This window comes from Lepidochelys olivacea, assembly GCF_965140295.1.
Source record: "Lepidochelys olivacea isolate rLepOli2 genome assembly, chromosome: 1".
NCBI lineage: Eukaryota > Metazoa > Chordata > Testudines > Cheloniidae > Lepidochelys > Lepidochelys olivacea.
The window spans coordinates 36,356,087-36,500,265 of NC_140411.1; positions in this window are offsets into that span (position 1 = coordinate 36,356,087).

The window sequence follows — 144,179 nt, forward strand, 5'->3', positions numbered from 1 at the left end:
AATACTGATATGATTGCTTATTAGCTTGAAAAATGCTGGGGGCAAGCAGGAAACACAAACAATGGAGGTTTTAGGCTTTTTTATTATAAATAGGTTTATTTTATTTAGTCTGAAGCCTAATGTGACAAGCTTATGTTAAGGCTTGATTCTGAGATAGCCAAACGAGGCCTGAGGACTTAACCCCAGGTCATAAATTGTGCCTTCTCATTCTGTGTGATAAACGTGACCACAGAAGAACAGGTACATTACAAGGTTACAAAAGTTATTTTTAAATAGGAGGACAATTTGGGGGCTGTTGCAATATTTTGTAACATAGTAAACAGGCAGTTAGACTGCACTGACATGTATGATTTATTAAGGAATTGACGCAAGTTGCTAGGTCAGTGATTGGAAGGATAATTAGGGTGATCAGTATATATGGAGAATGGGCAGGAATAGTGTTTATTATGGTCACGGAAAGGGTCAAATATGTGCATGTATCCATGTGGTTACGGAAAGGATGGATGTAAAAGATCTGACTTTGTTCCCTAAAATGTGGGTATGTTGGGTTCCTTAAATGGTTTCCACTGTTTCATAACCTGCTCTTTGATGTGTTCCACTAGCTGATGTGTCTATCTTTGATTTCCATCTCTCTTTAGAGATGTGACTATGCTCATTATTCTAAGAGCTATAACTGTGTTTATATCTTTATTTTGTTCACTTATGCTAATACGTGTACTTATTTGGTTTGTAATTAAAGTTTATATTGCTATCTATCGAGTGCCCCATCTATTTCCCAATCAACAAGAAATTTCTGTGTAGCTGCCTCTAAGGGAAGGAATCTGTGGTCATGAATTCTTTACACAAGTAATGAGTGTTCAGGCTACACATATTACACACACACAAATACAAACACACATGAGTATACGTGAGTATTTCTGACATTGGCTTGCCTACAAAGGCAGCAGTTCATATAAAGGACTTATGATTGTACATATGGGGCTATTGTGCCACATTAACACTTTTTAGCTAGATATTCTTCAAATATCTTAAATTTGTAGAATTAGTGGTTACTATTAGAAGACTGCTGTACTAACAAGGTAACTTGGATAGAGATGACCCTGAAGGAATAATCAGAAGCCTGAGTAATTATATTTGATATCTGTGGAAGCTTTTCCCATATAGACAAAATAGGTATATTAATGTTATTGGTACAGTAGCACGTAGAAGCCCATCTGAAATTGGATCCCCCGTGAGAGGCAATGTAAAATACATAAGACAGTTCCCAACCCAAAAAGATGAAATTTGGGAAGGAATATGGAGATAAAGTGACTTATTCAAGGTCACACAGCAAGTCAGTTGCAGAGACAAGAAAAGAAGCCACAATGCTTGAGCCTCTGTGTAGTGCCCTATTGACTAGACCACTGCCTCTCAATTGCTTCTCCTTTGATACTCAATGTCACATTGCTTTGAACCACTGATTCAGTAGAATGCATTTTTATTGGAGCTGTTTTAGAACAATACCACTTTAAGCTTTCATTTAAAACCAGTAAAGGTAGGCAACATTGTTTTCTAACTTTGAACTTTTGATAGTTCTCCAGGACAATTTTATGACTGCTAGTTTAAGATAAAAACTTAACATAAATTCCCCACTTTCATACATGCAAATAACGCACGCTACAATCAATGGGCCAAATTTAGTGTTGAACTACATTCAATCACATTAATTTATAATTGAAGAGTTCATAATTGAGATGTTTGATCCTGCCAAATTTCTCATTAACTCTTGTAGCAGGGGCTCTGGGATTGTTGGACAACAATCTTTTTTTTTAAACAATGACAGAATTATTATTTTCACTTTACTATAAAATAGTTGAATTGTATGTTGTTCATACTTTAAAAATAATCTGCTTGGTTGAGAACATGTGCCAAGTTTTAGTCTGAAAGGTGAAATGATAACAGTTATTAATATCTGAAAATTACCCTTTAGAATGAAAATGCTGGAGCTACCTTAACTATAGGCCTATCTCTGTGCTCTATTAACACACCTTGGTTGCGTTAATTGGGTACACATTGTGTCTATATTGATCATGATTTGTTCTATCTTGCTTATCAAATGATTACTTCAGTTTCAAATAGAAATGAGTACATTTAAAATAAACATTTGTTTATGATAAGTATTATAGTAGTACACAGGGAAGCCAACTGAGACCATGACCCTATTGTGCTAGGCACTGTGCTATACTTTAGAATAAAAGACTTGCTCTGCCCTGATGAGCTTCCAGTCTAAACAGACACCACAGATTAAAGGTTTGGGGGAAGGGACATAACATACCAGGCGAGAGGACAGAGGGATGGCTAACAAATGTTGTGCTAGTGCCATGATTTTGTGATTGTTTGGGTGTGGGCTTATGTTGGGAGGGGACTGGCTAAAAAGGAACATAAAGCAAAGGAAAGGGAGGGCAGGTAGAGTTAAGAGGAAGTGAGGAAGCGTGAGCATTGGAGAGAGCAATGGGGGAGAGAATATCCAGAGTAATATCTGGAAAGAGCTGTCGAGCACTCCCTAGGTCCCCAGCTGGGTCTCAGTCCTTGGTCCCACCCCATGGCCTCAGATGCCTTTCTCTACAGCCAATGGCTGAGTTTCTTGCTGGCTCCTCCCACCTCATCATCTGTATTGTATTAAAATCTTCATTTTAAAAGGTATTGGCTCAGTTATGTCTCTGAGGAGTGGGGAAGAACATGTGCCCATACCCACTGAAGGAGGCTGGAGGAGTTATGCACCATATTTTCAAGTACTTAGAAGCCTAATTGGGACTGGATTTTCAGAAGGACTCAACAGGCTCAATGCTTTGGAAAAAGTATGTCTCTATGCCTTTGAAATACATGCCTCCTGGAAGCCAGCTGGGAAATGCCCTTTGCTCCACCTTTCCAACATCCCATGGTGGGATGGGGGCCATATCCTTTCTGGGTATAGCCCCGTGACTCTTGGTGGCTATTCTTATAACCTCCCCCTTGTTCTTCCAAGTGCCTGTAGTCATATCATGGCTATGCTCTGCTTAGACGTGCTAGAAGGAGAAGGGCTCCCCATTGTCATCTTGTCTGTCTAGCTACACAGGAGGAGACACAATCTACCCATCTACTCTTGATGTATTATTTTAGCAACCATTTATTGTTGTTCAGTTTATTTACAAATTTGAGGGCTGTTTTGGAAAACCATGCCCCACACACCAGATGCAAACTGGCAGGCCTTTCATGCCCATTGCTCTGAGAGACTATGCAGAGAGTCTGCCTTCATTACAAGGACTCCTGTGCAGCACTGAGTGGCTATAGTTACAGAACAGCTCTTTGAAGTGGACACACCACAAATAGGATGGCAATTCAGCCCCAGTTCAGTTGGTCACTAAAGAATTAGGAAATACTATAGGCTATCAATATAGGTCCAGGCTCAGAGCACTCTGAAGAATCCATTTTAAAAAGGATGCCTAGTCCATGCAGTGTCACCAATATCCACTTCCCAAAGTGCATCCATTCAAGTTAGTGGGAGTTCTGCCTGTTGGAGCAGAATCTCCATCTTTAAAATCCATCTCAATCTTTAAAAAAGGGAAGAAGGAAGATCCTGGGAACTACAGGCCAGTCAGCCTCACCTCTGTCCCTGGAAAAATCATGGAGCAGGTCCTCAAAGAATCAATCCTGAAGCACTTGCATGAGAGGAAAGTGATCAGGAACAGCCAGCATGGATTCACCAAGGGAAGGTCATGCCTGACTAATCTAATCGCCTTTTATGATGAGATTACTGGTTCTGTGGATGAAGGGAAAGCAGTGGATGTATTGTTTCTTGACTTTAGCAAAGCTTTTGACACGGTCTCCCATAGTATTCTTGTCAGCAAGTATGGGCTGGATGAATGCACTATAAGGTGGGTAGAAAGCTGGCTAAATTGTCGGGCTCAACGGGTAGTGATCAATGGCTCCATGTCTAGTTGGCAGCCGGTATCAAGTGGAGTGCCCCAAGGGTCGGTCCTGGGGCCGGTTTTATTCAATATCTTCATAAATGATCTGGAGGATGGTGTGGATTGCACTCTCAGCAAATTTGCGGATGATACTAAACTGAGAGGAGTGGTAGATACGCTGGAGGGGAGGGATAGGATACAGAAGGACCTAGACCAATTGGAAGATTGGGCCAAAAGGAATCTGATGAGGTTCAATAAGGATAAGTGCAGGGTCCTGCACTTAGGACGGAAGAACCCAATGCACAGCTACAGACTAGGGACCGAATGGCTAGGCAGCAGTTCTGCGGAAAAGGACCTAGGGGTGACAGTGGACGAGAAGCTGGATATGAGTCAGCAGTGTGCCCTTGTTGCCAAGAAGGCCAATGGCATTTTGGGATGTATAAGTAGGGGCATAGCGAGCAGATCGAGGGACGTGATCGTTCCCCTCTATTCGACATTGGTGAGGCCTCATCTGGAGTACTGTGTCCAGTTTTGGGCCCCACACTTCAAGAAGGATGTGGATAAATTGGAGAGAGTCCAGCGAAGGGCAACAAAAATGATTAGGGGACTGGAACACATGACTTATGAGGAGAGGCTGAGGGAGCTGGGATTGTTTAGCCTGCAGAAGAGAAGAATGAGGGGGGATTTGATAGCTGCTTTCAACTACCTGAAAGGGGGTTCCAAAGAGGATGGCTCTAGACTGTTCTCAATGGTAGCAGATGACAGAACGAGGAGTAATGGTCTCAAGTTGCAGTGGGGGAGGTTTAGATTGGATATTAGGAAAAACTTTTTCACTAAGAGGGTGGTGAAACACTGGAATGCGTTACCTAGGGAGGTGGTAGAATCTCCTTCCTTAGAGGTTTTTAAGGTCAGGCTTGACAAAGCCCTGGCTGGGATGATTTAACTGGGAATTGGTCCTGCTTTGAGCAGGGGGTTGGACTAGATGACCTTCTGGGGTCCCTTCCAACCCTGATATTCTATGATTCTATGATTCTATGAATCTCAAAGTGCTGGAAGTTAGCAGTTGAGACTGTCTCATATCAAATATGATCACCAGGCTGCAAGCATCTCTGTAAGTTCTAGGAAGCAGCAAATAAAAGGGCAGATCTGGGCTCAAAAAACAGTGCATCTAAAAGATCCCTGTCAAGGTTCCTTCCCCACTCTGAACTCTAGGGCACAGATGTGGGGACCTTCATGAAAGACCCCCTAAGCTTATTCTTACCAGCTTAGGTTAAAAGCTGCCACCACAAAGTGTTACACAAAGAACAGAGGAAGTGCCCACTTGGAAACGTCTCCCCCCAAAAATATCCCCCCCAAGCACTACACCCCCTTTCCTGGGGAAGGCTTGATAAAAATCCTCACCAATTTTCATAGGTGAACACAGACCCAAACGCTTGGATCTTAAGAACAATGAAAAAACAATCAGGTTCTTAAAAGAAGATTTAAATTAAAGAAAAAGTAAAAGAATCACCTCTGTAAAATCAGGATGGTAAATACCTTACGGGGTAATCAGAATCAAAACATAGAGAATCCCTCTAGGCAAATCCTTAAGTTGCAAAAAGATACAAAACCAGGAATATACATTCCATTCAGCACAACTTATTTTATCAGCCATTTAACAAAACAGAATCTAACGCATATCTAACTAGATTGCTTACTAACTCTTTGCAGGAGTTCTGACCTGCATTCCTGCTCTGGTCCCGGCAAAAGCATCACACAGACAGAGAGGAACCTTTGTTTCCCCCCACTCCAGCTTTGAAAGTATCTTGTCTCCTCATTGGTCATTTTGGTCAGGTGCCAGCGAGGTTATCTTAGCTTCTTAACCCTTTACAGGTGAAGGGGTTTTTCCTCTGGCCAGGAGGGATTTAAAGGTGTTTACCCTTCCCTTTATATTTTTGACAGACCTCCTAAGCTTATTCTTACCAGCTTAGGTTAAAAACTTCCCCAAGGTACAAACTTTGCCTTGTCCTTGAACGCTATGCTGCCACCACCAAGCATGTTAAACAAAGAACAGGGAAAGAGCCCACTTGGAGACATCTTCCACCAAAATATCCCCCCAAGCCCTACACCCCCTTTCCTGGGGAAGGCTTGATAAAAATCCTCACCAATTTGCATAGGTAAACACAGACCCAAACCCTTGGATCTTAAGAACAATGAAAAAAACCATCAGGTTCTTAAAAGAAGAATTTTAATTGAAGAAAAAGTAAAAGAATCACCTCTGTAAAATCAGGATGGTAAATACCTTACAGGGTAATCAGATTCAAAACATAGAGAATCCCTCTAGGCAAAACCTTAAGTTACAAAAAGACACAAAAACAGGAATATACATTCCATCCAGCACAGCTTATTTTATGAGCCATTAAACAAAAGGAAACCTAACTCATTTCTAACTAGATTACTTACTAACTAACAGAAGTTCTGAGACTGCATTCCTGTTCTGTTGCCAGCAAAAGCATCACACAGACAGATGAACCCTTTTTCCCCCCCTTCCTGATTTGAAAGTATCTTGTCTCCTCATTGGTCATTTTGGTCAGGTGCCAGTGAGGTTATCTTAGCTTCTTAACCCTTTACAGGTGGTTTTGCCTCTGGCCAGGAGGGATTTTATTGCACTGTATACAGAAAGGTGGTTACCCTTCCCTTTATTTTTATGACAATCCCCAATAGCTTCCAACAGGATACAGAAAGTGTTTTGAGAGTTCCCCCTTAATTCTTTGCAAACATCTTTGTTATACCTTTTACACATGCTGTATAAATGTCTCACTCAAACTCTGAATGATTCATTGATGAGTGGCTGCTTTAATGTTTTAAATGAAAAAAAAATCCCACACTGTTAGAGAAGTAATAGAATAAGCTCAAAGATCATTGCATGCAATTCAACCCTGGGATGTTCATCTCATTGGCTCCTACTGAAGTAATCTGGAACCCCATAAGAATAAGCAAGGATGGAATTTGGTCCTAAAATTACATTGTCACAGAAAGAAGATGCTACATTAAGTCTTAGTTTTGAAGTTTCAAAGCATATCCTCAGAGGGTGTAAATAGTATAGATGTGGAACTTCATTTGTAAGTCTTAATACAACACAATAAGAAACTCATTATTAAAGATTAATCTCTTTATTCAGGTGCTGAGCCAATATCTATACCAAAAATGAAGTCCAATCCTCATTATCAAGACAGTTATGTCTCTTTCTGAGAAGGTAATTCATGTTCTTCAGTGCAGTACATTTCCAAAGCAGTTTTATGGAATTGTACCAAGCAAGTGATTAATATCCAAAACATTAAACGCGGACCTCCAAACCTATGTTACATCTAAATGAGATGAACTAAAATCCAGCATAATATCATCTAAATCAAATACAATTCTGATTTTTATTCATCTTAAGTATGAAGTAACTTCAAAAATATTTACTGAAGAAAATTAATATAATAGTGTCACCCTATTACTTAGAATAAAGAGTGATAAATGTAACAAGATGTATTGCTATCTAGGATTCATTACTTTACAAACAAGGATTAATGCATTGTAGCATAACAAATGAAAATTAAAGTTTAATTGGGGGGAGGAGTGAAAGATGATGGGGGGCTGCAATGGGCAGATGTATATACTATCTGTTCAGTATTCCATGGAGAGACAGTGTAGTGAGTGGAGGACGGATCATGGTTGCCTATGTTACTGCATTCTGTAATTGTGATTCCTTAAGCCTGACCGTTTCATGCCTACTGGTCTACACTGGACTTTATTCATCGGGAACCAAATCCTGGAGTCCATTCTAAGAAAAAGCCAAGGACTTCAGGATTTGTTCCAAAGTGCATGAGATAAGGAAAATCTACTATACATTTGGGGAAGTGTTGCCCTTGTCAAAATAAGTTTTTTGTGAAAACTTGCAAAAATCTGGTTTCAGAGTAGCAGCCGCGTTAGTCTGTATTTGCAAAAAGAAAAGGAGTACTTGTGGCACCTTAGAGACTAACAAATTTATTTGAGCATAAGCTTTCGTGAGCTACAACTTATGCTTATGCTCAAATAAATTTGTTAGTCTCTAAGGTGCCACAAGTACTCCTTTTCTTTTTGCAAAAATCTGTCACCCATAAACATTTGCAATATTGTTAAAACTGGTAGCTTCTTGCAGCTTTAATTTTAGAGATAATGATGTGTAGCACCAGAACAAATCTAACTAGTTGGCCTATCCTGCTATAAGCTCTTAGTGCTATACTGGGCATGTGCCATATATTCAATACAGATGAAAGCATTCTCTTCAGTAAGTATGCTCTGTGGAAGTCTGACTGAACTTCCTAAAATGATCACCATAGCTTTCACTCTGTTGAGCATGCTTGCTCTAACAGTGAATGTAGCATGTTATCTGTGAGTGAGTGTGATGTCTGTTCGGGGCAGTCTTATGGCTAATCCAAAAGTAAATGTCAGTGCTTTATAATCTTAGCATGGGAAATGATATGGAGTGAAAATTAGTTGTATTAGCTAAAAAACAGATTGAAAAAGAACACAGCAAGTTATTGTGTTATTTCTTATCATTGGCCAATGATGTGAGTAAATATCACTTCAAGCAAATGCTGTGCTATAAATGAAGCTGTAGGATCGACTGGAGATTTAGGACCTGATCTGCAGCTGATGTAAATTGCATCACTCCATGAGTCATTGAAGCGATGGAGATTTACACTAGTTGAGGATCTGGCCCACAATTAATAGCATGGCTTGAAGCTCTTTTGATGAATGTTATACAGTAGAAATTATGAATGCGATCAATATGTCTCATTTAGACCTGGCTGGAGGATGGACAACAAAGCTTTTTTGCAACAGCTTTTTAGGTTTTAAAGTTAGTTTTGCTCCACACTGGAACGAAACCTTTCAAAAAAAATTGTGAAATGGAGTTGTGGTGAAATATCTATTTTCTGCTTGAAAAGGTCAGGTTTTCAATTTTGTTCTCCTGCTCATCAGATGTAAGCAGAAAGCCCTAGACCTCAGAGATGTTCCTAGAAAAAACTTAAATAAAAATTAATTCAAAATCAAAATATTTTTGGCTATGTAACAGCATGTTATGATGACAATACATTGCGTTGAAAGTGTTCCAAGTCTCATGGTTTCTTTTGATTTAGAAGAGTTATAGGGCTGGATTTTTCCTAATACTGAACCTTCCCCCACCACACTTGCACTCAGCACAGAAGTCAGGCATAATCTGCTCCTTACACTCCTGGTGCATAAAGAAAATCTACAGTAGTGCTAGACTCCCCCTCGAGATAGGGGCAAAATGAGCCTGGGCAGAGCTTTGGCTGTCACAGGCAGGCTAGGCTGGTTAGGAATGTGTCTTGCAAAAGGTTGGAGCAGAGACCAGTCATGCCTTTGTTCCCCACAAACATCACACCTGCCTCAGCTCAATACTTCTAGGAACAGCTATCGTTGTGCACATCCCTTTCCCCCCCCAAAGGTGGGTACTATATTAAAGACAATCTTGTCCTTAATTTACTATGCAATATTCTGAAGAGAAGTGCCAAGAGAGTCAGTCTGTTTTCACTCTTATGAACCTATTCAGTGAACTAGCTTTATTTTCACATCTGGGGCCAAGATACAGCACCCCAGTGGTGGACCTAGGTAAGAGTAGACCTAACAAAGTCCTTTACAGAAAGCATATTATGACACTGTTATCACTGAACACTTTGTGCTGTTCAGCTCTTGATCAGCTGAGTACTTTCCCTGTTGTTAAATATCTGAAACAGTATCTTTACATCCGTTGACTTCAGCATAAAGTAAAAGTAGACTTTTCTTCTTGGAGACTACTGGAACATGCTAGTTCCCATCTATCACACAAAGATAGCAATGAGTCTCTTCGTTGATGGAGAGACGATCGCACTTCAGCATGCATAATTTAAATCGTGTTTGAAAATGCACAAGGTGTCACCCCATTCTGCCATTAATAGCATAGAAATAGCATATCTGTATTCCTTATTATTAGATGATTTCACTATTTTCTAATCATGCTTAGCTCATAGAAAAATTTCCCTGATTTAAAAAGGCAATTCTATATAATTAGTATGTACTAGAAATATTTTAGATACATAGTTAAACACAATGCAAGATGTATTTTGAAATCTGTCTTATTTTTATCTCTAGTGACAAAGATTATCCTAGAATTTCTCTGTGTGCAGTGAAGGTAATTGAATACATTTGATCTCTACCTAAAGAACACCATTTTCTTTAATAATTTCTAGTATTGTAGATGAGTAGTACATTTCTGAGACAAAGCTATTTAAGGTATTAATCACTTATATGTATCCCTGAAGAGCTTATATAGCTCTCTCAAACATTCTAAAAGATAACGTAGGTTGTGTGTTGTAACATAGCATCTTGTCATCCCCCTGGAATGGAGGATTTGCTACGGGCTATTGATCTGCAACTTAATTCAAAGAGGAAAGGGAATCATACTAACTGAATCCTAACACATTCTAAAAAATCAAAAAATCAAAAAATACATTTTCGTTCTTATTAGCCTGTAGTGACCATCTTAGTTTTCTGTCTCGAACATTGAGGGTATTTTTGCCTTTGATCTTTCTTTCCAATGTCACATCCCTGATGCCTCCAAGGCTTAATATCAACAACTTTTTAAAAAGCCAGGTTGTATCATTTTCTAAGCACCATTGCTGCTGAGGTCCCAAATCATGCCTTGGCCTTTTCCATTATTGACGATTGCAATGCCTTCCATGTTTGATTTGCCAGTTACTAATCTCGGTTGACTACAACTGCAGCCAAGTTCTCCTGGGAGATGGCTAGCTTATATTAGTCAGTACATTATTCATAGGTTATAGTTTATACTCACTACACTGCACTACAGTTAAACATTCCATTGATTTTTAGGGATTTGAATGATACTCATACAGCATACATCTAGCTTCATGTTGCATTGCCTCTGCACACCTCTATGATCTCTCCGTGCTTTGTGTTTCTGAATGTGTCCTGAATGAGTGGCTAGAAATCTACTGATGCCATGATGCCATCTACAGGTTAAAAAAGCTACCAGTTTCTCTTGGTTGACCCTATTTCACAATTCCCCGTAAGACCACCTGCCCAAGACAAACAACCACACCAAAAGCAAAAACTAACAAAAACCCACACCATAACTATGAAGAAGGAGGAATAGCACAGGTTTGAGTTTTAGTACTGCCAGTTCAGGACCTAGCCGTAAGTTCAGAAGTGGGTGAAAATAAAAATAGGTGAAAAAACTTAACTAACATCCCAGAACAAGGTTAGGGATTGGGTTTTGCTTCAGTTCCACAAATGACCAAATAATTGGGTTGCTGTGTGCTAATACTAGTATTGATAGGCTGGAAGGTGTGAATGGCTGCAAGCAAGAGTATCTTTGATATACAGGGAATCGCTGATCCTGTTAAAATTGATGGGCATGCAGGTCACCCTCCATTCAGGCTAAATGGAAGAAGTAATTGAGCTCCTTTATGGAGTAAGATAGCTAAAACAACAAAAGTCACTTCCTAAGGTACTGGTCCACATAGGAAATCTTGAGCAAGAATTAAGAATATGAGGGATTTCCCTTGGTGGACTGATTTCAAATGCAGGTGCTAAGCACTGGTTTGGGTTGCAGCTATGTTTGTCTGTATGGATTTAAGAGGTAGAAAGCAACCACAAAACAGTAGAAAGCCAGAGAAGCAGTTGTTAGCTGGGACCTGAGAGAGAGAGAGAGAGCAGAAACAGAGCTCCTTGGGGCACAGGATGAGTTGGAAAGGCAGGAATGGAAACTGTGAGCAAAGAAATTGCCTATTTATTTCTACTGTGTTCATGGAAACATTGCATACATTCTCTGTAAATAGATTTCTTTGGTGCAGTCCTGTTCAGCTCATATCATCAATTTCTCCTACTACCAGAAACAACCCAACAAGACCCTATATATTGGCTAGTTGCTCAGCTCAAGAGGCAACAGTATTAAAGATGAAAATATGAGGGAGATGACATTGTAAAAATGACAATAATGATAATACGCTTTCCCTTCTTACAACTTTTCAAAATGGACCGGACCTCTGTTTCTGAAAGCTCTAAGATATTACTCTTTGTTTCATCTGCTTCCTGCAGGACATATGAAATAATCCAGCATTAGTTGTCACAGTTATGGGGCTAGCTGCACATCTGACCCCTTTTTGGTCTGAGTGAAGCCATCTCAAGTGTTTGGCCTCTTGCCCTTACATGTCTCAGTGTGGTGTTCCAGTTTTAGATCAAGACCAAAGTACACTACTCCACATACCTACTTCCTGTCACTCTGCAGACCTGACTTGGGGCCGTGCTCTTGCATTTCCTCCTTTTGGGACACTCACCAGTGATACTGCCCAATGGCCTTCTTTCAACAAAGTATTTTTATTTAGTAGTTGGAAAGGACAGCACCAAGAAGGCAGAGGTGTTTAATGCCTATTTTGCTTCACTCTTCACTGAAAAGACTAATTGTGACCATACACTTAATACAATTAATATTAACAACAAGGGAGAAGGAACACAACCAGAATAGGGAAAGAACAGGCTAAGGAATATTTAGATAAGTTATATGTATTCAAGTCAACAGGGCCTGATGAAATTCACCCTAGGAACTAGCTGAAGCAATCTCTGAACCCTCAGTGATTATTTTGGAGAACTCACAGAGGAGGAGTGAGTTCCCAGAGGAATGAAGAAGGTCAAACATAATACCTATGATCAAAAAGGGGAACAAGAAGGACCTGGGAAATTATAGACCAGTCAAGCTAACTTTGATACCTGGAAAGATACTGAAACAAATTATTAAACAATCTATTTGTAAGCACCTAGAGGATAGAGTGACAAGTAATACCCAACATAGATTTGCAAGAACAAATCACACAAAACCAACCTAATGTCCTTCCTTTCAGGATTACTGGCCTAGTGGATAGGTGGGAAGCAGTAGACTTTATATACCTTGATTTTAGAAAGGCTTTTGACATAGTCCTTCATGATAGTCCCTTAAGCAAACTAGGAAAATGTGGTCTAGATGAAATTACCTGCAGGGGATTTGTCCTGGGTCCGATGCTAATCAGTATTTTTGGTAATTACTTGGATGATGGAGTGGAGAATATGCTTATAATGTTTGCCAATGCTATCAAGCTGGAAGGGATTGAAAGCACTTTGGAGGACAGGCTTAGAATTGAAAACGACCTTGACAAATTAGAGAATTGGTCAGAAATCAACAAGATGAAATTAAATAAAGACAAGTGGAAAGTACTTCACTTAGGGTATACTACACTATGAAATTAGGTCAATTTTATAGAAGTCGATTTTTAGAAACCGATTTTATACAGTCGATTGCGAATGTCCACACTAAATGCATTAAGTCGGTGAAGTGTGTCCTCACTACCATGGTTAGCGTTGACTTACAGAGCAGTGCACTGTGGGTAGCTATCCCACAGTTCCCACAGTCTCCGCTGCCCATTGGAATTCTGTGTTAAGCTCCCAATGCCTGATGGGGCAAAAACATTGTTGCGGGTGATTTTTGGTACATGTTGTCAGGCCCCCCAATCCCTCCATGAAAGCAACAGCAAACAAATTGTTTCATGCCTTTTTTCCTGGGTTACCTGTGCAGATGCCATACCACGGCAAGCATGGAGCCTGCTCAGCTCACCATCACCGTATGTCTCCTGGGTGCTGCTGGTGGACGTGGTACTGCATTGCTACACAGCAGCAGCTCCTTGCCTTTGCAGCAGATGGTGCAGTAGGACTGATAGCCATCGTACATCTCCTGGGTGCTCCTGGCAGACCTCGGTGAGGTCAATCAGGGGTGCCTGGACAGACATGGCTATTCTCCTCTTAGAGCAGCGAGTGGGAGCCAGAGACTCCAGGTCATTCTCTTCTTTAAGTTTCGTCTCATGGAGATTCAGTCCTGCCTGGAACATGATGCAAGTTGGAGGCTTCTGCCTCAGGCTGCTCTCCCAGCCGGCAGCACCGCATGGTTGCATCTACCCCAGCCTACCCCTTGCTCCCATGGCTCATGAAGCCTGGACAGTAGTAAGGAGCAGTTCAACTATAGTTAGAATGGTGCAGAATGGTGGTAGAATGTGCCTTTGGACTTTTAAAAGCTCGCTGGCACTATTTGCTGACTAGGTCAGACCTCAGCACAACCAACATTCCCATTGTTATTGCTGCTTGCTGTGTGCTCCATAATATCTGTGAGAGTAAGGGGGAGACGTTTATGGTGGGGTGAGAGGTTGAGGCAAATCGCCTGGTGTCCAATTTTGAGCAGCCAGACACCAGGGCGATTAGAAGGGCACAGCAAGGCACGCTGTGCATCAGAGAGGCTTTGAAAACCAGTTTCATGACTGGCCAGGCTTCGGTGTGACAGTTGTGTGTGTTTCTCCTTGATGCAAACCCACCCCCTTTGTTGATTTTAATTTCCTGTAAGCCAACCACCCTCCCCCCTTTGAAATAAAGTAACTATTGTTTTGAAACCATGCATTCTTTCTTTATTAATTAAGATAAGATTAAGATAACGGACAAGTTTCAGAGTAACAGCTGTGTTAGTCTGTATTCGCAAAAAGAAAAGGAGTACTTGTGGCACCTTAGAGACTAACCAATTTATTTGAGCATAAGCTTTCGTGAGCTACAGCTCACTTCTGAGCTGTAGCTCATGAAAGCTTATGCTCAAATAAATTGGTTAGTCTCTAAGGTGCCACAAGTACTCCTTTTCTTATAACGGACAAGGTAGCCTGAGTGGGGTGGGAGAGGAGGGAAGGACAAGGCCACATAGCTTAAAATCAAACTGTTTGAATGACAGCCTTCTGTTGCTTGGGCCATCCTCTAGAGTGGAGTGGCTGGGTGCCCGGAGCCTCCTCCCCCCACACCCCCGGCCGCGTTCTTGGGCATCTGGGTGAGGAGGCTATGGAACATGGGAAGGAGGGTAGGCGGTTATACAGTGGATGTAGCGGGGATCTGTGCTCTTGTTGGCTTTCCTGCAGCTCCAACAGATGCTTCATCATGTACGTTTGCTCCCCCATTAGCCTCAGCATCACATCCTGCCTCTGCTCTTTGCGCTCACTTAATTCTTTGCTGGCCTCTGCCACTGAATGCCTCCGTGCATTAAGCTGTGCCCTATCAGTGTGAAAGGACTGCATGAGCTTGGAAAACGTGTCATCGCAAGTGCGTTTTTTTCGCTTTCTAATCTGTGATAACCTCAGGGACGGAGATGATGGGGGGTGAAGAAACATTCTACGCGCTACTATTCTGGGGGGACTGCATGGTGTTGCTGAGTGCTGTGCTGCTGAGTGCTGCTGAGTTTGCCACGCTGACCAAACAGGAAATGAAATTCAAAAGTTCCTGGGGCTTTTCCTGTGTACCTGGCTAGTGCATCACGGTTCAAAGTGCTGTTCAGAGTGGTCACAATGGAGCACTCTGGGATAGCTCCTGGAGGCCAATACCATCGATTTGCGTCCGCACTACCCCAAATTCAACCCAGCAAGGTTGATTTTAGCACTACTCCCCATGTCAAGGAGGAGTACAGAAGTCGATTTTAAGAACCCTTTAGGTCGATGGAACAGGATTGGTTATGTGGACGCAGTCATTTTTAAATCGACCTAACGCAGCTAAATTCGACCTAACCCCGTAGTGTAGACCAGGCCTTAGGAAGAAAAAATCAAATGCACAACTACAAAATGGGGAAATGTTTAGACAGTAGTACTGCTGAAAAAGGATCTGGGGTGGTTATACTGGATCATAACTTGAACATGAGGCAACAATGTGATGCAGTGGCAAAAAAGACTAATATTTTTTGGGTGTATTAACAGGGGTGTTGTAAGTAAGAAATAGGAGGTAATTGTTCTGCTCTACGCAGCACTGGTGAGATCTCCCTTGGAGAATTGTCCAGTTTGGAGCACCACACTTTAGGAAAGATGTGGACAAATTGGAGAGAGTCCAGAGGAGAGCAACGTAGATGAGGAAGTTTAGAAAACCTGACCTATGAGGAAAGATTAAAAAAATTTGGGCATGTTTAACCTTGAAAAAAGAAGGCTGAGGGGAGATCTGATGCTGTGTCCAGTTCTGGTGCCCACAATTCAAGAATGATGTTGATAAATTGGAGAGGGTTCAAAGAAGATCCATAAGAATGATTAAAGGATTAGAAAACATGCTGTATAGTGATAGACTGAGAACCTTGAGTTTATTTATCTTAATAAAGAGAATGTTAAGGAGTGACTTTACTGCAGTTTATGGGTACCCCCATGGGGACAAAATATTTAATAATGGGCTCTTCAAACTAGCAGAGAAAGGTATAACACAATCCAATGGCTGAAATTGAATCTAGACAAACTCAGACTCGAAATAAGGCATAAATATTTTAAAAGTGAGAGTAATTAACCATTGGAACAATTTACCAAGGATCGGGGTGGATTCTCCATCCCTGACAATTTTTAAATCAAAACTGGATGTTTTTCTAAAAGGTCTACTGTGGGAATTATTTTTGGGAACCTTTATGGCCTGTGCTACACAGGAGGTCAGACATCACAATGGTCCCTTATGGACTTGGAATCTCTGTAAAAAAAATCTTCAAAAATATTAATAGTTGTTATAGAGAGGACAATAATCAATTGTTTTCCACATCTACTGGTGGTAGGATAAGAAGTAATCTGCTTAATATGCAGTAAGGGAGATTTAGGTTAGATATTATGAAAAACTTTGTAACTATAAGGATAGCTAAGTACTGGAATAGGTAAGTAAGGGAGGTTGTGGAATACCTGTATTTGGAGGTTATTAAGAACAGGTTAGAGAAATACCTGTCATTGGTGGTCTAGGTGTCCTTGGCCCCATCTCAGCTGGTGGTGGGGGGAAGTTGACTAGTGGATGTCTTGAGGTCCCTTCCATCCCTATATTTCTATGAACAAAGCATTATAAACAAACAGTTTATAGCGAAGGGTAACATGAGATGATACTAAGTATGCAGGCAGGGTAAGTTAAATAGGCTCCCCTCTTCAGTTACAGGAACAGAACAGATCCTTCTTTCAGTCTCCTAGCAAGCCCCCCAGATCCTCCTGAATCTGTGGGTGTCTCAGACTGGTTCTGTGAGTCTGACCCACCCTTTTCAAAGGGTTTTTGGTGCTCCTCAAGGAGAGGGGGCTAGAGCTATTAAGGCTATTCACTCTGGGATCATCTCTTAAGGACTGTTAAATAGAAGCTGTTGGGAGCTTAGTAGAAAGGGCCTCTTTCCATAAGTGGATAGGCTGTTACCCAGTCAGAACCAAAAGGGTTAAATATCCATTCCATTATGCAGAAGCATCACACTTGTGACAGATCCAGATGCAATATTAATAATTATTAAAGAATACTCCTTTGTTTGTTACAGTCACACACTGACTAACTCAGGATTTTTGGCTCCTTTCTTGTATCTCATCCCACAGACTATCAATACAAAGGGAAGATGTATCTTCGTGAAAAAAGGAGGCACTCAACACCTTTTGCATGACACAACACACTTCAATTAATAATAATCGCAGTTCTAGTGCTTCGTATTCAATGGAATAAAAGATTTTTTAAATCAATGTTTATATATAAATTAAAAAAACAACCCCTCCCATCTTTCAGAAAAAAAGACGGAATAAAGCTTGATACTAGGCAACTGAGGTGAATTACATTTTCACAAAAGCTCCCCACTCTTCCAGTCCAAAATGTTGACAAGACTGTATTCCCCAGCTTTCATTATATAGATTTGTTATCATGCAGCCATTATTTTACAATGTCTTGATGTTTTTCCTGAACTCTTTGAAGTGGCTAAGATTCTGCTATGTCAACACTGCATTCTCCATATGCTTCACTACTGGGTGTGGAGGAGAGGAGCTCAGCTACCCCTAATTAGCACAGTGTTGTTTCTGTTGCTTGTTTTGCTTTATTTTAAAGTATTTTTAGTAATTTGTTAGGCTTTAAGGAGCCACTCTTTCTTGGATAGGGCCAAAAACTGTTGTGTGGGGGGCCATGCTCATGCCATGCTAGTGCAGAGACTCTTGACCATATGCTGTTGGTGAGTCATGGATGGTTGAGTAGGAGACAAGCTGGTGCAATAGCTCCCTGCTGCTCTTGAATGGGAGCACCCTTAAAAGGCACCAGATCCATGCTGATGTAGCTGCCAGCAGGAGTGTGGGCCAGCTAGGATAGGGGTGTTCTTTTAAAAAAGCATCACGGTAGACTGCCACCTATGTGACTTATATCCTGCTGTGGGACAGCAGCTTGGCTTACACAGGAAAAGTGCTGGCAAGAAGGAGGATAAATTAGAAAACAGACTGGTTGTTGTTGTTCACAAGAACACACTTCTACTGATCAACATTCAAATCTTGTGTGTTTTTATTAAAATTGCACTAAATGTTTAAATAAAGAGAGGGCTGTATTAAAACACATACAGTGGATAAAATTCAGATGAGTATCTAAATCCATATTTAGGCACATAAAAAGGGGCCTGATTTTTCAGAGAACTGCCACTCCTCCTCCACTGTCCTCTCCCTCCTGTGAAAACTCCTGTATGGGTAGATCATGGAGTTGGGGCTCTGAGTCAATAGAAGGTAAGCATCAGCCCATGTACCCCTTGAAATCCATGACTGCGGCAGAGACCATCTTTTTGTTCTCTTTGCACAGCCCCTAGCACAGTGAAGTCTTTGTCCACAAATGTGGTTTCTACATGCTACTGCAATACATATGAATAATAATAATTAACTAACCCTAACACTGTCCATATTGTGATTTCTCCCCTCCATGACGATACCTGGGGTAGTGCAGAGGTATTGGCAGCATGGCTTCTGAAAGATTTCATTCATTGGAGTCATGCTGAAAGGTAATTTTTATTTCATACTATATTGCAGTTGTGCTGGAATAGAGGTCTGTCATTTAATTTCAGTTAATATCATACCACTCATAGTTTGCTTCTCTGTCACAATTTTGTTCAAACACACACACAATTTTCTTGCTGGAAACATATACAAAATCAAATTTCTGCCTCCTTTTTGTGAGCCAGCTTTGCTTAGATAAGAGCTCATTTTTACTCAGTAAGTTCATCATCTCTATTGCTTTTTTGGTGACCGGTTTTTATTCTTAAGAAAATATCAATTTTGAAAAGTTTTTCATTTTATTGTGACTATTATTTACAAAGTGTCTTCTCTTTGCTACTTCCTAGGAGTGTGCTTTCAACCAAATGCTTGGAAGGAATGAGTTTAACTTGTGATGATGACTCCTGCCCCTGGACAACTGCTTAAATTTAAGCACAACAGTAATTCAATTGACTTAAAGTTAAGCATGTGTTTAAGTGCTTTGCTAAATCAGGAACTTAAATTTCCCTCTTCTTACCACATATTCTTTCATTTAACTTTGGGTTTCTTCATTATCTGTTTGCAGCTTCTTATTGGAGTTTGAAAGCAGAAGATTCTGTCTTCTCTGACGGTGTTTTAGTGGGTTATAACTTCTGTTATCTAGCACATGCAAGAAACCCTGCAATAGCTGATGTCTTGTACACTGGAGCTAGATGTGGCAGGCTTCAAAATATTCAAAGAGGTTTTGGACAAGTACTTGGTAATTAAAACTGTTACCCAAAGAGCCAAGTATTGTATCATTAAAATTCAGCACCACTGCAATAGTACAAAAACAATCCTACAAAAACATAGGGAAAAAAGATAAAAGGAGGGCAGTGATAAAAAGGACTCCTGCTGGGATTTCTCTCTTTTCCTCATTTCTTGTGTGTCCTGGGAAGTATAGAGAGCTTAACTAACGGTAAATGTTAACCTTGGGAAACATATATTGATGTGTAGGAAAAATTTTTTTTGACACAACTGGTCACTGCAGCCTCTAGTTTTTCCTTTTATTCATGGCTTGACTACATGTTCACATATCTCTTGTGCTGTGCATGTAGCCTTCTTCAGCTTCCTTTAGATCACAAATGTTTTCTAAACAGCGTTAGAAAGTTACGCGGTAGTCTCTATGATCTAAGAATCAAGGTAGAAGAGCAGTACTAGGTCAGTATTAATTATACATTTGAATAATATTTTTTTCTGCAAAAGGAAGTGACTTAGACCAAGATTTAGCTTTCTGGTGGCAGGGAGTGACTTTTTACTTCATGTTGGTACAACACTTACCATAACAGGATCTTATCAGGACTATGATTTCTAGGCATTAATGTAACACAGCTGTTAAACTGGCAGATGCTAGAATATTGTTTGAGAACTCCCCTTTTGCCACTCATGGTCTCAGCATTGTATTCCTCTCTCTATCCTTTTGGGGATGCGGGTGAGTTCCTGAGAAGATTCTGACAGGTAACTTTCGTGTTATCTGAGCTCCTCGGTGTCTTTGAGTCATACAGATTTAGTTTATTCCTCTCAGCCTTGTTGTTCTCCTCTGTATATGACATGGAAAATGCACCAGTCTTCCACTGGTTGTTTGCATGCCTATCTGTGAGCAATAGTCAGATATCCATAACCCTAACAACTAATATCCATGAGTGCGTTTCAGGATATATCTGCATCCCTTGATAGTGTTGACCATGACTTTTTTTAACACTCAGGCTATGTCTACACTCCCGCAGTAATTTGACCTACGCTATGCAACTCCAGCTACATGAATAACATAGCTGGGGTCGATGTACCTTAGGTCAAGTTACCGCAGGATCTACACTCGCATCGACTTACCTTACTTTTCTCATCAGGGGTAGAGTACAGGGGTTGACTGGAGAGGGATCTGCTGTCGATTTGGTGGGTCTTCACTAGGCCCACTAAATTGACTGCTGGTGGATCAATCTCAGAGCATTGATCCTGGCTGTAGTGTAGATGTAGCCTCAGTTGTGGACCATTGCTAGGTTCATTGGGTTCAGTGGGATAGAATGACTAGTTGACCTATTTTCTCTTAAAGCATTGATCTTCTGGCCCAAAGGATTCTTCATGTAGAGTCCTTCAGGGTTCAATTTTGTCACCTCTCTCCTATTTAACAATTTTGTTTTTATTGTAAGTGAAGCAAAAAGGAAGCATATATATATATAGTGACCGAGTCTGACCAGACAGCTATAAGAGAGTGATCCTATTGGATTCCAGGGAAGTTGTCAGGCATAAGCCCACCCAAAGCTCAAGGACTCTCCCCCAGCCTTTGTGGAGGATCCATTGAGCCCAGGAACTCAACTGATTATGGGGGACAACAAAAAAGAAAACAAGGGCAGATGTGAAAGTCAAAGGGTCAAAAAAAAGGGAACCTGAATGAGACACCAAGCAGAGAACCCTGGACAGCGCCCACTGCTCCTTGAAGGTGTCAAGGGAGCCTGCAGATGTAGCCCAGAGGAACTCTGCTTGGATGTGTGAACGGAGGCGGGATCGGAAATAGGCCCCACAGTCGCAAAGAACCCTCTCAGCCAATATTCAACATCCTCTCCCTAGTATTGTAGATGGCCATCTTCACCATCACCAGGAGGAGGTTGACGAGGTGGTCCCATGACTTTGTGGGGCCACGGATAGGGTCTGCACAAATGAGAAGGTGGGGAGAGAAGTGCAGCCAAAAACGTAATAAAACGATCTAGAAGCAGCTGGAATAGGGGCTGTAACCTAGCCAGGGTCTCCCTCATGCCACAGAAGGGACAGGCATCGGGGACAGGCGTGAACCATGCCAAGTACACACCCGTGCTCACAGCTCCGTGAAGGAGCTGCCAACCAATAATCCTGGCGGGCCGTGGGACTAAGGTGGAATACAGGCTGGCCCACTGCGGTTCCTCACCCTCAATAGGTGGCATTAGGTCCCGCCATTTAGTGTCATGGTGGAATATGAGGAAATGAAGAGTATGGAGCACGAGCGTGTACAGATGTGACATTGACACAGTTTGAAAGCGTACTGGTGACAAGTCTTACAGCTGGCTCGGGGTATATGGATGGGGAGACTGAGGGGGCTCACGGGGCAGGGGCCCTATGAAAAGGTCTGGAGGGCCTGGGGTGTAGGTGGGTGGGGAGCACCCTCCTGCAGGACCTATTTCAGGTAAGTGTGAGAAGCAGGCGATAAGGCTGCCCTTACCTCCTGAAGTATGCACCGGGAGTACTAAGGGTGGAGAGCCTCATATGCTGAGTGAGTGTCAGGGGGTCCACCCAGTCTCCCCGGTAGCAGTCCAGGAAGTCTTCAGTCCTGCTGACTTCTTCCAGGACCAGCCTCTGGCACACCAAAGGGGACTCCACCACCTGCATATGGAGTTGGGGATTGTGTAGCGGGGTGCCGCAAGAAGATCTGACCCCTCAGTGGCCACCACAGACCTGGTGACTGAAGCCAGTTTCCAGGTCCAAAGGAGGTCCTGGTAGAAGACCGGCAGCTCAGAGATGTCTCACGGAAGACCTCTCGGATGGAGATAAAGGAGCTGCCTGTCATATTGGAGTCCTCGGAAGTGGCAGAGGAAGGTGTGTGCCAACATGCTCCATGCTGGACTACCTGCACCATAAAGAAGTCTCTTCAGGGCCTGGAGGTGGAAGACATGGACCTGCATGCGCCATGTCAAGCTCTGTCCCCCTTCCTCCAGGGGAAGATGCGAAACCCCTGCAGAGACCCAGCGCAGTCCTGGCCAAAAGAACTCCAGTACCAGCTTCTGGAGATCAGCCAGGAAAACCTGAGTCAGGCATAAGGTGTTGAGCCGGTCCAGACCATGGACAGGGCCAGTTGGTTGAGCACCAGTGCCCTCCCCCTAAGGGAGAGGCACCAGAGCAGTCCCATACACTTCTGCAGCTACTCAGCCACCCTGCCCTCTAAACCTTGCCAGTTTTCCGGTGGAGATGGATGCGTGGCAGAATGATAAATGCCGAGATAGAGCAGTGGACCCACTGTACAACAGAGGGAGGACCCTGCTCCCCAAGGACCCAGCCCAGATGGTGACCAGGTCCGGGCTGAGAACGTCCCAGAACATGTGGTAGAACTCCATGGTCATCCTGTCCATGACCAGAGATTGATTAGTGGGCATGAGGCGGAGGGCTTCCGAGAACTCAGCCAGAGTGAGAGGTAGCTCCAGCCGTTTTCGGTTGCCCCACGTTGACCATCAGGAGTTTGTTCTAGAGCACCCTACAACTGTTGGCGTCGATCAGATCCGGGGAGAAGAGGTTGGCGTAGAAAGCCCTGGCCCTTCCACACATCTCCTCCAGATCTGGGGGTGGAGGGATGCTGTCCTCTGCCAAAAGTCAGACGACTTGCTTCTTAGCCTCCCCTCTTTTTCTCCAGGGCATATAAGTGGGAGCTGCGATCCATCTCCCGATGGAGATGGATGCGGGATCAAACGAATGCACCCTGGGCCTGTTGATGCTTGAGGGCCCAGAACTCCTCCCGCTTCTCCCGGCATGCTCCACAGAGGGATGGATCCTCGAGGCTGGTGGCCAGATGCCTCTCCAGCTCCAAGACCTCCTGCTCCAATTGCTCTATCACTGCATCCCTTCGCTGGCTGGTGTCCCGGGTGTAATCACGGCAGAAGAGCTGGACACACACCTTCCTCATATCCCACCACCATCATGCCGAGGGAGAGGTGCACCTCTACCCTCACCAGGCCAGCCAAATCTCCTGGAAGGATGCTACAAAGGCAAATCCATCAGCAGGTTATTGTTGAGCTGCCAGTAGGATGGCCCTGGCCACTCTGAGGTAAGAGACGCTGAAAGGTCCACCAGATGGTCATCTGAGAATGGGGCCGGCCGAACACTGGAGGAATGGGCTCACGAAAGATGATGATGAGACTAAGGGGAGGACTCGACACCAACCCCCCCAGCTACCCACAACAACAGTGCTTACCCCCCACCACAACAGAAAGGATGTAAACAGTTACTCAGTCCAGCAGTAAGCCCCCTCCACGGTGTCCTGCAGGGTTCCTGCGCGCTCCCCCGGCAGCAAAGGTCCTCCTCTTCCTCCTTGAGGCAGCAGCAGCAGGCTTCTAGGTAGCAGCAACCATCAGACTGGCAGCCAGGCAGGAGGGACCCCTCAGGTGGTAACAACAGCAAAGGTGAAATCCTTCACTCCCCCTCTGGGGAGTAGGCCAGTAGGGCCCCCCAAGGGACAGCAAGAGCATCAAACAGGGGGGCAACCAGCCAGCAAGTGAGCAGAGGTGGGCCTGGCCCTGAGGGAAGCTGGAGCACACCTAGCCGGCGCCCTGCTCACAACAGCTCCACATCCGCACAAGAGAGAAAACAGGCAGGTAGGCCAGCCCTACAGCAGTTGGGGGATCTGTGATATCAGCCCTAGAATGGTAAAGGCCCTTTTCCCTGTGAGCTGAAAAGAGGCTACCTCAGGTCAACTAGGGACACCTGAGTCCAATTAAGGTTTGCCTGTGGCCTTTAAAGAAAAAGACCCTTCTGGAGGAAGGAGGGACAAGCAGCACCAGGGTTAGTAGCAGTAGGGAGAAGCTTCTTTGTGGAAAGCTGCTCTTCTCCCTACAGGGGAAGTAACCATGCTAACAGATGGACACCCAGAACCCAGCATCACAAGGCAACACCCCACAGAGGGGGCACAGAGAGGTATTCCCTTTTTTGTGTTATGAATTTGTTTCTTTGGTTTGGCTGAAGCGTACTGCTTGGGCCTGCCCAGACACCCACCTCGTAAATATTGAAGAATAAACTCAAGTGAAGAATAAAAAGTATCTAGTGTGGGACTGATTTACAACAGCACCTCCCCCTCACTGCCAGAGGGGGAAACACTGAGCCAGACAAAGTGAATGAGATGCCTTGCTACCCTATGTCTATCTATCTAGGTACTTATATGGCCTGCATCACTGTAGTAGCCTTTCAAATCAAGACTGGATGCCTTTCTGGAATATATGCTTCAGTCAAATACAAGTCATTGGGCTGTTTTCTTGGTTTGTTTGACAAGAGCAGAAGATGATGAATGGGAGTGTCAAATCCTAGTTGAAATTCAACAGTCCACAACTACGTCTCACCATTGCTCCAGAAGGCGAGATCAAAACTTGAAGTTTTAGTAAAACAAATTGTTAAAATCATGAATTTGGGAAAAAAATACCATCCTGTTATGTGCCTCTGCATGTCTTTGCTTCAGAGGGCAAAGGAAGCCGAAATACCAAAAGGCTAGCGTCACATTCTTTAGACCTCAATGAAAGGATTTAGCCTTGTAATTTAGGGGTCTAGCTTGAACTATTTCAACTAGATAGGAGCAAAATTCAAATCCTAACAGTGTCAATTTTATCCTTCCAAAATAAATATATTTTTCTGTCCGTTGAAGAAAAAATCATTTTTGACATTATTCTGCTCACCCTGCTGGAGCACAGTACTATGCCTGTGGACTGCTACATTCCAGTCCTAGGATTGCTGGAATGATATTTGTGCAGGAGTAAACTGTGATCCTTATAAAACAAAACAACGAGGAGTCCTTGTGGCACCTTAGAGATTAACAAAGTTATGATTGGGCATAAGCTTTAGAAAGCTTATGCTTAAATAAATTTGTTAGTCTCTAAGGAGCCACAACGACTCCTCGTTGTTTTTGCTGATTCAGACTAACACAGCTACCCCTCTGAAACCTGTGATCCTTATGTGATTCAAAATCTGCCTTTGCTATCTTTTGGGATTAAATTGCTATACATTTTAGCCTTGCAGGAAATATGTTTAAGCTTGAACGTGAGCACCTTTAAAAAGTGATACAACATGCATCTTTCCATTGGTCTTCCACTGAGTATATAATTTGAAATGCTGGACACTAAGGCAGCTGGACAAGTTTTTTCTGAGTCTCTTCGATGAGCTGGGTTCTGTTCAGTTACACCAGTGTAAGTCTGGCATATCTGCATTGAAACCTGAGGGCATTGTAATTCTGAGCAGAATCAGGCTCAGTGTCTTTAAAGCTGTAACTATTCTGGGGAAATGTGAATGATCCAGCTTTAAGTCACGTAAAATGTGCCCAATCACCACAGTGCTGGATGCTCTATAAATGCATGAAATAACAAGGGATACATATAAAATACCGCTGTTGCTCCAAATGAGACAATTGCATCATGATCTAGTTTTAAATGTATGTTTCGGGATGTGCATGTATATGAATATAATTGTGAATGTAGGAGAGAGAGAAAAGGGAATATTAGTATTGTTTCTTTAATTAAAGAGAAGCATTCAAGCCAAACAGGCAACAGACAGTGCAGTCCTAAGCAAAGAATACAAGCCAAATTCTGCCCGGCTTGAAGCTTGTGTATCTCCTTTGGGAGAGAATTTGGCCCGGAGAGATAGTTACAGTGAAGAGCCCTGTGACAGCTGTTTAACTTTTCTTTAATAACATTACTTGTTCTTTAAGGAGGAATGCTTCTGTGTTATTCTGTATCACTGATACAGGACAATGCATGTAAAGGGTCAGGTTTGTGTCTGTATCAAAGAAAGAAAATGGTAGAAGCTGCAAAACACTCTTTTAAATGTTATAGGTTGTTGTTCCCTACTCAGATCCCTCAAAAATACCTGAGAGACAGCCAAGATTAGAGGGATGGGAGTGAGGCTCAAACATCTTAGCTACTGCTACTCCCAACCCTGTAGGTGACAAATAATGGAAGTGGATTGAGCAAACCCATTTCAAAAAGAATAATGAATGAATCTGTAAACTCAGGAGTCATTCCCTATGTGATCTGGAACTCCACAGGACTGTTAGTTTGACCTTAATTGTATGCAAGATTTTGGAACAAATATTGTAAGAGAAAGTAGTTAAGGACATAGAGGTAAATGGAAACTGGGATAAAATACAAAATGGTTTTGCAAAAGATAGATCGTGACCGACCAACCTGGTCTCTTTTTTTGAGAAAATAACTGATGTTTTAGACAAAGGAAATACAGTAGGTCTAATTTACCTGGATTTCAATAAGATATTTGATACACTTCCACATGGGAAATTATTAGTTAAATTGGAGAAGATGGAGATTAATATGAGAAATGAAAAGTGGATAAGGAACTGGTTAAAGGGAAGGTAACTGGGTCATACTGAAAGGGAACCATTAGGCTGGAGGGAGGTCACTAGTGGAGTTCCTCAGGGATCAGTTTTGGGACCAATCTGATTTAACATTTTTATTAATGACCTTGGCATGAAAAGTGGAAGTGTGCTCTAAAATTGGCAGATGACACAAAGCTGGGAGGTATTGCCAATAAAGATGAGTACCAGAATATCATACAAAAAGATCTGGATTAGTTTGAGAACTGGAGTACAAGAAAGGAGATTAAATTTAATAGTGGAAAATACAAAATCATGCAGTTAGGGACTAATAACAAAATGTTTTGCTATAAACTGGGGATTTATCATTTGGAAGTGACAGAAGGAGAATGATCTGGGTGTATTGGTTGATCACAAGATGACTAAGAGCTGCCAATGTGATGCAGCCATGAAAAAGCAATCCTAGGATGCATCAGCAAGGTATTTCTAGTAGAGACTGGAAAATGTTAGTACAATTCTACAAGGCACTGGTCAGATCTCATTTGGAATACTGTGTCCAATTTGGTCTCCTGTGTTTAAGAAAGATGAATCAAATTGGAGCAGGTGCAGGGAAGGGTTACTAGGTTGATCAGAGGAATGGAAAAGCTACCTTATGAGAGCAGACTCAAAGAGCTTGGCTTGTTTAGCCCACCTAAATGAAGGTTGAGGGGAGATATGATTGCTCTCTATAAATACATCAGAGGGATAAACACCAGGAGGGAGAGGAGTTATTTAAGTCAGTGCCAATGTTGACACAAGAACAAATGGATATAAACTGGCCATCAATGAGTTTAGGCTTGAAATTAGATGAAGGTTTCTAACCATCAGAGGAATGAAGTTCTGGAACAGCCTTCCAAGAGGAGCTGCTTGATAAGTTTATGGAGGGGATGGTATGATGAAATTGCCTACAGTGGCATGTAGCTGATCTGTGACTGCTAGTAGCAAATATCCTCAGTGGCCTGTGACAGGACGCTAGATGGGGAGAGCTCTGAGTTACTACAGAGAATTCTTTCCCAGGTGTCTGGCTGCTGCGTCTTGACCACATGCTCAGGGTCTAATTGACTGACATATTTGGGGTGGGGAAGGAATTTTTCCCCCGGGTCAGATTGGCAGAGAACCTGGGAGTTTTTTTACTTCCTCTGCAGCATGGGGCATGGGTCACTTGCAGGTTTTAACCAGTGTAAATGGTGGATACTCTGTAACTTGAAGCCTTTAAACCATGGTCTGAGGACTTCAGTAACTCAGTCAGAGTTTATGGGTCTATTACAGGAGTTGGTGGATGAGGTTCTATGGCCTGCAATGTGCAGGAGGTCAGACTAGATGATCATGATAGTCCCTTCAGGACTTAAAATCTGAGTCTAAAACACTGCAAGTGCATATATTTAATACTTTGAGATATTAACATTTTGTGAGTAGAGCTAGCTTTTTAAAAAAGCCTCTTTGTTCTTCACTAGAAGTTAGTGACTGAATGGGATTATGGCGCTCTTTCATACAGCAAGGTGTAGGCAGGACAACCTAGTAGTCAAAAGAGGAGTCTGGCCTAGTGGACAGAGCAGAATCAGAAAGCAGAACCAAAGGTGTGGTGAGGGAACAAACCAAGAGTCAGGAATTCAGAGGAAAGTAGGAATTAGGGCTGGAGTGGGAGCAGGCACAGGGTAGAGCAAGGACCAGCACAGGAAGAACCTCTGGAGCAATTGTTGACATGGAATCATTGATCACCCACTGGGCTGCTGTTCCTACAAGGCTTAAATGGCGATCTGTTGGCCCTTCTGTTCAATCAGGGAGCACAGTCACTTAGGCCCAGCTGAGTTCACTGGGTTACTAGGCAACTGTGCCTGGAACCAGTTGAGTTGCTGACAGGGTTTAATTAAGTGACAGGATTCTGACCAGGTCATGTGGGCAGGGCAAGTTGTGGTCAGCTTTGTCAGCTAACTGGGGATTAGGGCTGAATCAAGACTAGTTAACAGGATGCTGGGCACAACGTTGCTTGGCCAACATGGACCAGTCCGTTGTGGTCAAGCTCATATCATCTAACTTGACACTTCACAGCTGTTATTAGCCCTTGCCTATTGAAGATAAGGCCGCTCCATCTCCTGTTTTACGTTTGCTCCATCAGTTCATCAACCTGATGGAAAAGAAGAACTTTAATTTTCCTCCACAAAGGGAGTTTGCTTTCCAGGTAGTTGTTACGAACTGTACTTAATACACTCTGTGCCTCAGTGCTGCTTTCTAGGCATATAAAAGGATGAGGGAAGAGCATCTCAGTGAGGTCACTACCAAGTGTTACTGGTAACAGATGGAATCTATTACTGACAAAATGGTTAGCAGGTATTCAGTCAGAGGTACCAGGGTTTAAACTGCATGCAGCCAGTGCTGTGACGATGGGACCACTTCTCTCTGTCTGCTTCTGCTGACCCCAGAGCTCCTAGAATGAGGTAGCCTGATGCTTCCTCCTTTGGCCATAAAGAGCTACTGTACCTTGTTACAGGTCCCAGTTCAAGAGAGTACTTAAGCATGTACTTAAATCCATCCCTATTCAGAAAAGCACTTATGCATGTGCTTAAGTTAAACATGCTGTCAGAGACTTTCCTGAATAGGGATGCATTCTCAAATCAGGGCCACAGCTTGTTAAATATATTTATATTGATATATCAGATGTTGGAGTGATTTATATATATATATATATATATATATATATATATATATATATATATGGTTCTAACATTAAGTTTGCAGTATTAAGCCCTCATAAGATAGGAAATGCACCTGTAAATTTAACTCCCTCATTTGGAGTTACGATATTGTCATTTAACATTACAATACAATAACATTACAACATTACAATATTGTCTTTAACGATGTACTCACTTGCTGGTTCTTTGGAATAAAACTAATAATACAGTGAGGAATGCATTTTGCTTAATGCCACTGAGATATCTCAACAATTTTCATGCTAACCCCCTGATTTATGTACCTCAATGGCAGTAGTCACTCCAGCTTCTGATATGTTGTTTTAAGTACAGGATACTAAAAAGATTTTAGTTTTTCCTAGAGACGTCAGCAAAGATTTATTGATTACATTTACTTATTTAGTCACTGATGACATCATTTTAGATTATATTTACAGATGAAGACTTAAAGACAAAGATCCGAGAAATGCCGGGCACCAGAGCATATTCAGAGGGTGAAAACACGGAACAGAGAAAAGAATAATATGATGCCCATGTAGGTTAGTGTTGGTGGGCCTTTTGGAAGTAGTGGCTTTTCAGGAGAGATTTGAGTGGTGAGAATGTGAGAGCCTGGGACTCTGGGAAAGGAGGGATCATTCCAGCCATAGGAGGCATGTATTTATTTTGATGGGGCAAGACAAACTGGAATACAGTTTATCTCTTGACTGTTCAGCAATGCAGGGTCCTGACCTTAGAAATAAAGTAACAAATTCAGTTTGATGAATATGTGTATTTTTTTCCAGGCCACATTGTGAATCTTTTCATCATACTATAAGGTAGAGGACCAATGATTCACCTAGCAAAGTGTGCTGTCGGACAGTGGGCAGTGTTGATACTTCAGAGGAAGCTACTTAGTACAAATCAAGAACATTTTTGGTATGAGCCCATAGCAGTCCAGAGGGTAACCAGCTTAGATGGTTTACCTAATTACTATAGTGAACATGGGGGCGCAGGACGGGAATGTTAGTAGCTGGTTCTCCGAGTGCATCATGTCTTTCAGAAAAGCCAGGAAAAGCCACTAAGAACAATACTAACCTCAAAAGATTTTCTAAACTTCAAAGCACCATTCACATATTTATAAACCAAACCCTGAAATACTACAATAAGGTAGGTAAATGTGAGTTTAAGTGAAAATCAGTTCTATCACAACAAAATATCCAATCTTTCAAATGAGAACCAGGCAGTAAAGAGTATAAATAAAGGAAATTAAGGAAGTTAGACCCAAAATGGCTTTGTCTTACAATATACATCATCTGACCAAAGGCAAATATAGAGAATATTCCACCTCAAGAGGTGAGATTCTGATTTTTTTAGTTGCACTGGTATAAATCTGGAGTAACTTTTGAAGGCAATGAAGTTGCTCTGGATTTACACTGGTATAAATTAGATCATAATCTGGCCCAACGTAGTCAATGACTTCCCCAAGGTTTTGATCTAAAGAGTGGAATGAATGAGCTAGCTCATACTTGTTCTTAGCTTGAACAAAACCTTTGCCTGCCTCAGAAATGTTAGTTGAGTTTTTTAGTAGGTTTTTTTTTAAGTATTCATATCTGCCTACATTTCCTGGCCTTGACAAATACTGAAAGCAAAAATATATATGTGTGTGTGTGTACATTATTTCTGTTCTATGTTTTGACCCAGCTGAAGCCAAGTAGTATAGTATTGGAAATGCCTGCAAAAGGTGTTTTTTACAAGATTTGCAATGACTCCTCTATCATCTGCCCCCAGTGCAGAAGCTTGGCAGCTGAATGAAGGAGAGGCATGAAGGAAATATTTCTCTGGGTACTTGTAGGCAATTATGAACATCACCTCATGCAATTTTTTTTTCAGCAGGATTACTTTGGCAGCCAGAAATGACATTCAAAGAAAAAACATCTCTTTTAAAGAAAACTAGAGAATGAGAGCAGCTCCATTGCTGCTTAACAGAGGTAGCAATTGCAAAGACCAATAGGCATAGAAAGCAAACTGTCACCACATCCCTACAGAAGGGGATATAATTCTGACTCCACCAGCCCCTAATATATAGTTATATATAGTGACTATATATATAGTGACAAAGCTCTGTCCTTGCCTCCATGGGTCCCACATTTCCTGGCAGATTTTGCTAGCCTCAGAGGCTCACTGTGACCCTCTACGTAACCCTTCTCTCCCTAGAGACAAGGGTCACAGTCTACTGAGCCATTTTCATCATAAACCAGCAAGGGAGGTGAGGAGAAGTTATCCTTCCTTAGACAGTCTCTATTGTCTCCCAGTCTCAGAGATTAATCAGAGGGCAAAGAGGGGGGAGCCCAGGCCCACCCCTCTACTCCAGGCTCCAGCCCAGGGACCCTAATAGTATCAGCTATGGTAGCTGACCTTTTAGAAACATGACATGTACAATTCCCTGGGCTACTTCTCCCACAGCAGCCCTCACTTCCTCAAGCTCCACTTCACCCTTACCTCAGGGCCTCCTTCCTTGTGCCTGATATGGTGTGTACTGCTCAGTCTCTCCAACAGCACAACTTCCTCCCACAGCTCCTGACATGCACACCCACCTGACTAACTGGGAGGCTTTTAACTAGTTTCAGCCAGCCCCCGATTGGCTTCAGGTGTCCCAATCAACCTAGCATTCTCCCTGCCTTCTGGAAAGTTCTTAATTGGCCCCAGGTGTCTTAATTGACCAGGAGCAGCTGCCATTTCACTTATCCTGGTACCAGGGATTTGTTTAGCCTGGAGCTAATATATCTATCTCCCACTACTTTTCTATAGCCATCTGGCCTTGCCCCGTCACAATATAATATTATATAGTGTTTGTGTGTACATGCATGCACACATCAGGGCTCTCTCTGAGGGGTCATATAACATTTAGTGTGTGTGAATACATTCTAATATTTTCCTAGCTCTAAACCTAGTCATGAAAGACCATAATTGATCTTTGCAACATCTTTGGCATTCATGAATCTTTAATGATTTAAGTCTCACTGTACTGCTGTGAGACAGGCTGCTGTTGGACTACTGTTAACACTATTTGACAGTTTCAGATACTCTGTTCACTAAATGGTGATGCATTGGGCTAAAGTTTCATCATAATGGAGAATTTCAAGTGTTTCACATTAACTTACTCAAAATAAAAATATTTTCTTTTCAGAATTTCATTTTGTACTTTATCGCTGGGTTGGTTGTGAGCAATCACATGATGGTGGAGTCACATGGCATGTATTACAGCTTTCTGATTGGATCAACCGCTCATGTTGGTCAGATCATTTAGCAAAAGCCATTTTTATAGACAGACTGTTTTGTGTAAGTTCTGAGAGGCTACCTCAAAAAGCTATGCCTTTCTTTGCAAGTTGTAGAAAGGGAACATTCATATTGTGGCCTAGGGCTTCCTGATTCATGATATTTCTGTTGCATTAGCATCTTTAATAAAGACATATCATTTCACTTCATGCAGCACTGCTAGTGAACATTCATATTAGCATAGGGGAACAAGCACTCTGTCTCAGACCCAGGACACTCTCCAACCTGACACTGTTACTGTGTTTGCATAAAGTACTCTCTTTTTGCCAGTCTTCTCGTTTGGTTTTTAAGACAGTGAACATGAAGTGGTCAGGAAGCTGAAGCAGCAGCTGTGGAAGGGGGGGATAAAGGAATAGGGATATCTATGAAAGGGGCAGAAGAAAGAGGCTGCATCAAGAAGCAAGGTAAGTTCTTCTGACTCTGTATTCTGACCCAAACAAATAAACTCTTCATACAGCAGCTGTTGGCAATTTATACTCCAGCTATAGAAACTGACTGGAAGTAGCATAAAGCAGACTGAGAAATGGTACTTAAGTGACCCAGGAGCTGTGGTCAAGTTGATCCTCAGAGAGAAACGCTGCTGATGGGGAATCTGAAGTGAGGAATATTCTTTTTGTGCTACTCGTGCTGTCAGTGATGAATGGCTTTGGCAGGAAGTCAATGAGAATGTGAACACCTCTCCCTTTCTTTCTTACCTTACCCCTTGCTCTTTCACTTCCTAACTCTACAAAAACAACTGTGAGCTGGCCACTATTCTACACCTTCTTCCAAACTCTGAGATGAATTTTTCTTTGAAGTGGAGTAGCTTTATTCAAGATTTCACTTCAATTTGCATTCATCATTTTTAATTTCAGCATCAGATTGCTCTGCAATTATAGAGGCTAAAATTGGTAAATGAAAGATGCTGCATAATGTTTTTAAAAAAACCAAAACCCACAGCTAGTCTCTTTCACTCACCTCTAATGATTATTGCTATTTCACTATGGCACAGAGGGAGGAAGTGATTTCCCTATGAGCACATAGCAAGAGCTTGGAGTAGAGCCTACATCCTCAGTCAGCTGTGCCCAGAGTCGACTGAGCAGAGCTGAAGGGGAAACCATTTGTGGTTCCCTGATCCTGGAAGTGGGATAGTTTAGCATCGACCCAGAACTGCTGTTTCAAAGACTCATATGTCAGGTGTGAACTAATGGGTAGGAAAATACACTGGTCATGCCACTTGCTTCCCCCTTGGTACACCCCCCAACACATCCCCTGTGCTGTGGATGTTAGGGGAGTGGTATAGCAGCTAGGTACTCTGGCAATACACCATCTGCAGACTATCCCCGGCTTTGGGAATTCCCACTTGGGAAGATACAGATACTTTCTAGCTAGTCTGTGCTGTGGAAGTAGCTTAGAAACACCAGAGCAGAGATCACTATTGAGCACAAGATTTTCTGATTTCCATTTCTGAGCAAAGTCCAAGGGCGAGAGTTCTTGATTAAAACTGGGTTTCATTTTTTTAAAGTATGAGCATTAGTGAAATTATGGGATTGCATGACTGTAAATGGGGGCAGAGATTGGCCCTAAGAAACCAATCATACAGTTCTTGCCTTTTAAAATTTAGGACCTTTGCAGCTTATGTTATGGGATCACAGTACTGTAGTATGCTGCAGAAACTCATCTTCTCAGTTGTGTGTGTGTCTATATGCAGCATAAACAAAAGTAAATCTCATCACTGTACTAATGAATCATTGTTGAGTTTCCATAGTTACCTGAAGACATATCATCTCAGACAAACATTGCCAGCTGGCGTGATCTTGTGTACTAAATAGCAGTTTGGGGCTACTTTCAAACAGTCAGATGTTCTATTTTTGCAAACAAGCTCATTGATGTGTTACTTTAAAAAGGCCTTGAGTTGCATTTAGTATCAGAAACAAGAGGATTTTTATAAAATGAAACCTCAGGGCTACGGAACAAAAAAAAAACAAAAAAAACTAAGCAAGGCTGATTTTCTGCTCTGAGAACTTCTGAATTTTCCCCATTAAAAGGGAAACTAGTTGGATGGTGTGGTCACAGATTTGATTCTTCAATATATGCCATTCGATGGAATGTAAGATACCTGTATGTTCTACAATATATTTCTAAAAAAATAAGGGTTCTTTAGGCATGCCATCACCATGCCACGCACAAAGACACTTGGGCCATGTCTATATTGAGGTGAGGCTTTCAAAGGCACAAATGGGAGGCACCTGCCCAGCTCCTATATCTGTGCTTTGACTCCTAAGCATATTTAACCGAGATGGTGGTAAAAAATGCCAGAAGGTACTGGAGCCCTCTTTGGACTAGGTACTGGAGCCCTCTTTGGACTAACACCATTCAGTTAACACCAATGGAATTTTTTTTCCTGAAAGTCCCTCGTGTAAAAATGGCTTCAGTTTCAGTAATGAAGGGAACAATAAACAGGGTCATTTAGCAAATTAAATTTTGTAGATACTAGCATTATATAAGCCTTTGGTAATGGTGTTTTAGTTAAGTACCATCAGGAACAAAGCCATGCGCTGAAAATGCTGAGAAAACAGAGAAGTAGTCTTATTACGATCACACAAGAAAATATCTGATAGATATTATAGTGACAAATGCTCATATATTTAATTTTGCTGTTTGCTTGTGAAGATTACATTTGAAAACATCCCAGATAAACTTTTTGCCAATATGTACATTTGAATTTGTGGTGAATGTCACCAAAATTTAAAATAATCCAGGAAGAAGGACAGTGTTTCATGGAGAATATATTGTATGAGGACACATATTAGGCAGCACCAGACACAAGAGGTTATGTTAAATGACAAAAGTTTTGAAATGGTGCTGAGACAAACCTAGGGTGCATCAAGCAAAGTATTGCCAATAGCGATAGGGAAGTGTTAGAACCATTCTGCAAGGAACTAGTGAGACTTTATCTGGAATACTGTGTGCAATTCTGGTTTCACACGTTTAATGCATATGATTTTAAACTGGAACAGGTGTAGAGGAGGGCTAATAGGATGATAAGAGGAATGAAGAATGTACCTCATGAGAGCAGATTTAAGGAGCTTGGCTTGGTTAGCTTAACCAAACAAAGGCTGAGGGGAGATATGATTGCTCTCTATAAATATATCAGAAGGATAAACACAAGGGATGGAGAACAGTTATTTAAGTTAAGGGCCAATGCTGGCAAAAGATCATATGGATATAAACTGGCCTCAACAAATTCACTAGGCTTGAAATCATCAAAAGAGTGAAGTTCTGGAACAGCCTTTCAAGGGGAGTAGTGCGGGCAAAAAACCTAACTTGTTTCAAGACTGCTCTTGATAAGTTTGTGGAGAGGGTGGTATGATGAGACTGCCTACAATTGGATATGGTCCATATGTGACTGTTGTCAGCAAATATCTCCAATGGCTGGAGATGAGACACTAGATGGGGAGGGTTGGAGTTACTACAGTGAATTCATTCCCAGGTGTCTGGCTGCTGGGTTTTGCCCATATGCGCAGGTGGTGAGGAAGGAACTTTCCCCTCAGGTGAGATTGTCAGGAAGCCTGCGGGTGAGGGGCTCACCTTCCTCTGCAATGTGGGGCATGGGTCACTTGTTGGTTTGAACTAGAGTAAATGGTGGATTCTCTTTAACTTGATGTCTTTAAATCAAGTTTTGAGGATTTCGGTAACTGAGCCAGAGGTTATGGGCCTATTACAGGAGTGAGTGAGTGAGGTTCTGGGGCCTGCAATATGCAGGAGGTAAGATTAGATAATCATGTTGGTCTCTTCTGGCCTTAAAGTCTATTAATCTATGGGCAGGTCTACACTAGAAGGACTACATCGGCCCAGCTGCACCAAAGCAGCTGTGCTACTGTAGTGCGTCTGATGAAAACACTCTATGCTGATGAGAGAGCGCTCTCCTGTGGGCATAATCACTCCACCTCCATGAGAGGCAGAAGCTATGTCGGCGGAAGGCTATCTCCCGCCGACATAGTGCTGGTGTGGACAGCACTTAGGTCACTGTAACTTGCATTCCTCGGGGGGGATTGAGGGAGAGGAGGATGTCTTTTTCACAGTCCTGAGTGACGTAAGTTAGATTGACTTAAGTAGTAGCATAGACCTGCCTATGATGATTTAGCAGGACATTGGGATTCACCATAGAGTCTTTTGGCCTGATGTACATAGTGCGTTAGATAGCAGTGAAGTAGTATGATTTTGAAAATCCTTTGACTTTGTTCAGTAAAATATTCACTTTCTACTAAAAGGAAAATATTCCGGGTCATACGTTATCATTCTGAAATCCTACCAAGCTAGTCAGAACTATGTAATTTGCAAAGTTCCATCCAGAAAAGGGATGTCAGATACATATTTACCTGCACATATTTGCAACATAATCGGGGGGGGGGAATATAGCATGCTAGATTGTTCTCAAGCCACACCCACGTAACTCCTTTAATGTCATTGATGTTGCAGGAGTATTCTGAATGCAGAATTTGGCTTGGACAATTTAGCCACAGTATAGTTTATACAATGATTTAAATAATAAGTTTCAGGGTTTTTCCCCTCCTTTATTGGACAGTCAAATTTTGTTAAAAGTAAAGAAAGGGGGGTAGGATTACATTTGGAAGAGCTGGACACTAGGGCTGTCAATTAATTGCAGTTAGCTCACGCGATTAACTAAAAAAATGTCGATTTAAAAAATTAATCGTGATTAATTGCAGTTTTTATCACACTGTTAAATAGTAGAATACCAATTGAAATTTATTAAATATTTTGGATGTTTTTCTACATTTTCAAATATATTGAATTCAATTACAACACAGAATACAAAGTGTACAGTGCCCACTTTATATTATTTATTACAAATATTTGCACTGTAAAAATGACAAAAGAAATAGTATTTTTAAATTCACCTCATTGAAATACTGTAGTGAAATCTCTTTATCTTGAAAGTGTAACTTACAAATGTAGGGTTTTTTTGTTTTTTTTGGTTACATAACTGCACTCAAAAACAAAACACTGTCAAACTTTAGAGTCCTACTTCAGCCAAACACTCAGACAAACAAGTTTGTTTATATTTATGGGAGATAATGCTGCCCGCTTATTATTTACAATGTCACCTCAAAGTGAGAATATGACGTTCACATGGCACATGGCATTGCAAGGTATTTACATTCATGTGCCCCTTCATGCTTCAGCCACCATTCCTGAGGACATGCTTCCATGCTGATGATGTTCCTTTAAAAAAATAGATGTGTTAATTAAATTTGTGACTGAATTCCTTGGGGGGGGGGGGCGGGGGGGGAAGAATTGCATATCTTCTGCTCTGTTTTACCTGAATTCTGCCATATATTTCATGTTTTAGCAGTCTCGGATGATGACCCAGCACATGTTGTTCATTTTAAGAACACTTTCAATGCAGATTTGACAAAACACAAAGAAGGTACCAATGTGAGATTTCTAAAGATAGCTAAAGCACTCAACCCAAGATTTAAGAATCTGAAGTGCCTTTCAAAATCTGAGAGGGAGGATGTGCAGCATGCTTTCGGAAGTCTTAAAAGAGCAACACTCCAATGCAGAAACTACAGAACCCGAACCACCAGAAAAGAAAATCCACCTTCTACTGGTGGCATATGACTCAGATAATGAAAAGAAACATATGTCGGTCTGCACTGCTTTGGACTGTTATCGAGCAGAACCCGTCATCAGCATGGTCACGTGTCCCCTGGGATGGTAGTTGAAGCATGAAGGGACATATGAATCTTTAGTGCCTCTGGCACGCAACATCTTGCAACACTGGCTGCAATGGTGCCATGAGAATGTCTGTTCTTGCTTTTAGGTGACATGGTTAAACAACAGCATTATCTCCTGCAAATGAACAAGAAGTAGGATTGAGCGGACTTGTAGGCTCTAAAGTTTTACATTATTTTATTTTTGAGTGCAGTTATTTTTTGTACATAATTCTATACTTGTAAGTTCAACTTTCAGAATAAAGATATTGCACTAAAGTACTTGTATTAGGTGAATTGAAAAATACTATTTATTTTGGTTTTTTTTTACATTGCAAATATTTATAATGTAAAGTGAGCACTGTACACTTTGTATTCTGTGTTGTAACTGAAATCAACATATTTGAAAATGTAAAAAATATCCCAAAATATTTAAATAAATTGTATTCTATTATTAGGGCTACGATTTTGTCATGGAGGTCACGAAGTCACAGTTTCCGTGACTTCCAGAGACCTCTGTGATTTGAGTCCCCTGCTGCCTGGGAGCTGTCAGTTTACCCCACCACCCCTGGTGGCTGGGAACTGTGGGGGCCTGAGCTCCCAGCCTCAGAGGGCGGCAGGGGTGCCCCACAGCTTCCAGGCTGATGGGGAGGCAGGGGTTCCCAGAGCTCCCAGGCAGCGGGGAGATTCCGAGCTCCCGGCCGCCGGGCAGTAGGGATCCCTGGAGCTCCCGGCTGCCACCAGAGTGCTTGCGGCCGCTGTGGGCAGCAAGACCCTCGGGAGCTCCCAGCCACCATGGGTGTTCCACAGCTCCCAGCCATCACGTGCAGCAGGGCCCCTGGAAGCTTCTGTGCTCTGTAGTTCCCAGCTGCCACTGGAGCCCTGGAGCACGGAGCCGCTGCAGGCAGAGGGGGAACCCCCTTCGAGCCACTGCAGGAGGTGGGGGTACACTGGAGCTCTGAGGCACCGCAAGTGGCGGTGCCCAAGCTTGGAGCCACCTGCGGTGGGGGGACCCAGGAGCTCCTAGTCAGGCCCCACTGGGTGGTGTCATGCATATTTTTAGTAGAAGTCAGGAGTACGTCACAGGCTTCAGTGAATTTTCCTCTATTGCCCGTGACCTGTCCATGACTTCTACTAAAAATTTGTGTGACAAAAACTTAGCCTTATCTATTATTGTTTAACAGTACAATTAATTGTGCAATTAATTTTTTTAATCACACGATTAATCACGATTGATTAGTGGCTTGACAGCCCTACTGGAAACATATTACAAACTGAAACTTTAGGTTCTGTAGCACAATTTTGTAACAAAAAATGGATTCTGTGGCAAATTCTGCAGCATCACACAATATGAGGCTTTGAATATTTTTAAGAACGTAGGACCTGGAAGAGCATAGGCTGAATGTTCATAGTTAAGACTTGTTCTGAATTCCTCTTTGGCCACTTATCATCAGTGTTTTCATGAAAACCCCCACTTGGAATAGCTTACCTATTTGTACATTCAAAACAATGAACAGCATTTGAAAAGACACAGGAAAAAGTCACAGTGTTCTTGAAAGCAAATTATAAAATATGTGAGCAGATACATTTATTCACACAGTTGCTATAGTGTATATAGCATAGAGTAGAAAAGTAGTGATAAGAATAAATCTAACTGAAGGATGACACAATGTGCCCAGTTGATATGATTCACGGGGAATGCATTGAAAGAGAATGGATCATGTAACTGAAGTCCTTTGACTCTCATGTAGAGAGCCTCTGTACTTCATCGGAATCCAGCATTATTTTTGAAAACCTGTAGAATTATTTATTACACAGAAACCTTTTATTCATGAGATAGTGAATTAGGTTTTCCAGAATCAGTATTTTTAGCCTTCTACCACAGATAGGTCAAGTGGGAAATTAAATAGAAAATTACAGAAAAACACTGTCATGAGAGATGCCAGAAATAAAAATGATCCATGTGTAACAGCCTGTCATGCAAGGTTACTAAAGCAAATATGCTGGGGACATAAACTCAAATGTAAGAATTCATCTTGAAGTCATTAAATGGGGTACAATATACTTTATTAGATTTACTTCACCCAGGTTGGTGGCATTTCTATAATCTGTAGCATTTAGTTATTCTTTGAGCTTTTCAAGCATGTAGTTGGGAACTCCACTAATTTGACACTTGCTGTTTCCAGCTTGTCTTTCAAGTGGTTTTATAATATGGCCAGAAAATTGTCTTTGTCCAAGATTTTAAAATGTGACTAGTGGTTTTGGGTGCCCAAATTAAGAAGCCTCTAAAGGCCTGATTTTCAGAGGGTGCTGAGCAACTACCCTGTGAATATCTGGCGCCTTTTAAGTATCTCAGTTTGGGCAATCAAAAATTGAGGCACTCATAATCACTAGTCACTTCTGAAAATCTAGGATACTGTTACTTTTTGTATCAGAGGGGTAGCCGTGTTAGTCTTGATCTGTAAAAGTGGCAAAGAGTCCTGTGGCATCTTATAGACTATTCACCCACGAAAGCTCATGCTCCAATACATCTGTTAGTCTATAAGGTGCCACAGGACCCTTTGTGTCTTTTTGGTTGCTCTGTGGATTCTACCAACAAAATGTCAGTTATGGTCAAAGATGGTAAAGGTCTATGATGAACTAATTATCTTGTAATCTAGACATAGAACTCCTTGAGCCATACTCAGAACCAAATGGATAAATGTAACTTCCTGTAATTTCAGCAGATGTCTTTTATTACATGTGCTGCTCCTCCATTTTCTGTGTGTACCACGCCAGAATGAGGGTTTGACATGCTAGCCTGCTACTGATGGTCAGGTTTCTGTGTACGTACTCTCACTCTTCCTAGGGAAGAAGGCAGGCTTTAGTGTTCCCAGTGTCGTAACTGGTCTGGCAGATTTGTTTGGCCTTACATTTTCCTGAGCAGTAGCTGTAGCTGGACTGATGACTTTTGGCTTCAAGTACTGATTTGTGAAAGGGAAAACTGAAGGCAAACAATGGAGCAGGTGATCTCATGCCACCCACGGATATTCCTATTCTCCAACAAAGCAAGGTATGGGTCTCTTGAACTCTGCTTGGTTGGAATTATTAATTATTATTATTGTTATAAAATTATTTATTAGTGTTAGGGTAGCACTATCCAAGATCAGTGCCACTGTGCAAAGCACAATATGGAGAATAAGAGTTCCCTGCCCTGAAGCGATTACCATCTAAATAGGCAAGAGACAAAGGGAATATTGCAGATGGGAACTAAAGCACAGATAAAAAAAGTGACTTACCCAAGGTTGCACAGGAAGTCTGCAGCAGAACCAAGAATTGACCTTATATCTCCTGAGCCAACATTCAGTTTCCTAACCAAAACGCTACATGTTTTTCTACACCTGTTTGGGACAAATTCACCAGAAGTCCATAAAGGGCTGATAAACTGAGAGCCGATCTTGATTTAAATGAGACAATAGGCTTTGCTAGAACATATACTACGGCACAAACCCAGCTACATAAGAACTAAGTATTTATTCATTGTTATATAATTAGAAGTGTATGTAGGCTTCAGGCTTCCCCATGCCTTCAGGTAGCCACAAAACCAAAAATGAGTTTTGTCCTTTGTTATTCAATGAAGGAAGCTAAAAACTGAACTGTGCAAGATACAGACTTCCTGATAACATTCGAAGAGAAAAAATATTTTGTGATTTTTAGGGATTATAAAAACCAAGAATGTCAACCTAAGTTCTAGCTGCTAAAAAGGGAAACTCCCAGAACAAACTTCAGCAACTTTTCCCCCCTAGCATAGAAGACACCTTATTTTGTTTTCTAATAGGCCGTGTGACACTTGTAGGATAAGTAAAGTCAGTGAAGAGAGACGTGCAGATGTTTGTTATTCAAGTTATATAAAAAAGTGGTTTGGTCTGGCAACTCTCAAAACACGTGCCTGGCCTTGAAATTCAACACTGATCAGTGCAAAGTAATGCACATTGGAAAATTAATCCCAAATACAAATATATAATGATGGGTTCTCAAAGAGATCATAGAGTCACCATGGGTAGTTCTCTGAAAACTTCAGCTCGGTGCTCAGCAGTAATCAAAAAGACTAACAGAATGTTAGGAACTATTAGGAAAGGGATAAATCTTGCCCGAAGTATTCACCTACTATTGCTCCCATTAAAATGAATCACTTCTTACAATATTTTTTTCCGGTGTGGAACACAACATAAATGTAATGTTAAGGTGAGAATTGAAACCCACAAAGCCAGGAAATTCAGAGAAAATCTAGTTTAAAAATTCCACTATTTTGCATTTTGATAAATTGAGTTTTGAACTTTTGGCGAATTGTTTGGAATATTTGCAACTTTTTGAAATACTTCTAGATATTTTTGGTCTCTCCGAGTGCTTTTAGATTTACTTATACCTGTATAGATTAAAAACTTGGTTTATTATGAACAGCAATAGTTACTTGATGAAAGTCAATGCAAATATTAGAATAGGGGAGCAAAGTCAGAAACATTATTTGTGTTGATTTGGGGGTGGGAATTGGGATGAAGACAGTGATGTATTGTGTTTAATTATATGGATGAAGACCAGGCAGAATGAGAAGGAGAATCCTTATTCTCCAGGAGACTTATTTTGATGCAATTATTAATGTTTGACATGGAGGATAACTTGTAGCTTTAAAATACTATGCATATACTGGTAAGCTTTTTGGACAAACCCTTAATTCAGTTTGTTTTTCATGCCTTATTCATCTCTAATTCAGCAAGGCCCATCTTTCCCTATAAGCCCTGAGTTCATGCTATCAGATAAAAGTGAAACAGGTGCACATCTGATATGGAGGCACAAGGTGTGGAAATACAGAGGGAGGCTCTGAGTTTACGACAGTCTATTTCTTTAAGCTATAATTCACATATATAGTTTTTTCCACAACAGCTATTGGTCTCTATCTACTACATACCATGTAGTGAATCAATCACTCCAGCTATATGTACCTGCTTGGTGTATTATGGTTACCATGTCTTAAAAAAAGTATGGTACTAAATCCTCATTGTCATGGGATTCCTTGCTATGCCAGTATTAGGCGTGGTAGAATAAAGGGATAATCAACCCAAAGTTTGTCAGAGACACTGAACCTAAGAAATGTCAGTCAGATACTGTGGGATGGCAAAGTAAGAACTGTAACAACAAGCCTTGTACTAGAAAACCATTTGTAAAACAGCTAGACACTTACGTTGAGTGTCCTCTGGACAGCAATACTGTCATGTCACTATTTAAAAGCCCCCCCTGTGCTCATATTGGCATGTTATATGTGGTAACTTTTATCTTGAGACTCAGCTGCATGGTGTGCAATTTCTTCACCCTCAGTTTGCAAAGAGTGACAATTTATAGAAGTTCTCAGTTTAGATTTACGATTTTGATCCTGGTTTTGTTCTTTGACCTTGATTAAAGTCCAAAGCCAGCACCTTCCACAGGGCTATACAACCTGAAAGGGAGGGGGCAAGCTGCAGAGAGTTCATGCAGGGGAGGTTCGTAGGTGTTCCTTTAGTGGCAGTACAGAGGTGGATTCGAGAACCAGTTCAGGAATGACTATATAAACCTATGAGCCAAAATGCTCTGCTACATTATAGTGCTCCAGGAGCATGGAACACAGCCCGGCAATCGTCAGTGGATTTAGTCTTGCAGTCTTGCAGTGCACTCCTGAGCCTAGTTCATTAAGTCATGCTTTGAGGGAAAAGTAAAATGGAAAAAATAGAAGATTCTTCCTTTACAATCAGCTATCTATTCTGTAGTTAAAGAACAGAACTTTATACAGATGACCAAATGTGAAATGCATGTGAAAGAATAGTACTGCAGTAAGGATAAGAGAACAGCTGAAGAAGACCAAAAAAACATATGTGTTTCCTCCATGAAGAAAGAAACAGAAAAATGATCCCCTTTGACTCGCTGCTGAGATGAAGTCCAATTGTTTCCTAGCTAGCTCATCACAGGAAGCGTTCATAGGGTGGTAGTGGTGGTGGTGGTGTGTAAATTACATTTCTTGAAAAGTTGGGGAGAGAGAGAAGAGTTCAGTTTTGGGATAGCCATGTGGGAAAGGAGAGTTGCCAGTATTGTGATTAGTGCTAGCCAGGAAAAACAGAATTCTATTTTCTGAAAAGTTTGAGGTTTCAAAATTTGTTTTTGTTCTGCATTGCAAAGAAAGAGCTTTTGAAAAATATTGCAACCCACCCCAGAATAGGCAATAGCCTAGTGGTTTGGCATTCACCTGCTCTATGGCAGTCCCCCTCTGAATCAGTCAAGCACCATCTTTCTCTATAGGCTGTAGTTTTGTGCTCCTGAACAAAATACATTTTGTTTAAAAAAAAATCAGTGGCATTGTTTTGACTTTTTAAAATGAAATTAATGAGGCTCCCCGTCTAGAATCATAGAATATCAGGGTTGGAAGGGACCTCAGGAGGTCATCTAGTCCAACCCCCTGCTCAAAGCAGGACCAATCCCCAACTAAATCACAGCCGGAGCTTTGCCAAGCCTGACCTTAAAAACCTCTAAGGAAGGAGATTCCACCACCTCCCTAGATAACCCATTCCAGTGCTTCACCACACTCCTAGTGAAAAAGGTTTTCCTAATATCCAACCAAAACCTCCCCCACTGCAACTTGAGACCATTATTCCTTGTTCTGTCATCTGCTACCACTGAGAACAGTCTAGATCCATCCTCTTTGGAATCCCCTTTCAGGTATTTGAAAGCAGCTATCAAATCCCCCCTCATTCTTCTCTTCCACAGACTAAACAATCCCAGTTCCCTCAGCCTCTCCTCATAAGTCATGTGTTCCAGTCCCCTAATCATTTTTGTTGCCCTCCACTGGACTCTTTCCAATTTTTCCACATCCTTCTTGTAGTGTGGAGCCCCAAACTGGACACAGTACTCCAGATGAGGCCTCACCAATGCCGAATAGAGGGTGTCATAAATATAAAGGGAAGGGTAAACCCCTTTAAAATCCCTCCTGGCCAGAGGAAAACTCCTCTCACCTGTAAAGGGTTAAGAAGCTAAAGGTAACCTCACTGGCACCTGACCAAAATGACCAATGAGGAGACAAGATACTTTCAAAAGCTGGGAGGAGGGAGAGAAACAAAGGGTCTGTGAGTCTGTTGGTATGCTGCTTTGCTGGGGACAGAACAGGAATGAAGTCTTAGAACTTTTAGTAAGTAATCTAGCTAGGTATGCGTTAGATTATGATTTCTTTAAATGGCTGAGAAAAGAATTGTGCTGAATAGAATAACTATTTCTGTCTGTGTATCTTTTTTGTAACTTAAGTTTTTGCCTAAAGGGATTCTCTATGTTTTGAATCTAATTACCCTGTAAGGTATCTACTATCCTGATTTTACAGAGGGGATTTCTTTACTTCTATTTACTCCTATTTTTATTAAAAGTCTTCTTGTAAGAAAACTGAATGCTTTTTCATTGTTCTCAGATCCAAGGGTTTGGGTCTGTGGTCACCTATGCAAATTGGTGAGGCTTTTTAACCAACATTTCCCAGGAAAGAGGGAGGGCTGCAAGTGTTGGGAGGATTGTTCATTTTTCTTAAGCTCCAAGGGTCTGGGTCTGTAGTCATCTAGGCAAATTGGTTAGGCTTTTTACCAAACCTTGTCCAGGAAGTGGGGTGCAAGGTTTTGGGAAGTATTTTGTGGGGAAAGACGTTTCCAAACAGCTCTTCCCCAGTAACCAGTATTTGTTTGGTGGCGGTAGTGGCCAATCCAAGGACAAAGGGTGGAAAATTTTATACCTTGGGGAAGTTTTGACCTAAGCTGGTAAAGATAAGCTTAGGAGGTTTTTCATGCAGGTCTCCACATCTGTACCCTAGAGTTCAGAGTGGGGGAGGAACCTTGACAGAGGTCCCTCGATCACGTCCCTCGATCTGATGGCAATGCCCCTACTTATACAGCCGAAAATGCCGTTAGCCTGATTGGCAACAAGGGCACACTGTTGGCTCATATCCAGCTTTTCATCCACTGTAACCCCTAGGTCCTTTTCTGCAGAACTGCTGCCTAGCCATTCGGTCACTAGTCTGTAGCAGTGCATGGGATTCTTCCTTCCTAAATGCAGGACTCTGCACTTGTCCTTGTTGAACCTCATCAGATTTCTTTTGGCCCAATCCTCTAATTTGTCTAGGTCCCTCTGCATCCTATCCCTACCTTCCAGCGTACCTACCACTCCTTCCAGTTTAGTGTAATCTGCAAACTTGCTGAGGGTGCAATCCACACCATCTTCCAGATCATTAATAAAGATATTGAACAAAACCGGCCCCAGGACCGACCCTTGGGGCACTCCTCTTGATACTGGCTGCCATCTAGACACGGAGCCATTGATCACTACCTGTTGAGCCTGACCCCATCATGCCTGGAGACTCTCCAGCTCTGCATCCAAGCTCCTGTCCCCAGCTTGAGAGACTGGAAGGCCTAGATCCACAAAAGTACTTTGGCACCTAAATCCAAATTTTAGGTGCCTAAGTCCCTCCACTGTGATCCAGAAAACCACTCCTCAGCTGCTGCCTAACCCTCTAGGTGCCTAAAGTTGCAATGGGCATATGAACTTTCACCTCACTCCTGGTGTCTGGTCACCTATCTCCCACCTAAGCCCCAGTGCAATCCACGAACCAGGGGAAGATAGGAGGAGGAATGCCTGTCTTACCTATAAGGCCCAATCAGGGGGTAGCAGGGGAGAGGGCGGGATGTGGGAGAGCCAGGTTCCATTCTCCCACTCAAACAGAGGTAGAGAAAGGATTTGAAAAGGGATCTCCCATACCTCTCAGATGTGTGCCCTAGCCACTGGGCTATGGTGTATTCTGAAGTGGGCTCCCTCCCTCTCTGCTGTTGAAGCTGGTTCACTTTGTATCAATAATTAAATTGTCATTGGAGCAGGGAGACTGGACTCTGGGTCTCCCACCTCTGTGGGTGACTAAAGAGTCACTCTGTCTTTTTGGCCCAATGACTATTTATCCAAAATTAACAGCTTCAACAGCAGAAGCCCCACATCAGAATACTCCATAGACCAGTGATGTGAGCCTTCTCTGGAGAGGTAGGAGTTGTCTGTTCAAATCCTCTCTGTCAGGCAGAGGTAGGAACTGAACCTGGGGATCTCCTATAGCCTAGGTGAGTGCTCTAACCACTAGGCTCAGAGTTCTAACATAGGCACTGGTACCACCAGCTGCTGTTTTGTGGAGTGAGGTAAGTGCCTCATCTCTTCAATGGTTTAGGTGCTTAAGTTGTATGATTCCAGAAAAGGGGTTCCTGGTTGTGGATCTCAAGCAGAGATAGGTGCCAAACTCCATGAGAGGGGCAAGGCTTAGGACACTCCTCTCATCTATATTCGCCAACAGATGCCAAGAAGGTTCCTTGTATAGCATGTTGACCTTTGTGGATTGCATTCTAATACACCTAACTCAGGCATTATGGATCACGGTGTTATTCCTGTGATTTTTTTTTCTAGGTGCCTAAACGTTTTCTGGGCAAAAGCCCTCAGAAGATTGACTTGAACTGGGGCTTCCTGGCTTTGCAGCAGCCTGTCACAGAGGTAGGTGAGCTGGCAGGAAACCAGGCAAACCTGCCTCATTTCCATTAGAAAGTTTGATGGAATCCACATGTTCCTGTACAACAGTTTGATTTTGTTGAAATGCCATTTTCTAACAGAAAAATGTTGTCAAAAAGTTTCTGACTAACTTTTGTATGGGTCAAACTGGGGCATGTTGTATGAGTCTGGTAGTAATATTTTACTTAATTTAAATTGTGGAACAGAAATATAAAAACTTGTTTTATTGCATTTTAATTCATTTTCAATGGGGAAATCCTGTGTGCTGGGGAGAATGGATCCAATATTTTTATAGCTTAAGTAAAAATATCAAAGTATTTCATAGAACTTATTAAAGCTAAGGCCTTGAAAGTTCTGCCAAGCTAACATTCAGCATGGCTAGGAATGATCTCAATTTCATGGAAAAATATTTCCATCAGGTAGCCTACTGAGGTAAAAGGTACTTACTAGTAGGTCCTTTGAAACACACTTTACATCTACGGCATGCTGCCCTTACAAAGATAGCCATAGGGTCAAAGTATATAGACAGAAGTGACACCATCTTCCCCCTGAAGCCTTACACAGCTTCTCTTTAGAACATCTTACACCCATCACACTTTGAATAAAAACTTAACAGATGTAGAAAGTAAATAAAAGGGCTTAAATTCAAGTCTCTTGTTTTCTAGGTATGCAGCATGCCTTCAAGCCAAAGAAGCATCTCTGCTAGCGCAAGCCAAGGGCATTTTTTTATCCTTAACCCTGGCTTTCTTACAATACTCCGGGCTCTGTGAATTGGCATTATCCATGTGAACACTTCAGTGAAAAATAGTTTCAGTAGAAGATGCTAATAGCATAAAAACCCATGAGTTTATTTCCTTACACTGACAGCGCCTGCAGCTTTGACTATCCTTAGCATTTGTACAGCCAATTTATTTTTGATTTTCTCTGATTATACATTATTATTTTCAGAACATGGCACAACAGCATATGTGTGACTCATTTATGTCTACATGAGTTCTCCTCTTCTAAACTAGCTATGGAAGATAACACATACAGTATCTCCTTTTCTCTTCATCCCTACCCTTTCAAAGTTAGGTCAGACCTTTAAAATTCTAAGGAATCACTTGTGAAGTTCTAAACAGGAAAACTTAATTCGGAAAGTGCACTAGTTTTAATGTTTATTATTAGTTACTTAATAGAGACACTGTTTTAACCAATACCAAAGGCCTCTTTAACTACAGCCTTGGTATATAATCAGTTTGATCTTTCAGCTGTATCCTTTCCTGAACATTTTTTGGGGAATTGTATTATCCATGTCACTGTACCTCTAAGTCTCTGGGCAATATCATTTGACTGAGATGGCAGTTTTAAACAAGATATTTCATCATTTGGTAGTGGGATTTTTGAAAGGGCCTCAGCCTGACTTCTGATTCGGGGCACATTTAATTGTCCATGGAAATATTAGCACTTAAACATCCAATTACCTGGTCAACAAGCACAATCAGGAAAATGTCTAAATGCTAGAGCATCTGTACCCAAAGACTTGCATTCGCAAAACTGGAAGCTTTTTTTCTAAACAAATAAGACTCTTAATTACCTGACCTTTTTTTATATAAGCCAAATGCTGAAGTATTTAGTTTTTATTTACATCTTACATAGGCAAAACTTTCATTGACTTCAGTGAGACTCTTGCCTGAGGCTTAAGGAAGAACTTCCATATTTGATCCAATGGGTAACAGTCACCTCATTTCAAAATGTCTCTCAAATGCCCTGTGCTAAGGTTGAAGAGGGTTTAAAGGGTGCACAGGGCATTGTGGGAGCCCTTTGCTCTGGGATGAATTTTGAAGCCCTCTTTAGACAAGATTGAGAAAATGTTCCACAAGACAGATTAAGCTTGTTATCTTTAGGAATGTCCTAGTATGATTCATCTGTTATGGAAAATGAGAGAGGAAATTATAAGAATCAGTTCTCTTATCCATTTCTTAAGTGAAGCTCATGACTTCCCTGTCCCAAAAAGTTTGCCTTATTTTTAATTTTCTGCTAGATAAAACCTCAGCCACTCAGTAATTCAGCTTGCCATTTTAGCCTCCCAGAGGTTATTTCTTTTTTAATTAGCAATCCATATTTTGAAAAGTTATGATTCTACCAACAGGGTAAGCCAGGGCAGAACAGTCACTGCCTGGAAAGGATGTGCATGAGATTTTGCAATTTACAACATAGTGTTCAGGGACTAAACTACAGCATCTATTATAGGGGAGCGAATTCCTGACACCTCTGTACATATCCAGATACTGGAGGACAGATGCAGTGTTAGTGTAAATTGGTGTCTCTCTTTTGGCTTAAACGGAATTGTTCTTGTTTTCAAAGGTTGACCAGATTTTCAGAGTAAAAAACCATGACACCTGCTAGGCCATGAAGGGAATTGCAGCAGGGGACAATTTAGGAAGTCTGCATAGGAGGAATTTGGCAGCTAGGTGGAGTGAGAAAAAAAGTGTCCCTTCCACTTCAGGGAGGGTTCATTTATCCCCAGATAACTAGGCCTGAACTGTTTTAGGAGTATTTTTAAAGTTACAGAAAAGGGTGGTAAATTTGAGAAAAATATTTAGGCCCTGATTCCCAGGCAGCAGTGTAAAGCCCTAAAATAGCTGTAAGCCACTTGAACTCTGAGCATATGCCTAAATGCTTTGCTGAATGAGTATCTTACTTCCGTTTGTCTCCTTCAGTGTTCCAGGCTCCCAGTTCCAAGCTCCACAAACAAGCACAAAGAATGCAATGGCTAAAGAGTTAAGTGGAATCCTTAAGGAAATATTAAACTTCATAAAGAGGTTCCCAGAATACTTCCAGGAAACAACAGGATCCTTTAACAGGTTGAAAAGGGCAATAGCTGACTTAAAGTGGAAGCAGCAGAAGAGAAAGATTGAGGGACACTGAGGACTGAATGAGAAAGACAGAGCTCTCACTTTCCTGTTATAGAAAGGAAGTGATTTAAGAATTAAATGCAATGACTTAGATCAGTGGTTCCCAAACTTGTTCCGCTGCTTGTTCAGGGAAAGCCCCTGGCGGGCCGGGCCGGTTTGTTTACCTGCCACGTCTGCAGGTTTGGCCGATCGTGGCTCCCAGTGACTGCGTTTCGCTGCTCCAGGCCAATGGGAGCTGCTGGAAGAGGCGGCCCGTACATCCCTCGGCCCGTGCCGCTTTGGAACTGTGGCTACTGGGAGCCGCGATTGGCCGAACCTGCGGATACGGCAGGTAGACAAACATGCCCGGCCCGCCAGGGGCTTTCCCTGCACAAGTGACGGAACAAGTTTGGGAACCACTGACTTAGAGAATCACCTGTGCAGAAACAATGTGATAATTTAGTGAATAAAAAAGAACCCAATTTTTCTGTGACAAAAACTTTGGATTACACCTTGAATTTGAATATTTTTCCTTAATACAATAAGATTTCATACCTTTACAGCACAAACCAAGGGATCCCTCTGATCCCACAAAATCAGATACATTGAGATTGTTGGATTAAAGTCAAAGCAAGAAGTCTGGGGAAAAAACGTTGGACCAGTTTCTTGGAAAGATGGGAATCTTTTTTTTGATGAGGATATCTCACTTGAAATTCCAAAACAGAATCAAGAGGCATTTTTTAACCAATATGTTGGAAATGTAAGGGGGAAAAAAAAGTAGTACAGATCCCAGTCCTGCAACATGAATACACCATTTCACTTCAAGGCTCCAGTTTGCAACTCCTTACCAAGCTCAATTTAAACTATTTCCATTTCTGTAGTCTAATATTTTCTCCCAGATAGGTAGGGTAAAGCTTGAAACCAAAGACCATCACAACCTTATTACTTTCCACAATGAGTTCAAGGCACACTTCTTTGACCTACCTTGTTTAACATATAGCGACATGTGTTCATACATTTTTTTCTAATCTAAAAAACAAAACACTCCGCTGCACATCCTTCTCCCCCTGGAGAGAAGATGGGAGAACAGGCACATGATATATGTTTGTCATGTTGCTCAGTGCACAACTGGAAGGTACTCATACTACAGTGATGAACATAGCATAAGAATCTACATACAACAGAACAGCATTTCCACCCCTCAACATTCTGAAAATTGAAACAGCGCTCTCTACAGGGAGTCACGTGGTGGTGTTGGTACAGGCAGCCTTCTATTTAGTTTATCTGAATATATATAATATATTGATGCACCTCTTTAGATGAGGAACAAATTACTGCTAAAATCTTATTCTGTCTGAATCTCTTTGATTAAGAATTGTTCTTAGAGGAGCTGCTGTCTCCAGTTTATACCCATACAATCACATTACATGCTGGCAAAACATTACAGAATCTAAGAGGGGCAAAACTATTTCTACATGGCTTAGACACAAAGTAGAGTCACAGAGAATCATAAAGTGTAAGGCCAGAAGGGACTACCAGATCATCTAGTCTGACCTGTATATCACAGACCACCACCGCCACCCAGCACCCATACAACTGAAATTAGACCAAAGTATTACAGCTCTCAGGAGACTAAGCTATTAAGTGTCATAGGCAAAGAATAGAAGGGACCGAGGTGCACCAATGCCCGAGGCCCTGGCAATGGCAGGAAATTGATTAAGGAAGATAAAATGTAGCTGAATAGTTATGTATTATTGAAGCGGTCAGATAAAGAAAGTCATTCTCATTTAGGTACCTTCCCTGAAAGTCTCATACCCTAGTCCGTGGAGCCAAAATAAAATAGTGTAATACCATAGCTTTCTTCTGAATTAAAACCATTAGTAGGTAAAGAACTGTAACCTAATAGCACTGTATAAGACACAAAAGAAGACAGTCACAGACCTGAAGAGCTCAAAAAAAGAAAAAGAAGAGAGAATATGATTCTTTATTTCACTAGAGGTGACACTGCTTTGTGTGTGTTTATACACAAGTGTAAAGCTTTACTCAATTATATATATTCTTTGTCTGTTGTCCTAGTAAGAAATCTCTCTTCTTTATTTCCTTCTTCCTCAGTGAAATAGTAAAACTGTTCAAAATCACTTCCTTTATAAGCGAATAAAGAGACACATCTTTAAAATAAGTGCTAAAGGCCAGTATGCAATAGAGATCTCATAAAGGGGCTTTTTTCTTTGCCCATTATTTTTTCATCTTACATCAGGAGAGACACTGTTATGAAGAGTGATTTGTTATCTGGTTGGTTTCCAAGAGCTGTCAAGGCGAATACAGCAAAAAAAAGGTCCTTATTTTCTTCTTATCTTCTGTGATCCCTGTCCCTTCTTACCTGATTGTGCTCCCATCTGTCCACAGAGGGAGAGAGGAACATACTTGTTAAGTTATTAATGGCTTGAATGATGTGTGCAGGGAGCATAAGAACTGAATCACACACATTAGTTCTCGGCTAAGCTTTAGATCCTAGGCAAGGTGTAGATCACTCTCACAACATCTCCGATACTTTCTCTGAATTCTTGCTCTACTAAACTAGTTATCAAACATTAATAGTTCAAACTTCTTTTTTAAGAGACCCCTTGTGGCTCCCTTCCCCTCCTGTGACCACTGGTGGGATCTAAACGTGAGCCAAAACAATCTAGTAAAGACCTAAATGAACCAAAACTCTATAGGAAAGAAACAAATATGCTCAGAATTACAATGTGGATCAGCGATACTGCTACATTAAACATGAGTTCTTTGAATAAGGAAATGGAGCCAGCAGACTTCTAGTATTTCAATTAAGAAAACAACCAGGTTCCATCCAAATTATTTACAAAATTATCCATGCACAAAGTAAGACAAAACTGGAGGAATAGTGGAGTTCTTTAATTCTTACTTTGAAGACTTTGACAATGCTGACTTAGCGATTGTTGATCCTCACCCAATAAATGTTTTGCATAAAAGCAATTTGGCAAATCTTAACGAGCAACAAATTGAAGAACTAAAAAAAACCTCTTAAAATTATGAACATGAAAATGAACAATTTATTTATTTAAAAATTAACAAAAATTCTGTCTCAGATATCAATAGGACCTGATCCAAAGTCCACAAATGTCAAGGGGGGCAGTCCTCTTGGTTCCACAGGATTTTGGATTAGATGCTTAGTGCAAATTTTTATAAGGCCTTCCTAGGAAAAAAAAAATTGTCCACTTTTACACACAAGAGATAAATAGACTTTTGATAAACCGAGTCCTCTCCATCTGAAAATCAGCAATTATAATGTTCATGAACAAAGAATAGAGAAATTATATTTACATTTTCTAAAGTGACTAGTGGTTTTGAGTGACCAACACCTTAAAGGGGACTAGTTTTCAGAGAGCAGATACTCACCATTTTTTTGAAAAAACATCAGATCTCTTTAATGTGTCTCAAGTTGAATACATACAATTTTTGTTTCCCTTACAGATCCAAACTTTCATTACATTGATTGATAGACAAAAATAATCACAGAAGGAGTATCAGATCATGTGAGTTACAGGATATACATCCTGATCAGATAAGATTAACAACAGTAGGGAAGAAAAACAAGTGAAGATCTAGTTACAGAGGTTCTCAGAGCTGCCTCAAGTTTTTCTGCCAAAACCTTTTTTCAGCTGAAAAATACAGATTAAGTCTGTTTGAGCAAAACATTGTAAATTCCGGTCAAATTTGTGGAATTGTTTCATTATTTAAAAAATTGTGAAAAAAAATAACTCATTGACGTTTTTGAAACAAGACATTTATTTGAAACATCTGTTACTGAAGTTTGATTTTTAAGAAAGGTTTAAAAAACTAAAAACAAAAGTAAATGTTCTGTTTTGGGTCAAACATTTTGTAATATCCAGTAGATTATTTATTTCCCCACTCTCCTGCAATATTTTGCCGGTCAGAATGGTTGTTCTTTGGTTTTTTCTTTTTCTCCTGAGGCTTCAGAAGTGGCCATGGAGAATATCCACAGCCGTTTCACATTCTAATGGAAGAATTCCATCTCCTCAAACCCTATAGAATACCCCTCTACAGAGCCCATTTTATTGGGCTTAAAACAGGACAGAGTATTTTCAACTAAAAATTAATACAATTGGTTTAAGCCTTTCTATATTCCTTTCTGTCTTTTGACTGTTCATAGGTAAATTGACAGTCTGTTTTATAAATTCTGCCTTTTTTGGTCTAGAAAAGAAATTCTAGTTTCACCCTTAGCCCCTGACAATGATAAAGAATTTTCCCCAAACCACACATAATCCTAGATACTAAATTGCTCCTTATTATCAATAAACACAAAAGAAAAAAAAAGTATTTTGTCCAGATAACCAAGGGTCATTTGTGGCTTTAAGCCACAGACCACAAGCGGAGACTGTATGGAGATGTGTGGTCCTAGTGGGAACTCCAGGAGCTATCATGACTAATGATGGCACAATGACTACAAGCAGTCTTGCTCTGCTACTCTATCACTCTAGAAGAAGGCCAGTACACCTCCTCATCTCCATGATTACTAGTGACTGTGGGCAGAGGGGGAAGCTGAGGTAATCTGCTCCTCTCTATCTAATATAGGGAGGATAGTGCTGGAAGAAACCTGGAGTAGTCCTCCACTGTGGGGAGCACAAAGGCTTCCACTGTGCCTGGCTCATTCCATTCAGTTCCCATTGATCTTCAGCAGATAAATTCAAGAGAGTCACACGTTTCCCAGAACAGCAAGAGCACAGAGACATGTATTCATGGGTCTGAATCTGATCTCACATCAATGTCAATCAGTGAAATGGCATCTATGTAAACCAACATAAAAGAAGAATCATGTTATTGCTGTAATTAAACCGCTGTTCCATGTCCACGTTATGCTCCTTGTGTTGGTGGAGCACATTCACAGTAGCAGCTCTTGCACTGACACAGAGAGCAGTGCACTGTGGGTAGCTATCCCAGTGTGCAACTGGCCACAGGGTGTTATGAGAAAGGTTATCAATTCCTCACAGGGGCAAGTTCAGCATCACATGATGCAGGTTTCTCAGTCTCATCATTCCATGGGCATCCGACATGTCAAGCCACATTTTCAACTTCCCTGATAACCTGCTAGCCCGCTGTCTGTGTCAGAAAGCATGGATCCTGCACTGCTGTTCAGTACTGCGCTGTGTGTTATGAATCATCAATGATTTAGATAATGGCACAGAGAGTACGCTTATAAAGTTTGAGGACGATACGAAGCTGGGAGGGGTTGCAAGTGCTTTGGAGGATAGAATTATAATTCAAAATGATCTGGACAAACTGGAGAAATGGTCTGAAGTAAATAGGATGAAATTCAATAAGGACTAATGCAAAGTACTCTACTTAGGACGGAACAATCAATTGCACACATACAAAATGGGAAATGACTGCCTAGGAAGGAGTACTGTGGAAAGGGATCTGGGGATCATAGTGGATCACAAGTTAAATATGAATCACCAATGCAACACTGTTGCAAAAAAAGCGAACATCATTCTGGGATGTATTAGCAGGAGTGTTGTAAACAAGACACGAGAAGTAATTCTTCTGCTCTACTCCATGCTGATTAGGCCTCAACTGTAGTATTGTGTCCAGTTCTGGGCGCCACATTTCAGGGAAGATGTGGACAAACTGGAGAAAGTCCAGAGAAGAGCAACAAAAAGTGATTAAAGGTCTAGAAAACATGACCTATGAAGGAAGATTGAAAAAATTGGGTTTGTTTAATCTGGAAAAGAGACAACTGAAAGAGGACATGATAACAGTTTTCAAGTACATAAAAGGTTGTTAGAAGGAGGAAGGAGAAAAATTGTTCTTCTTAACCCCTGAGAATAGGACAAGAAGCAATGGGCTTAAATTGCAGCAAGGGAGGTTTAGGTTGGACATTAGGAAAAACTTTCTAACTGTCAGAGTGGTTAAGTACTGGAATAAATTGCCAAGGGAGGTTGTAGAATCTCCATCATTAGAGATTATTAAGAGCAGTTTAGACAAACACCTGTCAGGGATTGTCTAGATCAGTGTTTCCTAAACTTGGGATGCCCCTTGTTCAGGGAAAGCCCCTGGTGGCCTGGGCTGGTTTGTTTACCTGTCGCGTCCGCAGGTTTGGCCGATCCTCCACCCTGAATGCTCTCCCCCCATGTACCACCACTCTGATCCAATCCTCCAGCTTCTCCCACAGCCCCCCACCCTGACTGCTCCCCAACCAGCCCTCCACCCATACAACACCACCCTAACCCCAGCCCCCTCCTTGTAGAAGCAGCGTGTCTGCAGCTCCGCACCAGAGCAACTATTTGCCTCCCTTGCCTTCTGCTATGCCTGCTGCAGCTCTTTCATTTTTTACACGACGCTGCTGCGTGTCCCTATCTTAGTCCTTCCCCTCCAAACCCCGAGCAAGTTCCAGCAGCTGGAGTGGAGCTATGTTTGCACCGCCTCCTCTCCTTACAGACCCAGGAGATCTAGCACCTCCCACGTACTCCAGGCAGGAGCTGGAATGCTCAGCTGGGCAGTTGCTATATGAGCTCTCCACACTGAGCAAACAGGAAGAGCAATTTCAAAACTTCCTGGGGATTTAAAATGGGAGGGGCACATGCCTATCAGCATTGTATCAGCTCCATCGCTCATGCCTCAAGGTGATACCAAGAGGTATCTTTTTGTCACTCTATGCCTGGTTAAGCTGCTTTGGCAATTACAAGATATTTGTCCCCCTACAGAGATTTAAGAAGTCCTTCTGGACTGCTCTCCAAGGTTGCTTATTAGAGCACTTGAAAGTAATTCAGTGGTCTCAGAGAAGCTTCACAAATTTGTTGTGACAAACCAAATAACCCTTAAGGGGCTCATCAGCCATCAAACTCTCTCGTATGCCTAAAAACATCTTTTTTCCCTCACTAAGGAATCAACACAGTGAGCAGATATCCAAATCCTCTGAAATTAGGAATGAGATCATTCACAAAATTATTGATGAAACAACCCTGCTTAATCCTCCTCTCAGTTCAGGAAATGGCATTCGCTTCCTTGCAGCTCCATCCTCACAGAATTTCTGTGCAGCAGAGCATGAGGCACCAGCCTCGCTCCTGCTCACAAGCCTAACCATCAAATTGTAAAACAAGAAAGGTACAGCAGGGCCAGACACATTCCTGTGCCTGTGTGTTTCTAACCTTTAATTCTGAATCACATATTTCAAAAACCTCTGAAGCTGCTGCTAACATTTATTTTATGTGCCTCATAGCACTGAACACCAGTAACTAGGGGAAAACTATATCACAGCCTCATTTGTGTATGAGGAATGCAGCCTTCACATTTCATTACCATCTGACCATGTGAAATTTGTGCATTAAAACATTTGGGGACTTGGGGTATAGAACTAGCTTAAGAGTTGGAAGCAAATATCTGCTTTAGCATGTGCAACTCTCTCTCTCTCTATGTTATTATTTGGCATTTGTGTTGTGGTAGCACCAAGAGGCCTCAGCCCATCTGGTGTCAAATTGTGTTAGGTTCTGTACAAAGGTATAGGAAGTGACAATTGCTGCCCCAAAGAGCTTACAGTTTAAAAGCTTACCTATTATTTGTTGTGGTGCATCATACTTAATGGAGCAGATCAGAGACTTGCTAGCACAGAGAAGCTGCAAGTTATTTATGGGCACCACTTACCTGCTGGTTTAGGTGTGTTGATTTTGAGACTATTAATAGTTTAACATTTCCTTTTTCAAATGGTTTGTAATCTGGTTTATAAACTGATCCTTTTTCATATCAAGCTTTAAACATGTCAGAAATCAAAGCTTAACCTCCTTTTTTGAAATTTTAGTGTCTGATCCAAAGACCGTTGGAGTTAACGGGTAGTGGTGGATTCTCCCTCACTGACAATTTTTTAAAAAAGACTGGATTTTTTTTCTAAGAGATCTGCTCTTGGAATTATTTGGAGGAATCTCTATAGCCTGTAAAAAGAAAAGGAGTATTTGTGGCACCTTAGAGATTAACAAATTTATTTGAGCATAAACTTTCATAAGCTACAGCTCACTTCAATGGATGCATTCAGTGGAAAATACAGTGTGGAGATTTATATACATAGAGAACATGAAACAATGGGTGTTATCATACACACTGTAACGAGAGTGATCACTTAAGTGGAGAGGTTTTAGTTGGGGGCTGAAGGTGATGGTTAGTGGCGTTCTGTTATGGAAAAGAAGCCCTTGAGGAATTCCACCATGATCTCAACAATTTCCATCCCACCATCAACCTCAGACTGGACCAGTCCACACAAGAAATCCACTTCCTGGACATTACAATGCTAATAAGAGATGGTCACATAAACACCACCCTGTACCGGAAACCTACTGACCACTATTCCTACCTACATGCCTCCAGCTTTCATCCAGACCACACCACACGATCCATTGTCTACAGCCAAGCTCTGCGATACAACCGCATTTTTTCCAAACCCTCAGACAGAGACAAACACCTACAAGATCTCTATCAAGCATTCTTACAACTACAATACCCACCTGTTGAAGTGAAGAAACAGATTGACAGAGACAGAAGAGTACTCAGAAGTCACCTAATACAGGACAGGCCCAACAAAGAAAATAACAGAACGCCACTAGCCATCACCTTCAGCCCCCAACTAAAACCTCTCCAAAGCATCATCAAGGATCTACAACCTATCCTGAAGGACAACCCATCACTCTCACAGATCTTGGGAGACAGGCCAGTCCTTGCTTACAGACAGCCCCCCAACCTGAAGCAAATACTCACCAGCAACCACACACCACACAACAGAACCACTAACCCAGGAACCTATCCTTGCAACAAAGCCCGTTGCCAACTGTGTCCACATATCTATTCAAAGGACACCATCATAGGACCTAATCACATCAGCCACACTATCAGAGGCTCGTTCACTTGCACATCTATCAAAGTGATATATGCCATCATGTGCCAGCAATGCCCCCTGCCATGTACATTGGTCAAACTGGACAGTCTCTACGTAAAAGAATAAATGGACACAAATCAGACGTCAAGAATTATAATATTCAAAAACCAGTCGGAAAACACTTCAATCTCTTTGGTCACTCGATTACAAACCTAAAAGTGGCAATTCTTCAACAAAAAAAACTTCAAAAACAGACTCCAACAAGAGACTGCTGAATTGGAATTAATTTGCAAACTGGATACAATTAACTTAGGCTTGAATAAAGACTGGTAGTGGAAGTGGCATTACACAAAGTAAAACTATTTCCCCATGTTTATTCCCCCCGCCCCCACTGTTCCTCACACGTTCTTGTCAACTGCTGGAAATGGCCCACCTCGATGAGCACTACAAAAGGTTCCCCTCCCCTGCCCTCCTGCTGGTAATAGCTCACCTTAAGTGATCACTCTTGTTACAGTGTGTATGGTAACACCCATTATTTCATGTTCTCTATGTATATAAATCTTCCCGCTGTATTTTCCACTGAATGCATCCAATGAAGTGAGCTGTAGCTCACGAAAGCTTATGTTCAAATAAATTTGTTAGTCTCTAAGGTGCCACAAGTCCTCCTTTTCTTTTTGTGAATACAGACTAACATGGCTGCTACTCTGAAATCTATAGCCTGTGTTATACAGAAGATCAAGATGAGATAATCACAATGGTTCCTTCTGGCTTTGGAATGTAGGATGGGTGTCTTTCTGTTAATTTAAATGGCATTTGGATTCAACCCTTATGTCAACCATAAAAATTAACTGGAAAATCTGCTATATGTACAATAATGCACAAGTCACCATACTTCTTTGTATGATCAGCTTTTATCCTAAGGGATAGGTGGGTGGAAGGGTGTTAAGTTTTCAGTGCCACAAAATAAACTAAGTACCTAACTCTCATTTAACAATGTCATTGAGTTAAATTGAAAAGTCTGAGAGCATAAATTTTACATAGCACTCTTCAGTGCCAGAGAGAGGTGTTTCCAAATCTTAGTACAGTTTGATGTGCTGAAAGGAGCTTGCAGGGGCTCCGAAGTTCCTCTTGTTAATATTCCTTAAGTAAATTGAAGGTCAATTTGGGATGATAGCTATGCCTCTGCTGGTATTCATACCCAATGCAGATGCTGTTAAATCATCTCTGCTAGAGATGACTGATCCCTGTGGCTCCAAGATATTCCTGAAAAGCCTTGTGTTGCCGGCACCCAGTGTCGAGAGGCTGAACAACAGCTTGAGTGGTTCAATACCCGGTGTGCTACACCCAATCATCACAACGGTGTGGAGAAGCAGAAAAGTTTATTTGAAGCTTCAAATAGGTACAGGGAGATTTGAATCTCAAATCCTGTACCCAGAGCAGGAAGTTACACAGGCTTTTATACATCCTTTTTCCCAGCATACTTATCCAATAGCAAACTGCCCCAAGTATCCATATAGCCAGCCAATCCAGTTCCCAGCTAGTTCCCTTGTTCTCTGTATCATTTGTTAAACTATACATAAAGCTGCTTTATTCAGCATTGTTCTTCCATATCTTCCCTGTTTGGCCTTGCTTAGTTTCAGGCAGTCTGACTCTGCAGCATATTGTTGCAAATTCTCAGCATAACTGCTGCGAGTGCCTCCAGGCGGGGGGGGGGGGGCAAGGACACCTGGGCCTAGTGCGAGGCCCATTCCACTGAATGCATCCTAGTGCGAGGCCCATCGACACTCGTGGTCTTCCATTTCCTCGAGTTACCTAGTGGCCATACCCCAGTGTCCCCAACACTTGGAATGGACCAGATTTCAATAAATGGCACATGCACCCCTCCCTCATGGATTTCATCACATTGATGGATAAGTGTGTATATTTTATGGGAGCCCCATATTAAAATATTGACAGCTGTGATCCTGAGTCACCCCGGGCTCAGGATGAGCCATGACCAAGACCTTATTCCCATGTAAGGAAACAAAAGCCGGGTTATTTGGCTGTAACTCCCTTCAGGAAGGGCACCACTGCTACAACTCAAGCAAGGCACTGGTAACAAATGATAGGCTCACACAAGGCCTGCCTGCCTCAAGGGAGGCTCTGGTAGGCAGCAGTGTCTCATGCAAGCCTCTGGTAGCAATCCCCAACAATAGCCCTGCATCAGGCCTACCTTCCCTCAAGAGCAATGACAGGCAGCAGCATCTCAAGCAGTACCTGGCCCCAGCCAGGCCTCTCACAGGATGCAAGCTGGAATTCTGCTCTCCTTCCTGGTCAGCCCCTACCCCCGTATGAGCCGTGCTCTCCCCTTCTAAGTCCCTCCCTCCATTGGCACTGACTCTGTGGGTGCTCCAGGGCTGAAGCACCCACTAAAAAAATAGGGGGTGCTCAGCAACCAGATTAATCTGTTGTGGGCCCCAGTGCATGGACCGTGGCCCTGCCCCCCACTCTGCCCATGCTCTGCCCCGGGGCCTCTTCCCCCCAAAGCCCCACCCACTGCTCACACAGTGGGAAGGGAGCAGAGAGGAGTGAGCAGGGAGGCAGAGGGTGGAGAGGAGTGAGTGGTGGGTGGGACCTCGGGGTGAAGAGGCCAAGCGGTGCCGGGGCAGAGGGTGGAGCGGGGGGGCGGGGCAATGGTCCGGGCCCTGGGGTCCCTTCTTCGTGTGGGCCCAGTACCATGGTGCCATTGAAAACTGCTCACCCACAAGCCCCAGTGCTGCTGACAGTTTCATCCAGAAGAACTACAGTGAGTTGTAATGTCTTTCAACTGGGACGTTAGTGAACACAGCTTGTAGGTGAGTGCAATGATTTTAATATACTGTAATTCATAATAATGTAATTATGTTGTTCATTATTATTTTAATAATGATTAAATTATTGAGATACCAATGATAGACACATAGTCAATAACTAGAATGTGAAAGAAATGGGTAAATATGCTAAAAATAGCCTCCCCAAAACTGGCATCCCACACACACCTCTTTAAAAGCACCCACTGGTAAAAACAAAATTCAGCCTTGTACCTCCCTCTAAATCTGACACCTACTGCAAATATGGCAGGGTAGGCTGACGGAGCCCACAACAGGCTCATTAACTCTTTCCTGGCCTGCGTGGGGTTTATGTACCCCATCACAGCAGCACATCAGTGTTGTTGCAGACACACAGGATGGGAATCACAAAGGTATTTAACTGCTTAACTCCCATTGATTTCCCAAATACACACATTTCTACACATACATTGTGGCCCTGGTAGAGAAAGACAAGAGGAATTGGCGCTGTATGTGCATGTGTTTTGGGCTAAGGGGTGTTAGGAGCACAAGCTATATTTTATATGAGATAAACTAAATCCCACCTCCTGAGCATTAAAGCTGCAATATAGTCATTCAGGTTGCTTTCTTTACCAGCTACGCTGACCCCAAAACACATTCATGGTTGGTCCACTGGCTTTCATTCTCCTACCATTGGAAATTACTTCCCATGATGATATTCTCTCCAACTGCATAATTTCATACTAGCTTTTTAATACCCATTTAATTGCTTGTCTAAACTCCAACCCAAATGTCAAATGCAGATTTTATGTCTCCCAAACTGCAATTTTCCCTCATTACAAATATTGGGATCCATATGCATCCCTCACAGAGAAGCTGCTTTTAGACACTTCAAGAATCCAGGCACTGCTTCCCCAGCAGCTCCTTACAGGTGACTGGATTCCTTTAAAGAATGATTTTCTATTGGAAGTTATTTTTGATACAAACAACAAGAACAGTGAATATGCTGTGAGGACAGTGAACGGTTTTGAACACAGAAATTGCCATTGCATTGGCAGTTTTGTAAAACAAACCTGAGCTGTCCAAATTTACAAAAATAAAATCCCTGTCTTTTAACTTAGATTTGAAGGAGGAAGGAGAGACCTTTATGACACTTTCAGGAGTTAAAGCTCATACTGATGGGCTACGAGCTGGATAACTTTTTTCAATCCCGTGTCAATGCTGAGCTCCTGCTCTCCATTAGCCTCTCAAGCAATGGAGGGTTTAACTTAGCAGCACTCATGGAAAGGTTGTTTTTTTCCCCTTCTCCTTCTGAATTTAATGTTTGGGAAGTGCCAGATTGACAGCCTTAGAGACTGAACAGCAGTGACTGCTCTGTTCAAAGTGGTAGAAGACTGAATCATTAAAATTTAGACTGCTGCAGCAGTGCAAACTTGCCCATAATCTTCCCTTAATGTGGCTGAACCCTGCCTTGGAGGAAATCATTGGCTTCTCTCCTGAGGCTGCCAATTGTGATGACCATGGTGGTGGTTTTGTGATGTGAACACCTGCCTCTTGCAAACAGGTCTTTGACAACCAACTCATTTCACATACTGTGAACAGCAATCAGAGGATAATGACTTTTGAACACTGCTAAACACAGCTCCATTCAAACCAGGGATTTCTAAGTGAAAGGTTCGATATCCCATTACTGATTGCCTGAGCCATCAGTCCACTTCAGAAAGGTTTGCTCCTCTGCTTACTGTAATATTCAACCATTTCCCTATTGTAAAACAAAAGAAAAGTGTCAAAAATGTACACCTGCTAAAAACAAATCCCACAAGTCAGGTGGCTACTAAAACACAAATGTCAGAGTTTAAATGAGGCAGAATATGTATCTCTTAAGCCAAACAGGGTAAGGATAGGACCCAAATTATATCATGTCAAGGTTCCTCCCCCACTCTGAACTCTAGGGTACAGATGTGGGGACCTGCATGAAAAACCTCCTAAGCTTATCTTTACCAGCTTAGGTCAAAACTTCCCCAAGGTACAAAATATTCCACCCGTTGTCCTTGGACTGGCCGCTACCACCACCAAACTAATACTGGTTACTGGGGAAGAGCTGTTTGGACGCGTCCTTCCCCCCAAAATACTTCCCAAACCCTTGCACCCCACTTCCTGGACAAGGTTTGGTAAAAAGCCTCACCAATTTGCCTAGGTGACTACAGACCCAGACCCTTGGATCTTAAGAACAATGAACAATCCTCCCAACACTTGCACCCCCCCTTTCCTGGGAAATGTTGGATAAAAAGCCTCACCAATTTGCATAGGTGACCACAGACCCAAACCCTTGGATCTGAGAACAATGAAAAAGCACTCAGTTTCTTACAAGAAGACTTTTAATAAAAATAGAAGTAAATAGAAATAAAGAAATCCCCCCGGTAAAATCATGATGGTAGATATCTTACAGGGTAATTAGATTCAAAAACATAGAGAACCCCTCTAGGCAAAACCTTAAGTTACAAAAAAGATACACAGACAGAAATAGTTATTCTATTCAGCACAATTCTTTTCTCAGCCATTTAAAGAAATCATAATCTAACACATACCTAGCTAGATTACTTACTAAAAGTTCTAAGACTCCATTCCTGGTCTATCCCCGACAAAGACCAGCATATAGACAGACACACAGACCCCTTTGTTTCTCTCCCTCCTCCTAGCTTTTGAAAGTATCTTGTCTCCTCATTGGTCATTTTGGTCAGGTGCCAGCAAGGTTACCTTTAGCTTCTTAACCCTTTACAGGTGAGAGGAGCTTTCCCCTGGCCAGGAGGGATTTCAAAGGGGTTTACCCTTCCCTTTATATTTATGACATATCAAAATACAAATATGTCCTTGCCAGCAAGAAGGAGAGCCTTGAGGCAACTTGGAAGGACTAGACCTCCATGTCTCCCATCTGCAGATTCCCTCTCTTGTGCTTCCCCCAAATTTCCCCCACTGAATTATATTACCTGTGAAGGATATAGATCAAATTGCGGGTACTGCCATAAGATTTGCTATGCACCTTCTAACCAGTGCATAAGGTATTTTGACAAACTGTTTTGTTTTATTTTTAAAAAAAGCTGATTCAATCACCTTGAAGAATCTCCTAACTTGAAAAATTACTGGGGAAAAAATTCAAAATTGTCAAAACATCCCATTTTGATATTTTCAAAACAAAGGTAGGATTTTTTGAGTCAGGATGACTTTTTGTTTAGATATGTTATTACATTTAAACTACAAAATATATGAAAAAAATCAAAATCAAAACAAAACATTTCAGTTGACCCAAACTGTTTTTTTATGGGTTTTTGGGGCAAAAATTTTGGGGATTTCAACATTTCATCTTGATTCAGGATGAGAAAACTTTTTGATATTTCAAACATTTGCACAGAACAGGAAAACTATTTCCCACTCAACTACAGTGAGATGGTCTGCCTGAAACCTAAGCAGCACATCATGCGGCTGCATTTTGCAATGAGCAATCAATAACGCAAAAACAAACTGGGACATGACTTCCTAGAAAGGAGTACTGCGGAAAGGTATCCGGGGGTTATAGCGGATTACAAGCTAAATATAAGTCAACAATGTAACACTGTTGCAAAAAAAGCAACAGCATTCTGGGATCTGTTATCAGGAATGTTGTAAGCAATACGTAAGAAGGAGTTCTTCCACTCTACTATGAGCTGATAAGGCCTCAGCTGGAGTATTGTGTCCAGTTCTGGGCGCCACATTTCATAAAAGATGTGGACAAAGTCCAGAGGAGAGCAACAAAAAATAATAACGGTTTAGAAAACATGACCTAGGAGAAAAAGAGTAAAAAAATGGGTTTGTTAATTTGGAGAAGGGAAGACTGAGGAGGGGGGACATAACAGTTTTCAAGTATATAAAAGGTTGTTACAAGGAGGAGAGAGAAAAAATTGTTCTCGTTAACCTCTGAGTATAGGACAGGAAGCAATGGGCGTAAATTGCAGCAAGGGAGGTTGGACATTAGGAAAACCTTGCTAACTGTCAGGGTAGTTAAGCACTGGAACAAATTGCATAGGGATGTTATGGAATCTCTGTCAACATCCTGGGTTTATTCTGAAATGTTTCACTTTATCAAAGCTTCCCAAAAGGACACACATAGCTAAATTTAAAATGTGATAGAGCTGAAACCTTGATTTGTGGTTTATAGATGAAATATCTGGAAAATGAAGACGTTTGAATTGCATTGAAAAAGATCTTTATCGTTGTTATTTAACATTTATACTGGGCTGGGGCCCCATTGTGCTAGGCACTGTACAAACATATAGTAAGTGACAGTCCTACCCCAAAGAGTTTGCAATCTAAAACAGAAGGCATAAGAGGCAGATGAGACAAACGAGTGGGCAGGGGATGGAATAACAAAGACAATAGGCCTGTAGGTGTAAATCTTAGCCAATCAGGAGCAGTTATCACAACTTGTCACCTGCTCTAGCCATGATCATATGGCAAGTTTCTTATTCCAGAACTTTGAGTCTGAAAAATTAAGGAAAGTCCAGTTGGTTGGCTAACAATTTAAGTGTCCTCCAAACAGTGGAATACTCTTAGCCAACTACTCTATAGCTACGGATGGTGTTTCCCCAACTGTCTTTTTCTTCACCATTAGAGTCTGATTTGAATCTGTGACCCAGACAACACAGTGTGATAGGGAGAACCTTCATGGTGCTAAATGAAGTGTCTTTTTATTCCCATGTTCTCCCACTAGCTAGCTAGCCATTATCTGTTCTATTTTATGTGATGGAAGTTTATTTTTTTCTGTGAGATATTTTATCTGGGTGGTGGTATGTGGCCTACTCTACTGTTGTCCATGCTGAACATGTTCTATGGATAGATCTTTATACAGCCTCCAGTGTCACTTAGGTACCTTCATGGGTACTAAATATTGGAAATAAAATACTAGAATAATTTAAAAGGTCATTATCATCTGATACACGCTGAGCATTTGGACAAAGAAAATTCCTTGTTGCTAACACCTACAACTGAAAAATAGTGATATGACATTTCAAAATCTATATGTAATCTCTATGGCCTGAAGCTCCAGAGGGGAAGGACCTCTCTGACCCCATCTGTTGATGAATGGGAGAATTGCAGCTAAGTGAAGGCTTTATTTGCATAAGCCTACTACCCAGAATTCCTCAAATGACTCTTTCTGAGGCACTATAACACACACAAATTCATAATTGGTTGGGTAGGGGAACCGAAGTGTGAGAGAAAAGAGCCCCTATTATGTGTCAAGGATTCTTCAAGGGTTCCATGTGCAACTGTTTCTCCTCTTCTGAGGATTCTGTATCACTTGGGGGGCTCTTTGTTGACGTGGACAGCAGTAGAGCTTAGTGAAATCTGGCCAGGCCCCTCTTATCCGGCCACGAAATAAAGCTGAAATCATTGTAGCTAGTTTAGGAGGTGGAGCTTCAGGGCAGTACCAGGTAGCACTTCCCAAGGGACTGTAAAGAGGCCTGGCTGAGTGCATCCCAAACTCTGGGATTGTGCTACCCACGGACACTAACTGTGAGTGGGATATATCAAAGGGGGAAGGGATTTGGTAAAGGGACATTTGGTCTTTGAATGCTCACACTGGTGGCGGCGGTGGCAGGGATGGGGGTAGCTAACTGATTTAAAGGACTACTGCTGAAGTTACTGTGGGGGATTATTTTATATACATTCATAGAGCTAGATTGTTGCTGTACTTTCCCAAATTGATGCTATATCCAAATCGATGCTATGGCCTCAACCACTACCCTAAACCGAATTTAGATTAGGAGCTGAATATCTCCCTCATTGGCACATTTCATCTCTTTCCAACATTTTGCAAATGTTATATGAAAAAAACCTCAACCATCCCACACTGAAATTCTCTGCATGATGACAAATATCCCAAAACAGTTACATGTTGTTAGCATGTCACAGTTTTGTGATATTTGTCATCATTTTATGCTTTGATCTTCAACTCATTGCTATTTCAAAGATTAACCAATGTATTAGAGCATAAGCTTTCGTGAGCTACAGCTCACTTCCTCAGATGCATATATTGGAAACTGCAGCAGGCTTTATATATACACAGAGAATATGAAACAATACCTCCTCCCACCCCACTGTCCTGCTGGTAATAGCTTATCTAAAGTGATCATCAGGTGAGCCATTTCCAGCACAAATCCAGGTTTTCTCACCCTCCACCCCCCCACACAAATTCACTCTCCTGCTGGTGATAGCCCATCCAAAGTGACAACTCTTTACACAATGTGCATGACAATCAAGTTGAGCTATTTCCTGCACAAATCCAGGTTTTCTCACATCCCCCCCACCCCCATACACACACAAACTCACTCTCCTGCTGGTAATAGCTCATCCAAACTGGCCACTCTTCAAGTTTAAATCCAAGTTAAACCAGAACATCTGGGGGGGGGGAGGAAAAAACAAGAGGAAACAGGCTACCTTGCATAATGACTTAGCCACTCCCAGTCTCTATTTAAGCCTAAATTAATAGTATCCAATTTGCAAATGAATTCCAATTCAGCAGTTTCTCGCTGGAGTCTGGATTTGAAGTTTTTTTGTTTTAAGATAGCGACCTTCATGTCTGTGATTGCGTGACCAAAGAGATTGAAGTGTTCTCCGACTGGTTTATGAATGTTATCATTCTTGACATCTGATTTGTGTCCATTTATTCTTTTACGTAGAGACTGTCCAGTTTGACCAATGTATATGGCAGAGGGGCATTGCTGGCACATGATGGCATATATCACATTGGTGGATGTGCAGGTGAACGAGCCTCTGATAGTGTGGCTGATGTTATTAGGCCCTGTGATGGTGTCCCCTGAATAGATATGTGGGCACAATTGGCAACGGGCTTTGTTGCAAGGATAAGTTCCTGGGTTAGTGGTTCTGTTGTGTGGTATGTGGTTGTTGGTGAGTATTTGCTTCAGGTTGCGGGGCTGTCTGTAGGCAAGGACTGGCCTGTCTCCCAAGATTTGTGAGAGTGTTGGGTCATCCTTTAGGATAGGTTGTAGATCCTTAATAATGCGTTGGAGGGGTTTTAGTTGGGGGCTGAAGGTGACGGCTAGTGGCGTTCTGTTATTTTCTTTGTTAGGCCTGTCCTGTAGTAGGTAACTTCTGGGAACTCTTCTGGCTCTATCAATCTGTTTCTTTACTTCTGCAGGTGGGTATTGTAGTTGTAAGAAAGCTTGACAGAGATCTTGTAGGTGTTTGTCTCTGTCTGAGGGGTTGGAGCAAATGCGGTTGTATCGCAGAGCTTGGCTGTAGACGATGGATCGTGTGGTGTGGTCAGGGTGAAAGCTGGAGGCATGCAGGTAGGAATAGCGGTCAGTAGGTTTCCGGTATAGGGTGGTGTTTATGTGACCATTGTTTATTAGCACTGTAGTGTCCAGGAAGTGGATCTCTTGTGTGGACTGGACCAGGCTGAGGTTGATGGTGGGATGGAAATTGTTGAAATCATGGTGGAATTCCTCAAGGGCTTCTTTTCCATGGGTCCAGATGATGAAGATGTCATCAATATAGCGCAAGTAGAGTAGGGGCTTTAGGGGACGAGAGCTGAGGAAGCGTTGTTCTAAATCAGCCATAAAAATGTTGGCATACTGTGGGGCCATGCGGGTACCCATAGCAGTGCCGAAGGTAAAAAATCCATTACAATCTACGTACCACACAGACTATGCTGACAGCTTGTGCCACAAGCTCTCAAAGAAACTGCGGAATCACCTGATCAACATCCTCTACAGCAAACAGGGAAAGATTAAGAATGAGCTCTCAAAAATGGATACTCTCATAAAAAACCAACCTTCCACACAAGCTTCCTCGTGGCTGGATTTTATTAAAACTAGACAAGCCATTTACAACGCACACTTTGCTTCTCTACAAAAGAAAAAGGACACTAAACTTTCTAAACTACTACATACTACAAGGGGCCACAGCAATGGTTCCCTCAACCCACCTAGCTATATTGTTAACCTATCCAACTATACTCTCAGCCCAGCAGAAGCAGCTGTTCTATCTCGGGGCCTCTCCTTCTGCCCCTCCACCCCCACGAACATGATACAGTTCTGTGGTGACCTAGAATCCTATTTTCGACGTCTCCGACTCAAGGAATATTTCCAAAATACCTCTGAACAGCATACTAATCCACAGAGTTCTCCCTACCAACACTACAGAAAGAGGGATTCTAGGTGGACTCCTCCTGAAGGTCGAAACAGCAGACTGGACTTCTACATAGAGTGCTTCCGCCGACGTGCACGGGCTGAAATTGTGGAAAAGCAGCATCACTTGCCCCATAACCTCAGCCATGCGGAACGCAATGCCATCCACAGCCTCAGAAACAACTCTGACATCATAATCAAAAAGGCTGATAAAGGAGGTGCTGTTGTCATCATGAATAGGTCGGAATATGAACAAGAGGGTGCTCGGCAGCTCTCCAACACGAGTTTCTACAAGCCATTACCCTCTGATCCCACTGAGAGTTACCAAAAGCAACTACAGCATTTGCTCAAGAAACTTCCTGAAAAAGCACAAGATCAAATCCGCACAGACACACCCCTGGAACCCCAACCTGGGATATTCTATCTACTACCCAAGATCCATAAACCTGGAAATCCTGGGCGCCCCATCATCTCAGGCATTGGCACCCTGACAGCAGGATTGTCTGGCTATGTAGACTCCCTCCTCAGGCCCTACGCTACCAGCACTCCCAGCTACCTTCGAGACACCACTGACTTCCTGAGGAAACTTCAATCCATCGGTGATCTTCCTGATAACACCATCCTGGCCACTATGGATGTAGAAGCCCTCTACACCAACATTCCACACAAAGATGGACTACAAGCCGTCAAGAACACTATCCCCGATAATGTCACGGCTAACCTGGTAGCTGAACTTTGTGACTTTGTCCTTACCCATAACTACTTCACATTTGGGGACAATGTATACCTTCAGATCAGCGGCACTGCTATGGGTACCCGCATGGCCCCACAGTATGCCAACATTTTTATGGCTGATTTAGAACAACGCTTCCTCAGCTCTCGTCCCCTAAAGCCCCTACTCTACTTGCGCTATATTGATGACATCTTCATCATCTGGACCCATGGAAAAGAAGCCCTTGAGGAATTCCACCATGATTTCAACAATTTCCATCCCACCATCAACCTCAGCCTGGTCCAGTCCACACAAGAGATCCACTTCCTGGACACTACAGTGCTAATAAACAATGGTCACATAAACACCACCCTATACCGGAAACCTACTGACCGCTATTCCTACCTGCATGCCTCCAGCTTTCACCCTGACCACACCACACGATCCATCGTCTACAGCCAAGCTCTGCGATACAACCGCATTTGCTCCAACCCCTCAGACAGAGACAAACACCTACAAGATCTCTGTCAAGCTTTCTTACAACTACAATACCCACCTGCAGAAGTAAAGAAACAGATTGATAGAGCCAGAAGAGTTCCCAGAAGTTACCTACTACAGGACAGGCCTAACAAAGAAAATAACAGAACGCCACTAGCCGTCACCTTCAGCCCCCAACTAAAACCCCTCCAACGCATTATTAAGGATCTACAACCTATCCTAAAGGATGACCCAACACTCTCACAAATCTTGGGAGACAGGCCAGTCCTTGCCTACAGACAGCCCCGCAACCTGAAGCAAATACTCACCAACAACCACATACCACACAACAGAACCACTAACCCAGGAACTTATCCTTGCAACAAAGCCTGTTGCCAATTGTGCCCACATATCTATTCAGGGGACACCATCACAGGGCCTAATAACATCAGCCACACTATCAGAGGCTCGTTCACCTGCACATCCACCAATGTGATATATGCCATCATGTGCCAGCAATGCCCCTCTGCCATGTACATTGGTCAAACTGGACAGTCTCTACGTAAAAGAATAAATGGACACAAATCAGATGTCAAGAATGATAACATTCATAAACCAGTCGGAGAACACTTCAATCTCTCTGGTCACGCAATCACAGACATGAAGGTCGCTATCTTAAAACAAAAAAACTTCAAATCCAGACTCCAGCGAGAAACTGCTGAATTGGAATTCATTTGCAAATTGGATACTATTAATTTAGGCTTAAATAGAGACTGGGAGTGGCTAAGTCATTATGCAAGGTAGCCTGTTTCCTCTTGTTTCCCCCCCCCCCCAGATGTTCTGGTTTAACTTGGATTTAAACTTGAAGAGTGGTCAGTTTGGATGAGCTATTACCAGCAGGAGAGTGAGTTTGTGTGTGTATGGGGGTGGGGGGGATGTGAGAAAACCTGGATTTGTGCAGGAAATAGCTCAACTTGATTGTCATGCACATTGTGTAAAGAGTTGTCACTTTGGATGGGCTATCACCAGCAGGAGAGTGAATTTGTGTGGGGGGGGTGGAGGGTGAGAAAACCTGGATTTGTGCTGGAAATGGCCCACCTGATGATCACTTTAGATAAGCTATTACCAGCAGGACAGTGGGGTGGGAGGAGGTATTGTTTCATATTCTCTGTGTATATATAAAGCCTGCTGCAGTTTCCACGATATGCATCTGAGGAAGTGAGCTGCAGCTCACGAAAGCTTATGCTCTAATACATTGGTTAGTCTCTAAGGTGCCACAAGTACTCCTTTTCTTTTTGCGAATACAGACTAACACGGCTGTTACTCTGAAACCTGTCATTTCAAAGATTGTTCATCAAATGTAACTACTCTGCAAAATAGTTGTATTTTGTATTTCCTTGTTGTGAAAGAAGGAGGATTGGGTGGAGGAACAGGTGAATTCAAAGAGCTCATGTTTTTGTGCATGGTGCGCTGAAAGACGAAACAGAAAGTACGCAGACAGAAGAGACCTGCATTAGAACCTACAGAATATAGATTGTGCTTAAATAACACCCTTCTGACTGTCAAGCCACCTGATGCATGATGAGGATTAACTAAAACTATACAAATAATAAAACAAACCTCCGATCCTGGCATGCACATGCTTAACATGCATGTGCATTGTTCCATTGATGTAATTAATGTTAAGCATGTGCATCAATGTTTGCAGGTCAAGACCTATGGTATAAAGAAACAATTGTTTTTTATAACATTGATACAGTTGTAGGCCCTGAGCCTGCAAACTTTGATGTACATGCTTACATCAGTGGAACAATGCATATGCATGCTCAGCACATACATGTCTGGATCAGAGTCTTGTTGTAGCATACATACAAGATGTGCCCCTCTAGCACTGGTATAAATAGCTGTGTAGACGGGGAGGCACTGTTTAAGTGAATAGAGGAAAGACACGCCTGAACTTTGGGACTATGTATCCTATATGGCTCTCTACTCACCCAAGCAGTGCCTCCCCATCTGCACTGCTATTCTTAGCAGTGTAGTGTCCCATAGCTGCCTCCCTCGTGTTGGAGCTTTTCCCCACTACTTCCCCCCATCCCACAACCTTTCACTGACACATGTAACTACACTCTGCTGTGTGGATGCTGCCTGCTTGTCACTGTAACATATAACTACACATACCCTGCAGACTATTGCAAGAGGTGTGCAGTGTAGTGTAGCCTTAGACTGTAAGTGCTCCTGAGCTAGGCAGCTGTTATTTGTTATATGTGCCAGCAGTGCCCCTCTGCCATGTACATTGGCCAAACTGGACCGTCTCTGCACAAAAGAATACATGGACACAAATCTGACATCAGGAATCATAACATTCAAAAACCAGTAGGAGAACACTTTAATCTCTCTGGTCACTCAATAACAGACCTCAAAGTGGCCATTCTTCAACAAAAAAACTTCAAAAACAGACTCAACCGTGAAGCTGCAGAACTGGAATTAATTTGCAAACTGGATACCATCAGATTAGGCCTGAATAAAGACTGGGAGTGGTTGGGTCATTACAAAACCTAAACTTAATTTCCCCAATAGTAATTTCTCCCTGCTGTTACTCACACCTTCTTGTCAATTGTCTGTAATGGGCCACTCTCTTACCACTTCAAAAGTTATTTTTCCTCCCTTGGTATCCTGCTGATAATTGGTTTATCCTGTTAGAATGACCTAACACTTGGTAAACCAACCCCCATCCTTTCATGTATTTATACCTGCTCCTGTATCTTTTACTTCATACATTGGATGAAGTGGGTTCTGGCCCATGAAAGCTTAGGCCCAAATAAATTTGTTAGCCTCTAAGCCCTGGTCTACACTAGGACTTTAGGTAGAATTTAGCAGCATTAAATCGATGTAAAACTGCACCCGTCCATACGATGAAGCCCTTTATTTTGACTTAAAGGGCTCTTAAAATCGATTTCCTTACTCCACCCCTGACAAGTGGATTAGCGCTTAAATCGGCCTTGCCGGGTCAAATTTGGGGTACTGTGGACACAATTCGACATTATTGGCCTCCGGGAGCTATCCCAGAGTTCTCCATTGGGACCGCTCTGGATAGCACTCTCAACTCAGATGCACTGGCCAGGTAGACAGGAAAAGAACCGCGAACTTTTGAATCTCATTTCCTGTTTGGCCAGCATGGCAAGCTGCAGGTGACCATGCAGAGCTCATCAGCAGAGGTGACCATGATGGAGTCTCAGAATCGCAAAAGAGCTCCAGCATGCACCGAACGGGAGGTATGGGATCTGATTGCTGTTTGGGGAGAGGAATCCATGCTATCAGAACTCCATTCCAGTTTTCGAAATGCCAAAACATTTGTCAAAATCTCCCAGGGCATGAAGGACAGAGGCCATAACAGGGACCCAAAGCAGTGCCGCATGAAAGTGAAGGAGCTGAGGCAAGCCTACCAGAAAATCAGAGAGGCGAACGGCCGCTCCGGGTCAGAGCCCCAAACATGCCGCTTCTATGATGAGCTGCATGCCATTTTAGGGGGTTCAGCCACCACTACCCCAGGCCTGTTGTTTGACTCCTTCAATGGAGATGGAGGCAATACGGAAGCAGGTTTTGGGGACGAAGAAGATGATGATGAGGAGGAGGAGGTTGTAGATAGCTCACAGCAAGCAAGTGGAGAAACCGGTTTTCCCGACAGCCAGGAACTGTTTCTCACCCTGGACCTGGAGCCAGTACCCCCCGAACCCACCCAAGGCTGCCTCCTGGACCCAGCAGGCGGAGAAGGGACCTCTGGTGAGTGTACCTTTTAAAATACTATACATGGTTTAAAAGCAAGCATGTGAAAGGATTACTTTGCCCTGGCATTCGCGGTTCTCCTGGATGTACTCCCAAAGCATTTGCAAAAGGTTTCTGGGGAGGGCAGCCTTATTGCGTCCTTCATGGTAGGACACTTTACCACTCCAGGCCAGTAACACGTACTCGGGAATCATTGTACAACAAAGCATTGCAGTGTATGTTTGCTGGCGTTCAAACAACATCCGTTCTTTATCTCTCTGTGTTATCCTCAGGAGAGTGAGATATAATTCATGGTCACCTGGTTGAAATAGAGTGCTTTTCTTCAGGGGACACTCAGAGGATCCCATTCCTGCTGGGCTATTTGCCTGTGGCTAAACAGAAATGTTCCCCGCTGTTAGCCACAGGGAGGGGGGAAGGTTGAGGGGGTAGCCATGTGGTGGGGGGAGGCAAAATGTGACCTTGTAACAAAAGCACATGTGCTATGTATGTAATGTTAACAGCAAGGTTTGCCCTGAAAGAGTGTAGCCACTGTTTTATAAAATGTGTCTTTTTAAATACCGCTGTCCCCTTTTTTTTCTCCACCAGCTGCATGTGTTTCAATGATCACAGGATCTTCTCCTTCCCAGAGGCTAGTGAAGCTTAGAAAGAAAAAAAAACGCACTCGCGATGAAATGTTCTCCGAGCTCATGCTGTCCTCCCACACTGACAGAGAACAGACGAATGCGTGGAGGCAAATAATGTTAGAGTGCAGGAAAGCACAAAATTACCGGGAGGAGAGGTGGCGGGCTGAAGAGAGTAAGTGGCGGGCTGAAGACAGGGCTGAAGCTCAAATGTGGCGGCAGTGTGATGAGAGGAGGCAGGATTCAATGCTGAGGCTGCTGGAGGACCAAACCAGTATGCTCCAGTATATGGTTGAGCTGCAGCAAAGGCAGCTGGAGCACAGACTGCCACTGCAGCCCCTCTGTAACCAACCGCCCTCCTCCCCAAGTTCCATAGCCTCCACACCCAGATGCCCAAGAACTCGGTGGGGGGGCCTCCGGCCAACCAGCCACTCCACCACAGAGGATTGCCCAAAAAAAAGAAGGCTGTCATTCAATAAATTTTAAAGTTGTAAACTTTTAAAGTGCTGTGTGGCATTTTCCTTCCCTCCTCCACCACCCCTCCTGGGCTACCTTGGTAGTCATCCCCCTATTTGTGTGATGAATGAATAAAGAATGCATGAATGCGAAGCAACAATGACTTTATTGCCTCTGCAAGCGGTGATTGAAGGGAGGAGGGGAGGGTGGTTAGCTTACAGGGAAGTAGAGTGAACCAAGGGGCGGGGGGTTTCATCAAGGAGAAACAAACAGAACTTTCACACCGTAGCCTGGCCAGTCATGAAACTGGTTTTCAAAGCTTCTCTGATGCGTACCGCGCCCTCCTATGCTCTTCTAACCGCCCTGGTGTCTGGCTGCGCATAACCAGCAGCCAGGCGATTTGCCTCAACCTCCCACCCCGCCATAAACGTCTCCCCCTTACACTCACAGATATTGTGGAGCACACAGCAAGCAGTAATAACAGTGGGAATATTGGTTTCGCTGAGGTCTAAGCGAGTCAGTAAACTGCGCCAGCGCGCTTTTAAACGTCCAACTGCACATTCTACCACCATTCTGCACTTGCTCAGCCTGTAGTTGAACAGCTCCTGACTACTGTCCAGGCTGCCTGTGTACGGCTTCATGAGCCATGGCATTAAGGGGTAGGCTGGGTCCCCAAGGATACATATAGGCATTTCAACATCCCCAAAAGTTATTTTCTGGTCTGGGAATAAAGTCCCTTCCTGCAGCTTTTGAAACAGACCAGAGTTCCTGAAGATGCAAGTGTCATGTACCTTTCCCGGCCATCCCACGTTGATGTTGGTGAAACGTCCCTTGTGATCCACCAGAGCTTGCAGCACTATCAAAAAGTACCCCTTGCGGTTTATGTACTCGGCGGCTTGGTACTCCGGTGCCAAAATAGGGATATGGGTTCCGTCTATGGCCCCACCACAGTTAGGGAATCCCATTGCAGCAAAGCCATCCACTATGACCTGCACATTTCCCAGGGTCACTACCCTTGATATCAGCAGATCTTTGATTGCATGGGCTACTTGCATCACAGCAGCCCCAACAGTAGATTTGCCCACTCCAAATTGATTCCCAACTGACCGGTAGCTGTCTGGCATTGCAAGCTTCCACAGAGCTATCGCCACTCGCTTGTGAACTGTGAGGGCTGCTCTCATCTTGGTATTCATGCGCCTCAGGGCAGGGGAAAGCAAGTCACAAAGTTCCATGAAAGTGCCCTTACGCATGCGAAAGTTTTGCAGCCACTGGGAATCGTCCCAGGCCTGCAACACTATACGGTCCCACCAGTCTGTGCTTGTTTCCCGAGCCCAGAATCGGCGTTCCACAGCATGAACCTGCCCCGTTAGCACCATGATGCATGCATTGGCAGGGCCCATGCTTTCAGAGAAATCTGTGTCCATGTCCTGATCACTCACGTGACCGCGCTGACGTTGCCTCCTCGCCCGGTATCGCTTTGCCAGGTTCTGGTGCTGCATATACTGCTGGATAATGCGTGTGGTGTTTAATGTGCTCCTAATTGCCAAAGTGAGCTGAGCGGCCTCCATGCTTGCCGTGGTATGGCGTCTGCACAGGTAACTCAGGAAAAAAGGCGCGAAATGATTGTCTGCCCTTGCTTTCACGGAGGGAAGGAGGGAACGGGGGCCTGACAATATGTACCCAGAACCACCCGTGACAATGTTTTAGCCCCATCAGGCATTGGGATCTCAACCCAGAATTCCAATGGGCAGCGGAGACTGCGGGAACTGTGGGATAGCTATTCACAGTGCAATGCTCCGGAAGTCTACTCTAGCCTCGGTACTGTGGAAGCACTCCGCCGAGTTAATGCACTTAGAGTATTTTCTGTGGGGACACACACACTCGAATATATAAAACCGATTTCTAAAAAACCGACTTCTATAAATTCGACCTTATTCCGTAGTGTAGACATACCCTAAGATGCCACAAGGACTCCTTGGTTTTTTTGTCTGACACAGTTCTCCTAATGGTGTAATGCCATGTACACCTATGATACTATATAAACAATAATGATGTGTCATTGTGAATCACTGTGGTGTTTAGATGTTGCTTGTAATTATTAGAATTGGGAGCACTGGCTGTTGGGAGTCATAAAGGACAGGAAACAGGAAGGAGGGGGGAGGAGTTGAGAGGCTGGGAGAAAGCTACAGAGGGTGCTGCAGCAGCCTGGTAAAGAGGTTTCCACTTTGAAAATAGAGTCCTGTTGAAGCTTGTTAGTACCTTGCCTGGTTGATACAACAACCACTTGAGTTCACGGCTGGCCCTTTACATGGTACAAAGAGCCATATATGCAGTCTGCAAAACAAAATTTAATTAATTTGCTTATCACAACAACTAGGTGAACCACAGAAGCAAACTGAGCTGAGCAACAAAATAAACTAAAATTAGCAACAGAATGCCCCTTGCCTAGAGCAATGCCTTGCTGATGCAGGGAGACAGATGGGTCCACATTCTTATTATACATTCTTTCTACCAAAAAAGTTAGTTATGTCATCAGTAGAATAAAGGGGATTTCATGCACCTTCTGTAGCAACTGCTCTGCCACTACTGTTTGTCTTTGTTCCTTTGTGTGCATAGTCTGATTGGAGGCACTCATTTGTGCAAACACTGGCCTGGAGGAGACAAAAAAGGAAGGAGGCCAGCAGCACTTATGCAGCCTACTACCCCTGCATCTTGCTCTTAAACAGAAGCAGAGGGAAAAGATCTACCTAAACACATTTTGATTCATCGACTCCTTTTTCATTTTGTGCCTCTTCTTGCTTTTTGGGGCTCACATTCTCCCTCTTACACCTGTAATTGCAGTGGCAGAGCTTTTTGTAAACAAAGCAATATTTACTAATTTCAATAATTTGGGGGTTATATTACTAGAAATTAGATGTCTCTTTGCAAATATTAAATAGACCTCGTGACTGTCCTGTGATGTTGGTAAGCCACTTTATCCCCATTTTATACTGAGACACACATAGGTTACATGATTGACCCAAGGCCAACAATTAATCAGTAGCAGATCCAGGATTAGAACAAATCATGCAAGTCTGTCTCATAGACCCGTTCTTGATTAATTAGGGCAGGTTAATTCTATAGTTTTCTCTTTCTCTACAAAATAAAGCTGTATAAAGTTAGCAAGGGAAGGTCATTTTTCCTTGGGCAGTCTAAGAAAACTTAAAAATGGGAAAGGTGTGGTCTATTAGCACTGGTCTGGACATCTAGTTACCAGCTCTGACACTAATTTGCTGTGTGGCCTTGAGTGGTGAAATGGGAATTATCTGTAATATTTTTATGAAGCCAATCTGTGCCTCAGTATCCCTCTGTACTTTACATTGCTACCCAGTGGGGGCAAAGGGGTTAAGTTTGCTTTTGGGGCATGTCAAGCCAAAGTGTGTGTGTGGGGGGGCTCGGATACACTCAATGAAGCCACACCAGGTGCGTAAGTATAACCAGTTTTATTGCCAAAGTATAATAAGCTTCCCAGCCTTCACGCATTACTAAATACATGCTTTACAGGAAGCAAGTAAGAATCAATGCTTATGCCCCTTCTGCTATGGACAGTTCCAGACACTCCAGCCTTGACCTTGAGGGCTCGTAGCAGGCACTGATCCAGCATGGGAAATTCCTGGGCACCCACAAGGCCAGGGTCTACAGGTGAGACTATTCATCTAAAGCAATTTGCATAGCCGTTTTTTATCATCATCTCTTTCTAAGGGAGGGGGGCGTGTACATCCACAAGCAGGCACTGGCAGGAAACACTACTGTTTTCTATTGCCATATTTAACCCTCTCAGGCCCTCCTTATCTCTTTTCTTGTTTATCCAGTCGAATGGCTGCAAACCAGCCCGGCCAGTCAAAGCCAGTTCACTACTAGCTCCCCCTGAACCATTCTGGAACAACAGGCCAAGGTAACTTGCGGTCAGTCCCAACAGGGCAGAACAGGAGACATGAGGTGTGTGTGTCACTATCAAGACTAAGGCTATGATTTAGTCACCGGTATTTTTAGTAAAAGTCATGGACAGGTCATGGGCAACAAACAAAAATTTACGACCTGTGACCTTTCCATGACTTGTACTATACATACCCCTGACTAAATCATAGCTGGAGGGCTGCTCTGGGGGGGCCGGAGGGTAATTGCTGGGAGTGGGGTGGCAGCAGCACTAGCTGTTGGGGGCCACCGAGCAGCGGCTGCTTCAGCAGCCCCCAGGGCCGCCCACCCGCAGCTGCTCCAGCTATCCCCGGGACTGCTTTTGGGGGCCACTGAGCTGCCGCTGTTCCCACCACCCACTGAGACTGCTGCTCAGGTGGTCCCTGGAGCCAGCCACACTGGCCACTGCTCAGTGGTCCCTAGGGCCAGCTGCCTGGGGCTGCCCAAGCAGCGGCTGGTGCAGCTGGCCCTGGGGCCACTCCAGCACTGCCAGTGTGGCTGGCTGTGGAGCCACCCAAGTGGTGGGTATGGCTGTCCCTGGGGCTGTCTAAACAGCTGGCCCAAGTGCTTGGGCAGTCCTTGGGTCAGACACACTAGCCACTACAGAAGTCACAGAGGTCTCGGAAAGTCACAGAATCCATGACTTCCATGACCTCCGTGACAGACACATAGCCCTAATCATAACCCACGGGTCTTGAATCTGGGTCTATAGGAGCAGCCATGCTTCAACACTCCACTTGGCAGCCTGCTGACAGCTACTGACCCAGGACCAAGGAAGCCCATCCCAGTTGAGGTACCACCCCGATTGGCAGGGTCTCAAGGCAGCTGACTGGCCTGCTGGCCATTCTTAAGCCAGGAACATGAACAGGAAGCTGAACAACTGGGATCCATCCTGCTCTAGACTTGTGCCTCTTACACCTGCTTGAGTTCCTGTCATCCTGACCTGGCGTGCCTCTTGATCTCTGACTTTTGATTCTGATCTCTGGTTTGTCTTCTGCCTCTGACCCTCTGGTATCCTGACCCAGCCTGACTCTGGTTACCGACTTGTGGTTCTGATCTCCAGTTTATCTCCTGCTTCTGATCTCCCGGAATCCTGAACCAGCGGTCTCTTGACTCCTGACTGTAGACTTTGGCTCTGACCACGGGGTCTGGCTGCCCACAACTAGCCTTCACAGTCACCTGTGGGGTGTAATGAATTGGTTGTTAAAGAGCTGATTGAAACTGATGCATACAAAGAGAGAATCCAAAAAGACAATGGGGGGAGGGATAGCTCAGTGGTTTGAGCATTGGCCTGCTAAACCCAGGATTGTGAGTTCAATCCTTGAGGGGGCCATTGAGAGATCTGGGGCAAAAACTGGTCCTGGTTTGAGCAGGGGATTGGACGAGATGGCCTCTTGAGGTCCCTTCCAACCCTGATATTCTATGATAAGCCCCAATGACCAGAACATTTACATCTAGCAAACAACAACCAAGAGGAAGATTTCCACCACCACTCCTCTCAGCTAGGAAGCTGAGCCAAGGCTGCAGCTCTAGAACAAAGGGAAAGGTGTCAGGTGTCAGGGTTAAGTGTTACCCTCTGAAGTGGTACAGTGCTCCCACCTTGGTAAAGGAGACAGCCCCTGTAATGTAGTCCATAGCAGCCTCGCTGGATAGTTGCACTGGCTTGGCCAGATATACTATGTTTTAAAACCTTTGCTTCTCTGTGCTAATCTAAGGACTTGATGCTGTGTTCCAGTTGAGTAATAAACTCTGTTCTGTTTGGAAAAGGCTGTCAGATGCCACTGCAAATACTTGGTGAGGTGCATTAGTCCCTGAGTACAAGTCTATCTGAGTTGGACTCTCTGGGCAGAGCTCACAGTGTGAAGCAGGAATGCATGAGCCCAGAGGCTCAGTCTTGGAGGTGGGTAAGAGTGTGGGATCATAGAATCATAGAATCATAGAATATCAGGGTTGGAAGGGACCCCTGAAGGTCATCTAGTCCAACCCCCTGCTCAAAGCATGACCAATTCCCAGTTAAATCATCCCAGCCAGGGCTTTGTCAAGCCTGACCTTAAAAACCTCTAAGGAAGGAGATTCTACCACCTCCCTAGGTAACGCATTCCAGTGTTTCACCACCCTCTTAGTGAAAAAGTTTTTCCTAATATCCAATCTAAACCTCCCCCACTGCAACTTGAGACCATTACTCCTCGTTCTGTCATCTGCTACCATTGAGAACAGTCTAGAGCCATCCTCTTTGGAACCCCCTTTCAGGTAGTTGAAAGCAGCTATCAAATCCCCCCTCATTCTTCTCTTCTGCAGGCTAAACAATCCCAGCTCCCTCAGCCTCTCCTCATAAGTCATGTGTTCTAGACCCCTAATAATTTTTGTTGCCCTTCAAGGATCTACCTTGAAGGAAGAGTGGGACCTTGTGGTCTGCCACACTGAAGGGGTTCCTCCAAGGGACCATTTAAAGGCTGGGGCAAAGCATAGATCCTGTGTATCCATGACACCTTGGGCAAATCACTTAAGTTCTCAAGACCAGATTTTCAAAGAGGACATAAACATGAAGATAGGTGTCCAATGGGATTTTCAAAAGCACCTGTGAAGATTAGGTACCTAAATCCCATTTAAATCAATGAGAGTTAGCCACCCAATCTCCTTAGGCTCTTTTAAAAATCCACTATGTGCTATATGCATCTTTAGGCTCCTAAATCATTTGAAAATCTGGTCCTTAGTGCATATCTGTAAAACTGAGGATAATAATATTTACTTATCTTTGTAAAGCCCTATTCAATCTGAGGATGAAAAGTGCCCATATATAAGTTTTATTGTAAAAAATCACCAGCCAGCCAGATAAAGCAGTGGATTAGTCCATCAGAGAATTGTGAGCCTTCATAAAAGCCACTTGGAAGGGTTGCTAAATTATTTATTGGAAATAGATCCAAATCATTTAGGTTAGGATTGTTATGGGTGTCTCAGGTGCTCAACTCCCATTGGCTTTCCTTTGAAAATTAATTAGCATGAGACTTCCAGGCCTAAATAAACAGAAAGGATACTTCATTTTCACTGTCATGGATTTTCTTTTAATTCACCAGGGGAATAACCCAGGTCATTATAAACCAGTTAGCCTGATATCAATGCTGGACAAAACAAATGAAAAGGTGATATGGGATTCAATCAATAAAGAATTAAAGTATGGGGATATCATTAATGCCAGCTGGCACTGTTTTATGGAACATAGCTCTTGTCAAACACACCTGCTTTCATTTTTGACAAGATTACAAGGGTGGTTGATAATGGTAACTGCATAACTGTAAGGCATTTGGTAGATGTGAGGCCTTAGACTTTTGTCAGGCAATTGACTTGGCACTGCATGACATTATGATTAAAATATTAGCACTATACAATATTAATAAAGCATATGTTAAATGTATTAAGAACTAGCTAACTGACAGAACTCAAAAAATAATTGTCAGTTAGGAATCCTCTTGGAATAGAGGTGTTTCTAGTGAAATCCCTCAGGGATCTGTTCTAGGCCTGATGTTATTCAATGATTTTTATAAATGATTTGAAAGTAAATATAAAATCATTGCTGATAAATCATTTGGAGGGCGCAAATTGGGTGGAGTGACAAATAATAGTAACAGAGCAACCACACAGAGCAATCTGGATTGCTTGGTAAACTAGGCCCTTTCAAACAAAATGCATTTTAATACAGCCAAACGCAAGGTCATTTTACATACTATATTTTAATATAATAAAAATCAAAATAAAATTACTTTAAATGATAAGTTGAAATGACATGTTTTTACCTCATGGAAATGTCAGGTTTTAATGTTCCCAAATTGATTTAAAAAAAATCATTTCACAGGAAATTTCACCTCTTCAGTCCTGATCCATAATCCCAGCCTTTACTCTTGATTTCAGTGGAAATTAGGATTTTAAATAACTGTGTGGATCTGGGCCTGTGGGATGCAATTCAGAATGGTTTCCCTCCCTAAGTGTTGGGCTTTCCCCACACGATGAAAATCCCAGTTCTCCACCAGCCCAGCCCTGGACATAATAATACAGACTGAAACTCTGGGACAAGAAAATGGACTTGGGACATCTTCCTTGATAATTCCCAATAGTTCAACTATATTGAGAGAAAGAAATAGGCTCAATAAGATACAAAGTCATGATATTCAAGAGATTTCTCTCCTGCAAGATTTGGCAATCATCTCATCCTTATATGAGACTGAGAAACAATTCTTGTTGAAAAATATTGTTTATAGCAAAGCACAGTATGCTGGAAAAATATGTGGTGTCTCCATCGGGATTAAACAGAGCCAAACTATACAATGAAATGAGTAAATTCAGAGAGGTTTTCACATTGTTTGAAAGATAAGAAGATGGATCTCAATAGGATTTGGTTCTTGTTTCTTGTGTTAGGAGTAATATAAAAAATTATTTTGTTAAAATATTTTCTCTTTAGTGATTTGGGGTCAAATCCTGTACTCAGTGCTGCTCACACACTTCCCATTGAAGTCATTTGGAGAAGCATTAGGGCTGTCAAGCGATGAAAAAAATTAATTGTGATTAATCACATGATTAATCGCACTGCTAAACAATAATAGAATACCATTTATTTAAATATTTGTGGATTTTTTCTAAATTTTCAAATATATTGATTTCAGTTACAACACAGAATACAAAGTGTACAGTGCTCAATTTATATTTATTTTTGATTACAAATATTTGCACTTTAAAAAAACTAAAGAAATAGTATTTTTCAATTCACCTAATACAAGTACTGCAGTGCAATCTCTTTATCATGAAAGTTGAACTTACAAATGTAGAATTATGTACAAAAAAACCTGCATTCAAAATAAAACAATGTAAAATTTTAGAGCCTTCAAGTTCACTCAATCCTACTTCTTGTTCAGCCAATCACTCAGTTAAACATGTTTGTTTACATTTACAGGCGATAATGCTACCTGCATCTTGTTTACAATGTCACCTAAAAGTGAGAACAGGTGTTCTCATTGCACTGTTGTAGCCGGTGTCACAAGCTATTTACGTGCCAGATGCACTAAAGATTCATATGTCCCTTCATTCTTCAGCTACCATTCCAGGGGACATTCATCCAAGCTGATGATGGGTTCTGCTCGATAACAGTCCAAAGCAGTGTGGACCAACGTGTGTTCATTTTCATTATCTGAGTCAGATGCCACCAGCAGAAGGTGGATTTTATTTTTTTGGTGGTTCGAATTCTGTAGTTTCTGCATCAGAGTGTTGCTCTTTTAAGACTTCTGAAAGCATGCTCCACACCTTGTCCCTCTCAGATTTTGAAAGGCACTTCAGATTCTTAAACCTTGGGTCGAGTGCTGTAGCTATCTTTAGAAATCTCACATTGGTACTGTCATAAATATAAAGGGAAGGGTAAACCCCTTTGAAATCCCTCCTGGCCAGGGGAAAGCTCCTCTCACCTGTAAAGGGTTAAGATGCTAAAGGTAACCTCGCTGGCACCTGACCAAAATGACCAATGAGGAGACAAGATACTTTCAAAAGCTGGGAGGAGGGAGAGAAACAAAGGGTCTGGGTCTGTCTGTAGTCGTCTCTGCCAGGGATAGACCAGGAATGGAGCCTTAGAACTTTTAGTAAGTAATCTAGCTAGGTATGTGTTAGATTATGATTTCTTTAAATGGCTGAGAAAAGAATTGTGCTGAATAGAATAACTATTTCTGTCTATGTATCTTTTTTGTAACTTAAGGTTTTGCCTAGAGGGGTTCTCTATGTTTTTGAATCTAATTACCCTGTAAGATATCTACCATCCTGATTTTACAGGGGGGATTTCTTTATTTCTATTTACTTCTATTTTTTTTATTAAAAGTCTTCTTGTAAAAAACTGAATGCTTTTTCATTGTTCTCAGATCCAAGGGTTTGGGTCTGTGGTCACCTATGCAAATTGGTGAGGCTTTTTATCCAACATTTCCCAGGAAAGGGGGGGTGCAAGTGTTGGGAGGATTGTTCATTGTTCTTAAGATCCAAGGGTCTGGGTCTGTAGTCACCTAGGCAAATTGGTGAGGCTTTTTACCAAACCTTGTCCAGGAAGTGGGGTGCAAGGTTTTGGGAAGTATTTTGGGGGGAAGGACGCGTCCAAACAGCTCTTCCCCAGTAACCAGTATTAGTTTGGTGGTGGTAGCGGCCAGTCCAAGGATAACGGGTGTAATATTTTGTACCTTGGGGAAGTTTTGACCTAAGCTGGTAAACATAAGCTTAGGAGGTTTTTCATGCAGGTCCCCACATCTGTACCCTAGAGTTCAGAGTGGGGGAGGAACCTTGACAGGTACCTTCTTTGTGTTTTGTCAAATCTGCACTGAAAGTGTTCCTAAAGTGAACAACATGTGCTGGGTCATCATCCGATACTGCTATAACATGAAATATATGGCAGAATACAGGTAAAACAGCGGGAGACATGCAATTCTCCCCCAAGGAGTTCAATCACAAATTTAATTAATGCTTTTTTTTAAACGAAATTCATCAGCATGGAAGCATGTCCTCAGGAGTGGTGGCCAAAGCATGAAGGGGCATATGAATGTTTAGCATATCTGGCATGTAAATACCTTGCAACGCCAGCTACAAAAGTGCCATGCAAATGCCTGTTCTCAGTTTCAGGTGAGACTGTAAATAAGTGGGTGGCATTATCTCCTGTAACTGTAAACAAGCTTGTTTGCCTTAGCAATTGGCTGAACAAGAAGTAGGACTGAGTGGACTTGTAGGCTCTGAAGTTTTACATTGTCTTGTTTTTCAGTGCAGTTATGTAACCATAAATAAATCTACATTTGTAAGTTGCACTTTCACGACATAGAGATTGCCCTACAGTACTTGTATGAGGTGAACTGAAAAATACTATTTCTTTTGTTTATCATTTTTACAGTACAAATATTTGTAATAAAAATAATAGACACTGATTTCAATTACAACACAGAATATGAAAATGTAGAAAAATATCAAAATATTTCATAAATATCAATTCGTATCCTATTGTTTAACAGTGTGATTAAAACTGCGGTTGTGATTAATTTTTTTGAGTTAATTGTGTGAGTTAACTGTGATTAATTGACATCCCTAAGTAGCATATATGTAACAAAGGAGAGAATTTAACCTCTGACTTGAAACACTGTTGTGTATTTGCTGTCCCTAAGCATCTCACATTCTTTTCCCTCCTGTCTTTATACATGCCATATGGAGGGAATCTTTGTGCTTGTGAAAATGAAGAACTGGAAGAACCCTGAAGTAAATCTTGCTATACGCAAAAATAGCCACGTTTGGGAATACTGGTGAGTAGATGATCACAATTTGACATGTACTACTGTCATTGGACAGGATGTCTCACAGTCAGCCCGTCCAGTGCATAACTGGGACACAGGGAGTAGGTTTTTATTTTTTCAGAGCTGCCTGGACTCCCTAATCACTGCAAGCTAAAGCTTGCATTTGGTGGCCACAGAAACACTATCTACCTGGGTGGCTGGAAATGCTTTTCTCCTTGTGGATGATATACTCTTGGAGATGTTTCCATGCAGGCCATTAGCTAGGCCTCCAGTCCTATGATAAGACTCTTCCTGGTAGATTGGATGTGAGATTCTCACACCATATTTAGCCTTGCCACTTCTTTTACTTATGCACTTAACTCAGCAGAGGTCAGGATTTAGCCCATAATGTGAACAGGCATTCTGCCCATTGTGGCCAAAGAGAGGTTTTCTGTCACTGTTGTCTGCAATATTGTTGTCTGAAATATTTTTATTAATATATAGGAATACTTTCTTTTAATATGTAGGTTTATTATTTTTAATATATGTGTCCTACTCTTAGCATATGCATGTGTCATAAATATAAAGGGAAGGGTAAACCCCTTTGAAATCCCTCCTGGCCAGGGGAAAGCTCCTCTCACCTGTAAAGGGTTAAGAAGCTAAAGGTAACCTCGCTGGCACCTGACCAAAATGACCAATGAGGAGACAAGATACTTTCAAAAGCTGGGAGGAGGGAGAGAAACAAAGGGTCTGTGTGTCTGTCTATATGCTGGTTTCTGCCAGGGATAGACCAGGAATGGAGCCTTAGAACTTTTAGTAAGTAATCTAGCTAGGTATGTGTTAGATTATGATTTCTTTAAATGGCTGAGAAAAGAATTGTGCTGAATAGAATAACTATTTCTGTCTGTGTATCTTTTTTGTAACTTAAGGTTTTGCCTAGAGGGGTTCTCTATGTTTTTTAATCTAATTACCCTGTAAGATATCTACCATCCTGATTTTACAGGGGGGATTTCTTTATTTCTATTTACTTCTATTTTTTTTATTAAAAGTCTTCTTGTAAAAAACTGAATGCTTTTTCATTGTTCTCAGATCCAAGGGTTTGGGTCTGTGGTCACCTATGCAAATTGGTGAGGCTTTTTATCCAACATTTCCCAGGAAAGGGGGGGTGCAAGTGTTGGGAGGATTGTTCATTGTTCTTAAGATCCAAGGGTCTGGGTCTGTAGTCACCTAGGCAAATTGGTGAGGTTTTTTTACCAAACCTTGTCCAGGAAGTGGGGTGCAGGGTTTTGGGAAGTATTTTGGGGGGAAAGACGTGTCCAAACAGCTCTTCCCCAGTAACCAGTATTAGTTTGGTGGTGGTAGCGGCCAGTCCAAGGACAACGGGGGGGAATATTTTGTACCTTGGGGAAGTTTTGACCTAAGCTAGTAAAGATAAGCTTAGGAGGTTTTTCATGCAGGTCCCCACATCTGTACCCTAGAGTTCAGAGTCGGGGAGGAACCTTGACAGCATGTAATTCCTCTTACTGTGCACTGGAGGAAAGACCTCACTAAGGGGAGCACCGACCTCTCCACTGACCCATACCAGAAGAAATATCAGCATTTACCTTCTCAGTCTTGGTGGAATGCACCTTTCTTTTTCACATTTCTCCTATCAACAAATGTAATGGTTCTGTACATACATTTGCAAGGTTATTTATATTTCTCCTTTTCTTCTTGTCATCAGTTCATGAATAAATGGAGAGAATGGGTGCTGGGGAAAGCTTTAAGAAAATTGATTATTTAAAAATATATACAGTGGCTCCAGAAGCAGTAGAGAATGAGGGATTTATGAAGCCGTGAAAGTAGATACATTCAGGAATAAAACCCTAGTTAAAGATTTCCTGAGTTTCCATTGAAATGAGAGCACATAGTACAGTGGGAACAAGAATGCATAAAGACGTCATTCATTACAATCTTCTCAATAATATATTTAAATAGGACTTCCCCCTTCCACCCGCAGCATTCTCAGTAGAAAATACTGTACTCTCTGAAATCTCCTGGTTTCCTTTAGCCATGGGATTTTAAAATGATTCTGCCACCAGAGGAAAGCATGTAACGTGCAAGTCAAAATGTTAACTCCTCTTGGTTGATTTGAAATTCATGAATTAATTTCATTACACACACAAAAAAAGCTATTTATAGTTAAAGTTGCATTTCCACAGAGGACAACGATTAAGTTATCTAGGCAAAACAGCATTTTTGTCTCTGCCCCCAGCTTTTATTACAAGAGAGCTCCTCTCATATTTAATCATCTGTGCACACTGGTAAACATAGCTGGATAGTTTTACAGTTACAAACAGCACTCAAAGCATGTCTCTGCTTTGTGTCTTTTCACTTTAAAATTCTGTGGACTTAACTGGGAGGCGGGAAGAGCCCTTTCTATCCTTTTCAAAGAACGAAGGTTCCATTAAAACCCTCTCTGATTTTTCTTTCCCACAGAACTGCGTTAAACAGCTCTAAAGCAATTAGACTGTCCTACTGAGTGGTGTCTCCTCCAGTTTGCAAACAGCTCAGAAAGGTTACCACATTAGCATAATATCCATACACTGCAGTAACCTTTCCAGATCAATCAGTGACTCCTGGCGTACTCTGTTTTTGTTTGCTGTGTTTTGGAAAGGTTGCATATACATATAGAGAGAGCGGGACACACACAATGTGGGATTAAGTTCTGGAAACTCAGGAACTCCAGTGGAAGGAAGCCACTCACATTGTATTAGATGAGATATTTTCCATCGTATTATTATGGCACTGAGAGTGTTGTTGGACATGTTCAAAAAACAAATATAACCCCCTTATTTTATACTTAGTTCATACAGCTGCAGCCCTTTTACCTCCCTTAGATTATGCTGGTCCCTTCAGATCTCTGTGAGTGACTGATCACCTTCCAGAATAATTGTGCCCAGACAATGATATCTTTGGAATGTGCTTCATTTTACCATCCAAAGGTGGAGCTGTAGTATTCAAAAAAGAATCATTCTGACCATCCCCTGTGATCATGATTCTGCCTCTTCCCCCCAGGCGCCAACAAAAACAAATTGGAGGGAAAGAAAATCCAGCTACTAACAAATCTGCTAAATGCTTAGAATTTTCTGTACATTTATCTTCCCTCTCCCACTCTCCTCGGTCCTCTGCTTGTTGTCAAGGCAAGAGCACAACTTCCCTCTGGCAACAGCAGTGCTTATCTCCCTAATTTCTCTAAAGACATTGTTACAACACAGCAGCTGACACTCTCCTGATGCCCCCCAAGAACAAGCAGCATCACTTCTGCAAAACTCACATTGCTTGCAATAAGTGATAGTTATGAACAGTCACCAAAAATAAGCAAAAGGCCATTTTTAAAGGCAGGGATGGGTTAATACACCTCTCAGTAATTCAGGGTAAGAAAAAAATAACAACACCTGACTAACCACCCTCACTGAATTATAAAGCATTTCTCTGGAAGTTCACATTGTTCATGTTTATCCAGATGAGCTTGCATTTTTATTGAACAAAGCCTGCCAGGGAATAGCTGAAATGCCCCACACTAAAGTATTTGGAAAATTGAGTTAAACTGTTGACTCTCCTTTTTAATCTGATCAAAGGGACTTAATTAGTTATTGTTGCATTAAGCAATGATGAGCAAGTGAGGGGGAATATTCACACTGCATAACAAATTCAGGCACTGTATTAGATTATGCAATTTCGACAAATGGGATTAAAATCGGATTTGTGGACACCATCTCCATAATCAAGCACTGGTGATAAAGGCTGGCTGGCTAAGTGCACGGAAAGCTCAATTAGTGGCAGTGCTGCAGTATCACTCAAAAAGCAACTTGCTAACTATTGACCTCTTCTGATCACTAGAGGCAAACATTTCTTGCATGGCATATTTTAAGCACCGCCTCATAGTTTATAGTTTTACTATGGCAACTGCTTTCTCTAATGACTCCCCAAGTCTCAGCTTTCCAGACTACAGCATATGTAGAATGCAACTGTCCACCCCTCATTTATATAAAGAAGCACAGCCAAATGTACTTTAATACAGCCATCTGCAAGGTCATAAATGGGGTTGTTCTGGAGCATAATCCAGACCAATGAGGGGTTGTGTCTGCACCTGCCCTGCAACTCTAGATGCCTTAATGCTCTGCTCCTGTAGCTACCTTGTCTGGGTGCTCCCGACCAGCCTACAAGCATGCACTGAGTGTGTGTGTGGTAAGCTGTCCTGGACCAGCAGCCCAATTGTTATGCCACAACCACACTGGTCTCCACCAGCCGTGGTCATTACTAGCCAAACGACCCCAACATAACCCCAGTCTCAAATTTCCCCTGAGCTGTCTGCTCTAAAATGTCTAGTGCTGTCCTGGACCACTCAAGAGAAATAATGAGGTTTGTTTGCTCCTTTAAAGAGATGACACCCAGCAGCTTGCCATATTAACTGACATTAACAAGCACCTCAGTTCAAATACACCACAGAGTCAGTTTAGATTAAAATAAAACAAGTTTATTAACAACAGGATATAGGTTAAGTGATGCCAAGTAAAAGAAATAGAGGTAGAGATGCTTACAAGCAAATAAACGTGAAAAACACTTTCTAGATACTAAGACTTAACAAAACTACAGTATTGGTTCAAGGTAAGATTCTTACCACACTTCCTTCCAGCAAGATGACTGACCACCTCCTTGGTCAGAATCTCCCACAAAGTCCAAAGTGCTCAGTTCCTTTTTCTTCTTAGGTGAAAGATAACTTGGGGTTCTTTTCCCCTATCTTTTATAATCCAGTGAACATCTGAAATGGATTCTTCTGAAGGTTATCCCCCAATATAAAGGTTATTCAAGTCATGAGGAAAGAGACAGAGCCTTGTGCTGAACAAGTTTCATGCTGGTTTCTTCCCCACGCTGGGGTTTGCTAAAATGCAAGTTCCTGCCCTCTCCAATGCAAATGAATGGCTACTTGCCATGTGATTGCTTATCGATTCTGATGACACCTGGCGGGAGACATCAACTTGTTCTTTAAGAGAAACTGTTTATCCACTCCCCGGACATGTTTGGAAGACACATTTTAGGTCCACATTTCCTTCATAGTTGTGTGGCCCCTGGAGTATTTACTGTACATACACCACACAATAATATTAATGAAAAATGATCATTTCCAATGATACCTTGCATGATGCATATCAGATATAGTTTATAATTGGGATACACTGAACTGGTCAGACTAGTTGAAATTCACGACCAGATACCAGTGAGCCCCTTACCCTTGGATGCTGTTAGGGTCACACATACATAGAATCATAGAATATCAGGGTTGGAAGGGACCTCAGGAGGTCATCTAGTCCAACCCCCTGCTCAAAGCAGGACCAATCCCCAATTAAATCATCCCAGCCAGAGCTTTGTCAAGCCTGACCTTAAAAACTTCTAAGGAAGGAGATTCTACCATCTCCCTAGGTAACGCATTCCAATGTTTCACCACCCTCCTAGTGAAAAAGTTTTTCCTAATATCCAACCTAAACCTCCCCCACTGCAACTTGAGAGCATTACACCTTGTCCTGTCATATTCTACCATTGAGAATAGTCTAGAACCAACCTCTTTGGAACCACCTCTCAGATAGTTGAAAGCAGCTATCAAATTCCCCCTCATTCTTCTCTTCTGCAGACTAAACAATCCCAGTTCCCTCAGCCTCTCCTCATAATTCCAGACCCCTAATCATTTTTGTTGCCCTTCGCTGGACTCTCTCCAATTTATCCACATCTTTCTTGTAGTGTGGGGCCCAAAACTGGACACAGTACTCCAGATGAGGCCTCACCAATGTCGAATAGAGGGGAACGATCACGTCCCTCGATCTGCTGGCAATGCCCCTACTTATACATCCCAAAATGCCATTGGCCTTCTTGGCAACAAGGCACACTGTTGACTCATATCCAGCTTCTCGTCCACTGTAACAGTTTCCTCAGAACTGCTCCCTAGCCATTCGGTCCCTCGTCTGTAGCGGTGCATTGGATTCTTCTGTCCTAAGTGCAGGACCCTGCACTTATACTTGTTGAACCTCATCAGATTTATTTTGGCCCAATCCTCTAATTTGTCTAGGTCCCTCTGTATCCTATCCCTACCTGCCACCGTATCTACCACTCCTCCTAGTTTAGTATCATCCGCAAATTTGCTGAGAGTGCAATCCACGCCATCCTCCAGATCATTTATGAAGATATTGAACAAAACCGACCCCAGGACCGACCCTTGGGGCACTCCACTTGATACCAGCTGCCAACTAGACATGGAGCCATTGATCATTACCCGTTGAGCCCGACAATCTAGCCAACTTTCTACCCACCTTATAGTGCATTCATCCAGTCCATACTTCTTTAACTTGCTGATAAGAATACTGTGGGAGACCGTGTCGAAAGCTTTGCTAAAGTCAAGAAACAATACATCCACTGCTTTCCCTTCATCCACAGAACCAGTAATCTCATCATAGAAGGCGATTAGATTAGTCAGGCATGACCTTCCCTTGGTGAATCCATGCTGACTGTTCCTGATCACTTTCCTCTTGTGTAAGTGTTTCAGGATAGATTCCTTGAGGACCTGCTCCATGATTTTTCCGGGGACTGAGGTGAGGCTGACTGGCCTGTAGTTCCCAGGATCCTCCTTCTTCCCTTTTTTAAAGATTTGGGTCTGTGTTCACTTTGTAACCAATTGGTTAGTATATTATTCTCAAGCCTCCCCAGGAAAGGGGTTGTAAGGGCTTGGGGGGATATTTTGGGGGAACAGGAACTCCAAGTGGTCCTTTCCCTTGATTCTTTGTCTAAATCACTTGGTGGTGGCAGCATACTGTTCAAGGACAAAGTGGAATTTGTGCCTTGGGAAAGTTTTTAACCTAAGCTGGTAAAAATAAGCTTAGGGGGTCTTGCGTGCGGGTCCCCACATCTGTACCCCAGAGTTCAGAGTGGGGAAGGAACCCTGACAGCCTCTTTCATTGATTTGGTCAGGGAGAATAAGTAAGAGTCTTCTCTGGAGAGCACTGGGATTTGGGAGGGTTTGAACCCAACCTAAAAGGCTTTTTGAAACACCACAGGCAGGTTTTTCCAACCAGCCAGGTTTAACTAACAAGACTGTGCATTCTGTGGAAACTACAGCACCTATCTGGCTTCTGTCAGAGGACAGAATTAAAAAGTGAAATGAAAAAACAGATTCAAGAGGAAGTGGAAAGCATGCTGGATTTGGGGCTGATTACTAAATCAAAATGCTCCTCGGTGTCTCCTGTTGTGAAGGTATGTAAAGGGATAAAACCTTGAAGTTTAGTTTTGTGTGGACTTTAGACAGTTAAATGCTATCAGCCAACCTAACCTTTATCCCACACCCTAGATAGAGGACTTATTTGATCTACTGGAGGGTGCAAAATTCATAAGCATTCTGGATTTGATTTGTGGGTATTGGCACATTACCTTAGATGGTGGTGCTCAGGAAAAATCAGCTTTTATAGTGGAATCTGGCCTGTATGAGTTTATAGACAGGCCCTTGTGTCTCTGTTTCCTCTGAAAGTCCATCTGCCAAGCTGTTCCCAGTGGTGGGAGAGAGGAATTACTTTCTGCTAGGTCACGGGAGGACAATGTTCCTCTATCAGATGTGTTTAATTGGTGGAGGGCAATCATGGTCTGGCCATCACCCTACTTCTCTCCACACCTTTCATGGAGGGTATCTAGTACCCACCATGTCTCTAGGAGGGAGAAAGGACAATACTCCCCATTGGGATTCTGGACAGCTCCTTTGCAAGCACATGGGTAGCTTGGTGGGAGATGTACTTCTTTTCCACTTCTGACCCCAAGTATGTTGTTGCTTCCATTGTTCATGTGGTGGTCCAGGACAATAGAAAACAGGTGATAAGATTGTGGTTTATCATTCTCTGTTCTTTTTTGGGAATTATCCTGAAATTCCTAGTCAGTCTTTAATATCAGTGGCAGGTGGGTGCTGTAAGCCTGCATCTTTAACAAGTTTTGAAAACAAATGAGTGAGGAATGATATTCCTCTGACTCATTTTTCTGTGCTGTGTCAAATCTTTTTAGTTAAGAGTAGAGATGGGCTAATCTAAAAATAGACTGTCACCTTGTTGTGTAGTGTTGTTAGTAAGAGCTGTAGTCCATTAAAACCTCAATTTTTTTCTGCATTGAGTTTTTAGGTATATCTATCTATCTATCTCTTTTATGGGTTTATACCTCTATTACTGAGTGCTTTCCAGGTAAAATCAATAGCAATAGCGAAGTCCCTAGGAGACTTTGTGGAGTCTCTGGCTCCTCTCTCTTTTTGAGGAAAAAACTCTATTTGCGGTAGAATTTAAGGTTTTAATTTGCTTGGTAAGGGTGTTATTGGTAGAATGGGGTCCAGTGCTGTGTTTATTGTCCCAGAGGAGCATAGCTGTCTCTGTGGTCATAGATTGAAACTTGGTCTTCAATGTACCGGGGGTGTGATACATTAATTGCTGTGAAGATTAGGACCAAAGCTGGAAGGTGACTTGAGCTTGGGCCTGATATTACCCATGGCAGCCTAAACCAGGGAGAAGGTGGACAGCTGCTTTCTGTACTAAGTAGGGTCTGTGTACCATCTTCATATCCAGCTTCAGAAACCGCGAATTACAGAAATCCAGCCTGGAAGTGACAAAAGTATGGATCAGTGAGGCCAGGTCCTTGTCTGAGGAAATGGATGAAATTTTCTAGCAAATCTGGAAATGGAAGAAGACACTTTTAAATACTGATGCTACCTGGTCATCCAAGCTTAGTGAGAAGTCAAACAGGATCCTGAGGCCTTACACCACTTTGATGAATGAAGGCTGTATGCCTTTAATGTAAGGTGGAGACAGCATCTCTGCTAGTTCTTCCAAGCATTTCCCCTTTTGGACAGCATCACTTCAGCCTGGGAGCAGCTGGAGCCAGCTGCTCTTCATCCAAGGGCTGATCTTGTCTAGGCATTCTGACATCTTAGTAGTGGTGGTGGTGGCATCAGCTGAGAAGTGAGATACATAGATGAGTGTCATCACCACACTGGAAAAGCAGGTACCCGTCCTTATATTTCTACAGCCGTGTCTGTACTCAGGCAATAGTCCACACTGTAAACTTATTTTCAGGGCAACAGAGGCAGAAGCGGTGGCACAGAGCCGTATTACCAGTGATCATTTTAAATAAAAGTGATATATTCCTTACTTATTCTGCCTAATCTCCTGTTATGATGACTCTGCTTAGTGTGCCAGTGTCAATGGCACCTTAAAGTATCAGCTGTAAAAGTGCGGATTGCTCAAGTTAAAGCTGACTGGGCCATGTTCTATGCAGGCTCTTGAAAAAAAAACCGTGTATATTTTACTCCCAGTTGTGTGTGTAAAGGTACAACCCTGCCTTGGGGATTATGAAAAGCCACATTGCTACAATGGAAACACCATGTGGGATTAGTCACAAGGCATTGCGGAACTCTGGGCGGCATCTTTAGCAAGGTGGTACGTGGCTGCTATGCCACTATAAAAGTGTGTTCAGAAGGGAAATGGCTCTATGGAGCCATCCCAGTCCACTTTGGAGAAACTAAGTCCAACAATAGTCTTGCATAATCCTTGCAATTAGTAGTGTGCAAGGACCACATCGTGCTTGGCACCTGCACAGCTAACAAGCATTTACGCTCTCCCCTTGACCCACATACCATGTTCATTGGCACAGTCTTGCTCTTTATATGTGATTTTTTCTGTTTATCCTTCCCTCCTTGTCAGATATCTGTGAACTCTCGCCATGCATACCTAGGTGTCTGTGAAAATGTACGTCGAAAACTGAGGGTGTCTAAAAACTGGATGTTTGTAGGGCAAGATGTCTGCTCAGATAGGACACACACATTTATTTCTTCTGTGATAAAACACTGTTTGCCTTATTTGAGCAACATTGAGAGGAAAATTGCATCCATTTTGAACAGCACGATGATATAGAAGTTCACAGGATAAGCAAAAGAGAGTTTACTTGTTGCTCCCCATACAAAGACTCCTGAAAGGGAAATAGACAAATCAGCCACTACTGAATATACTGGAATGGAAAGAGTGGTTGTATCTCAGCAGATCCCTTCTGAAAATAGAAAAAGGGAAAGGTATAGATCTCAAGGCTTCTTGGAGATTCCTAGGAAAGGGTCTTAGCTTATGGCTTCATGTGGAAACGATGCAAAACTTCTCAGTTTCCACTGTATTCCACTTGAAGTTCGCAGTTGCATCTGAAACAGGGACACTTGGGGGTATGAATCCACTGACCTAGAAATCCATGTCACATTCTTCTGGCCTGTGATCTCCACTCAGGCTGTTGGGTCACTCACCACGACCTCTCACCTTTTCATGAGCCTCCATGGCGTCTGGTGATACATCTCCCTGGGCTGGGAAGCAAGCAGCAGAGGCAATGTACAATTTTCCAAATGGGCAATGGGGAAGGACAGTTCTGGAATTAAGTGGGTGTATCCATGTGGAGAAAGAATAGTCCAAGCTAGCCCAAGACTCAGGAGACCCAAGTTCAATTATGCACTTTACCACAGACTTCCTCTGTGACCTTGGGCAAATGTTGATAAATGCAAAGTAATACATATTGGAAAACATAATCCCAGCTATACATACAAACTGATGGTATCTAAATTAGCTGTCACCAGTCAAGAAAGTGATCTTGAAGTCATTGTGGATAGGTCTCTGAAAACATCCACTTAACGTGCAGTGGCAGTCAAAAAAGCTAACTGAATGTTAGGAACCATTAGGAAAGTGATAGATAACAAGACAGAAAATATCATAATGCCACTGTATAAATCTGTGGTGTGCCCACACCTTGAATACTGTGCGCAGTTCTGATCATCCCATTTCAAAAAAAGATATATTAGAATTAGAAAAGGTACAGAGAAGCGCAACAAAAATGATTACTGGTATGGACAGCTTCCATATGAGGAGAGATTAAAAAGACTGGGACTGTTCATCTTGGAAAACAGACAGTGGAGAGAGAACATAATAGAGGTCTATAAAATCATGACTGCTGTGGAGAAAGTGAATAAGGAAGTGTTGTTTACTCTGTCACATAACACAAGAACCCGGGGTCATTCAATTAAATTAATAAGCAGCAGGTTTAAACATGCATAAGGCAGTACATCTTCACAAAATGTACTGTCACAATATCCCCTTGATGACAGGGGATGTTGTGAAGGCCACAAGTATAAATGGGTTCAAAGATGAATTGGATAAATTCATGGGGATAGGTCCATCAGTGACTATTAACCAAGATGGTCAGAGATGCAGCTCCATGCTCTGGGTTTCTCTGAGCTCTGATTGCCATAAGCAGGACAACAGGGAATGGATCACTCAATGATTGACTGCTCTGTATATTTCCACTGAAGGACCTGGAATTGGCCACTGTCAGAAGAAAGGATACTGGGCTAGATAGACCATTGGTCTCACCCAGTATGGCCATTCTCATGTTCTTATTTAATCCCTCAGTTCCCGGTCTGTAAAATGGGGATAATAGCAGCTCAGATAGTATGGTGATGGGAGACATATAAATTCCTTATGAATATAAAGCTATCTAGCACTGGACTCAGATATGATCAGAAGTGGCCCTGAGATGTGGGTGTGGGTGCATGTCCTGGGCCCTACCAGTATACTCAACTCTACAGCAATCCAAGCATGTTTGATTTTTGTTGCTTAGCTTTTGCCATGTTTGTGATCGGTGACCAACAGCCTTTTCCTAGCTGTATTACACATAGTGTAAGTCCACCTTTCACATTACATCTTTATAATGTTCCCCAGTCCTTAATTTTGCCACCCTCTGGATATGGGTAATAGAGCATATTATGTAGTGTAGCAATGTAGGGTCTTTTCCTGACCTTTGCAATAAGATCAGTTCACTGAATAGTGGTAAGAGCTAATTTGTCTTGGCAGAGCCTTCCCAGACACGTTGAGTACTACTACTACCATTGATACTTGTGCTAGACCCTAGCTTGTTCTGAACCCATGTAACCTGTCTTTGATGATCCTTTCCCCTGGACTGGCATCGACCTTCTTCTACACCTGTACTTCCTTTACCCGTGTCTTAGCAGATAATGACCTCTGTCTCGCATTAATTCTTCCCTTAGCATAATAGGAATCTGTCACACAGGTCTGAGAGCTCTGGTTCTGTGCAATCTGCTGCACATTGTGTCTCTGGGACATGAAAAATTCACATGAAGTTTATAGACCACGGAAGTACTTTTTATGATGTCCACTTGAAACAGATCTTTTTATTGCACCTTTTAACCCTTTAAACTTTGTTGCACTGCAGTGGATGGCATTGTCATTCTCCAAAAAGCACTTTATAGAGGATTCTTCAGCATGAAAGGTGCTATATTACTTTAAGCAGTATTAAGAAGATTAGTATATGAAACCAAAAGGAAGGATGGTCCAGTGGTTTGGGCACTAGTCTGGGATTTAGGTGAGGTTCAATTCTTTGCTCTAACTCAGATGTCCCTTGGGCAAGTCACATAGCCCCTCAGTTCTTCATCTATAAAATGGGGATAATAGCACTTCCCCACCTCATAGGAGTGTTGTAAAGATAAATACATTAAACATTATGAGGTGCTCAGATTCTGCTGTGATGGGGGCAATAGAAAGACCTAAAGTAGAGTTGGAAGTTCTGTGGCTTGAAGCTCTAGAGGGGAGGGAACTCACTATTACCATCTGTTGGGGAACAGGAGAAAAAAGCACACATAAGCTCTGCAGGGAAGGAGCTCTGCCAGCATCCATTGGTGAACAGGGGAAGTACAGCTCCACAGAAAACTTCGTTTGCATAAGCTTTCCAGAAATCCTCCAGGTGACACTGTGCGCTAACTCTGAATTTGTAGGGTAATGAGATTGAACTGAGGGGGTGGGGAGAAGCTCCCACTTTGTGTCAAAGACTGCGTAAGGGTCCTATATGGCATTGATCCCCCTTCACTGAATACTTCATGACAAGAGGAAGCAGGATTTGGGACTAATTAGGTGGGCAAGGTGCTGGGTAGAAGCTAGGGTCAGGGAAGTTCTCCCCGACAAAGCCTTAGGGGAGCTGCAGATTATCCAATGGCTGGACTACCCCATTCATATAGTCCTCCCATACTCTGACCTCAAAGTCACTGACCTCATCTTCTGTGCCCCTCCTATGCACTCTTACACTGGAGGATTGCATCCCATTTCTGTTCTCTCTCAGATAGGGACATTACTCGCTTACACTACTTTCCAGTGCAAAGTATTCCCATTAGAGAAGCATCTGTCTCTTTGGCTTGCTCCTTGCTTTTCAACTGATAAAGCAGTGGCTGAGGCAATACCATTAATATTGACAATTCCCAATAGAATAGGAAGACACCATAGTTACAGGCCAATTAATGGAAACATGAATATTAAACTGCAAATATATGGGCAGTTGCTTCAGTACAAAACGGAGAAAACAGTATCATACTAGTAACACAAGAGTAGGACTCCTGCAATAAAAATATGTCTAGGAAAGAGGGAGATTTATTCCATTAATCTTACTCTAATTTAAGATCAAAGACAACCACTTTAAGATGTTGGAAGATTGTACATAAATTTATTTTATGGGAAAATTATAAAATATGTAGTGAATTCATAACACCATCCAGATTTATCAAGACTTGATGGCGCTATAGTGGGTGTTGTACATTAGTCTCATTTTTTTAAAGAGCTATAAGTAGTGTGTGCTGTCCAGTAATACGGTTCTGCATGGACTTGAGGCCCCCATTCAGCAAAGCACTTAAACACACGCTTATATGATAGCTGTCATCTTGGTTGACACACCAGGGATTGACACCAAGAACTCCAGAATTATAAGAAGCGTGAGCTAAACAATGAGACTCTTTAGCTAAAGCTGTAATAGACCCGTATGTTCTGCAGATCAGGAACAGAGGGGGGACCTGTAACATATTCACTAGTGGTTTAGGCTTCAATCCATTAAATTAAATGAGACTTGAGCACATGCTTGAAGTTAAGTTTGTGCACTGCTGGATAGGGATGGTCTTAACAACAAGCGCCCATTCTTTGCTGCATTGAGGTCTACGGGAATGTCCACACAGATAACAGCATAGGACTGAGGCCAATGGTTTTGTTATTTATTTTAAACATTCTCTCAGAATAAGCTCTTACATAGATATTTGTAAGAGAGTTCATTCATGTGCATTCCACAAATAAGCATATGCAGGGGAAATCACCTCCACATTTAACTGCCAGATGTATTCCAAGTAACAAATTTGACTTCCTAGAAAATTAAACTGAAAAAATGAAAGTTTTGTTCACTTTCTTTGCACCAGTGAAGCACTCCATGTGCTGAGCTCTTTTGAAACTTTATTAAGCCAAAGTTACAGTAAAATGTTAACATGCTACATTACTTATTCAGGATCAGGGTAATATTCAAACAACCTTGCTAAAGATGCTGGCTTGTTGGCCGGGTAGCCCTCCTCCTTTGCTCTCGTTTGAAAATCTGGGGTGGAATTCTGTGCTTCACCGTGCAGTGCAGGGGGGCTAAGGTGGTTTGAATCACCTTTGCATCCTCCCAATCCTGCTCCAGAGTTATCGAGACATACCTTGGGGCCTAAGTCCAGCAGCCTCCAAGGACTGCCCTATGGGCAGCAGCACTGCCCTGACTCTCCAGAGCTCTGTAGGCTGTGGTCCTTCCCAACATGTTCATGTCCTTCTTGCTCCAGCACACCTGCTATGTCAAGGCTTGCAAAGGCTCCTCAGAAGGCAGTCTTTGGGCTGTCTTCATGTTACCTATGCGAGGGGAATTCTCCAACAGCCAAATCCAGGGCATAGAGGGATGGGGGCAGTGGTGAAGAGCTCCCCCTGATGCATGAATGGGACTTGAATTCTTTAGCTAACTCTGCCTTATTGGGAGAGAGTGAAGTTTGAGAAATAAACTTGCATGATCGAAATAACTGGCTGCATCTTGTCATAGCCTGGAGTGTGAACTTCTTGGGGTGGGGACTGTCTTTTTACTGTGTCTTCATACAGTACCTAGCACAGTGTAGGCCTGACCCTTGATTGGGACCCCAAGGTACAACTGTAATACAAATTATGAGTAACAATAATAATCTCTGATGATCAGTTCTCACTGGTGCATCTACAGAGACTCGGGAGACTCATACAGGGGATCATCATTGCTCTTAATTGTCCTACTTGTGTGGAACCTCTTGTGTTTTATCCCATTTGGGGGAGCATGTTTTGCCATCCAGCCATACCCTCAGACTATCCCAACACTACTCCACCTCTTCCCCCTTTGGGAACTGTGTTCATATTTCTGCTTAGCTGTGTGCAGGGCCAGTTGAGACAAGGCAGCTGGGAAAACTACACACCGGACTCTCCGTAGGAGTGCCTGGGAAACTCAGTCATTCATCTCTCCCCTGCCAGCACAGACTTCCTCCATTCACTGTCTCCTCCTTTCTGTGTGCCCTGCCTTCAATGGGAGCATCTGGCAACACCACCAGAGAGACAGGATAGAGAAGGGATAAGGCAAGGATTTGCTATTGGAGATAAAGATGGAAGGTTGTATGTCTGTATCTAACAATACCCCATATATCAGGCATTTCTGAGAGGTATGAATTATTTAGCCAAGAGGGATTTTTTAAATTTAATATATTGTGTAGGATGTGATGTGTAAGATGTATATGTTAGGTATTGGGACATTTGAAAAGATCCGTGCTTGTCTGTCAAGGAAAGAGAACAGCCAGGTAAAAGGCTTGGTCAGCAACCTGATCTGGTAAACAACCGAGTCAGGAGTTCAATCCGATGAACAACTTGGTCAGCAATCCAATCAGATAACCAACTGAGTTAGCAAATTAATCTTAGTGTTAGGCAGAAAAGTGTTTAGACAATATATAATGATTAACTTTGTAACAATGTATTTAAGGCAAGCACCTGAATGTGGGTGTGCTTGCATTTAACACTATGCTGTGCCATGTCTCCCTGGACTGATCACTCACTGAAGCAGCAAATAAATGACATACTTCTTCAGCTCATGGTCTGTTGGTGAACCTGTGTTTTCTGGGTAGTGGGGGAAATAACCTATCGACATCTTGTTAAAAGGACAGCTAAAAGCTTTTGAGAAATAAAACAAATTAAGTATGAGGAATTTGAATGTTGTCATGATATCATTGTTTCTTTCCATTGTGTTTCACTTTTTGTCTTTTATGATTTAAACATACCATTCAGATCCTGCGGATCTTCAAATTCTGGAACTGTGTTAATCACCCTTTTTTGAATTATTGTTTGATTCTTTAAATATACAGCAACGCTTTTTCCTGGGTTTAATAATTCATCCATTTTCCTTGTCTTCTGGTTGTATATGTGCAATATTTATCTGGATCCACAATCTCTATATTTGCTCCTTTTTAGAGAAAACTCCATTAAAATAAAAGTAAGGTCGAAACCAAAAGATGATGGTTACAATGAGAGAGACCTTGTGATAAGGCTACTATCCTGCTGAGAACAGGGTTGTTCAGATAATGAAGAAATTGTTAGCGCCACCTGTTGGCAGAAAATGTAATTAGGAAAAATGAGATACTAGGATAATAATGCAAACAATTTTGGTAATATTTCATTCAATATTATATCTGCCTTTCAAAAATCAATCCTTGTATACAAGGTCCACACTCTTTCTAGTGTTTTTTTCTTGTTTCCCCCACAAATATTCTAGAGAGTATGTTTACTAGTAGAAATAGTTTCAGAAGGAGAGAATTTTCAGTGGATATTGGAAAATATATGTGAAGTGTGCACTTTGAAATTGTAAATGCTGCTAATCATACTGAATACCTTATTCTAAAGGTTTATGCTCATCCAGTTGGGGAATGGAAATATCCAGCTGCTCTGTATGTCCCGTCAGGTGATATGGGACAAAGAAGTTAAAACAGTAAATAATCATAGATGAGCTTGTTGTTATGTCCACATTCTGGGAATGACCCTGCTAAATACTTACTACAAGGTACCAGTGACATGCTGAGAACTGAAGATACTCAGCATCTTTCAGAAGTGCTCATGTCCTCTTTTTATTCCCCACTTTTCTTGCTTTAATTAATGTGACATATCAATGTTTATGGAGATTGACTAGGACAAGGGTCAATGAAAGTCAGTGTTGAAAGTCTAAGGAAATCAATGAAGATTCAAGGAGCAGAGTGAGGTTTTATAGCATGGGGTTTCAAGGAGGATATTTCAGAGAGCCCAATCCTGAAAAAAACTTAGCCACATGGGTACCTTTGCCCAAACAAGCAGTCCTATTGACTGCAGTGATTCTATGCATGCATTTATGTTACAATGTGTATTTGAACTAGAAGAACTTGGCCCAGAGCGTAATTTGTAAGGCAATGAAAAGAGATTTATCTTTACATTTTAATACATGATACATTTAACAAATGATACATTTTGGCAGTAGGCTTTCCCTGGACAGCAATCACTAAGAAGTAGTTTGGGACTTTTTTCAGTTTGCTACTCTATGGGTTGGGTTATTCATTTGACTATTTGTAAGTATATGGACTTCTCATATTAAATACACCTTTTTAGAAATTATAATAAACTTAAAAGAAAGATTTTGCCTGAAAATACTTTTCCTGGAATCCTAAAAGAGACTCCCAAGAACTAGTGAGTTCTTAAGTTATAATATGTATCAATAGACATAACCATCTTGTCATCTTCCCAATGAGACAAAATCAATAGCGTCTATTCTCCAATTATTTATCTGTGAGGTAGATATTGATTTCCATGTATTCAAAATGAATTTGTTATTCTTAGTCATTAGTATAGTAAATGTCTTGCAAAGATGGTTCCTTTTTGTTGTTTGACGTCAATGGGAGTTTTGCCACTGATTTCCACGGAGCCAGGATTTCACTCCAAGTACTTAAGTTTAATGACTTATTGAAATACTGGCACATCAGTTGAACTTTCCTATATCAAACAATTGTGTTCATACTATATTCCAGGGACCTTGTGTTTATAAAGCTAAACCATATGAAGGCAGATTGTTATAAGGCAAAGCTACGGAGCCCAACTACAGATTGGATCCTATTTTTTTCCTAAACATTTTGGGGAATTTGTGGTATGAAAAATTTCAAACTTACATTAGACTTCATTATTGCCAGTGATGATTGCTTCCAGCAGATATATTTCAGTAGACTAATTTAGAGTAATCAAGTAATTGATCACATCCTCAGGCTCAGTGTTTCCATCACTGTTTTCATTTTCCATTTTGGAGTCTCAAATATTATTAGTTTCTTTGCTCCTTCTCTATAAGGAGATTTCTTTAGCTAGGGCTAAATGCACAAATACTATAACTATTGCCTCATCATATAAGGGCGAGGAGGGATAGCTCAGTGGTTTGAGCTTTGGCCTGCTAAACCCAGGGTTGTCAGTTTAATCCTTGAGGGGGCCATTTAGAGATATGGGCAAAATTTGGGGATTGGTCCTGCTATGAGCAGGGGGTTGGACTAGATGACCTCCTGAGGTCCCTTCCAACCCAGATATTCTATGATATAAACCAGCAGAAGCAAGCCCTTTACTTTTTTTTGCTTCATCATTTAATAGGTTACTACATAAGGAGACCCTGATGTGTTGTTCAGTAGAAATAGTATTTTTTTTAGTTTGGCAAAAAGCAACGCTCCCCATGGAACTGTTCAGGAGTTACGGCTTTGCTGGACAGTTCCCCAGTGGCACTAGACTTCACAGCTCTCTCTCTTAGTACAGAGTTGGTTAATGTTATGGAATCTGTTGAACTTTGCAGGATCCATTGCAGTTACTGTGGCCATTAGCTTTCTCCTTAGGGATTTAATTCTCTTTATTGAGAACTTGCAAACTAGTAGCATACTAGTGCTGTAGCTCACATAAATGGGAAACAATTGCAAAAGAAAAGTTATATGGGTAGAGTATGGTATAGATAACAATAATGCCAATGCATATAGTGCTGTAATGCAGCATGGCATTTTATACAGGCTGGTCAATAGTAATACAATCAGCAGCGGTAAGCTAATGAGTGAAAGCAAAACAACCTTGACTTTTGATTTGAAGAATGACAATATCACACAATAACATTTTGTATACATTAAAATTGGAACACTTCTGTTGCTCAGAATAAAAATCTAATTAGAAAGCTCAGTCAAGCCAGTCCTCCTTTTATTCTAATTGATGTAGCTGCCACTTCAAAAACTTTACTCTTTTAAATTCACCATAAATATTGTGTTTCCAGAGGACAAAGACTGTGATGGCTGTTTTAAAGAGAGTTTGAAGTACACTGTAATGTTGCCTGTTTTTTTAAATTATGCAAATATTAAAGAAGACTTTCCTGGCAAGTTGTGGATCAAAATGTTGGAATTCCCTATTGCAGAAATATGTGCTATGAGGCAGATTTATTTTAATATAATTCCATGAGAGAAACCTTAAATTGAAAACCCTCCAGCGGTTTGCCAAAAATATTGCAATTTAAAATATTCTCAGGATTTTTCTCCAGGCAACTGCAGTGGAAATCATATTCTCTTGTCAAGACTGATATGTTAATAGATTAATCACAGGACATATTCAAGTACCTCTCATCACAACCCACACCTCCCCCCCCAAAAAAAAAATCTAGTATTTTAAGAATTACAGTTAGTAGGACAAGAACATACATGCTCTCTTTAAATGCTGATATAGTTTCTTATTAAATTTACGGGTGAAATCCCACTGAATGTAATAGAGTTGGGAGCTTTCCCATTGACTTCAGTGGGGCCAGATTTTACCTATGAGATGTTATTTTAACATACATTTTATGACTGATGCTAAAATATTTATTTTGCCTTCACAATGTATTTAGGGCCTAATCCTACAAACTCTTACATCTGTTCCTATGGCATGATTCAGGAAGCCATACCTATTCAGAAAAACACTTAAGCATAAACTTAATTTTAAGCCCCATTGTGGAATTTAGACATATGCTTAAGTGCTTTTCTGAATGGAGACCCTAGTGCTTACTTGAACATAGTCATAGATTCATATTAATAGATTCCTGGGCCAGAAAGGATCATTGTGCTCATCTAGTCTGCCCTTCTGTATATCATGGGACATAAAACTTCCCCAAAATAATTCCTATAGCAGATCTTTTAGAAAATCATCCAATCTTGATTTTAAAATTATCAGTGATGGAGACTCTACCACGACCCTTGGTAAATTGTTCCAATAGTTAATTAATCTTATATTAAAAAACGTACACTTATTTTCAGTCTCAATTTGTCTAGCTTTAACTTCCAGCCATTGGATCATGTTAGACCTTTCTCTGCTAGATTGAAGAGCCCATTATTAAATATTTCTTCCCCATGGAGATACTTACAGACTGTAATCGTCACTCTTAACCTACCCTTTTTAAAGCTAAATAGATTAAGCTCTTTGAATTTATCATTATAAAGCATGTTTTCTAATCCTTTAATCATTCTCGCATCTCTTCTCTGGACCCTCTCCAATTTATCAACATCCTTCTTGAATTGTGTACATCAGAACTAGACACACTATTTCAGCAGTGGTCACACCAATGCCAAATACAGAGGTATAATAACCTCTCTACTTCAACTTGAGATTCTCCTGTTTATTCATCCCAGCATCACATTAAGTCTTTTGGCCAGAGCATCTCATTCAGAGCTCTTGTTCAGCTGAGTATCTACCGTGAACCCCAAATCTTTTTCAAAGTCACTGCTTCTCAGGATAGAGTCCCCCAGCGTGTAAGTATGGCCTATGTTCTTTCTTCCTGGATGTATACATTTACATTTAGTCATATTAAAATCATATTGTTTGCTTGCTCCTAGTTTACCAAGTGATCCAGATATCTCTGAATCAGTGATCTGTCCTCTACAGTAATTACTACTCCCCTAATCTTTTTGTCATCTGCAAACTGTATCCATGATGATTTTATGTTTTCTTCTAGGTCATTAATAAAAATGTTAAATAGCATAGAGCAAGAACCGATCTCTGTGGGACCCCACTGGAAACACCTGTTTGCTGATGGTTATCCATTTACAGTTAAATTTTGAGACCTATCAATTAGCCAGTCTTTAATCCATTTAATGTGCATCATGTTAATTTTATATCATTCTAGTTTTTTAATCAAAATGTCTCATGGTACCAAGTCAAACCACATCTCAATGAAGGCACTGAAATAAGCACTATGCATACGCATAAGAGTTTACAGGCCAGGTTCCAAATTGTGCTCTTCATGATAAATACTAAGTTTCATAAAAGTACACTTATCCTAGCACCTTTTAATTTCATAATGAAACAGCTCTATTTAGGACAGGGGTTCTCAAACTGGGGGTCAGGACCCCTCATGGGGTCATGAGTTATTACATGGGGGTCGCGAGCTGTCAGCCTCCACCCCATACCCTGCTTTGCCTCCAGCATTTATAATGGTGTTAAAATATTAAAAAGTGTTTTTAATTTATAAGGGGGGTTGCACCCAGAGGCTTACTATGTGAAAGGGGTCACCAGTACAAAAGTTTGAGAACCACTGATTTAGGAGTTGTTTTACTAATAATTCAATATTTAACAGAACACAAGCACTAGAGTGGCTTCAGGAGATGAGGCACCTGTGATGGCATTCAGTCTGCAGTAGAAGTAATGGAATACAATAGCCTCGTTAAGTGCTGATTAGAGGTTACTTTAGCAGCAGTTCAATATTTAACAGAAAGCAAATACTACACTGGCTTCTGGAAATGAGGCACCTATTGTGGCATCCAGTGTGCAGTAGAAGGAACAACAGTCTTGTTAAGTGCTGATTAAAAATAAATCAATCTAATCCAGCAGTTTTAGGAATTTTATCAAAAAACTGGGAGGGCTTTTATACAATGCTGCATTAACTCAAGTATGCTGAGGGAGAATTTTATAATGCAGTTTTAGCACAGTATTCCCCCAAACCTTCTACATAGGTTTCTTTTGCATTTTTTCACCCGAGGAAGAGGCCAATATAATGATTTCTTCTAAGATGTTCCTCATTTTAACTTTCTTCCACAGAAGAGCCCTACGGTAATGGGTTACTGGCTCTTTGAGCCCGAGGAGATAGTTACCCCTTTCCATGTGTCCAGGGAAAGTGAACGAAGGCCTTGAAGCAGTGTTTTGGACAGTGTCTGGGAGAGGGAAGGTATAGAAAAAACCCAGACCACTGTTCCTTTAAAGGCTTAGGACCTGGAGCCTGTTGAGTGGGCCAGGAAAGGTTCACCTGTCCTCCAGCTGGCTCAAACAGGTGTTTGGGATAATCAGACCCACCTGAGAAGGTCAAGGAGTGATCAGATGACTCAAAAAAGAGCTTCAAGTCCACTTAGAGAGAAAGCTGCTGAAATCACCTTCTAGGGGAAAGAAGTTAACCAGCGTACAGTCCCAAGGAGGTGGGCTGTACAACCCCTAAACTTGAGTGGTGAGTTATGGGCTAGGGAGGCAAGAACTTAAAGCCACAGTCCCAGACAGGAGGGCTGTGAGAGCCTAGACTTGAGGGATTAGCTAGGGGCTAGGACTCCAAGCAGAACACACAGGATCTGGGAAGCAGGGATGTTAAACCCCTGAATTTAAGAGGCTCTAAAGGCCAGGGAGGCCTGGATTGGACACACCCACGTGCCCCTGAAACTAAAGGGGAACTGAGTAATCTGAATGAATTAGATCCCAAGAAAAAAGGAGTACCATTTTAGAGATTCCACGTGTATGTAACCCTTCTGCCAGGCCAAGTTGATAGCAGCAAGGACCGGCTTCAGTACACAGGGTACATTAAAGCAAATGCAAAACTGGCTCGAGCCCCCACCCAGTGACCTGGGAAAATCTTACACACCCCCTGGGCACCTCAAGGAGGCAATACTTCCCCTCTCGCAAGCACAGAGTCTTGGTGTAGTAGAGAATCTTTAATAACATGAGGTAAACAACATCAGCATTAAATTGGGGAAACACCACAACTAGTGTTCATTAACCAAACCATGAACACCGACCCACCCCAGAAAAATTGGGCCACATCCTTTCCCTCAGTTTCTTGAGTCCCAGAACCCAAACATCTCTTGAGTCCAGCAATCCACAAATCACCCAAAGTCCAAAAAAAGTCCAGCCCCGGAGTTCAAAAGTTCATCTGCAGAGTGTTACTCCCCAGTCTGGCTAAAATGTGCCTGGGTGTGGGGGAAAGAGGTAAGGGGCACCTTACGTGTCCTGAAGCTGACTGCCCCACAGGGCTCTGCTCCGCTCCACCACGACCGGCTCCGCTCTGCACAGCTCGCCGTCTCACGAACACACCGCTGTCTCACGACCAGCTCCGCTCAGCTAGCCGTCTCACGAACACACCGCCGTCTCACGACCGGCTCCGCTCAGCTCGCCGTCTCACGAACACACCGCCGTCTCGCGACCGGCTCCGCTCACCCCGCCGTCTCACGAACACACCGCCGTCTCGCGACCGGCTCCACTCAGCTCGCCGTCTCACGAACACACCGCCGTCTCGCGACCGGCTCCGCTCAGCTCGCCGTCTCACGAACACACCGCCGTCTCGCGACCGGCTCCGCTCAGCTCGCCGTCTCACGAACACACCGCCGTCTCGCGACCGGCTCCGCTCAGCTCGCCGTCTCACGAACACACCGCCGTCTCGCGACCGGCTCCGCTCAGCTCGCCGTCTCACGAACACACCGCCGTCTCACGAACAGCTCTGCTCACCCCGCCGTCTCACAAATAGCTCCGCTGCACACTAGATCTTCCGGCTCCCCACTACTTGACACAGTGCTCAGTGATTTCAGCTCATAGTAGTGGGAGCCTTAGTGCTGGTGCACCATAAGGCTGAAGTGAATTCAGCACAGTACCTGTAACAAAACTCTTAATAGACCCAAAATTAGCTCTGACATTCCACAGTGGAGAGAGACAGAGGTGCAATTGGTGCTTCAGGCCCTCACAAAGGGGCCTACACCACCAGGCACTAATACCTGTCTCAAGTTTCTCTCAATTCACAGAGTTTTAGAACCCATGTCCCTTGCCTAGTGAGTGCTACTCAGTTGATGGTGAGTCCTCCATCATAACAAAAAGGCCAAGTACAGTTCCAAGCACAGTTCCCATAATCAGGGTACTAACAATTTATTCTTCCCGCCCCAATAACAGAGACACTGGGGATCCCACAGCAGCCAAAGTGACCATTTGGGCAGTTATGGCCTCATTCTAGGCGGGGTGGGTGTGCCTATGCAAATGAGATCAGCCCCTGAAGTTCTTTTCCACAACTTGCCACACCTCACCACCAGATGTCAGGGTGGAGCCCACCCTGTCTCTGCTTACATGTATGTGAATTATTTTTGAAACTCAGACTGAAACTGAGGCAGGGTGCCTACATGGCCACCCCAGACCACCAGAAGCTGCCCTGGATTTGTTACAAAGGTCTCAAGGGACATCAGAAAATTCTGTGAAACTGATGTTTCAGCTAACCAGCAGCTCTTATTCTATAGGGCTCCTAAATTCCACAAGGCTGAAGCTAAGCCCCTGCAATGTTCCATAAGACCAGAGGTATATGACAGATTAGCTTGAGCCTTTTGTAGTTACACAGCACCAAAGGACTAGACCCAGAAGACAAACTCAACAGTAGGGAAGCTTCTGTCAGTGCTCCAGAAGATATAACCCAATGTTAATTGTTATAAAGATGTGATATTCAGGCATGATGGTGACACACTGGTCTTTATTCTCCTGCCACAATTAGCTGACATGGGTCAGAGTTACAAAAAGTTAATTAAAGTGGGTTGGAAAATGGGAATTTTCTCCATGTGTGGGGGGAAAAAATCACTTTTAGAATTTTTCTGTTGAGAAACAATGGCTTTCCCACTGGAAAAATTTTAAAAAAGTATACAAAAATCCACAGTTTCTCTTCCATTGTTTACCTCTCATAAAACAGTAAGAAAGTGTTGAAAGCATTACTTTCACAGATGAAGTAATGCTTTAGCACTTAAAAGTGAAATTACCACTTAAAAGTAAAAGTGTTACTTTTAAAAGTGAAAAACAACACCTTTAAAATGAAAGTGTTACTGTATCACTCCTTTAACATGCCAACTTTTCTATAGGAGAAAAGTAAAGAATTAGATAAACTAGCTAATTTCCCCCAAATTTGAAAAAAAAACAACCAAACTGTTTTAATCGCTGAATTTTTCCTCAACTTTTTTTGAAAAAGACACTTGTCAGAAATGAGATTTTTTTCTGGGAAAAACTTAGTTTTCAACTAAAACCCAACAAAAACTTTCTGCCAGATTTTGATCAGTTCTTGTTAATAGCGATGCCACTACTTCATGCGATTGTTATTATATGATATCGCAGACTGTCACTGAAGGTGCACAGGAGAGAACCTAGAAGGGTATCCTACTTTTATGAAAAAAACCTCTTCCCTGAACCCTAATACAAAGTTCAAAAAGAAATATAGAGAAAGAAAGTCCAACTGAGTGTTGCTAACATGGAAGTTAACCTGGAATAAAGTAGGGTGTGAGTTTAAAGTGGATTAACTATTCTTGATTAACTACATGTGTGGATGCTGTTATTCCAGCAATAAGAGTGATTTACTTTGTGGATTATGCTAATTAGCAATAAAGCATTTTTATTCTGGAATAAGAGAAAAACGCCATGTGTGAAAATCAGAAATAGCTATTTCAGACTAACTCTCCAGGTAGACAAGCCATTACTTTCCTCTGTTTTCCTGCCTTTTTATTCAGAAGTAAAGGCCTTAGTACACTTTAACAGTTCAAGAACACTAAGGAATTTATCTTCTCTGAATTCAGAAGAGGCCAGCAATGTCATCTGAAGGCTGTCATCTTGGAATCAAGTGACTAGACTTGCAAGTGCTGTTTGTTTATAGTTTCACCCAGTACCAAATTGTGGCAGAAAAGCAGCACCGCAGCTTTCCATTGAGATAAATTAGCAGACTGGTGGGGAAAAAATAGCTTGTGTTTTTTGTTTAGTTCTGTCTTTCAGCTGATCATCCTTCATGCATGGCTGCTGTCAGTGGTCCTTTATTTCCTGTTGCTCAGAAGAAACTAAGAAGGTATCGCAAAGTAATGGTTAAAACCCAAGAGACACTTAGAAAAACTGCAATTGAATTTAGAGCTCAGAAATGTGAGTTTAAAATTCATTTTATTTTATATCAGAAATGGTAACCAGCAGATTACATCTACATTTTTCCACAGTGCGTAACTGGAATTTAGACGAATAAAGGATAATATTTAACTCTTCTGGTTTTTGGCATATTTTGAAACCAAAGTGTTCAGAAGTAGTGCTGACAGGACCGAGGTTCCTTTCTATCTGATGACTGATGTTTTTTGTGAAACGAATATGTGGTAATTGACATCCTTCTTAGCAATCTCTGCAGAAGCCGAGGACAGAACAAGGCATGTACTAACAGTTCTCTTCTCACATCTAGAAATAGTCCTTGCAAGAAAGGACCAAAACATGTTTATGATGATGGTAGGAAGCTTGCACTGCTACTCTTCGAGCTTTACCTGACCTGTGGTATGTGCAGGCAGAGCAATTCAAATCTGCAGAGCTCTCAGATTTCCTAAAGCATGCGAGTTAGGAGCTCAAATCTCATGGACTCACCTAAGTAGCAAGGAAGCAGTCTCTGTGTTCTCAAAGGCCCACACTGGAATTCTGCCTTGGCCAGTATGTGGGCTGTAGAGAGCAGGAGTGCTCCTTCTCATCCCCGAGGCATGCGGCACACCTGCATAAAGGCCAAGAAGAACCTCGCTTTTAGGAAGCAATCAAGGCCTTACCAACATACATGTGTTGATTAAAATTAGGTAGAATAGCTGGAAAAATGGAATCTTTGTGAATAAGAAGGTCCAGCTGACAAAAATCTCTGGGAGTCAAAGGAACTAGCGGATGGATTTATGAAACCATTCACAATTAATTCTCAAAAAGTTGAGAATGGGGAAGATTCAGAGGGTCTAAATGAAGCAAATATGGGCACAACCTTTAAACAAAGAGGGGGAAACTATCACTTACCATCCAATAAGTCTGTCTTCAATTCTCAGGAAAATAATGCACTAAAAATAGAGACAAAAATCTGTAAGTGCTTAAAGGAAAAGACAAAAAAAAAGTTTAACCAACTCACTTAAGGTTGCTAAGTCATAAGTGTACTTACTTATCACATAATTTACAAAACCCCAAGAGCTTGAAAGCAGGGGAAAGAAAAGTGAAGCATTGCCTGGATCTTATGCTAATAAATGGGGAGAACCCAGTGCTTTGTCCCCTTACCTGCCCATTTCACTTCATCTTGGGACAGATAGTACCTTACCCAGCTTTCTCAAGGTTCTGGGTGGCAACACATCCCCAGGCTTCTCAGGCACTTGTCCAGTGGGGACTGCAGCCTACATATCTCTAGGAACTTCAGGGAGAAGAATGGAACAAATTGTAATTCACCAAACCCTGCACCATCCAGCAAGGAAACTCATCCACACTGACTGCCATTTGAAGTAATGAAAAAGCTAAGGGTCAGAAACACCCCATAATCCTCAGTCAGTAGCTAGGGAACCCCTTGGAATTTGCTAGCAAGTGCATGCGAGGGTGTGAGGTGTCTCTCAGATTGCATGGGGCCCTCCATGCGTTCATTAGCTTCTCTTTCCCTGACCCATTGACATTGGGACAAAGAAAAAATAAGAATGACTCTCTAGTCTGGTGGTCAGGGCACACACCTAGATGTGGGAGACCCAATTTCAAGTCCTTGCTTCAAGGACTACCAAATTATTCATACAAAGTGGAACAACTTCAATAGGAGAGACCAAGAGAGCACCACACCAAAATATCGTATAGCCCACCGGGCACTCTTCTGCAATGGGGGAGACCCGAGCTCAAATTCCTTTTCCACATCAGGAAGAGGGAGAAATTGACCCTGGGTCTCCCATCCCAGGTGAATACCCTAACCAGTGGGCTAAAAGCTGTAAGGGAGGCCCTCCGTAGTATTTTCTGAACCTAATCCCTGCTCCTAGGCTTTTGACGAATGCCTGCAATAAAAATATTCAAATTGGTTGAAACAAAATGTTTCATTTCATCCTGACCTCACATTTTTTTTCAACTTTTTGATTCACTTAAAATTTTGAGAAAGGTTGTTTCCTGTTTCACCCAAAATTAATATTTTTTTCTGGAATTGCCAGAAGAACAAAAAATTCATTATTCACCCAGCTCTACCCAATATAGCACTTTTAGGGACCCTACAGGCAGGGCCGCTGACAGGGGGGAGGGGAAGGCTTAGAAGGGGCGGCTGCCCCGGGGCCCAGTGATTTAAAAGGGCTTGGGGCTCCCAGCCACCGCTGCCACTACCGCGGCAGTGGCCGGAGCCCCAGGCCCTTTTAAATTGCCGCTGAAGCCCTGAGTGGCAGGGGCCAGGCAGCATGAATGGGCTGGCTGGGGGAGGCTGACCCCCTCCCAGCTCTGCCCCCTTCCGCCCAAGATTCCGCCCCTTCTGCCTGAGGCCCTGCCCCTTCCCATAAGTCTTCTGTGTTACTTTCACCCCTGTTAGTCACCATCTTTCTGGGCTACTCCTGTGGTGTCACAACAGTGCCCTGCCCTATACACAGGGCTCATGGCAAAGCCACAATTTAGCACTTAGTGGACTATCATGAATATCAGGAAAAATTCCTAATAGTGAGGTCAAGTAGGACTGTGGAATAGTTTCTTAAAGATAGTGCAGGAAATCCCATCACTGGTGTTATTGAGAGATGGACTGCACATAACGCTCCAGAGTGCACTGTAGAACAGTGCTACTCAAAGTGGTGGTCCTCGGACCGGCGCCGGCCTGCGAGCCATTGGTTGCCGGTCTGCGCACACATTTGAAAAAAAAATTGTCGGTCCCCCACATCAGATAGCTTGAGAAGCCTTGATGTAGAGGACAGGCCTGTTGAGACTGATGGAGCAGGTGACCTAATTCCCTAGGTGTTTTCCATTTCCAATTCCCATGCTTCCACACAGGTTATTATGAATTGTATCTCTGTCTCAGTGAAATGTGGCTGGTACATGCAGATGATGCAAGTCTAATTCGTTTGAATAAGGATTCACATTTGGTAAGTGTGAAAGAGTTGTTTAAAGAGGAGATTTGGTTATTTCTATGACTATACCAGTTGAAAGCAAAATTCAATGGTAATATATACAACATCTTTCAGGCTTTCGATTTTCTCTCCAAATGCATTTTTATAGCATAAAAAATGAATTCCTTGTATCCCAATTTTATGATTACGATTATTTGAGCAAATGTGATCATCTGTGACTCCCATGCTATTATGTGACTCCCTTGGTAGTGAGTGCAAAGTAATTTTGACATATGGCTTATGGCTTAGATGGCATTTGGTTTAGTCTTCCCTGTGGAATTTGAAGTCACGCAAGTCCTACTAAACAGTTCTGAAGGAAATCAAGCAGAAAATGCTCGTTTACAACTAAAAGTCCAGATAAAGTGTATAAATTAGAAAACAATGAAGGAAAAAAGAATATGGTAAACAGTTTACAAAAGTGCAGACTGGGCAGCAGATCATTCCTTCTGCATTTCTGCATTACAAATTTGCCTGGCTTTTGAACTTTTTCAAGTAAATATAGCACAACAGAATGTTCCCCAGGGAAGATGCTATCTTGGTTTGAAACCAAATGCCATCTGAGCTGCAATATATTTCCAATAAGGCAGATTTATTTAAAACAGTGTTTTTTTATATTACATGCTAGGAAAAATATACATAAGAATTCAATATAACCAAGAGAGCTTTACAGCAACATGTAAGTTATTCTTTCAAATATTGCCAATTCAGCATATTTAGCATGCTCTTCTTTCTAATACGTTCTAGGGGATTAGCTTCATGATAGACAGATCAGTACTGTCTTCACTTCAAATACTTTTATTGCAGGGCAAAATTTGTATTTTCCATCCAGTACTGATATTATCATCTTTTCTGAGTCATCTGTGTTTTCTTTTTTGATATTTTAATTGCTTTTCAATATGAATTCATGTTATATTTTTGATATAATATAGATCTATAAAGAGGATAATCACTATATTTGTCATCTGGCTACTTTCTTATTATTGCACTGCATTTTAATGTCTTTTTCAAGGAAGTAATGGCATTCCCGTCTGTTTCCTACTAGTGTAAACTGGCATTGCACCACTGAAATTAAAAGATTTATGCTGATTTACACCAGCTGAGCTTTTACTCATGCCATTCTCATGTAATCCATTCTTGCACCCTAACTTACTTTGTTCCCATCTTTCACCCAGCAATCTTCTATGGGAAATTGTTCTTACTGGTATTAAAGCTAAAAGTTATACAGTTTAGGGGAACACAAATACAAGTGTATAGATATTTTAGTCTTTTTAAGTATTGGAATGGATCCGGATCTCTGGAAAAAAGGGTAATTTAGAATTTGCATTGGGGCCCAGCTCAAAGTTTATTGTGATCCATATATTTAATAATGCTACTGATAATAGAGAGCAATGTGTTGGATAGGATTTACAGACCTCCCTGGTTACAAGAAATAGGTAAATGGCTTTAGAATTCCTCAGCTGATCATAAGATTACAGAGAAGAGAAGGCATGGTGTCTGGAGTAGGTGGGATAGCTAGCTTTGCTTTTTAGTGCTACATAAAACAAGTTTGGTTGTCATTCTTTTATTGATATCCTACTTGTTATGCCAATGCTGTAAAGTCCAGTAAAAATAATACAGTGAACTATTCCCCTATTTTTGACAGTAGAAAAGTGAGCATTAACTTGCCACAAAAAGGGCATGACATGGCAGAAAATTACGTATGAATTATCTATCATACTTAGATGTCCCTCATTACCATAATATCTCAGAACTTCACAGTCATTAATATATTTATCTTAACAACATCCCTGGTAGGTACTGAAGTGTTATTACTCCCATGTTTAGAGACTGGGAACTGAGGCATAGAGAGACTGTGTCCCAGATCTACAAAGGTACTTAGGCGCCTAAACCTCAGACTTAGGCAGCTAAGGCCCAGTTTTGCCAGTGATGAGTGGCCATCACAGACTGCAGTTTGCCCCAGGGAAAGGGGGCTAGATGATGACAGGCGATAGCCACTGAGGCAAGGTGGGTATAGAGGGTTGGGGGTTCCCCTGGGAGGGGAGACCCAGAGCGTTGGGGTGCTGCTGGGGGCAGAAACCCAAGGTAAAGGGGCCCAGGGGTCTAAGGTGGACATCGGGCCTGTGGCAGGCAAGACACCAGCCAGCAAGAGGCGCTCTGAGGCTGGAAATGAGCTAATTCCTGGACGACCAGCAGGAAGCGTCATGCCAGTGAGTCATCGACCTGCTACAAGCACTAACATGGGAGATGGGAGACCCAGAATCCAGTGCCCCGTTCCAATCACACTTTATTTATTCAAAGTAGAACAGCTTAAGGGAGCCCTGCCTCAGTATGTTCCATAGCCCAGTGGTTAGAGCACTCTCCTGAAAGGTGAGAAATCCATGTTCATACCTCCTCTCTCCGCTTGCAGAGGGAGGACTTGAACCTGGGTTTCCCCCATCCCCGGTGAATGTTTTAACTAGTGGCCTAAAATTTATAAGTTGGGTGGCATCATCAGTTATTTTGTGTGGAGCATTGCGGGTGCCTAAGTCCTTCTTCAAGAAATGCCTTAGGGACCTAAGCTGCCTGGCTACAAGGGGGAGGTTCCCTGTTGTCGATCACTAGCAGAGACAAATGCACCTCTTTGCAGATGGCATTTAACTCTGTGAGGGCCGCCCTGCCTAGACACTCCCCCTCACTGGCATCTCCCATTGTCTAGCTGTGGTGGCCCCCGGCCTAGTATGCTGGCTTTTGTGGATTGCTTTCTAAGGAGCGTCTCTCTCCCCATTCATTGTATGGGGAGCTGAGGTGCCTTGACTCAGGGTTTGTGGGTCACAGTGTTGTTCCTGTGATTTTCTGGGCACCCTAAAGGTTGGCATGGCGATGCGGAGTATTGCAACACCTAAGTCCCTTTGTGAATCTGGGCCTAAGTGAATTGCCCAAGGTCATACAGGTAGTCTGTGGCAGAGCAGGGAATTGAGCTCATATCTCCCAATTCCCAGTTAAGCACCGAAATCCTTCCTGGACCCAAGCCATCTCCTTTGGTAATGCAGTTCCACTGGAGCCATGCTACCAGCAATTCCTCCAGCCATGGTTCCCTCTGCAACACCAGGTCACAGATTATATTATTTTTTTCTGTTTCACTTCTTCGAGGATTATGAAGGGGCACTCCCTCACTCTGGTGTGGAGGAGACTAACGCACTCTTCTGGGCCTGATCAGCACTAACTAGACACACCTGCAAGGCTTGCGCTGCCTGGAGAGGAGGATCTTAAAAAGGGAAAACCTGCTACAGCAAGGGGTAGTGAACAGGAGGAGGGCTGCTCCACCTCAGAGACTGCTAACCACAGAAAGATCAGTCAAGAGGGAGAATCCTCCAAAAGCTGCATGGACCAGCTGCAAAGCAAGAGGAGGGGTTGAAGGTAGACCCTAATAAAAAAACAATAGACCCACTCATAGGCCAAGCCCAAAAAGCTGAATTCAGAAAGACTGAATTGCTTTCACTCAGATTCCCCTTTGTTATGAGGGAGGATAGGACGTTTTATTTGTCTGTTTGTTTTACTGAGAGAACCCCTCATATGCTATGAACTGAATGACTTGAAGTGGTCACTTGAAGGGACTCAGGGAAGCCCCTACCCAACCTCACACATACACACACACACACAGAAAAAAGAAGTAAAAACACAGATAGTCAGTAGGAGGAAGATACCTGGAAAGTAGTAATTCTGAAGGAAGTGGTAGCAGACATTACATTTAACAGACTTTGCAAAGTTAAAAAAAAACAACCACAGCCCCATATGAATTTGGGCTGCATGTGCAGAAGAATTATGCTCTAGGACAAAGGGGTAGTACTTCCTCTCTAGACAGTTCTGGTGTCGTCAGTCCAGAAATGTTGGGCCATGACCTCAGCTCATGTTAATCAACATAGCTTCACTGGCTTCAGCAGAGCTACACTGATTTACATGTGCTGAAGACAAGGCCCATTGCGTTTGACTCTGGGCATCTCATTATCAGAAAGATAATCACAAATTGGAGGCAGATCAGAAAAACGCTGCAAAAAAGATTAGGCTTCTGGAGTGACTGATGTTTGAGGATTGATTACAAGTGCTAACTATTCACAGCTTGGCTATGAAATGACTTAAAATGGGACACGGTAACAGTCTATAAATATTTGAAGGGTCTAAACACCAAGGAGGGAAAGACAATTTTTTAGCATAATACAGGGAGAGCAATGGGCTGAAATTAGGAAAGGAAAATTAACTGAATATCAGAAAAAATATGTCCTTAAAGTGAGATTTTAGATGTGGAAGGGTATCCCAACAGCTATGGTAGATGCTCCACTACTTGGAACATTTAAAACTAGACTTGACAAAAAGTTTGTAAAGATACAGTGGGATCCTAGATTGGGCTAAGTGAAATTACATTATCATACTGGTTCCTTATGGTCTTAACACTGTTAAGGAAAAGTTAGCACATGTGACTCCATTTTGGTTTGGGGCCCACCATTGTCTAAAAGCAAGCACATCATGCACCAGGAGGAGTGTTCCTTAGATACTGCATTCCTGTGAAAATCCTCCTTCTTGTCTCCAGCCTGCCTTGACTCCCGGTATGTGTTTTTTGTCAGTCCCTAACTCCCTATCTCCTGGCCTCCCATCCTGATAATAAAAGTTACTGATGCATGGCTTTAGGACCATGCTGTGTAATTAACATACTAGTTTAGCACGAGGAATGCACCAAGCAGGGATAGGTGGTAGATAAGAAAAGGGTTTGTTTATTGGCTAAGGTTTCCGATGCACGAGGGCAACATGCTTTGCTAAAAAGTATATAACCTTTGTATAATCTGTATTCGGGGTCCCCCTCCTGGCTAGCAGGGAGGCACCACACTCGAGCGTAATAAACTTGGTGTTTTTTGGGAACTCTGCAGTTGTGGACTTTGTTTCTGTGCCTCAGCCTAGATTCGAACTGTGCGTGACCTATCAGGTGTAATTCGCAGCAGTTGTGTGCGTGTCCTACCAGGTGTAATTCGCAGCAGTTGTGTGCGTGACCTACCAGGTGTAATTCGCAGCAGTTGTGTGCGTGTCCTACCAGGTGTAATTCGCAGCAGTTGTGTGCGTGTCCTACCAGGTGTAATTCGTAGCAGTTGTGTGCGTGTCCTACCAGGTGTAATTCGCAGCAGTTGTGTGCGTGACCTACCAGGTGTAATTCGCAGCAGTTGTGTGCGTGTCCTACCAGGTGTAATTCGTAGCAGTTATGTGCGTGTCCTACCAGGTGTAATTCGCAGCAGTTGTGTGCGTGTCCTACCAGGTGTAATTCGTAGCAGTTGTGTGCGTGTCCTACCAGGTGTAATTCGCAGCAGTTGTGTGCGTGTCCTACCAGGTGTAATTCGTAGCAGTTGTGTGCGTGTCCTACCAGGTGTAATTCGCAGCAGTTGTGTGCGTGTCCTACCAGGTGTAATTCGTAGCAGTGGTGTGCGTGTCCTACCAGGTGTAATTCGCAGCAGTGGTGTGCGTGTCCTACCAGGTGTAATTCGCAGCAGTGGTGTGCGTGTCCTACCAGGTGTAATTCGCAGCAGTGGTGTGCGTGTCCTACCAGGTGTAATTCGCAGCAGTGGTGTGCGTGTCCTACCAGGTGTAATTCGCAGCAGTTGTGTGCGTGTCCTACCAGGTGTAATTCGTAGCAGTTGTGTGCGTGTCCTACCAGGTGTAATTCGCAGCAGTTGTGTGCGTGACCTACCAGGTGTAATTCGCAGCAGTTGTGTGCATGTCCTACCAGGTGTAATTCGCAGCAGTGGTGTGCGTGTCCTACCAGGTGTAATTCGCAGCAGTTGTGTGCGTGTCCTACCAGGTGTAATTCGTAACAACATCTGAGAAGTCTGTTCTAGCATTAGCTGCTATGAGTCCACAAAGTGTTACTAGAAGTGAAACCAACAAGTATTACATTTTTATTGGCTTCATTAAAATACAAAAAAATTGGCTTGGAAGTAGAATGTTTTTTCTTTGTTGGGCCTAGATAAAAAGAAATAGGGATGTATAATGTCCTATAGACATTGTGTCCAGATTCTTTACCAGGATTTAGGAACAACCAAGGAAAAGGCTGCCCCTGGAAAAACATACCTAGATTATACATTGAACTGGGGACAGAATGTTGTGAGTTTCGGGCGCACAGACACATACTGTCACGGAGTGTGGGGGAGTTAGGGCCCTGCACCTCCCTCTTCCTGCGATTCACCGTGACTCTCAGCCAGCCAGTAAAATGGGAGGTTTATTGGACAACAGGAACACAGTCCCAAACAGTTCCCCACCCCAGCTCCTCCTCCAGCCTTTGTCCAGCTTCCCGGGCAAAAGGTGTCACCTCACCCCAACCCCCCTCCTGGCTCAGGTTACATGCTCAGGTATCGTCCCTCCAGTGAAGCCACCCCCTGCTATCCCATCCCCAATGCAGTCAGTCCCAGTAAAACTCCCCTGCGACAGTCCCAGGCCAATCCGCCCCACTCCTGCTCCATCCCACATACGCACAGAGATGACCAGTAATGCTTATAGTTTTATATCTTACTAGTGAGTTTCAACAAATTAGAGGCATAGTAAGAATAAAATGTGTGCAGGATCTTAAAAACAAAGAAGGATATTTTGACCTGGATTCTGCAACGAATAAAAAGCAAGTGAAAATTTGAAAAAGGGGATGATACATTCCCGTTGTCAAGTAGAAGCTGACATGGCATATTTTGGACAAATCAATATTTGGAAACCATTGGAGTTATTATAGATGATGAGCACATGAACAACAGCTTTAAATTCAAAACATGAGCGGTGAAGATACATCTGACGTTTCAGAGGTTATATTTAGTTGTCTTTGGGATCTGAGAGATATGGAAAATGAAAGAAAGTATGGATTCAAATAAAAAAAATGAGAAATAAGGCTATCTGATTCTATTTAACAATGTAACAGATTTTAAGGCAAGAAGGAAGCATTATGGTCCTCTGTTCTGATCTCCTCGATAATACAGGTCATAATATTTCACCAGTGATCCCTGTCCAACTATTTGAGGTTGAATAATATTATCTGTTTTAGAAGGACAGTCAGTTTAGATTTAAAGACTCCAAGTGATGTAGAATTTACTACATCTTTCAGTAACCTGTTCCAACAGTTAACTACCCTCTGTGTTTATTAAAAGGTTTCTGGCCTTTGCTGTCTTCAGTTTCCAGCCACTGGCTCTTGTTATGCCTTTGTCTGTGATGTATGACTATGGAAGGATTCTGAGGTTTGGTTCTAAATATTCTGCTGCCTATAATATCTGAACCTTAACAAAGCCTGCCACATTTAGTCTTCAGAACTGTCAGACTGACCCAGAAGCTGAGCCTTTCCTTGTGTAGATAAGCTCCACCCACTGCCCCAGGATTTAAATTGGCTGACACTTTTCATAAATGCCAAATTAATATTTAAACAAATAATTTTCTAAAAATTGCATGGAATTATTGCCTTTGCTTTTAGAATAAATCATTTTGGAAAGACAAACGGGTTGGAGGAAGCCTGTAGCAGTACATCATGTAGAGAAATATTTTAAACACATTATAAATACAGGCTATGTAAACATGTATTCAAGGAATTCTTTAAAATGCATGATACTGACCTGACAGGCCATAATGACTGCATGGGAGACATTTTGCAGCTTTGTAATATATGCCATATTGCACCAACAGAAGAAAATAACAACTCCAATTACCACCACTCATCATTGTAAATTACATCTAGGTAAACACCAACATCTGCTTCCCATGCAAACCGTCTGTCATCACAGGTCCCATTACATTATTATGATTAGACAAGAACATTTATTAACTATTACAGACAGGCAAATAGTAAGAGCTGTCAAGACTGGGACAAGAGTGGTCTGACTAGTGGTTGAAGCAGGGATGATCATACCTACTGGTCCGAGCCAGAGGCCAAAGCTGGAATCAGGAACTAGGACCCAAAGTAGGGATAAGAGTACGGTCGGGCCAATTGGTGGGGCTGGTCATCATCCCCAATCAGGATTCTCTTGGGTGGATGCCTCTGGGAGGGGTCAAATTTCTGCTAGCCCCTTATTTCCAGTAGTTGAATGTGGGCTGCCCAGTAGTGGCTAGGGTGTGACAGCTGCTTGGGAACTCCAGAGCCCAGGTTCAGGATCTGTCAGCCCTTACAAGAACGTGCTCCATAAATGAACAGATGGGTAGTAAATACATGGAGAAAACTGTACCAGATTCCACAGGTAACTTTGAGTATTAAACAGCTACTAAAATAAGGATCTAATATACAACACTATTTAAATACTCATATCAGAAAGCAATACAAATGAAGTCAGAGAGACTGTGTGTGTTCAGTGAGAGTGTGTTGCTGAATCTTTGTGTGAGTAGTCAGTGAACACACATAAGAAATGTTTCAATGTACCTATAATATGCTGTTTTACTAGTTCTTTGACATGTTTTGTAATTGTTAATGTTGTTTTCTTAAGGCCAGATTATATCCCAGCCTTATGTGGCCATACAGGACATAGGAGAAAGATTAGGACCACATACACTCTTGTGCATCTTCCCCAGATCTTGAATCTCCAGACATGGGAAAGAAAACTGAGTTTTTGCAACCACCTCCTCGCCCCATCAAGTGGACAGGCGGGAGGCAGAGAAGTTTAGGAAGTAGATGGAGAGTTTATTAAATCTCCACAATGCATCAGACAGTAGGGCTGACCTGGATGAAGAGGAAATAATTGTGCTTGGTAGAGTATTGGTCCAGATTGCTTCCTCCCCACTCCCAACTCCACCCCTTAGGAAAAGAGGAACAGAGACGAAACTGAGACTGAGTTACAATTCTTTCCCTAGGCTGTTCCTAGGATGGCCAGTGAGCAAAAGTTCAATCTGGCGCTTAAATGTTAAAAATAATGCTGGAGTCATATGTATATAGAAGGGGAAAACATGGATATGCAGTGAACTGCTGTGTGTTTATATGTGAGAGAGAGTGTGTGTGAACAGTATGCAACAATAAAAATACTAATAGTCTAATGGTTTAGAAATAATACTTAGCACTTCTTTCATACTTTACATCTTCAAAGCATGATATAGACTTCAAAGGCCTTTTTTATATGCTAGACAGACAACCTGGGTGAGGTAATATCTTTTATTGGACCAACTTCTGTTGGTGAAAGAGACAACTTTCCAGCCACACAGAGATCTTCTGCAGATCTGAGAAAGGTACTCCCAGAATCACAGTAACTTCTTCTTTCCAAACCTTGATAGGACACCAGGGACAGGATGTAGCAAATGGAGAGGAGCTTTGTAGAAAAGACCCTTTTAAGTACATGTAATGAGGATACCAACACATACTTCTCAAGAGAAAAGGGTACTATGACCAGAGCTATTTCAACTACCTAACTTGTCATAAAAATCAGGGTTTGTAGGCAAGAACTCTGTGGGGTTTGGGTCTGAAAGTGTATTTCCCTTGAGGCTTTTAGAGGGCAATGCTATTTTTGATTGTATGGTTTGGATGGGCTGCTGCTTAGCTCTGGAAGTCCGGCCCTAGCAAAATAGGTCAGTCACCTCAAAGAGTCACTTTAATGAAGAGGAATCCTGGCTGCTCTGAACATGTGTGTTAGGGTCTACACAGCTGTTGTGTAACCAGGCCCTGAGAGGGTTTTCAAAGGTTCGAATCAACATGCTGCTGCAGTAGCAGACATGAGCTGTTAATGCCTGAGCTATTCCCCCTAGATATTGCCTTATTAATCCACTCTATGTTCTAACTGTATCATCATCCAGAAATTACAGATTATTAGAACTTCAGCTCGGAGTCTGGCTTCCCAGGCTGGGCATTCTGTAAGAGGCCGTGTGTCCAGCACCATCAAGAGGAGGAATTTTATGTCAGTCTTAAGCAGACCTCTCTGAATCAGAAACAACATCCAACCCTGTTTGCTCGAGTAGAAAGACAGATTAATGCAAGTAGGAGGTCAAATATGGTCATTTTTCTGTCCCATTAGAAGAATTCACCTGTGGGACTGTGTGGTGCCCATTACCATGGTATCTCAGTGCCTCACAATCCTTAATGTTCACAGTGCCACTGTGGGATAAGGAAGTAATATTAACCCCATTTTCCAAGCAGTGAAGAAAGTGTGTGGGAGAACAGGGACTTTAACCCAGGTCCTACACGAAGGCCCTCGTTACTGGAGCAGCCTTCCTCTTTCGCTAGCACAGTCAAGTTCAAGAGCTTAGCACTGAACAACAGCCTAAGTTACATGAGCTAGGATGAAATATGTTTAAAAGAAATAAGCTCTCATTCTTGAAGTCATTGGCTATCAACTGTGTGGAGTTCAGATGAAGCTGTATACATTCCTTAATTGCCAACAATAGGGGTTCTTGCACTTCCTCTGAAGTATGTGGTACTTGCCACAGTTGGTGACGGGAGATAGAAATAGATGGATGATTGTTCTGCTCTGTAATTGCTATGTTTCTGTGCTCTTTGCTGAGTTTTTAATATGTGATTAGAAGCCTTTTTAGGTAGTGGCATTATGAGTATATTTATTGATTTGCTGAAAGATAATTAGCAGAGAGGGTTCCCAGGTGTTTGTGGTTTTATGAATAGACTCTTTTTGTGATTTGTCATTTTTACTCTTTACATTTTATCAGGGAAAATGATTAGTGGAACATAGAAACTCCTTTTTTCGGTCAGTTACATATCAGATAATATTGTGCAGAAGAATAAATACCCCCTTTATACCCCGACATTATATTTTGAATGTTTATGACAATGGGCTTTGTTATAAGTAGTTAATTCCCTCCTTTTATGTATGCAAACGTTTTTCCTTTGACAATGAGAACACAATTACGACACAGTTGTTGCTTACCCACATTTGTTTGGCTAATATATCCAGAGCAACCTTAAAATGCAGGGGGGTGTGGGTATGGGTGTGTGTGAGAGAGAGAGAGAGGGAGAGAGAGAGAGAGAGAGAGAGAGATCAATATAATGCTATATCTAGAAACTTTGCCTGTTAATTCCACTTAGTGCCACTCCCAGCCCTCAGTGTAGTGGACATAACAGGGGACTGCAGGAGATAGCCAGGACCCCTTCTTCTGGCTGTCACATGGCTGCCTGTGAGCTGTTAGTAGTAAGCATGCGACAAAGCAGCCTGAAGGGTGATAGAAATTATTAGGATCATGGAATAAAGAGAGAGTGGAAAGATTGGGACTGCTGAGCAGTATTTTCTAGCTGCTTCCTTGTACTCTGCCATCTGTCTGTATCAATTTGTTGTCTCTTGTCTTATACTTAGACTGTAAGCTCCTTGGCACAGGACTGTCCTTTTGTATGTGTTTGTGTAGCACTTAACACAGTAAGGTCTTGATGAATAACTGGGGCTCCAAGGTGCTAAGTTTAATTTATTAGTAGTAGTTGCAGTAATATTAATAACAGGTGATAGATGAATACAAAATAATGAACAGCAATTCTTGATGTACCATGTCTTTCTCATGCTACATGAACAAAAGGACTTTCCACAAATCTGAACAGCAGCAAATTCAAATCTGATAAACAGGAGTACTTTTTCATACAATTCATAATTAACCTATGGAACTCATTGCCCAAGAGGTCACTGAAGCCAAAAGGCTGGAGAAATCCATTAAAGGATTGAAGATTTATTGTGCTAACAAGAATACCGACCGTTATAATAGTGCATATTAAAAATAAACAAGCATTAAGAACATAAGAACAGCCATACTGGGTCAGACTAATGGTCCATCTAGCCCAATATCCTGTCTTCTGACAGTGGCCAATACCAAATGCTTCAGAGGGAATGAACAGAACAGGCAATTTATCTAGTGATCCATTCCCTGTTATTCAGTCCCCGCTTCTAGCAGTCAGAGGTTTAGGGACACCCAGAGCATGTGGTTGTGTCCCTGACCATCTTGGCAAATAGCCATTGGTGTACCTATCCTCCTGGGGCTTATCTAAGGCTATGTCTACATTGCACTTTCTTCAGTAAGACTTCTGTTGGTCAGGGGTGTGAAAAAACACACTCCCTGACCAACAAAAGTTTTACTGACGAAAAGCGCCAGTGTGGACAGCACTTTGTCAGTGGGAGATGCTCTCCCGACGGCGAAGCTACTGTTCCTCATTTGGGGTGGTTTTATTTTGCCAGCAGGAGAGCTGTCTCCTGTTGACAAAGAGCGGCTACGCTGCATACCTTACAGCAGCACTGTTGTAGCAGCACAGCTGTGCCCTCTCAGGTGCACAGTGTACACATAGCCGAACTCTTTTGTGCTCCCAGATATACTTTTGGCCTTCTCAACATCCCCTGACAAAGAGTCCAACAACTCGACTGCATTGTGTGAAGAGGTACTTCCTTTTGTTTGTTTTAAGCCTGCTGCTTATTAATGTCATTAGGTGACTCCGCGTTCTTGTGTTATGTGAAGTAAATAATACTTCCGTATTCACTTTCTCCACACCATTTCTGATTTTATAGACCTCTGTTATGTCCCCTCTCCACTGTCTCTTTTCCAAGCTGACCAGTCCCAGTCTTTTTAATCTCTCCTCATATGGAAGCTGTTCCAGACTTTAATCATTTTTGTTGCCCTTTTCTGTACTTTTTCCAACTTTAATATATCTTTTTTCAAATGGGATTACCAGAACTTGATACAGTATTCTAGGAAGGGATATAAACTGCCAGGTTATGTCTACACTATGAAATTAGGTCGCATTTATAGAAGTTGGTTTTGTAGAAAGCATTTTTATACAGTTGATTGTGTGTGTGTCCACACAAATACTTTAAGTGCATGTAGTCGGCGGAGTGTGCCCACAGTACCGAGGCAACCGTCGACTTCTGGAGCGGTGCACTGTGGGTAGCTATCCCACAGTTCCCGCAATCTCCGCCACCCATTTGAATTCTGGGTAGAAATCCCAGTGTCAGATGGGGCTAAAACATTGTCGCTGGTGGTTCTGGGTACATATCGTCAGGCCCCCCTTCCCTCCCTCTCTCCGTGAAAGCAATAGCAGACAATCGTTTTGCGCCTTTTTTCTTGAGTTACTTATGCAGATGCCATACCATGGCAAGCATGGAGCCCGCTCAGCTAACCGTCACCGTATGTCTCCTGGGTGCTGCTGGCAGACGTGGTACTGCATTGCTATACAGCAGCAGTTTATTGCCTTTTGGCAGCAGATAGTGCAGTATGACTGGTAGCCATCGTCAATGTAGTTCTGGGTGCTCTTTTAACTGACCGAGGTCAGGGCACCTGGGAAAACATGGGAGTGACTCAGCCAGGTCATTTCCCTTTTAAGTTTCATCTCATGGCGATTGAGTCCTACTGGCAATGCACTCTCTTTTAATCAGCAGTCAGCAGAAGACAATGGCCAGTAGTCATGCCGCACCGTCTTCTGCCGAGCACCCAGGAGATGACGATGGCTAGCGGTCGTACTGCACAGTCTGCTGCCAGCAAGATATATAGAGATAGATGAAGTTGCTCAAAACAAGAAATAGACCAGGTTTGTTTTGTATTTATTTTCTCCTCCCTCCCTTCTTGAAATCAATGGCCTGCTAAACCCAGTTTTGAGTTCTATCCTTGAGATTTTGAGCTCTATCCTTGAGGGGGCCATTCAGTTTCTCGCAAAGCCACCCCCTTTGTTGATTTTAATTCCCTGTAAACCAGCCCTGTAAGCCATGTCATCAGTTGCCCCTCCCTATGTCAGAGCAATGGCAGACAATCATTCTGTGCCTTTTTTCTGTGCAGACGCCATACCATGGCAAGCATGGAGCCCGCTCAGATCACTTTGGCAATTAGGAGCACATTAAACACCACACGCATTATCCAGCAGTATATGCAGCACCAGAACCTGGCAAAGCTTCTGGTCCTGCTTTGAGCAGGGGGTTGGACAAGATGACCTCCTGAGGTCCCTTCCAACCCTGATATTCTATGAAAGCGAAACTGGGCAAGTAGGCGACGTCAGCGCGGTGATGAGAGTGATGAGGATATGGACACAGACTTCTCTCAAAGGACGGGCCCTGGCACTGTGGACATCATGGTGCTAATGGGGCAGGTTCATGCGGTGAAATGCCGATTTTGGGCTCGGGAAACAAGTGCAGACTGGTGGGACCACATAATGTTGCAGGTCTGGGATGATTCCCAGTGGCTGCGAAACTTTTGCATGCATAAGGGCACTTTCATGGAACTTTGTGACTTGCTTTCCCCTGCCCTGAGGCGCAAGAATACCAAGATGAGAGCAGCCCTTACAGTTGAGAAGCAAGTGCAACAGCCCTGTGGAAGCTTGCAATGCCAGACAGCTACCAGTAGTCGGGAATCAATTTGGAGTGGGCAAATCGACTGTGGGGGCTGCTGTGATGCAAGTAGCCAACGCAATCAAAGATCTGCTGATATCAAGGGTAGTGACCCTGGGAAATGTGCAAGTCATAGTGGATGGCTTTGCTGAAATGGGGTTCCCTAACTGTGGTGGGGCAATAGACGGAAGCCATATCCCTATCTTGCCACCGGAGCACCAAGCCGGCGAGTACATAAACCGCAAGGGGTACTTTTCAATAGTGCTGCAAGCACTGGTGGATCACAAGGGACATTTCCCCAACATCAGCGTGGGATGGCCTGGAAAGGTACATGACACTCGCATCTTCAGGAACTCTGGTTTGTTTCAAAAGCTGCAAGAAGGGACTTTATTCCCAGACCAGAAAATAACCATTGGGGATGTTGAAATGCCTATAGTTATCCTTGGGGACCCAGCCTACCCCTTAATGCCATAGCTCATGAAGCCATACACAGGCAGCCTGGACAGTAGTCAGGAGCTGTTCGACTACAGGCTGAGCAAGTGCAGAATGGTGGTAGAATGTGCATTTGGACATTTAAAAGCGCACTGGCGCAGTTTACTGACTCGGTTAGACCTCAGCGATACCAATATTCCCACTGTTATTACTGCTTGCTGTGCACTCCACGATATCTGTGAGAGTAAGGGGGAGACGTTTATGGCAGGATGGGAGGTTGAGGCAAATCGCCTGACTCCTGGTTACGCACAGCAAGACACCAGGGCAGTTAGAAGAGCACAGGAGTGCGCGGTACGCATCAGAGAAGCTTTGAAAACCAGTTTCATGACTGGCCGGGCTATGGTGTAAAAGTTCTGTTTGTTTCTTCTTGATGAAACCCCCCGCCCCTTGGTTCACTCTACTTCCCTGTAAGCTAACCACCCTCCCCTCCTCCCTTCAATCACCACTTGCAGAGGCAATAAAGTCATTGTTGCTTCACATTCATGCATTCTTTATTAATTCATCACATAAATAGGGGGATAACTACTAAGGTAGCCCGGGAGGGGTGGTGGAGGAGAGAAGCACCAGGAAGGGTGGTGGAGGAGGGAAGGACAAGGCCACACAGCACTTTAAAAGTTTAAAACTTTAAAACTTATTGAATGCCAGCCTTCTGTTGCTTGGGCAGTCCTCTGGGGTGGAGTGGCTGGGTGACAGGAGGCCCCTCCACCGGGTTCTTGGGCGTCTGGGTGAGGAGGCTATGGAACTTACGGAGGAGGGTGGTTGGTTACACAGGGGCTGTAGCGACGGTCTGTGCTCCCGCTGCCTTTCCTGCAGCTCAACCATATGCTGGAGTATATTAGTTTGATCCTCCAGCAGCCTCAGCATTGAGTTCTGCCTCCTCTCATCACACTGCCGCCACCTTTCAGCTTCAGCCCTCTCTTCAGCCAGCCACTTACTCTCTTCAGCCCGCCACCTCTCCACCTGGTCATTTTCTGCTTTCCTGCACTCTGACATTGTCTGCCTCCACACATTCGTCTGTGCTCTGTCAGTGTGGGAGGACAGCATGAGCTCAGAGAACATTTCATCGCAAGTGCGTTTTTTTCACCTTCTGATTTTTGCTAGCATCTGAGAAGGAGAAGATCCTGTGATCCTTGAAACACATGCAGCTGGTGGAGAAAGAAAAGGGCCAGTGGTATTAAAAAGACACATTTTTTAGAACAATGGGTACACTCTTTCACGGTAAACCTTGCTGTTAACATTACATACATAGCACATGTGCTTTTGTTCCAAGGTTGCATTTTGCCTCCCCCTCCCCGTGGCTAACAGCGGGGAACATTTCTGTTCAGCCACAGGCAAACAGCCCAGCAGGAACGGGCATCTCTGAATGTCCCCTTAAGAAAAGGACCCTATTTCAACCAGTTGACCATGAATGATATCACTCTCCTGAGGATAACACAGACAGATAAAGAACGGATATTGTTTGAACGCCAGCAAACATACACTGCAATGCTTTGTTCTACAATGATTCCCAAGTATGTGCTACTGGCCTGGAGTGGTAAAGTGTCCTACCATGGTGGATGGAATAAGGCTGCCCTCCCCAGAAACCTTTTGCAAAGGCTTTGGGAGTGCATCCAGGAGAGCCGCGAATGCCAGGGCAAATTAATCATTAAACATGCTTGCTTTTAAACCATGTATAGTATTTTAAAAGGTACACTTACCAGAGGTCCCTTCTCTGCTTGGCGGGTCCGGGAGGCAGCCTTGGGTGGGTTTGGGGGGTACTGGCTCTAGGTCCAGGGTGAGAAACAGTTCCTGGCTGTCGGGAAAACCGGTTTCTCCGCTTGCTTGCTGTGAGCTATATACAACCTCATCATCATCATCTTCCTCATCCCCAAAACCTGCTTCCATGTTGCCTCCATCTCCATTGAAGGAGTCAAACAACTGAACCCTAAAATGGTATGCAGCTCATCATAGAAGCAGCATGTTTTGGACTATGACCCGGAGCGGCCATTCGCCTCCCTGGTTTTCTGGTAGGCTTGCCTCAGCTCCTTAAGTTTCACGTGGCACTGCTTCGGGTCCCTGTTATGGCCTCTGTCCTTCATGCCCTGGGAGATTTTGACAAATGTTTTGGCATTTGGAAAACTGGAACGTAGTTCTGATAGCACGGATTCCTCTCCCCATACAGTGGTCAGATCCCGTACCTCCGGTTCGGTCCATGCTGGAGCTCTTTTGCGATTCTGGGACTCCATCATGGTCACCTCTGCTGATGAGCTCTGCATGGTCAGCTGCAGCTTGCCACGCTAGCCAAACAGGAAATTGAAATTCAAAAGTTCGCCGGCCTTTTCCTGTCTACCTGGCCAGTGCATCTGAGTTGAGAGTGCTGTCCAGAGCGGTCTCAATGGAGCACTCTGGGATAGGTCACGGAGGCCAATACCGTCTAATTGTGTCCCCTTGTCTGGAGTGGAGTAAGGAAATCGATTTTAAGAGCCCTTTAAGTCGAAAAAAAGGGCTTTGTCGTGTGGACAGGTGCAGGGTTAAATTGATTTAACGCTGCTAAATTCGACCTCAACTCCTAGTGTAGACCAGGGCTCAGACTTCAGGGCATAAACCAACCTCTGATTATTGGAGATTAGGGGGAAGCTTTCCCTGGGGGCATGTTTCCTCGCAGCTACCTATGACAGAGTGTCTTTCACATTCTTCTAGAGCATCTGGTACTAGCCACTACTGAGGATGGGCTCTGGATTAGGTGAACCAATGGTCTGACATTGTATGACAATTCCTGTGTTCCTCCCCTGCACCAGGGACTGGGCTGGCACCTGCTGCATGCAGGACTGGGGAGCTATAAAGATAGTGTGTGCCCTTTTACTTCTGTGGATATAGATCTGTTGGTCTAGAGGATCTGATCCTGTGTGCTTACTGGGGTCATATTCTGAAGGCTTTACTCACATTGAATAGTACCTGACATGGGGAGTAATCCTGCTGTTTCCAGTAGTTTCCCAGTGACTGTTCAAGTAATAATGTAATCCTCAATGTAAGGGTGGCAAAATTTCACCCTGTTTGAGAGTGCTAATATAATGCTTCCAGACCCCGGTCATTGGTGGGATCAAACCCGGGGCCTCTGGAGCTTAGTGCATGAGCCTCTACTGCATGAGCTAAAAGCCAACTGGCTCTTAGCTAAGGCTGTAGGGCAGACTTGTTTAACTCTCTGTATCTAAGTGGTCTGAGTGCCACTAGACGGGACACAACACCACACCCAGAAGGTGTGTGGGTTACACTAACATGGTGTGAGAGCAGAGGTAGTATGCATTGCTTTTTCCTAGCCCGCCTTCTATATTTTCTGTAGAAGAACTTCTGCAACATTTACTGTGTACTCCATGCAAACATACTGGGCACTGAAATACACGTTTAATGTGTTGCGTGCTGTGACTCAGGTTACTGAGAGCTCCTTAAATGAAGCACTGAGCCTTGAAAGTGAAGTTTCTAATTATGAGCTTTATTGATCACATCTGCAATACACCAATATCCATGCAGAACTAACTAAACTCCCAAAGTCCTGTCCCATCACGCAGTGGGTTTAATTTAACACCTTGGATGGCAATCTTTTCTTTGATTGTTCAAAAGTCTTGGGGAAGCATCTGAAGGGGATGTCCCCAGGACAGTACAAGTGCTATTGTATGAGTTATAGCTCACGAAAGCTTATGCTCAAATAAACTGGTCTCTAAGGTGCCACAAGTACTCCTTTTCTTTTTCTTTTTCATGAACTTACATTGAAGCTTACACAGGTAGTAAATGAGTGCTGAGATGTTCAGCATAGAAATTATTTAACCAGAAATTCACTAGACACACAATTTCAATTCTTTTACCATCCATACATTTATAGAATTGTTAGGGCTAAAATACACCTATAAAGGAGTAGGTAATATTCCAATAATCTGCTATTTTTCTAGGGCTCTAATTACCTTAATATCTTTGGACCATCTCCAATAATTCCTGCTGTGTAAAGGACAGCTGTCTCCTCCATAATATACACATTCTTATTCCTCTCTTCCCTGTACTGAACATTACAAAATATTTTTCTCTTGCTTCAAGTTAGTGCTTAGCAACCAAGGTTTCAGAAACCACAATTAGCATAGATTTCCAAGACCTCCCTCTTCTCCTACCTGCTGATTCTCACAACTAAGACTGTTCCGATGATTTGTTATTGATATCTTAAAAATGGCCTATTAAGTGACATTTCTAGGGATTCGGTATCATGAGACAAGAAACAAAATAGCCTCAGTTCAGTTCTGACCTCTATTACCTTTACCAGCAATCTATTATAGAGATATGAAAGCTAAAATAATAGCCATATTTTCAAGAGTGTTTCTCATTCATAGTGTGCTAGAAAATGGTTATTGTATCTCTACTTAGCAAAAAGAAAATACATAATATGAACCTTTCAGGGATTTGGAATCTCTACATTTGTAGTTCCTCTAGTACATATAGCTTCCTCTATCTGCAATGTTATTTTTGAAATAAGAATTCTGTGAGTTATATTAGCATGTTAATTTTGAAGAAGGGGATGACAATAGACTTTGAATAGAGTAGTGAAGGGTTCATGTAGGGTTCATGCACCTGAAAACATTCAGGGCACACCCTGAGTGTTGTGTAGGAGCAGTGCACACACTGCTCCTTCCAAGGACATGGACCATGGGAAGTCGCCCTGAGGACATGAACCGTGGGAAGCTTCCTTGGACTGGGCTCAAGGCCTGAGAGCAAGGACTGTAGTAGATAGAGGCTGGTAAATAAGAATATTAATCAAAGTCATATTATTTCCTTTGTTGTTTCCTTTTGTGATTGGAGTATGTAATGTGCAGGGGGGAGAGAAATAAAAGAGAGGGTGGAAAGCTGACAGGGAGCAGCCCGTCGGCAGACCAGCCTGCTTGCTTGCTTAAAGCCTTGTCCTGTCTTGTATTTGAACCACAACAGAGTAGAAATGAGAGTACATAGTAAATGGAAAATAATGGGCTTTTCATTTGCTTTATTTCTTTGGATTTGTACAAAACACTAAAGGCCATCAATGCCCTTAACATTGGGAATCCATTGTGTTGTATTTTTAAGCAGACCTAACTAATACAGCAGCACTATACAATATTGCCCACCACCAGCAAACCAGAAACTCAAAAATTTACCCCATCTCTTTCCATCTCCCATTTTCAAAAGCCTGGGAAAAAAATTAAGCTTTGCTATATGCCCTTATGGTCCCCAGATTTTAGTTATTCTGGACCAAATGGTAAGGAGACAAATTCCAAAGCTGGGAGACCCCTCATATTGAACACTCTACTAGTAGCTCTTTCTTATATAGACAAATATTGGTTTTAGCTCAGACCCCTCGGCTGGTCTCAACTGAGGTGGAACCATACAGTAAAAATGATGTGTTCTCACCAATAGAGAAGGACAGAGCTCCTAAGGTTTGGCATTAGGGGACAGTTGAGATAAGGGATCCAAATGTTCAGTGGCCCAAATACTGCAAACATTCCATCTCCCACTGAAGTCAATGGAAATTCTGCACGCAGAGCACTTAAAAATCTGGAACTGACTGGGTATCTGAACCTTAGTTGCAGACCTTGAATCTTCCAAATGTGCAACATTCACCTGAGCGTCTTGTAGAAGAGACTTTCTTGCAATATTTCTGGCATTTCTGATTCTGGTTTTTCCAGGTGTCCTGTGAGAACAACAGTTTTCACAGCATTTTGGTGCTTCTGGTTCAGATCCTGAACAGAATGTGGAAGTGATGGCAGGGAAAGAAGTAGCCCCAAACTCAGATACTTCTATGACCATTTTATAACCACAAAGAGTTTTGATTCAAATTCAGTTCTCATAATGGGCTATGTGCTAGTTCAGTGTGCAGCAGAGATGGGGGTCTGGCCATTCTTTTTGAGCCTTCCATCAATTCCTACTAGATATTTGATTTTAAAAAGCCACTCCAATTTTGCCAATAAATACCTTGTTAAGCACATGTGAATTTAAGAAAAAACTGTTTGTAAACAAAATGAAATTCTTAACAAATTGTGATCTCCCTTTTCCAGTTGGAAAGAAGAAATATTTTTAATCAGTTCTCATTTGGCAACAGTCTGATCACACATGTCTTGAACATATGTTAATGTGCTGTTTAAAAGGTTGGCTAAAGAATATTATGAAGTCAGGAAGTATAATCACATTAAACACACACACAAAAATCAATACAATTCGGCTCCCTACCCTGAAGAACACTTATGCAGATTCATAGTTTTAAGTATGTCAGTAGTCCCATTGGCTTCAATGAGACTACGCATGCTTAAAATCACACATGCAGACTTTAAGGTCAGAAGGGGCCACCCTAATCATCTAGTCTAACCTGCTGCACATCGCAGGCAACAGAAACTCATCCTCCCATTTCTGTAATTGACTATAACCTCTGGTGGAATTTCTGAAGTCCTCAAATATTGTTTTAAAGACTTAGACTTCAATTTACACAGAGTCTACCATTTACTCTACGCCCCATGCTGCACCTCATGCTGCAGAGGGAGGTCAAACACCCACAAGTTCTCTGCCAATCTGACGTGGGGTACTATTCCTTCTCGACCCCAAATATGGTGATTAGTTAGATCCTAAATATGTGGAAGACACCCACCAGCCAGGCGCCTGAGATTGAATTCTTTGTGCAACAGCTCTATTGCCTTCTTCATCTAGTGCCCCATCTCCAGCCACTGGAGATATTTGCTTAAGTGCTTTACAGGCCTAGGTGCTAGAGAATTGGAGTAGACAGTTAGAGACTTTGAGCAAATTCTAATTTAAAGATGCATGCACTACTTTGTTAACATTTAGGAATGTCCCCCAAATCTGGGAGACTATACAGAAAATTAATCTTAATTAAAAATCAGTTCTACCATAATTTGGTCCTAATTTTTCAGCCCTTACTTAGGCAAAATTTCCAAGATGGTAATGAGAGTTTTGCCTGAGTAAGGAATGCAGGATCAAGTCTTCATGTTGCTCATAACCTTTCTTCTTCCAAATAAGGATTTGAATTGAGTTAATATCATGTTTCAATGCACAAAGGATTTGTTTAGTAAGTATACATGCTAAGAACTATTTATTTGGCATATGCAATCCAGTCAAGCCACAGTGTTCTTATCAACAAGGTTCAGGGCATGAAGACCTCCAGGAAGTTGAGTTATTTTGCAGTCCTCAACAATGTGTGTCATGGTTTACGGCTGCCCACGTTGACATAGTGGACTGTCTCTATAACACCACCAAAATTCTGTTGCAGCACAAATTCCATATCCAGTATGAAATCGGTTGAGAAAGCTCCATTCCCTTCCTGGTAAATCAAACCTGAGTTGACATTGAGTGGGGTCCGAGACAAGATAATTATTCATCACTTTTTCTGCGGACCATGAAGCTCACCAAGCATCCTCGACCATAAATCCTGGTAAACTTATCCACAATGGGTGCCGTGGGAGCAGATGGCATGTGGTGGATTAAGCAAGTCTTTAATTAACAGTAGATGTGGCATATCACACAATTTTGTCATGAGCTTTGCTACACTTTCCTCTCTGCGAACACTGGGTGGAGCAATATTGCAGAGAACTGGTAACTATGGTAGGGGGAGTAGATTTAAGTGTGCCTGAAATAATATACATGGTGGAATTAAGTTGTACATTGATCATCCTTGTGTGAGACAAGTGAGCCCATACTGGTGTGTAGTACTCTGCCACTGAATAACAGAGTGCAAAGGCTGAACTGCATAACATTTGGGCATTGGCGTCCTGTGTTGTTCCGGCTAGTTTTCTGAGCAAGTTGTTACATGTTTTGACCTTAGTCACAGTCTTTGTAAGATGATTATGATATGTGAGAGTTCTATCCAATGTGCCACCTAAATAGACCGGGTGTGAATCATGCTTTATTCACTGAACACTGAGAACTATATTCAGCTCTCTGCTCACTTGTGCATGATGTAATGGAAGACACTTGACACAGTCTTACTTCCAGTTGGTATCAGGTGCCACCAACAACAATAATTGGCCAGAGCCACCATATCTGCATTCAAAACGCTCTCAAGTATGTCAAGGGAGTGTGGTTGAGTGCCAAGGCATATGTCATAGGCATAAACAAACTTGTGAGATCCAGCGTATGGTAGGTCATTCTAATATAAGTTGAATAACTTTGGAGATAATACTGATCCCTTGAGGGAGGCCATTCTTCTAGTGCCTCCAAGCACTTGTTGTATCACCAATATGCACACGAAAATGGTGATTTTTCAGAAACAGAGCTGTTGCACATACAGACCTACTTGGCATAGTTCTAGACAATTTCACCAAAAGGCCTGTGTGCCAAACTGTATCGTATGCTGCGGTCAGGTCAAGAAAAACTGAACCAGTCTTCAGCTAATGTTGGAATCCATTTTCAATGAAATTGTAAGTGCCAGCATTTGATCACATGTACCATGACGGTGGCAAAAACCAGCTTGCTCTGGTGCCATCATTCCTTCCACAGATGGTGAAATTCTTGGCAAATTCAGATGCTCAGGCACCTTAAGATATATGCTTAGAAGTGAAATTGGTCTGTAGCTCAAAGGTAAGTGTGGATCTTTCCCAGGTTTCAGCAAGGCGCCTTCTTTTGGTGCCAGATTCTTGGCAGTCTGGATTCCCACAGAACTCTATTGAAAAACTGAACAAGCCATTCCCAAGCATGAGGACCCCAGATGTTTCATGAATTAGGTGCAATTCTATCACATGTGCAAGCTGTACCCATTTTTAAGTCATTCAGTACTTTATCCAATTCTAGACTAGTCAACAGCTTCATCTTACTATCGGCTGAATTACTCCTTAGGAAACACCTCCACTCGTCATGCGTTAGGGGGCTTATTCCTTCACCCACTTACTTCCCTGGTCCTTCTCACACGAACAGAGAGCAACAATACCCGAAGTCCAAAGGTGCAAACAATTCGATGTTTATTGGGGTGAACTTCCAGCAAGCATGATTCCAGTTTCCTTCCATAGTGTCCCCCTTCCCAGCTCTGACACCACAGAGGCTTACCTGTGTCCCTGTTCCCATTTCCCCCTTTAGCTAAACATGATTCCAATTTCCCCACCCCCATTCCCTGTTCCCATTTCCCCCTTTAGCAAAACATGATTCCAATTTCCCCACCCCCATTCCCTGTTCCCATTTCCCCCTTTAGCAAAACATGATTCCAATTTCCCCACCCCCATTCCTTTTTCCCATTCCCCCCCCACACACACCCCCACATACCCACTCCCTGATTGACTGCAGACTATATAGTAAAACTTGAGTTCTGCTTAGCTATACCTTAACCAATCATTTTCCTGAAATTTAACTAACCAATCCTAACATATTGTAACATGATTATATAACCAATTATATCCCACCACCTTAATTAGTTTACACCCAGCAAAATTAATTATACAGCAGACACAAACTATCACAGAACCAGACAGAGATTATACAGACAAACAATAGCAAAGTGAAAAGGAGTACTTGTGGCATCTTAGAGACTAACAAATTTATTTGAGCATAAGCTTTCGTGAGCTACAGCTCACTTCATCGGATGCATTCAGTGGAAAATACAGTGGGGAGATTTATATACACAGAGAACATGAAACAATGGGTGCTATCATACACACTGTAAGGAGAGTGATCATTTAAGATGAGCTAATACCAGCAGGAGAGCAGGGGGGGAGGGGGGAGAAAACCTTTTGTAGTGATAATCAAGGTGGGCCATTTCCAGCAGTTGACAAGAACGTCTGAGGAACAGTTCGGGGGGGGGGGAGAGGTAAAACATGGGGAAATAGTTTTACTTTGTGTAATGACCCATCCACTCCCAGTCTCTATTCAAGCCTAAGTTAATTGTATCCAGTTTGCAAATTAATCCCAATTCAGCAGTCTCTCATTGGAGTCTGTTTTTGAAGTCTTTTTGTTGTAATATTGTGACTTTTAGGTCTGTAATCGAGTGACCAGAGAGATTGAAGTGTTCTTCGACTGGTTTATGAATGTTATAATTCTTGACATCTGATTTGTGTCCATACGTAAAAGAATAAATGGACAGGCCTCAGACTGTCACAGTAAGAGAAGGACCTTACACTGGCAGACAGTGATTTTGATTCTTTCTTTTATACCTCTTGTCAAAATTTACCCTTCCTAATGCAAATGGAACAATTCTTAGAGGGTGTTCCTGAGGAAATAGAAAGATACATCCTAGATGGGAAGCCCAAAAATGTAATCGAGGCAGGAGAGATTGGAGCCAGATGGGTGGAGGTGGCAGAGAAGAAGAAAACTGGTCGCAATTGGAGCGGAGACCAGAAGGGACAACCCCAAACCACACCCTATTACCGGGGACCGCCCAAGGCCCCACCTACCTCCCAAAGAACCCTCCAGACCCCTTATCGTCCCACCACCCCGTTCTCCAGCAACCCACCTCGCCTCAGTGACCCGTCAGCTGGACGATGTTTTAAATGTAACGAGCTGGGGCATGTAAAGGCCAACTGCCCCAAGAACCCCAACAGATTACAGTTCATTGCACCGGAATCACACCAAAGGTCCGCAGGCCCAGATACCTCCCAGATACCCTTGGAGTGGAGGGAAACTGTGAGTGTGGGCGGGAAGAAGGTTACCGCGTGGAGGGACACCGGAGCACAAGTGTCAGCTATCCATGCTTCCTTAGTGGACCCCAATTTAATCAACCCAGAGATCCAAGTGACGATTCAACCCTTCAAGTCCAACTCTTTCAATTTGCCTACAGCCAAGTTGCCTGTCCAGTACAAGGGCTGGTCAGGAACGTGGACTTTTGCAGTCCATGATGATTATCCCATCCCCATGCTGTTGGGGGAAGACTTGGCCAATCATGTGAAGCAGGCCAAGAGGGTAGGAATGGTCACCTGCAGCCAGGCTAAACAAGCCATGAGGCCTAGCTCTGTTTCGGAAACTTCTATCAGGATCCGGTCAGAGGTGATGGACCTGGACCCCAGGCCAATGTCTGCAGCAGCAGTAGTGGATCCAGTCCCAGAGACCCAGACGGAACCAATCCCAGAACCGGAACCAGCTAAACAACCAACACCAGACCCATTGCCAGCACTGAATCCAGTACTTGCAACCTCACCACCAGAGGGCCCCACCAAACCTGAACCAGCAGCAGCCCATAACCCTACACAAGAGGCTCAGCCAGAGCTTGAACCCCAACAGAGTGTCCCAGCGGAAAGCGGTTCACAGTCAACGGAAACAGCCCCATCCCCTACATCGCTTCCAGAGGGACCAAGCATAGGTCCACAATCCAATGAGGAACTGTCTCCAGCATCAAGGGAACAGTTCCAGACCGAACAGGAAGCAGATGAAAGCCTCCAGAGAGCTTGGACGGCGGCACGGAGCAACCCACCGCCTCTCAGCTCTTCTGATTGATCCAGGTTTGTTGTAGAAAGAGGACTTTTATACAAGGAAACTCTTTCTGGTGGACACCAGGAAGACGGGCATCCTCAGAGACAGTTGATAGTTCCAACTAAATACCGGGCCCAGCTCTTGAGCTTAGCCCACGATCACCCGAAGGGCCATGCTGGGGTGAACAGGACCAAAGACCGTTTGGGGGGGTCATTCCACTGGGAGGGAATGGGCAAGGATGTTTCTACCTATGTCCTGTCTTGTGAATTATGCCAAAGAGTGGGAAAACCCCAAGACCAGGTCAAAGCCCCTCTCCAGCCACTCCCCATCATTGAAGTTCCATTTCAGCGAGTAGCTGTGGATATTCTGGGTCCTTTTCCGAAAAAGACACCCAGAGGAAAGCAGTACATACTGACTTTCATGGATTTTGCCACCCGATGGCTGGAAGCAGTAGCTCTAAGCAACACCAGGGCTAAAAGTGTGTGCCAGGCACTAGCAGACATTTTTGCCAGGGTAGGTTGGCCCTCCGACATCCTCACAGATGCAGGAACTAATTTCCTAGCAGGAACTATGGAAAACCTTTGGGAAGCTCATGGGGTAAATCACTTGGTTGCCACTCCTTACCACCATCAAACAAATGGCATGGTGGAGAAGTTTAATGGAACTTTGGGGGCCATGATATGTAAATTCATAAATGAGCACTCCAATGATTGGGACCTGGTGTTGCAGCAGTTGCTCTTTGCCTACAGAGCTGTACCACACCCCAGTTTAGGGTT